This window comes from Cyprinodon tularosa, unplaced genomic scaffold, assembly GCF_016077235.1.
Source record: "Cyprinodon tularosa strain WSP-4 unplaced genomic scaffold, ASM1607723v1 ctg582, whole genome shotgun sequence".
Classification (NCBI taxonomy): Eukaryota; Metazoa; Chordata; class Actinopteri; order Cyprinodontiformes; family Cyprinodontidae; genus Cyprinodon; species Cyprinodon tularosa.
Window position 1 is genome coordinate 166801 of NW_024039321.1, and position 121896 is coordinate 288696.

The window sequence follows — 121896 nt, forward strand, 5'->3', positions numbered from 1 at the left end:
CTAATATTTATCAAACTAACTGAAGTTCCTAATAGTTAAGATTAGATTATATTGTTCTTATGCAATCAAAAACTGGCGTGTATGCTGGTGAACATTCCCTGTCATCAAGGTCATAGTCATTCCAAAAAAGGAAATAAAAATAATCCACTGGACTCTGTTTTCTTCAAACTTGGAAATAGAGTCCAGTGGATTGTTTTATTTTTCATTTTTTGGGAACCAGGTATCACTTCATAATGAAGCTGATCTTGATCTTGAACACTTCAGTCCCTGTTTTACTCTAACAGTACATTATTGTCCTCCCCTGATGTGTTTCTCTCAGCACATAATGACCATTTAATAGAGGATTGTTACTGGAAAAAAAGTCAAACTGTATAACAAGAAATTGAAAAATTGCTTCTTCATTCAAGCAGCATTTATTCATCCTTGCAAGGATGAATAGCATACAGCCTTGCCAATGTTCCTGCCTGTTCTGGTCTAGGCGATGTTTTTCTAACTTTAAACCTGCAAAGAGCTGTGAAGGTTTCCACTTACAATCTAAACAGTAAGTTGTAAGTTACTGACTTAAACTATGAGTCAATTCAAACAAGGATTAACATGGTCTGTACTCTGTTAGACTTTAGAAAAATCACAACAATTTACAAATATATATTGAGCATTAAAAACACCTAAGCTTAGGTTCTGTGTAAACACATTGGTTTTCAAATGTCTTTAATGACCATCAATATTTTTTTTAATCATTTTTGTCTCCAAAGTTTCCCGTTAGTCATGTAGCTACATTTTCACTTCTTTAGTATTTCTCATAGATTTCGCTTTTTCAATAGTTTCTCAAGACTAAATGTCATTTCATAAATGGTCCAATTCTATGTGAACATAAACTTGCTGCATGTGTCACATCTGACAGAGCCTGGGACCAAACCCCCCTTCAAAACCCACATTCAGTTATATGAATGAGAATCATTTATGTGATATTATTTTTCATAAAAATGTAAATTGAAGAAGCGTTAAGAATGTATACCAACTAGCAGGAGACCCCCTTGACAAGTTATTTTAGCATGTCCAATTTGCATCTAAAGTGGGGTAGCCTACTCCCTGAAAAAAAAGGACACCTCATGTGCGTGCCAGCTGATCCGACTGCATTTACCCCACCTGGCGTGGTGATTTTTTTTACTCCCCCCTTTGTGTGTGAAATTATTTTTTTAACTATTTGACTCAAATCTTAATTCAATTAGATGCATATTTGCAGTGTGCTTTATATTCATGATTACAGACTTTTTCCACTCAATATTTGTTTTTTCCCCATTCCTCCCTATATTTCTGCATCCTTGTTTTTTTTGGAGGAGGATCATGCTATGTGAAGGTGCACTGCCCCCAAAAGCAGCGTCAGCATTTAAATTACTCCATTCGTCCCCCACACTGCTTTGTTGTCTCCCGCTATCTTCTGCATGAGCAACAATTGGCTCGACCAATGGAATGAGGGTATTCTGGATCGTAACAAATATGTTTTTAGCTCATTGGTCACAGCAGGACAGGGCCTGGGAACAAGTTTACCATAAGTTTTGTATCTAACGTGTCCTTGTTCTACATTTTCCATTTGCTTTTTACTGACTATTTTTTTTACTCTCTCAGTAATATGGGACAAAGTGTGCTCCTTTTCCACAAAATACTGGACAGGTACTGCTATTTCTAAATATGGAACAATTCTGTTTTTCAAAGGAAAGTTGGCAATCCTAATCCAAAACCACCCAAAGCTCAGCCTGCATACCCCTCAAAGCAGAGAAGAAAAGGAAAGAAAACTCACCTCCTTCAACTGGCTGCAGATGTAGTCCTGCAAGACAGAGAGTGCTGGAGAACATAAAGCAGAAGAAAAACTGCACCAGCTCTCACAACTCCAGTGTGAAGTATATTTAGGTTAGTTCATCCAACAATGAAGCACATCCTCAGGAAAAACTGAAAAACATGGTCTTAGATTAACATGTAAATACTTTGTAACATACAAAAGATACAGATACAGAAAAGACAAGATGTAAGATACAGAGCAGTGTACCAATCCTAGAAAATACAAGCAGATGGAAGAATTCCCAAAGAAGAAGGGCTACATCTCCTTATACAGCTTCATAGAAAACACACACACACTTCCCCATATATGGATCCTCTGCCTGCAGCTCCAGACTGTCCTTTAGGACCGTAAGGAATTTTTCGGACACGTTTAGTCTAAAGATCTTAGTATCCTTTAAAACCTAAAGATTAGAGTATAATCAGATCCCACACAGTCAAACAAACACCCATAGATGTTTGGATCTGAGGGTTTATAGATACACAGCTCTAGTTCTGCACCATTTATTGCTACCTAAAGCTGGGCATACACTGTGTGATATTTTCAATTTTTTCATGCAGCTACAGCTCACACTGTACGATGAAACCGCTGTCATGATCAGCAGGATTACTAGCCCAGATGCAGAACACACACACAGAGGCAGGGGGGAAGGTCCAAAGATTTATTGATTAAAGAAACAAGATTCTACCTGGAAGGCAGAGAGGATAAGCAGATTAGGTTCAGGGTTAGGTTTACAGGCAAAACAGAGGGTCAGACAGACAGGGTGGCACAGGCTTGCTTAACCAAAACAATCCGGCTCAGAGTGGAGCTCTCCACCAGCTTAAGAAGGGAGAGCTTAATCAGCAGATGAGGAACAGCTGTCCACGCTGAGCCCAAGCTCCCCAGGAAGGGATCCACGGCGCCCTCTGGTGGGCAAGCCTCTGGATCCTGACAACCGCAGGGTTTCCGGAAGCCAAACGAGTAGAAGAGGAATATGATTGCACACAGAAGCACACTGAAAACTGTGTTTTCAGTGTGCTTCAAAAAATTGTACAAATTGCCAAGGCAGCACACAGAAATGTGCTGCCTTGGCAATTTGTACAATTGTGTGCTGAAAGCCCTAAAAAGAAAAGGCGATGAAATATTTGAAAAAAGACATGGCTGAACAAACTTGGCTACTATAGTCTGTCAATTTTACAGAAAGATATCCATTTCACTCACACCCCCACCATACTTCTGTGTTTTCATCTGAGAGGAAGAAGAAGAAGAAAAGTCTTTGTTTGTGTACTGAGCAATTTGCCAACAACCACCTTACGATGGCCGACTGAATTTCAAACATGTTTGATTTTCTCCCGAAATCACGATTCCTGATTGGGAGGTGGTCATGATGTACACTCCATAACTGGCTGAAAGTTGGCCCAGTGAAAAAATTTTCACACAACTGGAAAATCAGCCCGGCTTATGACCATAGCATCAGAGTCCTGCACCGGGTCAGGTACCCGCAGGTACCTATATCAAACGTAAAAAACGTAAACATAAAACAAAATGCAGGTATCATACAGTTACAACATGAATGAAATTTATACATACACTTATAAATACTTTCTTATTTATCAACTCTCCATCTTGAAAACAAAATTGCATCTTTAAATTGTAAATTATATTCATGAAGTTTCTCTTTAAAGATTCGACATTGTACTTTTAGTCCATTCTTTCACCACCTTTTTTCGGCTTTTCAGCACTACCTTTTTTCTTTTCTCACTGTTTGAGCATTTCTCGATGGAGATTTCATCTTCCCAGAGACAAAATTAATTTTAACTGGAGCAATGGAATCAATGAGGTCTGCAACTTTAGAATGTAAATTATTAACCAGGTCATTTACGGAGTTGTAAATGACCTGGTTAAAGTGGTAGCAGAAGGGTAAGCTTGTGTAAAGTTATTAATTGTACTGTTCAGGATAACACGCTTTCTTATAACATATCTTCTGGTAATTTGATGAGTGGGAAAAGTGGTTTCAAAGTAAACAGAAACAATTTCTGACAGGGCAACATCTTTTACAGAAACATTAGATATATTTAGACCGGGTTCAAAATGTGTCCATGATTCTGTACTGGCTGTTTAACATGTCAAGTCAAACAAAAATTTTTAAGTATATCACACAGTTAATTTGCACATCTGTCTACAGGGTTGCCAACATGTACTTTAAAGTCCCTCACAAGAATTAATAGTCATGTTCAATGATATCTTTGCTTATCCATCAAATTTTTGTGTGATGGGGCAGGACATGGTATTCTGAAACTAACTATTCCAGATAAGCCTTGAACTGCCAATGATTTAAACCCCTGGCATGGATTAAATAAACTCTTCCTTAGACTGCACACAGTAGACGTTCCATCTGTTGTTAGTGCAACAAGTCAAACCCACATCTGGCAAATCCTTCTCTATAATTGTGCCAAAAATGTATTTTAACCTCAAAGTCTCCCCTGCTCTCATTCACAGTAGTTGAGTATACTACAAAATTATTCCCTTTCCCACAAGTGTTTCTTGGAGTTTGGCAGTGTGCTGACGTACAGTACACATCCTGCAATCAATTCTACATCTGTGAAGAGTTGATCTTTCAAATAAAACCGACCTTAAGTGTGAACAGCTAAAGTGTGACAGCTTCCTAGCTTTGTGGTTCAACTTTCATAAACATCACCTCTTATATCACCAGTTTTAATTTTAGTAATTCATTTATTTTTTATTCTTGTAACTTCTGGAGCCCTTTTATCATGTCCAGAGGTTTGTATTGGTTGTGGTGCCACAACGGGCCAGTTCTTACAGTAATTACTAGTGGTAGGACTCGACTTAAAATAGAAATCTATTTTGCTTACAATGTCTGTTATTAATTGATCAATTGCCATTAATCTCATTTTAATTAAAAACTATCAACAAATAAAAAAATTAAAATAAAAAATATTTTAAATGAACCCTTTTTGCTCCTCATTAATGAATGAGATCACAGCAGCAGAAATATTTGTTGTTCTTTTGTCCATTTGTTTGGTTATGTAACTATTAGATTGGTCGAAAGTTAAAATATTTAGATTTTTTTTAAACAACTGATGTTTCATACAGCTACTTTGAAAAACTTCTGTAGAAGTGTCAACAGTCCATGATCATTCATAATTACACACTTCCTTAAACTAAATGCGGTTTAAATATGTTGCAACCAGGCATACAATATTGCTTTAAAGAGATTTGCTGTATACAGAACATAAATATCAATTTTTAAAACTGACACCAGAACTATAATAGTGAAGATGTGAATAAAGCACTCCTTTCCAGTGCTCAGCATTTGTTATTTAACCTCCAACATTTAGTATATGTAAAAAAAAATGCCAGTATATATTTTTCTCATTAAACTAGTTATTGTGACAACTCAATTCATTTTGTGACTGTTTTTTACTAGCGAATTTAATTTTTTCAAACATGAACTTACTTATCATGTCTCTAAAGGCAGTTATCTTGCCCAGTGTGGACTGGCTGCAGCTGTGAATGCTAACATTTTTATTGTGAACATCGTTGTCACCACAACCTAGTTTATGTTTCATACATTCCTGACTGCCAGAGGCAGCAAACAAAGTGTGTATAACTCCTTGCACACCATGCAGCTTGACGTTCTAATGCAATCAAAGTCACGTATGTAATTTAACCCTCCTTAGTCTTATGCTGCTTTAACATGGAAAAGTCCTGCAGTGCTTTTTGAGCAGCTGTAGCAGTGCATCTTGAAGTAATTAAAGCAGCCTGAGCAGCTGATTATGAGCAATTTTTGTTGCTCAACACTGAGCTGGAATAAGTTAGGTTAATACATGTAGCTCAGTTTGAATTCTGCAAATGTTCATTCATCTGGCAAGGATCCTATGTAAAGTGTTCTCAAAAGGGAGGGATATTCAGTCCAACCCTTCAAGCTTATTTGCTAAATTACCTAAGTACCACAGGTATGGTGCCAAATTTCTGCCAAAAATAAGAAGAGCATGTTAAGCAATCACAGTAGTGGAATTATTCATGACAATCGTGCATTTAATAACGTTCTTGAATGCAGTACAGCATGCAGAAAAAACAGGCTCTCTCTACCCATCTGACTGCTCTTGTAGAAAAACGATGCTCTCTCGCTCTGTTTGGAGGGTGTTTCTGTCATTTTGGGGGACTTTTTCTCATCATATTAACTTCATATGGTCAGTTCTTGTTTGGCTCTGACCCATCCTGGAGAGAAATATCAGCTGTGGTGCTGCCATCAACACCTTTGTGGATTTTGGAGGTTGGCCTGTGCTTCAGTGTAGTCCTGTTTCTCTTACTGTGACTACAAACCGGATTCCAAAAAAGTTGGGACACTAAACAAATTGTGAATAAAAACTGAATGCAATGATGTGAAGATGGCAAATGTCTATATTTTATTCGTAATAGAACTTAGATGACAGCTCAAAAGTTTAATCTGAGTAAATGTAACATTTTAAAGAAAAAATATGTTGATTCAAAATTTCACAGTGTCTACAGATCCCAAAAAAGTTGGGACAAGTAGCAATAAGTGGATGGGAAAAAGATATTGAGCATATATCTTTGCAGAGCATATACAGTGCAGGAAGGAAGTACAAGAGGAAGCCATTTCTGAGCAAGCATCACAGCTGGAAGACCAACTTAACACTCATTAGGTCAATTGACAACAGGATTGGGTATAAAAAGAGCCTCTCAGAGTGTCAGTGTCTCTCTGAAGCCAAGATGGTAATGAAGCAGAATGAGGAACCTATCCCACCACTGTTGCACTGAAAGATAGTGCAGCAATACCAGAATGGTGTCGCCCAGCGTAAAATAGCAAAGACTTTTAAGTTATCATCATCAACCGTGCATAACATCATCAAAAGATTCAGAGAATCTGGAACAATCGCTGTGCGTAAGGGTCAAGGCCGTAAAACTTTACTGGATGCTCATGATCTTCGGGCCCTTAAACGTCACTGCGCCTCAAACAGGAATGCTACTGTCAGGGATATAACAGAATGGGCTCAGGAATACTTCCAAAAAGCATTGTCAGTGAACACAATCCGCCGTGCCTTCCGCCGTTCCCAGCTGAAACTCTACAGTGCAAAGGGGAAGCCATTTCTGAGCAAGCTCCACAAGCTCAGCCGTTTGCACTGGGCCAGGGATCATTTAAAATGGAGTGAGGCAAAATGGAAGACTGTTCTGTGGTCAGATGAGTCACGATTTAATTTTCTTTATAGAACACTGGGACGCCGTGTCATCCGGACCAGAGAGGACAAGGATAACCCAAGCTGTTATCAACGCTCCGTTCAGAAACCTGCATCACTGATGGTATGGGGTTGCATGTGTGCTTGTGGCATGGGCAGCTTGCATGTCTGTAAAGGCACCATAAATGCACAGACCTATGTTCAGCTTCTAGAACAACATAAGCTTCCATCAAGACGTCATCTGTTTCATGGAAGACCCTGCATTTTTCAACAAGATAATGCCAGACCACATTCTGCAGCAATCACAACATCATGGCTACGTAGGAGAAGGATCCGGGTACTGAAATGGCCAGCCTGCAGTCCAGATCTTTCACCTATAGAGAACATTTGGCGCATCATAAAGAGGAAGGTGCAACAAAGAAGGCCCAAGACTGTTGAACAGTTTGAGGCCTGTATTAGACATGAATGGGAGAGCATTCCTATTTCTAAATTTGAGAAACTGGTCTCCTCTGTCCCCAGACGTCTGTTGAGTGTTGTTAGAAGAAGGGGGGATGCCACACAATGGTAAAAATAGCCTTGAAATTTGGAAATAACATATTTTCCCCTTAAAACGATACATTCTCTCAGTTTAAACTTTTGATCTGCGATTTGTGTTCTATTCTGAATAAAATATTTTTTTTTGACACCTCCATATCATTGCTTTCAGTTTTTATGTACAATTTGTTTCGTGTCCCAACTTTTTTGGAATCCTGTTTGTAACTGTATGTTCTCTCTTTCATCTTCTGACATGGGAACTTGCTTGGAGCTTATCTGCCTTGCTGTGTGTTTTCTGTGATGTTGTATCTCTGCTTCTTTCTGTATGTTTGCCTGCTGAGCCTGGGGTCTTTTCAGTCAATGGAATGCAATCATTTTGTTTTCCTTAAAATTTTTAACCAATGTAACTCTAGGATCTGGTTGAATTGTCTCTGTAAAGTTCCTTGAGATGATACATGTTGTGTATTGGTCGTGTTGAAAACCGATCATTTTTGTTCTTTTTCTTTTTTTTTTTACAGTGTCCTGTGGAAATAACAATAATTGTTTTGATGGAAAGAAAGAGTAGATAAAAGGGAGAAAACGAAAAAGATTTTAAGTCTGCTTCATCTCACCTGCAGAGAGATGTAAAAAGAACAGCACAACCAATAGACATGGTACAAGACATACAATAAAGTAACACCTTAAAGGGGAAAGCCCTTGATTTTACGTTATTACATCATGTTCTACTCACCCATATAATTCTTGTGTCAGTTGGAGCTGTTCTGAAGATATTCCGTTTTGTTATATCCAAGTAACGTCTTCCTATGGGCGATCGACTTGAAGGCACAAACTGAACTGTTCATAATTTATTCTTTATGGTATGCCAGCATTAATGACGTAGGCGAATCACTGTCCCTCAGACATCCGTGGTTCTATTTTTTATATTTATATGTTTTAAAAACAAAACAGCGTGTGTATTCTTTAATACTATCGCTGAAGTATAAGTAGTATTATTCAGTCTGACATGTACGTATACTGTGGTAGCTGAAAATCAGAATATGGGCTATGGAAGTGAATCTCTAAGTACCTGGAGCCAAGCACCTGTAGTTTTCTGTGAATTGCATTTGTGCATGTAAAGTTCATCCAAAGGAGAAATGCTCAACAGTGGTTTTGAAGAGCCACTCATACACCGGCCCAGACCCCAACCAGCATACCCCACAGAACCCGAACCCACTGTGCCGGGGCACCCGCCCGAGGACAACGCACCCTAAGGACCCCCAGACCTACCCTGGACCCACACAGCGGCAGCCCAGCTACCAGGCCAGTAACCCACGTCCGCCACCGCGGAACCCTCCAAAGAGCACTGCAAGCGGCCGCTGTAGGACACCCATCCAAAATGGCGCCGGTGTGTATGGCTGCTCGTCTGTCATTCTTACGTTTTCTGTTGTTTGTACAATTTTTGACCTGTGTCATCTACGGAACTGAGTCTCTGCTGGTGTATGATCGCAACACACTACTAGACCTCCAACCTTTAGTCCAGGATAAGGAGTTATTCGATGTTGCGGGCCGACAATCTTTGCCCCCGCTTCTGGCGGAGATTCCGAGCCACTTGTTCCGGGTTCCTGTGCTGCTTTCTCGGAGGAGACGTCGTCGTCGTCGCGGTAGACGAAGCAGCCGGCTGGTGAAGCTGAAGTTTTACATGACGCACTGTTGTGCTTTTACTCGATCATCGCAAGGATCGTTTCTGGGCCCCCGGGACTTTTTTAGTCACCAAAATCTGGATTTTCTGTGTGTGACTGAGACGTGGCTGAGTGTTGGTGAGTCCAGTGCTCTATCTGAGCTTTTACCAGCGGATTGTTTTTATTTTAATTCACCACGGGCTTCGGGAAGAGGGGGAGTCACAGCGATTGTTTACAAACAGGATTACAGATGTAAGCAGTGTTTTCTACAGACGTCTTTCCCCAGCTTTGAGTTTACGGCTTTTGAGATGAGACACGTAAACCCAGTTTTCTGTGCTGTCATCTACCGGCCCCCCAAATATAATAAGGATTTTATAAGTGACTTTTCTGATTTTTTATCTGGGATTTTAACTAACTATGAACATGTTCTTATTGTTGGAGACTTCAATATACACGTTTGCTGTCCAAATAAGCCTCTGGTAAAGGATTTTTTAAGCCTTCTGGACTCTTTTAACCTGGTACAGGCCGTATCAGGCCCTACACATGAACATGGACACACACTGGACCTGGTAATTTCCTTTCGTTGCTCTCACGTCTGCAGCTAGTACAAAATGCTGCTGCACGACTTTTGACAGGTACTCGAAAGAGAGAGCATGTGACCCCTGTCCTGGCCTCACTTCACTGGCTGCCTGTATACTTTAGGATTCATTTTAAAATTCTTATGTTTGTTTTTAAATCATTGCATAATCTTGCCCCAGCTTACCTCTCTGAGCTTCTTCATCCCTACGTACCCCATCGGTCTCTCAGGTCAGCAAATCAGCTGCTCTTGGAGGAACCGAGAACAAAAAGGAAGCTCAGAGGGGACAGGGCTTTCTCTGTTATGGGCCCCAAATTATGGAATGACTTACCTTTGCAGGTCAGAGAGGCCCCTTCTTTGTCCATTTTTAAAGCTCGTCTTAAAACCCATCTATTTTACTTGGCTTTCAACACCAGTGGGATCTAGTTTTAAATTGTATGTTTTTTTTGCTTTTAAACTGTTTTTAAATTATTTTTATTATGTTGTGTTCTTAAACTGTACAGCACTTTGTATCAACTGTGGTTGTTTTAAAGTGCTTTATAAATAAAGTTGGTATGGTATGGTATGGTATCCCAAGCCCATCCCTGATGGGGGCAACAGACTCCGGGGTCATATCTGCCAGGCACCCCCAGAGTCCCCAGGATCCATGGCCCCCAAACCAGCCCCTGCGACCCGCAAGTCATGTTTTTTTATTTTGCTCCATAAATATATATATATATATATATATATATATATATTATATATATATATATATATATATACACTATATTGCCAAAAGTATTTGCTCACCCATCCAAATTATTGGAATCAGGTGTTCCAATCACTTCCATGGCCACAGGTGTATAAATTCAAGCACCTAGGCATGCAGACTGTTTTTACAAACATTTGTGAAAGAATGGGTCGCTCTCAGGAGCTCAGTGAATTCCAGCGTGGAACTGTGATAGGATGCCACCTGTGCAACAAATCCAGTCGTGAAATTTCCTCGCTCCTAAATATTCCACAGTCAACTGTCAGCTGTATTATAAGAAAATGGAAGTGTTTGGGAACGACAGCAACTCAGCCACGAAGTGGTAGGCCACGTAAACTGACGGAGCGGGGTCAGCGGATGCTGACGCGCATAGTGCGAAGAGGTCGCCAACTTTCTGCAGAGTCAATCACTACAGACCTCCAAACTTCATGTGGCCTTCAGATTAGCTCAAGAACAGTGCGCAGAGAGCTTCATGGAATGGGTTTCCATGGTCGAGCAGCTGCATCCAAGCCATACATCACCAAGTGCAATGCAAAGCGTCGGATGCGGTGGTGTAAAGCACGCCGCCACTGGACTCTAGAGCAGTGGAGACGCGTTCTCTGGAGTGACGAATCGCGCTTCTCCATCTGGCAATCTGATGGACGGGTCTGGGTTTGGCGGTTGCCAGGAGAACGGTACTTGTCTGACTGCATTGTGCCAAGTGTAAATTTTGGTGGAGGGGGGATTATGGTGTGAGGTTGTTTTTCAGGAGCTGGGCTTGGCCCCTTAGTTCCAGTGAAAGGAACTCTGAATGCTTCAGCATACCAAGACATTTTGGACAATTCCATGCTCCCAACTTTGTGGGAACAGTTTGGAGCTGGCCCCTTCCTCTTCCAACATGACTGTGCACCAGTGCACAAAGCAAGGTCCATAAAGACATGGATGACAGAGTCTGGTGTGGATGAACTTGACTGGCCTGCACAGAGTCCTGACCTCAACCCGATAGAACACCTTTGGGATGAATTAGAGCGGAGACTGAGAGCCAGGCCTTCTCGTCCAACATCAGTGTGCGACCTCACAAATGCGCTTCTGGAAGAATGGTCAAAAATTCCCATAAACACACTCCTAAACCTTGTGGACAGCCTTCCCAGAAGAGTTGAAGCTGTTCTAGCTGCAAAGGGTGGACCGACGTCATATTGAACCCTATGGATTAGGAACGGGATGTCACTTAAGCTCATATGTGAGTCAAGGCAGGTGAGCAAATACTTTTGGCAATATAGTGTATATATATATATATATATACAGGTGCTGGTCATAAAATTAGAATATCATGAAAAAGTAGATTGATTTCAGTAATTCCATTTAAAAAGTGAAACTTGTATATTATATTCATACATTACATACAAACTCATATATTTCAGATGTTTATTTTGTTTAATTTTGATGATTACAAATGACAACAAATGAAAATCTCAAATTCATCATATCAGAAAATTAGAATATTACTGAAGACCAATAAAAACAAAGGATTTATAGAAATGTTGGCCAACTGAAAAGTATGAACATGAAAAGTATGAGCATGTACAGCACTCAGTATTTAGTTGGGCCTCCTTTGGCCTGTATTACTGCAGCAATGCGGCGTGGCATGGAGTCGATCAGTCTGTGGCACTGCTCAGGTGTTATGATAGCCCAGGTTGCTCTAATAGTGGCTTTTAGCTCTTCTGAATTGTTGGGTCTGGTGTATTGCATCTTCTTCTTCACAATACCCCATAGATTTTCTATGGGGTTAAGGTCAGGAGAGTTTGCTGGCCAATTAAGAACAGGGATACCATGGTCCTTCAACCAGGTACTGGTAGCTTTGGCACTGTGTGCAGGTGCCAAGTCCTGTTGGAAAATGAAATCTGCATCTCCAAAAAGTTGGTCAGCTGCAGGAAGCATGAAGTGCTCTAAAACTTCCTGGTATGTGGCTGCGTTGACCCTGGACCTCAGAAAACACAATGGACCAACACCAGCAGATGACATGGCACCCCAAACCATCACTGACTGTGGAAACTTTACACTGGACTTCAAGCAACGTGGATGAAGTGCCTCTCTTCTTTTCCTCCAGACTCTGGGACCTTGATTTCCAAAGGAAATGCAAAATTTACTTTCATCAGAGAACATGACTTTGGACCACTCACCAGCAGTCCAGTCCTGTTTCTCTTTAGCCCAGGCAAGACGCTTCTGACGCTGTCTGTGGTTCAAGAGTGGCTTGACACAAGGAATGCGACAGCAGAAACCCATGTCTTTCATACGTCTGTGTGTGGTGGTTCTTGAAGCACTCACTCCAGCTGCAGTCCACTCTTTGTGAATCTCCCCCACATTTTTGAATGGGTTTTGTTTCACAATCCTCTCCAGGGTGCGGTTATCTCTCTTGCTTGTACACTTTTTTCGACCACATCTTTTCCTTCCCTTCGCCTCTCTATTAATGTGCTTGGACACTGAGCTCTGTGAACAGCCAGCCTCTTTAGCGATGACCTTTTGTGTCTTGCCCTCCTTGTGCAAGGTGTCGATGGTCGTCTTTTGGACAACTGTCAAGTCAGCAGTCTTCCCCATGATTGTGTAGCCTATAGAACTAGACTGAAAGACCATTTAAAGGCTTTTGCAGGTGGTTTGAGTTAATTAGCTGATTAGAGTGTGGCACCAGGGGCCATCAATTTTGAACCTTTTCACAATATTCTAATTTTCTGATATGATGAATTTGAGATTTTCATTTGTTGTCATTTGTAATCATCAAAATTAAACAAAATAAACATCTGAAATATATGAGTTTGTATGTAATGTATGAATATAATATACAAGTTTCACTTTTTAAATGGAATTACTGAAATCAATCTACTTTTTCATGATATTCTAATTTTATGACCAGCACCTGTATATGGATTATGTCTCCTACCTCCTGTTTGTTGGGATCTGGAGCTGTACCACCTTCCTCCAGCAGAGTGCGCCGTGGGTCTCCTGGAGCTGGAGTCTTCCAGCACACCTGAGACGCATCTACTCATCAGGAAACCTCCCCTTTATAACCAGCTGCCAGACCTTGCTTCGACGCCGCAGTGTTGACCTTAGTTTGGTTAGCAACCTGAGCCTAGAAACTGAAGAATCTTAGCTGTCTTTTGAGAGAGGTCTTATTCTAACTCTCCTCTGTTTTTGCCTCACAGGAAACCTGTCTCTAACCTGAAGCTCTGGATAAGCTTAACCTGCCAATCTGCCCTGAAGAGCCTAACCTAAAGATTCCTATGTGGATTCCCCTGCTGCTCTCTGTGAAGAGCTGGAAACTCTAATCAAGGTCTGCCATTCAAAGTCAGAAGCTAGACGCTGCAGCTGCTCTTGAACTCTGCTGAACAAACAGTCTCTGGACCCAACGGTTCCCTCTCTCTCAAAGAGAAGCCCGGATTCAGTCAAGGTATAATCCTGAATTATCAAAGACTCATTACTCATCTGCCTGCCTTCTAATCAAACTATCATCTCTGCAGACTTCAGTGAACCAGCCCGGACCAGTTCCAGACCCAGTATATTATCTTGTGTTTGTGAAACTTTCAATAAACTCTGTTAAACTTTTACCCAGCCTCTGTTGTGTTCTGCATGTGGGCTAAGAACCTTAAACCCATCATGACACTGTTCCTGGCTCCTGTCCCTTTACCTTTTGTAAGTCAACAGCTATCCAGGCTAGGAAAGAAGCTCCAGTCTGCTTGAATGAATCCAAGCACCCTTCAGCATTACGTACGTCATTGCATGAAAGACATGCAAGTAAATGATGGTCAAATTGGGGCTACGGGCTTCAGGAAAGAACTACAAACAACAAAGTTACATAAATGCAGCCAATAGCTGGAGCTCTCTGTTTTAAAACCAAAAGCACATGAATGAGGACATTTGCAGGTGTCTCACACAACACATCTTGCACAAAATTGTTTTTATTTTTAACTCTGTAAGGGGGGCTGCACCTATAACGTCTGTCACCCAAAGGACTGAGGGCATCCGTATAATTACTGCCAGCACTATTAGGATAATGCATATTATGGCATCAGCAGAGACAATTCTGCCATGCCTTAAGTGCCCTTACTGATCTGAAGAATTCTGATCAAGTCTACTTCTCTAAAGATTCATGCGTCAGGATCGGGGATAGTTGTGTTTGCAGTGTTGTTTGGGGTGTTATTGCTAGACGTTCCCAACAGTGTTGTTTTCTTCAACAATGAGGATGAGAATAACAAACACTAATGAGTTAAAAATGGATCTTTGATGACTAAAACATAGGAGTCATAGGTTTGAGTTTAAGTCAACGAGATAAGACTAAAAAAAAAAAATAGCGGGTCATCAGTTAGAAGTTTAAACTGCATCATCGTGCTGTAATCTGCTAAGCAGTATCACACGTGGTGCTGCCTCTTCATTGATCCTGTTGCCCACCAGTCGTGCAGCGCTACACTTGCTACAGGAGCACAGATGGATCATGGCAGCAGCGGTTGCAGGGTCTGAGAAAATAACCCGAATTGGTCCCGTACTGCATGTTGAACTCTGACAAACTCTGTAAAATTAAGAATTAACCTGGCCCGAGTTAAAGGCAAATGATGAACATCACTGACGATGATGAATTCTTTCAATGTCTCTATCACTCATCAATCTAATTAATCAATCAGAGTCTCGTATGGCCTCCTGCACAGCCCCTTTGGTCTCCATGCAGTCTCATGGCAGATAGATGCTGAATCCATGTGGTAGTTCTCATGGAATGTTCTCATCACAGTTCAGCAATCCATTCCTCCAAGATCCTCCGACACACAAAGAGTGCAATTAATGTTTTTATCAGAATAAGCAGCGTCTTTAATGAGTAATTCTTTATTTACTCAAAATCGAAGTGCAGTCACAACCAGATATTCTTATCCACAATTACTTTCACTTTATCCCTTAAATCATCCTTAAATTCAGTACATTTAAATTATCTGTAGACTGTCTGTTTATTCAGCAGATTGTTTCAGAGTCTACAAAAAAATACACTCAAAATTACTTATATAATCTTATTCAAGGAACCTGTAAACATTTAGAAATCATTTAACCTTTTTTTACATTGCACTATTTGATTAATGGATTACCTAAAGAAAATTTTAAAGCTATCTTTACATCACATTTTTAGTTTACTCAATTTCAATTCAATTCAGTTTATTTATATAGCGCCAAATTCACAACACATGTCATCTCAAGGCACTTTACAGTTCAACCAGATCATACAGTCAAATTGATACAAAGTTTTCTATCTAAGGAAAACCAGTTGATTGCATTGACTCATTGACTCAAATACAATCCCTCACACTAAGCATGCTTGTAGCGAAAGTGGAGAGGAAAAACTCCCTTTTAACAGGAACAAGCCTCCAGCAGAACCAGGCTCAGAGTGAGCGGCCATCTGCTGAGGCCGACTGGGGTTTAAGGAGACAGAAGCAGAGATACAAAAAGCAGCTCTAAAAGGCGGCCCCGTCCAGGAAACACACAGCCAGGCAGACAAGCTCCGAGTCAGCTCCCATGTCAGAGGACGAAGAGAGCACATCCACTCAGTCACGGTCAGAGAAACAGAAAAACAGGCCGATCTCCAGCATCTGTAAACAAGGGTGTTGATGGAAGCATCACAGCTGATGTTTCTTTCCAGGATGACGTCACAGCCAAACAGGAACAGACGAGGCAAAGCTACTCTGAGGAAAAGCAGAGAGAGCAGAACGTTAGAGACTGAACTAACAGATTCTGCAGAATAGGAGAACAGAGAGAGAATGAAGCAGAATGATGAAATGGGGGTCCCTATGTCCTCCAGAAGTCTAAGCCTATAGCAGCATAACTATAGAGATAGCTCAGGATAACCTGAGCCACCCTAACTATAAGCTTTATCAAAAAGGAAAGTTTTAAGTCTAGCCTTAAAAGTAGACAGGGTGTCTGCCTCATGGATTAAAACTGGTAGTTGGTTCCACAGGAGAGGAGCCTGATAACTAAAAGATCTGCCTCCCATTCTACTTTTAGAAATTCTAGGAACCACTAGTAAACCTGCAGATTGAGAGTGAAGTGCTCTGTTAGGAACATAAGGAACAATCAGATCTCTGATATAAGATGGAGCTTGGCCATTTAAGGCTTTATATGTGAGAAGGAGGATTTTAAATTCTATTCTGGATTTAACAGGAAGCCAATGAAAAGAAGCCATTATAGGCGAGATATGATCTCTCTTTTTAATTTTCATCAGAACTCTGGCTGCAGCATTTTGGATCAGCTGAAGGCTTTTAACTACAGTTTGTGGACTTCCTGATAGTAAAGAATTACAATAGTCCAGCCTTGAAGTAACAAATTCATGGACTAGTTTCTCAGCTTCACCCCTGGACAGGATATTTCTAATTTTTCCAATATTTCTCAGATGAAAAAAGGAAATTCTAGAAACCTCTTTGATATGGGATTTAAATGACAGGTCCTGATTAAAAACAACACCAAGATGTTTTATTTAATTATCTGAAATCAGTTTAATCCCATCCTAATGAAATGATTGGCTAATCAGCTTATTTTTCAAAGACTCTGGTCCAAAGACTATAACTTCAATTTTGCTGCATTAAGAAGGAATGTTCTCCCCATTGAAAGCGATTAAATTTCTTTCATGTCTAAGAATAAACAGCTTGGTACAGATCCCCCCCCTTAAAACTCATCCTTCAGCATCCTTCCCCTGTGGACCCCTGTGTGTCCATCGAATTCTCAACCATGTGCGTGGGTGTGTTAGTGAGTAAATGTGTGTGTGTTTATCTATGTGAGTGGATCTGTATGTGGAAAACTGGTCAGGAGCCATCCTGGTGCTGGTCTTGGAAGATAAAGTATCTTGGAGAAGTGATCCGCTCCAACATGCAAAACAGTTCAATTTCAGGACAAGTCCATCAGGTTACCCTCTGTTACCACAGCAGCTTTGAACCATAACAGTCTTGGGGCCCAGGTGTCCCCACACCCTCTGAAGGATAAGTCTTTACTTGTGTCATCAGCAGTATCACTTAGAGGCAGAAGGTAACCCAGCCACAAAAAAGGTGTTTTCCCTTCAAGAGGAAATGTCATATTGAATTGTTTATCTGCTCAGAGCAAAGGATTGTACTCTGACCTGCTTCTGTGTTCCCAAAACTTGGCAATTCACAGTTCCTGAAAATGCTGAATTCGGCTGCACCTCCTCTATGCAAAGTGAAAATATTCTCCCAAAAAATAAAAAAATAAATGCTCAGATGAAGAAAAACAAAAAGCAAACAAAAAAAAAAAAAAATGAAAAACAAATCTGTTCTAACACCCAGAACCAGTCAATAGTTTTTTCCATATTTGGACCCCTGACCAGATCCAAAAATGTGCAGGAAACATAATCTCCTCTTATATGTTTTATCTTAAGTGTGCAGTTCCATCTAATGTATTAATTGCAGCTGCAGGTTAAGTAACTTCAGGTGTTCTCATTTCTTTGTGCATGAAATGTATGGTTACCCATCCCCCAAATATAGTATCCCCAAACTGTATAGATTTAAAGATAGCTCCCATCATGGCGGGGCTGATATTAACTCATTAAGTCTTCATCAGTATTGGTTATATTGAAAGATGTCATCATTTACTTTAAACATTCGCTCAGAAAATGTTCTAATTTATCCTAAAGTGCGTTTTTTTGTTGCTACTTTACTATTCCCAAATGTTGAAGTTTGAACTTAGTCTGCTAATTAAAACTGACCAACCTATTTATTAAAAACCCAGTCCACTCTATAACATAGTAAACCATCTCTAAATCCTCTTTTATTCCTTTATTTAAGATTAGCTAACCCCCGATGATACGGAGAATATTTAGCAGAGCGTTTCAACCTGTCGATAAAGTTATTCCTAAAATAAAATAAAACTCTATGTTGATGCCATCACTATTGATATTTCTAACAAAAAATTCCCAACTACTCCAGTGTTGTTTAGAAAGGTATTACATCTACCTGTTGATCCCCATAAACTATATACATTATTCATGGATCTGTATTAATCAACCTGTTTTGAATAAGTTGCTCATAATTTTTCATTGTGAATAAGAACTCTGGTGTGTCAGTTCACTTATTGTCTTCATCAGTCTTGTCCGAGGATCCCATGACCTTCCATCACCCCATCACTGCCAGTGGCCTGTTCTCATCCCAAGCAGTGGCCATTCAGTCACTTCCTTAATGGTGTAAAATTAGTCTCTGTTTCCCCTGTAGTGGAATCCTTCCTGTGACTCAAGAAAGAAAGTGTCCAATGTCTCTCCAAACAAAAAGTCCATTGTTCATTGTGAAACAATTCAATCCTTAGTGTAGTCAGCGCTTATTCAAACAAAATTAACATGCATGCCACGTCTTTTTTTCTTCTTCTAAAGGCTAAGATGTTAGTAAAAAAAAAAAAAAAAAAAAAAAAAAAGGCCAAACATACAGACACAAACAATGACAAACATGTAAGGCAACAAAAAACCCTGTGGTGTTTTTGATTTCTCCAAAAAGCTGTAGGATCATCATGTCATTCCCTTAATGCCTCTGTCAGCATGACCGCTCTTAATAGGTGCCCAATTCCACCCTAACAAAAGTCCTCGGCTTCAAACCCCCATATCCATGTGTACCTCATAGGATATATCAGAACCACAGAGGAACTTAAACAAAACTCAGAGCTCACCAGAATGGCCTTCAGCCAGGAACAATACATGTCGCTTACAATCTCTAAACACTTTATTTGTCATGTTGGTTCTAACACCATCTCTCTGATCTTCTAATCAATGATTCGGATCCAGTCCAAGTCAGTCCAATCAGTCAGAACCTATTCAAATTCTCTTATCAAAAAATTTCAACCATCTGAACCTCTCTCTCTCTCTCTGGCTGCTCTCAGCCAAGTTGTACATTTTATTTGCCAGGGCTTCTGCAGCTGCTGGGAAAATAGGGGTTAATGCACATCTTAAACAAAACACAATGAAGGATGAGACTTTGCCAGCCTGTCCTGGAAGATAACTGTTAACATTTAAGGATTGTTACAAACACAGCCTGAAAAAACAAAAACATATTTAAGCAAAACAACCTCCTGATTCTCCTTAAATGGGCCTCCGAATTATCATGCCTGCTCACTGACAGCCTCACTGTCACTATCAATTCAATTCAATTCAATTCAGTTTATTTATATAGCGCCAAATTCACAACACATGTCATCTCAAGGCACTTTACAGTTCAACCAGATCAAATTGATACAAAGTTTTCTATCTAAGGAAAACCAGTTGATTGCATTGACTCATTGACTCAAATACAATCCCCCACACTAAGCATGCTTGTAGCGACAGTGGAGAGGAAAAACTCCCTTTTAACAGGAAGAAACCTCCAGCAGAACCAGGCTCAGTGTGAGCGGCCATCTGCCGAGGCCGACTGGGGTTCAAGGAGACAGAAGCAGAGATACAAAAAGCAGCTGTAAAAGGCGGCCCCGTCCAGGAAACACACAGCCAGGCAGACGAGCTCCAAGGCAGCTCCCATGCCAGAGGACGAAGAAAGCACATCCACTCAGTCACGGTCAGAGAAACAGGACCACACTGGAAAACAGGCCGATCTCCAACATCTATAAACAAGGGTGTTGATAGAAGCAGCACAGCTGATGTTTCTTTCCAGGATGACGTCACAGCCAAACAGGAACAGACGAGGCAAAGCTACTCTGAGGAAAAGCAGAGAGAGCAGAAGGTTAGAGATTGAACTAACAGATTCTGCAGAATAGGAGAACAGAGAGAGAATGAAGCAGAATGATGAAATGGGGGTCCCTATGTCCTCCAAAAGTCTAAGCCTATAGCAGCATAACTATAGAGATAGCTCAGGATAACCTGAGCCACTCTAACTATAAGCTTTATCAAAAAGGAAAGTTTTAAGCCTAGCCTTAAAAGTAGACAGGGTGTCTGCCTCACGGACTAAAACTGGTAGTTGGTTCCACAGGAGAGGAGCCTGATAACTAAAAGATCTGCCTCCCATTCTACTTTTAGAAATTCTAGGAACCACTAGTAAACCTGCAGATTGAGAGCGAAGTGCTCTGTTAGGAACATAAGGAACAATCAGATCTCTGATATAAGATGGAGCTTGGCCATTTAAGGCTTTATATGTGAGAAGGAGGATTTTAAATTCTATTCTTGATTTAACAGGAAGCCAATGAAGAGAAGCCATGATAGGCGAGATATGATCTCTCTTTTTAATTTTCATTAGAACTCTGGCTGCAGCATTTTGGATCAGCTGAAGGCTTTTAACTACAGTTTGTGGACTTCCTGATAGTAAAGAATTACAATAGTCCAGCCTTGAAGTAACAAATGCATGGACTAGTTTCTCAGCATCACCCCTGGACAGGATATTTCTAATTTTTGCAATGTTCCTCAGATGAAAGAAGGAAATTCTAGAAACCTCCTTGATATGGGACCTAAATGACAGGTCCTGATCAAAAACAACACCAAGATTTTTTACTTTATTATCTGAAATCAGTTTAATCCCATCCAAATGAAGTGACTGGCTAATCAGTTTCTTTTTCAGAGACTCTGGTCCAAAGACTATAACTTCTGTTTTGTCTGCATTCAGAAGCAGAAAGTTAAGAGTCATCCAGGTTTTTATGTCTTCAAGACATGCCTGTAATCTATGTAATGGGTTAGCTTCATCTGGATTTATAGACAGATATAGCTGGGTATCATCAGCATAACAGTGGAAATTAATCCCATGCTGTCTAATAATTCTACCAATTGGGAGCATGTATAAAGTAAAGAGAATTGGTCCTAGCACTGATCCCTGTGGTACTCCACAGGTAACCTTTGAGCGTGTTGAAGATCTATCATTAACATGAACAAACTGAATTCGATCAGATAGATAAGATTTAAACCAGTCTAGTGCTGTTCCTTTAATTCCAACAAAATATTCAAGTCTTTCTAAAAGAATATTATGGTCAACTGTATCAAATGCAGCACTAAGATCCAACAGGACGAGCACAGATACAAGTCCATTATCTGAGGCCATGAGAATATCATTAGTGACTTTCACCAGAGCTGTTTCAGTGCTATGATGAGCTCTAAAGCCAGACTGAAACTCTTCAAAAAGTTCATTATGGTGGAAGTGATCGCAAACTTGTTTGGCAACTACTTTCTCAAGAATTTTGGATAAGAAAGGAAGATTGGATATAGGTCTATAATTGACCAAGTCATCTGGGTCAAGAGACGGTTTCTTAAGCAGAGGTTTAATTACAGCAACCTTAAAAGCTTTAGGTACATATCCCTGTAACAGAGATAGATTAATCACATCTAAAATGGAGGAGGAGATCAAAGGGAATACCTCCTTAAATAACCTGGTTGGAACTGGATCTAACATACAAGTTGAAGGCTTAGATGAAGACAATAATTTTGCTAATTCAGAGAGTTCAACTGGATCAAAGCAGTCTAAACCCAGTTCAGATTCCATGACTACCTCAGGTACAATCGCGGATAGAGGAGTGCTTATGATCTTATTTTTAATAAGATCAATCTTATTTATAAAGAATCCCATAAAGTCATTGCTGCTAAGAGCAGGTGGAATGGACGGTTCAACAGAGCTATGGCTCTGGGTGAGTTTGGCAACTGTATTAAAAAGAAATCTAGGATTATTCTTATTCTCCTCTATTAATGAGGAGAAGTATGCTGCTCTTGCTTTACAAAGGGTCCTCTTATACAGCAGTAAACCATTTTTCCAGACTAGGAAGGACTCTCGCAGGCCTGTGGAGCGATATTTTCTCTCCAGTTTCCTAGCATTTTGCTTCAAAGTACGCAGCTCTGCATTAAACCAAGGAGCAAGCTTTCTATTTTTAACGGTTTTCATTTTCAAAGGAGCTGCGTTGTCTAAGGCAATACGCAGAGAACTAGCAACCCCATCAACAAAATCATCAACCTGTGAAGGGGAATAAGCTAAACTTTTGCACTCTGCAGCACTGCTCAGTGACACAGAGGAGAGAGAAAGTGAAGCAGATTCTTTAAAATTTATAACTGCACTATCTGATAAAGATCTACTAAAATTGAACCTTCTTTTGGGGGAGGAGAACTCTGTTAAAGTAATCCTGAAGGTTATTAGAAAGTGGTCAGAGAGGACAGGGTTGTGAGGAAATACTGTTATTTCTTCACATTCTATGCCGTATGTCAGCACAAGATCCAAAGTATGAAGATGAGAATGCGTGGGACTATTCACATTTTGAACAAAGCCAATAGTGTCTAAGATAGCATTAAAGGCTGCTCTTAAGCTATCGCCTTCAATGTCAGCATGGATGTTAAAATCTCCCACTATGATGACCCTGTCAGTATTTAATACCAAATCAGAAAGGAACTCTGAAAACTCATCTAAAAATTCAGAGTAAGGACCTGGTGGACGATACAAAGTTACAAAAAGAAGAGGTTTTCTTGCCTTGAAATTTGGATCAGGGAAATTAAGGGTTAAATGTTCAAAAGAGTTGTAGGTATTAACTGTTTTGGGAGTAATCAGTAAGTCAGACTGGAAGATTGTTGCTACTCCTCCTCCTCGCCCAGAACTTCTGGGTATGTGAAAATTTAAATAGCTTGAAGGAGTTGCCTCGTTTATGCTCACATAATCCTCTTGCTGCAGCCAGGTTTCTGTAAGGCAAAACAAGTCAATGTGATTATCACAAATCAAGTCATTAACTAGTAGACTTTTAGAGGAAAGCGATCTTATGTTAAACAGACCGCATTTAATTGTTTTAACTTTTTCCCCAATTTGAGTTATTTTGATTTTAATTAGATTATCATGATTTACTCCTTTGGGAATCTTTGCTAATTTATTAGATTTTGGTCGTGGGCAAGACACTGTCTGGATGGAGTAAAGAGTGGGTAACAGTAGAGAAGCTGCAGAGATGTGTGTTAAACTACAACTCTGCTTCCTGGTCTGCACCCTGGGTGGTCAGGGTTTTGGAGGACTAATAAATGTGGCCAGATTCCTAGAAAGAAGAGCTGCACCATCCAAAGTGGGATGGATGCCGTCTCTCCGAATCAGACCAGGCTTTCCCCAAAAGGATTGCCAATTATTAATGTAGCCCACGTTGTTTTCAGGGCACCACCTAGACAACCAGCGGTTGAATGACGACATGCGGCTAAACATGTCATCACTGGTCAGATCAGGGAGGGGACCAGAGAAAATTACGGAGTCCGACATTTTTTTGGCAAACTTACACACCGAAGCAACACTAATTTTAGTGACCTCCGATCGGCGTAACCGGGTGTCATTACCACCAGCGTGAATAACAATCTTACTGTATTTAACCTTATCCTTAGCCAGTAGTTTCAGGTAGGATTTGATGTCGCCCGTTCTGGCCCCCGGCAAACATTTGACTATGGTCCCTGGTGTCTCTAATGCCACGTTTCTGACTATGGAGCTGCCAATCACCAGAGTGGGCTTCTCAGTGGGTGTGTCACTGAGTGGGGAAAACCGGTTAGAAACGTGAACGGGTTGGTGGTGACCAGTGGGCAGAGATCCACGACTACGCTTTCTGCGTACAGTTACCCAATCGCCTGGCTGCTCAGGCACTTTTGGAGGACAGCTACGTGGGGGGCCTACTTTAACTCCTGGATGTTCAACAGCCTGAAGCCTGGATTCTAACTCTGACACCCTCGCCTCCAAAGCTACAAAAATACTACACTTATTACACATCCCATTATCACTAAAGGAGGCAGAGGAATAACTGAACATCTGACACAGAGAGCAGGAGAGAGGAGAGGAAGAAGGAAGAGTTGGAAAAGAGTCAAGGGAGGGAGAGAGAGAAGCCATAGCAATGCTAAGCTAGCGCTAGCCTAGGCTAGCTACTTCTTGCTATCAGAAATAAAACCGTGTGAAACTGACAAGTGCTCAGTAGAAAAGTGCAGCAGAAGGTGCTATGTTTTAAAGTAGTCAGTTAGAGTTACTTAGATACAGAGATATAACAGAGAAAATAACTTAACTTCAGATGGAGATCCTCTGAACAGCTGCACACTCAGTTAATCCAAACAGGAAGTGAACAGGTCCAAACAGGAAGCAGGAAGCAAAAAAAAAAAAAAAAAAAAAAAAAAAAAAAAAAAAAAAAAAAAAAAAAAAAAAGTAGGGAAAAAGTAAACCCCGGTTTGTTACCAAGAAAAAGCAATTCAAACAGTTTATCAGTTAGTCACTAGTTAATCATTTCATCCACAAAAAGTAGTAAAGTAATTAGAATTTAACAAGTCAGGCAAAGAAAGTTAGGACCAGATGAATAGTGAAAAGATAAGTGTTACACTTTCTAATAGAAATTATCTAGACTAGATCGTATTTCTTGATAATCCGTTTATACTGCAACATAATAGGACCAATTTTTTTATACCCCAGACAGACATTGAATAAACAGTTAGACAAACACAGAATATAAAGACAGACACATGCCGGCTTCTAACATAGTGTTGTTTATAATAATATAGTCCTGTTTCTGTATTTTAAACAGATACAGAACGCCATGGCATTTTAAAGCTTCTAGAGTGTGTGTGTGTGTGTCCACACACACCCAGCAGGCTCATGGTGCGAGGAGATAGGAAGAAACGGGAGGGGCTTTTTGCCTCGGTCAGGATGAGAGAAAAAGGAAAAATTGTGGTGTTTTGAAACTTTTAAACGTCGCCTTACAAAATTTAAACTTGTCTTATATCCCCAGTTTATGTAACAACTTGTTCTGTAGTAATGAACAACTTATCGACCAAATATGTTTAAACATTGGGCACAATTAATCCTTTTTTTGTTAGAAAATGTGACGCAGTAGCAATTATAAGGGAAAGCAGACGTCTTTTGCAGATATAAAGTGATCACTTTTCTTCCTTTCGTTTAGTTTTTTATATTCTTAGAATTATTTATCCAATTATTTTCACTTTTTGATTTGTTTTCCTAATTCCATGGAAGGGATGGCGTAAGTAGAAAAAACCCCCCAAAAAACCCTGGTTTCCCTCATTGTCTGTCTGCTCTATTTTCTGGAGATCAACTTGTCACTACCTTTGTGAATCAGTTTTTCTCTCCCCGCTTTGTTACTAACTCCGTTTCCTGAGGCTCACAATTACATCTCAGATGCAACACTTGCCTTTTTCTAACAGTCCATATGGGACCTTAAATGACCAGAAAATGTCTATGGACAGAACCAGCCCTCCTCCTGACTCCCTTTTCTGACTCCCTTTTCTCGCTGTCCAAGCTTGCACAATTACCAAATAAATTTTAAAGCACAAATATTTTAGATCAAACAGCTCATAATATCAGTAGCACAGCATAAATTTTGCGACAAAACACAGTTAAAAATTATCTGATATTGTTGGGCTGCGTGTTCCCAACTCACAGCTTATAATTTTTTACTTTTATCAACGTCTGATCTTGCTGGGGTGTGTGTCCAGCTCACAGCTCATGTATTTCTACATTTAATCAACATCTGTTCTAGCTGCTTTTTGTCCAGCTCACAGCTCAGATATATCTACGTCAGCTCACAGTTTCATCCATCCATCCATTTTCTGACACGCTTGTCCCAATTGGGGTCGCGAGGGATGCTGGTGCCTATCTCCAGCTGTCAATGGGCGAGAGGCAGGGTACACCCTGGACAGGTCGCCAGTCCATCGCAGGGCAACACAAAGACATACAGGACAAACAACCATTCACGCACACACTCACACCTTAGGACAATTTAGAGAAGCCAATCAATCTAACAGTCATGTTTTTGGACTGTGGGAGGAAGCCGGAGTACCCGGAGAGAACAGCTCACAGTTTAATAAAAGATATCTTGAACTCACAGGACTTTTCTTTTACTCGTTGTGTTATCGCGCACAACAAATTTTTTCTACTCTGCTTAAGTTCTGGCACCTAGTGTACACAGAACTCTATATATCTGTAATATGAGTTCGCAGATTCACACCCTGCTAAACATCAGCATGCACACTTTTGTGTTTTGGCCTGGTCTTATTCTCAATCTATATGTAGTATTTGAGGTTTTCTCACTTCCTCGGGCCTTTAACCCAGCTGAAGACGACCCCTCATCAGAGACTTGCAGTAAGGAAACTGCTTCACGTCGGGGCCCCTGGCAGCTGAAAGAATGCGCCTAACGGCAGCTTTTGGCACTCATGGCTTCACTTGATCGTTCCCCTGTCCACCCCCTACCGCAATGTATGTAATGTATTTAATGAAAGGTTTGTACTAAAACTGAAATCTCGATTATTAAATCACAAAATTGTAGTTGACAATAAAGATTGGTTGACTGATTGAAAAAATTATTTTAGAGATTCGACCAAAAAATGTTTAACCATCGCCCAAGACTTAACGACAGCTTGACCATAATTTGAAGTTGTCTTACATGTTGGCTGAATCTGCTCAATCTAAACGAAATTTGTTTTTGTTTTACACTTGTGTAAACAAAATCACAATTAAATCTAAGTCTATAATGCAATTGCAGAAAGCACTTATAAAGAAGATTTATACCACAGTCAACATGAAGCCTTGTTTGCACACATATACTGAGCTAAACAAAGACTTAGTAGCAACATAAAGTAGCAAAATTTGCATCTATATTGCTCTGTAATAACATTATTGACTGAAGAGTAAACTCTGAGAAAATCATTTGCATTTAGGATCATTATATTTACTACAAATATGTTTTCATATACCTGGATGCTTCCATCAATGCAAGATGAACGATCTTACAGATTTGTGATGGAATCCTCTGAGTATGATCCATGTTCAATCACCTAATTTTCCTCAGATGAGGAGTGATCTGTTGAAGCTCCCTCTTTAGTGCAGATGTAAAATCTTAGTAGCTTTGGTTTAGTTTAGTTTATTCATTTAGTTCATTAATTTGGCTGTGTTTTGGCCTTCAACCTCAACCCCAATCAACCTCAGACACAACGCACGCAGTGGCGAGGGTTTGATCCGTCAGATGGAGTTAAATCACAAAGAATTCAATGTTGAATCGGGGCGGCAGCTAAATGCTAGGCGATGGGTAGCAGCCTAAACGTTGCAATTTCACATAATCCTGACGAGATCCGAAAAACCGTAGCAAAAACTAGCAAGCGGGTGATTATGTATGCTCTCTGTCATTGATTCCAGATATGCTGGTTGTGTATTTAAATTGTTTTTTTTTTTTTTTTGGTTCCTCTTTGGTCAAAATCTGGTCAAAACCCATCAATGAGATCGCACCAAACAGGAAGTTAAATGCACAAAGGATCCAGTAGATTTCCAAATAAAACACATCCGATCTTAACCCATGATCCTTTTTTTAACTAGTTTAATTAGTTTCTCCCGTATGCCACGACGTAATGCATTGATCTGAAAATCAATCTCAGACGCAACGCACGCAGTGGCGAGGGTTTGATCCGTCAGATGGAGTTAAATCACAAAGAATTCAATGTTGAATCGGGGCGGCAGCTAAATGCTAGGCGATGGGTAGCAGCCAAAACGTTGCAATTTCACATAATCCTGACGAGATCCGAAAAACCGTAGCAGAAACTAGCAAGCGGGTGATTATGTATGTTCACTAAGTAAATATTATGTAAATAAACCCTACACTTCTCGCTATAAATGTAATCAAAACCCATTTAAATGCAGAAACTGATTGAAATTATTGATTTTCCCAATAAAAGTTAGAGAAATCTCAGCCATGTTTATACCAAAATGTTACAGTTTCACATTATCTTGAAAAATCTTTGCAAGAAACGAACAAGCAAGTGAATATGTACATTCCCTGAGTAAATATTCTGGCAACAAACTATACATTTCTCACTAGAAATGTAATCAAAACTCATTTTAATGCAAAAACAAACTCAAGTCATTAATCTTTCCACAAAAAAATGAGCGAATGTCGGCCATATATATTTTTTTTTTCTTCTCCCAGCTGGAATCTTGAAAGTCACGTGACTAGGACGTAAAACAATAGAAAGCGTATAGGCAGAAGAAATGTAACAGTACCACAAAAAAATGGCCATTAATGTACCTCCACTACGTTTTGCAGTGTGGACCAACGTAGTGGGGGTACATTTTCCTATGAGACTGGGTTGGGAGAAACACAGGTAAGTGACCATCTGATCAGAAGATCGTCTGAACAGAAGATCATTATTAGAGTGAGTCACTTACCTGGTTTTACAGTTCAGTCCATCCTCTCAATCTTAGGCTACATAAGCTAATGGACTGCCAACGAAAAGCGGCCCTGAGCCATACAGAGCGTCCCCGATGCAGCAACCCCAGTGAGCAGGCATGACTCCAATCCAGGACAGGGATTAAGATCAGACTTTAGTAGTTCTAGAATCCAAGAGTCCGCAGTCCGGTCAGGGCATCCGATCCGCACAGGAACGGACTTATCCAGGTTCCAGGAATCCTTCTGTCATGATGGGTTCTAGAGTTAAGCCCAAAATGCAGAACACACACGGAGGGAACGGGTAAAAGTTCAAAAGAGTTTATTGAAGCACAACATAAAGATGAAACTGGAACTGGTTCAGGCAGAGGAGCAGGTTCACTGGAGATTGTAGTTTAGCAGAGTTCATGAGCAAGCTAAGCATCTAGCTTCATACTAGCTTGGCTGGTCTTGATCTGAGCTTCCAGCTCACTGCAGAGAACAACAGGGGATAAGCACAAAAGATTTTTCTGGCTGAGCTTCCAGCTCACAGCAGAGAACAACAGGGGAAAACACGAAGGATTCTTCAGGCTGAGCTTCCAGCTCTTAGCAGGGAACAACGGGGAAAATCCACATAGGATTCTAGAAACTGATTCCACGTAGGAACCTCCAGAGAAACTCCACATAGAAGTCTTAGGTTACATCCACGTAGGAATCTTCGGGTTGGCTCACCAGGGCAGATTAGCAGGTTAGACTCTCCTAGAGCTTCAGGCTTGAGACTGGTTTCCTGTGATGCAGCTCTTCCAGAGCCTCAGACCAGAGACAGGGTTCCAGAGGGGCAGCTCTTCCTGAGCTTCAGACCAGAGACAGGTTTCCTGTGAGGCACAGACAAAGGAGAGATAAGAATCTGAATCTCACACTAGAGACAACCAAGATTCAATCAAAAACAGAGACTCTGGAAGCTAACCAGCTAATATCAACACTGCGGCGTGGAAGCAAGGTCAGGCAGGAGCTTATAAAGGAGAGGTCTTCTGATGAGAGGATTAGCAACAGGTGTGCAGGAAGATTCCAGCCCTAGGGGAAGAATACACAGAACAGAAGAGGATCCTCGGCGCCCTCTGGTGGGCAAGCCTGAGGATCCCAACAGAGCCCCCCCCTCAAGGGCGGATTCCAGATGCCCCCTGAAAAAGTCCAACAAAAATAAACAACAACAACCCACCCAGGGTGGGCGGAGGGGGCATTAAGGCAAGGAGGGCCAGGAACAAAAAACAAAGTCCAGAAAACAAAAAACAACCCACCCAGGGTGGGCGGAGGGGGCACTAAGGCAAGGAGGGCCAGAAACAAAAAACAGAGTCCAGAAAACAAAAAACAACCCACCCAGGGTGGGCGGAGGGGGCACTAAGGCAAGGAGGGCCAGGAACAAAAAACAGAGTCCAGAAAACAAAAAACAACCCACCCAGGGTGGGCGGAGGGGGCACTAAGGCAAGGAGGGCCAGGAACAAAAAACAGAGTCCAGAAAACAAAAAACAACCCACCCAGAGTGGGCGATGGAGGAAACAGGTCAGGAGGGCAAAAACAAAAACAAGGTCCAGAACAGAAAACGATCCACTTACGGTGGATGAAAACAAAAGAAAACCCCGAACATATCTTGGGTAACGTCTCAGGTGGCCGGCCGAGGGACCGGCAGCGGGACAGAGTCTCAGGTGGCCTGCCGTGGGGCCGGCAGCGGGACACAGTCTCAGGTGGCCTGCCGTGGGGCCGGCAGCGGGACACAGTCTCAGGTATGCTCGCACAATATCTGGCGGGCCAATCAAAATTGTCAGGGCGGGCTTTATACGATGATGGACAGATGATCAACAGTAAAGTAATCAACCATGTCACCAAAGCGCGAACAACAATGGCTGCCGCTGGAGAGTTGAGGTGTGTAGATTCTGCTATTAGGTCTGTTCTAGAAGATATCGACAGCAAATTAATTTTAAAAGAGGAACAGAGAAACGCGATCAAGGCTCATCTTCTTATTCTAGGCGTGCAACTGCACGCTTTGATTTTTGTTGACAACAACTATGCGTCGCTTAACATACGTCACGTACTCCATTGCTCTTATTGGTTGTAGGTCTATCCAATTGAGTGCAGAGGCATTTTTTTTCCTGGTTCGTTCAAAACACGCCCCATAATCACAGCTCTATGGAGCAGTATCAGACTCATATTCTGAGTAGAATTGAGTAGGACTATGTCAGGCTACCGAATGCCCTAAAGACCACGAGTACCACGGATGCCTTGATCTTCTCTCCAGCTCTTCTCTGAGCCCCTGGTATTTCTCTAGTTTCTCATGTTCCCTTTTCCGGATGTTAACGTCACTTATGTCAACCACAATGGCTTTCCTCTGCTTTTTGTCCACCGCCACAATGTCCCGTTTGTTTGGAATTACCATTCAGTCTGTCTGTGTCTGGAAGTCCCACAGGATCTTGGCTTTGACCTTGGGGTTTCCAGCCTATATTATGCACAGATGTTTCTGTACACTGGGTTATGGCGCTCCATGTAAGTTTTCACTGCTGGAACCTTTCACCCTGCAGTTATGTGCTGGATTGTCTCAGGGGCCTCTTACAACAGTCTGCACTACACATGGGGTCTTGTCTGGTGTGGTAGATCTAGAGCTCTCTCGCTTTCTGTCTCTCTCTGTCTATATATCTGTCTGTCTATATATATATATATATATATATATATAAATATATATATATATATATATTTTTTTTTTTTTTTTTTTTTTTGTAGAGATTACTATAAAGCCTCTTTCCTTCTTAAATTAGTGGGCTAACAAGAGTTTTTAAAACACAGGTACACAAGCTAACAATTGGTATGAATTGAAATGAATGAGCATGCCCATCAGAGTCGAAGTGATTTTAACACGCATGGCTTGCTGAGTCATTTTTTGGCCAGTGGGAAAGGGGTATATATGACTTAATTAGTATTTGGTGGTAATTCTCTGGTCCCCTCCCTGATCTGACCAGTGATGACATGTTTAGCCGCATGTCGTCATTCAACCGCTGGTTGTCTAGGTGGTGTCCTGAAAACAACGTGGGCTACATTAATAATTGGCAATCCTTTTGGGGAAAGCCTGGTCTGATTCGGAGAGACGGCATCCATCCCACTTTGGATGGTGCAGCTCTTCTTTCTAGGAATCTGGCCACATTTATTAGTCCTCCAAAACCCTGACCACCCAGGGTGCAGACCAGGAAGCAGAGTTGTAGTTTAACACGCATCTCTGCAGCTTCTCTACTGTTACCCACTCTTTTCTCCATCCAGACAGTGTCTTGCCCACGACCAAAATCTAATAAATTAGCAAAGATTCCCAAAGGAGTAAATCATGATAATCTAATTAAAATCAAAATAACTCCAAGTGGGGAAAAAGTTAAAACAATTAAATGCGGTCTGTTTAACATAAGATCGCTTTCCTCTAAAAGTCTGCTAGTTAATGACTTGATTTGTGATAATCACATTGACTTGTTTTGCCTTACAGAAACCTGGCTGCAGCAAGAGGATTATGTGAGCATAAACGAGGCAACTCCTTCAAGCTATTTAAATTTTCACATACCCAGAAGTTCTGGGCGAGGAGGAGGAGTAGCAACAATCTTCCAGTCTGACTTACTGATTACTCCCAAAACAGTTAATACCTACAACTCTTTTGAACATTTAACCCTTAATTTCCCTCATCCAAATTTCAAGGCAAGAAAACCTCTTCTTTTTGTAACTTTGTATCGTCCGCCAGGTCCTTACTCTGAATTTTTAGATGAGTTTTCAGAGTTCCTTTCTGATTTGGTATTAAATACTGACAGGGTCATCATAGTGGGAGATTTTAACATCCATGCTGACATTGAAGGCGATAGCTTAAGAGCAGCCTTTAATGCTATCTTAGACACTATTGGCTTTGTTCAAAATGTGAATAGTCCCACACATTCTCATCTTCATACTTTGGATCTTGTGCTGACATACGGCATAGAATGTGAAGAAATAACAGTATTTCCTCACAACCCTGTCCTCTCTGACCACTTTCTAATAACCTTCAGGATTACTTTAACAGAGTTCTCCTCCCCCAAAAGAAGGTTCAATTTTAGTAGATCTTTATCAGATAGTGCAGTTATAAATTTTAAAGAATCGGCTTCACTTTCTCTCTCCTCTGTGTCGCTGAGCAGTGCTGCAGAGTGCAAAAGTATAGCTTATTCCCCTTCACAGGTTGATGATTTTGTTGATGGGGTTGCTAGTTCTCTGCGTACTGCCTTAGACAACGCAGCTCCTTTGAAAATGAAAACTGTTAAAAATAGAAAGCTTGCTCCTTGGTTTAATGCAGAGCTGCGTACTTTGAAGCAAAATGCTAGGAAACTGGAGAGAAAATATCGCTCCACAGGCCTGCAGGAGTCCTTCCTAGTCTGGAAAAATGGTTTACTGCTGTATAAGAGGACCCTTTGTAAAGCAAGAGCAGCATACTTCTCCTCATTAATAGAGGAGAATAAGAATAATCCTAGATTTCTTTTTAATACAGTTGCCAAACTCACCCAGAGCCATAGCTCTGTTGAACCGTCCATTCCACCTGCTCTTAACAGCAATGATTTTATGGGATTCTTTATAAATAAGATTGATCTTATTAAAAATAAGATCATAAGCACTCCTCTATCCGCGATTGTACCTGAGGTAGTCATGGAATCTGAACCGGGTTTAGACTGCTTTGATCCAGTTGAACTTTCTGAATTAGCAAAATTATTGTCTTCATCTAGGCCTTCAACTTGTATGTTAGATCCAGTTCCAACCAGGTTATTTAAGGAGGTATTCCCTTTGATCTCCTCCTCCATTTTAGATGTGATTAATCTATCTCTGTTACAGGGATATGTACCTAAAGCTTTTAAGATTGCTGTAATTAAACCTCTGCTTAAGAAACCGTCTCTTGACCCAGATGACTTGGTTAATTATAGACCTATATCCAATCTTCCTTTCTTATCCAAAATTCTTGAGAAAGTAGTTGCCAAAGGAGTTTGCGACCACTTACACCATAATGAACTTTTTGAAGAGTTTCAGTCTGGCTTTAGAGCTCATCATAGCACTGAAACAGCTCTGGTGAAAGTCACTAATGATATTCTCATGGCCTCAGATAATGGACTTGTATCTGTGCTCGTCCTGTTGGATCTTAGTGCTGCATTTGATACAGTTGACCATAATATTCTTTTAGAAAGACTTTAATATTTTGTTGGAATTAAAGGAACAGCACTAGACTGGTTTAAATCCTATCTATCTGATCGAATTCAGTTTGTTTATGTTAATGATAGATCTTCAACACACTCAAAGGTTACCTGTGGAGTACCACAGGGATCAGTGCTAGGACCAATTCTCTTTACTTTATACATGCTCCCAATTGGTAGAGTTATTAGACAGCATGGGATTAATTTCCACTGTTATGCTGATGATACCCAGCTATATCTGTCTATAAATCCAGATGAAGCTAACCCATTACATAGATTACAAGCATGTCTTGAAGACATAAAAACCTGGACGACTCTTAACTTTCTGCTTCTGAATGCAGACAAAACAGAAGTTATAGTCTTTGGACCAGAGTCTCTGAAAAAGAAGCTGATTAGCCAGTCACTTCATTTGGATGGGATTAAACTGATTTCAGATAATAAAGTAAAAAATCTTGGTGTTATTTTTGATCAGGACCTGTCATTTAAATCCCAGATCAAAGAGGTTTCTAGAATTTCCTTCTTTCATCTGAGGAACATTGCAAAAATTAGAAATCTCCTGTCCAGGGGTGATGCTGAGAAACTAGTCCATGCATTTGTTACTTCAAAGCTGGACTATTGTAATTCTTTACTATCAGGAGGTCCACAAACTGTAGTTAAAAGCCTTCAGCTGATCCAAAATGCTGCAGCCAGAGTTCTGATGAAAATTAAAAAGAGAGATCATATCTCTCCTATCCTGGCTTCTCTTCATTGGCTTCCTGTTAAATCAAGAATAGAATTTAAAATCCTCCTTCTCACATATAAAGCCTTAAATGGCCAAGCTCCATCTTATATCAGAGATCTGATTGTTCCTTATGTTCCTAACAGAGCACTTCGCTCTCAATCTGCAGGTTTACTAGTGGTTCCTAGAATTTCTAAAAGTAGAATGGGAGGCAGATCTTTTAGTTATCAGGCTCCTCTCCTGTGGAACCAACTACCAGTTTTAGTCCGTGAGGCAGACACTCTGTCTACTTTTAAGACTAGGCTTAAAACTTTCCTTTTTGATAAAGCTTATAGTTAGGGTGGCTCAGGTTATCCTGAGCTATCTCTATAGTTATGCTGCTATAGGCTTAGACTTTTGGAGGACATAGGGACCCCCATTTCATCATTCTGCTTCATCCTTTCTCTGTTCTCCTATTCTGCAGAATCTGTTTGTTCAATCTCTAACCTTCTGCTCTCTCTGCTTTTCCTCAGAGTAGCTTTGCCTCGTCTGTTCCTGTTTGGCTGTGACGTCATCCTGGAAAGAAACATCAGCTGTGCTGCTTCTATCAACACCCTTGTTTATAGATGTTGGAGATCGGCCTGTTTTCCAGTGTGGTCCTGTTTCTCTGACCGTGACTGAGTGGATGTGCTTTCTTCGTCCTCTGGCATGGGAGCTGCCTTGGAGCTCGTCTGCCTGGCTGTGTGTTTCCTGGACGGGGCCGCCTTTTACAGCTGCTTTTTGTATCTCTGCTTCTGTCTCCTTGAACCCCAGTCGGCCTTGGCAGATGGCCGCTCACACTGAGCCTGGTTCTGCTGGAGGTTTCTTCCTGTTAAAAGGGAGTTTTTCCTCTCCACTGTCGCTACAAGCATGCTTAGTGTGGGGGATTGTATTTGAGTCAATGAGTCAATGCAATCAACTGGTTTTCCTTAGATAGAAAACTTTGTATCAATTTGACTGTATGATCTGGTTGAACTGTAAAGTGCCTTGAGATGACATGTGTTGTGAATTTGGCGCTATATAAATAAACTGAATTGAATTGAATTAATGTAGCTCTTTTATATACAGTTAACCAAGTCACATGAGACATCCAAGTCACAGAGGGCAGAGACAGCCAAAATCACCGAAACAGCTGTTTTGGTTATTTTGGCTTTTTTTTTTTTTATGATAGGCTACAAATAATTACAGCCTGTGATTTGAAAGTTACACATTGCAGGTTTTTCTTTTTTTGTTATCTCAAAATGTCACACAAATTTTGACAAGGCATTGATTAAACATGTTTCTATCCTTTGGAGCACTTTCACAACACAATCCAAAGAGTAATGGTGTCATATGTTCATGTTATGCTCGGCTACTAAGAACTGCTACTACTAGAACAGATCAATAATGGACCCAGGTTTTAATAAATATGTTGCTGTAATGTCAGAGCAAAAATACATTTTTCTTATTATTTTGAGAGTGAATGTAAGAACACATATGTCAAAGCATATAGTTATAAGAAAAATGTATTTTCTTAAAGCTGCAGTCTGTAACATTGAGGAGAGAGCAGACTTCGACTGAAAATTTGAAGAAAAACAGGTTTCACGCCACTCCCCCACCCTCTCTGCTTCACTCATGCCCCACCTCCAAGCTCCACCCCTCTCACAGCATCTGCGCGGCTACCGCATGCGACCAGAAGGGGGGGGGGTTGGGGCGGTATTCAGCGTGTGTGAGCTGTGATTGACACTCCATCAGACGCTCCTCTGGCTGTGATTGGTTGTTTTGACTCGTCCCGAATTATTCTTTCCAGATTGAAATACAGGCAGTAGGCGGTACCAATAGAAGCAGTTTTTTTCACAGGTTACATATCACATGTACTGCTGTCTGGGCATAGGGACAGTTTTAGCCAATATGACAAAAAAGTGATTTTTAAAAACTTACAGCTTTAAGTGGTGAAGGTGGATGAACCCAAATTGGAGGCTTCAAGTATGAGTATGAATCCCAGTATGATGTCATCAGAGACTCCTTGTAAGGCGATGCAAAAGGTTGCAGCAATAGTAACAATAAGCAGAATGTTAAATTATTATTAACTTTCCCCTCAATATCTATTTAAAGGCTCCAAAAGACTATAACGGCAAACTAACGGCATAATAAAACACCATATATTTCTTGAAACAATGTATTCTGATTCTAAGGAACTTGCATCTGGTTAGGATAACTGTGCAATATGTGCATGTATATGTAAGCTTATTTGGAGCAGTCATCATTATAAAGTGTTACAGCTGCTGGGAAAAAGGATCTGTGATAATGCTGCAATGAATGCATGTGCATTTACATTTTTAAGTTTTTTTAATAAGAATAAATATCACCAGATCATTTAGAATTAGTCCTTCTACTCTCACCACATCCACTAACAAGACATTTATTTCCTTGGCATTCTGCTGGATCGGGCTTAATTATAACATCTTTCTACACGTTATATTCAAGGGTTAATAAAAGATGAAAAAACTCCTTATTTAGGAGGATGTGGTAACGCATCCTGGAGGAGATTTTGTACACTTTATTCATTGTCTGACACTATAAAATTGAAAAAGAATTACTATACCTAAACATTTTATCTTAAAGATTTAATAATAATAATAATAAGACTTGCTTTAAGTTGTAAAACATTTTGATATTCCTGTTAAGAAGCATGTTGCTATATAGATTAGAAATATTGTTTAGCAAAAACTGGTTGAGCTAAAAACCCTTGGAGACTCAGAGAAGCTGATTTTGTGTTTGTGATCAAGTCTCATCTGCTGAATTTAGTCCCCCTTCAGAAAAAGGACCTAAAGCTTCCTAAGACTTTACCTCATTCCAATCCTGTTATACTGGACCTCGGTGGCTCCAGCATTGCTCTCAGGCTTTAGGTTCAGCGAACTCACCTTTAGTGGAGCTAGCTGAACAGCTTAAAGTTAAAGCTATGAGGCTTTCACAAAGCAAGCCGTTACTAAGTTCTTCTGTATGCCGATTCTATTTGCCTTATCAGATTTGAAGATGTAACTGAAGATGAGACCAGCACTGGGAATTAAAGAACTAAGAGACCAAAAAAGCATACACTACTAAATTATTTTCCATAAGTAATATTAATGCAGATTAATGATAAAAGCACTATAAGTCTTATTATCTCTGTATACTGAGAATGGCATGAATTATGGTCAAACGAATGTGGAGTTTACATGGGAGAAAGCAGTTTTAATTAACGAGGCGTGTGCATCTTATGAACTCAAGGAAACCTTTGAATCCCCTTGCCAGTTAATCTTGCTGGAAGACTTCAAGAATACTCTCCCTGAGGTGATTTATTTTTTCTTGGATGAACAACATGTGACTTTATTGTCAAAAGCAACAATTGTGGCAGCTGTTAACGATTATCCAGCTGATAACAAGCCAGTCAAAATACCGAAGGACACAGGAGGTTCTCATTCTGTTATCTTTTTTTTTTTTTTTTTTTTTTAAGTGTTCTGTCTGGCAATGTGGCAATAAGAATAATTGTCTTGATGCCAAAAAGAGCCCAACAGATTTTACTTTCACAAGTGTAGCAGTATGGCAACTGCCCAAGGAGCTCAGAGACAGAATTGTGGCAAGGCACAGATCTCGCCAAGGTTACGAAAGAATTTCTGCAGCGCTCAAGGTCCTAAGAGCACATTGGCCTCCACAATCCTTAAATGGAATAACTTTGGGGCTATCAGAACGCTTCCTAGACCTGGCCGTCCAGCGCAACTAAGCAATCGTGCGAAAAGAGCATTGGTGAGCGAGGTAAAGAAGAACACAAAGATCAATGTGACTAAGCTCTAGAGATGCAGTAGGGAGATGGGAGAAAGTTCTACAAAGTCAATTATCACTGCAGCCTTCCACAGGCTTTATGGCAAGAGTGGCCAGACAGACCCCTATCCTCAGTGCAAGACATATGAAAGCCTGCATAAAGTTTACCAAAAAACAGATGAAGGACTCCCAGACTCTGAGAAAGCAGATTCTCTGGTCTGATGAGACCAAGATTGAACTTTCTGGCGTTAATTCTAAGCGGTATGTGTGGAGAAAACCAGGCAGAGCTCATCACCTGCCCAATACAATCCCAACAGTGAAACATGGTGGAGGCAGCATCATGCTATGAGGGCATTTTTTCAGCTGCAGGGACAGGATGACTGGTTGTTATTTAAGGAAAGAAGGATGATATAGAGATAAGACCAAAACTAGGTATTTTCTTTGGTCTATTAAAGTAGCCTTGATATTATTATCAATGGTGTAAATATTGGTAAGCAGAGACTGCAGTTGCTAAGGGGCCCCCGACCTCTTAGGGGCCCAGTCACTGACACCTGGTTTGCCCCCCTACGCAATTGTGGACTATGACATCTCTTTGCAGATGTAATGCTGTGAAAAATTTCACTTAAACCGACCTGACACTAAAATAATTGACTGGACCTTATACCCCAACACATGGCAGATTTCAACATGATGGTGAGTAAACCGTGGTACTTTTAATTACTATGCCAATAACTGTGTAAAGTTCATTAGATGGCTGGTAAAAAATACACTCATATAATATGTTTCAAACCACAATAAAGATCTTAAAAGAAAAATGTATTTGAGTATTTTATTTTTTACAATACGACTTGGAATTATGGGTAACCCAGAGCATCGATTAAAACCATAAGCGTTACGTACAATGTGCTAGCGACGATAGATACCATGGATGGGGTGTTGTACTTCATATGGCGCCCACCCAGATAATGCTGCTTGCGGGCCTATTGTTTTGTTGTTACGCCATTGATTGTTATTGTCATTATTAAAGGGTACAAATGTTAAAATCAACAGCATTAGTTTTCCAACAGTCCATGTATTATGGCAAGAGTCGCTTCAAGAGCTTGGACTGCTACCATGGTGACAACAATTTCAATCAATTCACTTATATATGTGTCAGGGTTTGGTTGAGGTTTTAAGGACCCAAATGCAGAGGCGGTGGCGCAGAGGTGAGTTCTTGTAGTTTTAATGTTCTTAACAGGTAACAGACACAGAAATCCAAAATCCAACACACACAAAAAAAGCAAAACAAACCAGAACCATGGAGACATCAGGTAAAATATGCACGAGGAGCCAGGGAAAGATGGGGAAAGACAAGGAACCAGCACTGAGGAACTGCACAGGGTGAGTATTTATGGGAGACTGAACAAAGACAGGACTAATAAGCTGAGCAGGTGTGAACAGAGGGTTCTAGAATGAGCTTGGGAAAAGGAGAACAACACAAGAGGGTAATAGAGGGCAAGAAAAGAACTGAAATATATCCAGAAAACACCAATAAAGCTAGAAAACATAGAAAAACATGGATCAACGTGAAACCGAAAAATCTCAAACAACTTCCGTGACAATATGTAGCTCCAGTTTACATCACGTCATCTAAAGGGGATTTAACAGAGACAATTCAACCAGATAACAACCTTTCTTATCCAAAATTCTTGAGAAAGTAGTTGCCAAACAAGTTTGCGATCACTTCCACCATAATGAACTTTTTGAAGAGTTTCAGTCTGGCTTTAGAGCTCATCATAGCACTGAAACAGCTCTGGTGAAAGTCACTAATGATATTCTCATGGCCTCAGATAATGGACTTGTATCTGTGCTCGTCCTGTTGGATCTTAGTGCTGCATTTGATACAGTTGACCATAATATTCTTTTAGAAAGACTTGAATATTTTGTTGGAATTAAAGGAACAGCACTAGACTGGTTTAAATCTTATCTATCTGATCGAATTCAGTTTGTTCATGTTAATGATATATCTTCAACACGCTCAAAGGTTACCTGTGGAGTACCACAGGGATCAGTGCTAGGACCAATTCTCTTTACTTTATACATGCTCCCAATTGGTAGAATTATTAGACAGCATGGGATTAATTTCCACTGTTATGCTGATGATACCCAGCTATATCTGTCTATAAATCCAGATGAAGCTAACCCATTACATAGATTACAGGCATGTCTTGAAGACATAAAAACCTGGATGACTCTTAACTTTCTGCTTCTGAATGCAGACAAAACAGAAGTTATAGTCTTTGGACCAGAGTCTCTGAAAAAGAAACTGATTAGCCAGTCACTTCATTTGGATGGGATTAAACTGATTTCAGATAATAAAGTAAAAGATCTTGGTGTTATGTTTGATCAGGACCTGTCATTTAAATCCCATATCAAAGAGGTTTCTAGAATTTCCTTCTTTCATCTGAGGAACATTGCAAAAATTAGAAATCTCCTGTCCAGGGGTGATGCTGAGAAACTAGTCCATGCATTTGTTACTTCAAGGCTGGACTATTGTAATTCTTTACTATCAGGAAGTCCACAAACTGTAGTTAAAAGCCTTCAGCTGATCCAAAATGCTGCAGCCAGAGTTCTAATGAAAATGAAAAAGAGAGATCATATCTCTCCTATCCTGGCTTCTCTTCATTGGCTTCCTGTTAAATCAAGAATAGAATTTAAAATCCTCCTTCTCACATATAAAGCCTTAAATGGCCAAGCTCCATCTTATATCAGAGATCTGATTGTTCCTTATGTTCCTAACAGAGCACTTCACTCTCAATCTGCAGGTTTACTAGTGGTTCCTAGAATTTCTAAAAGTAGAATGGGAGGCAGATCTTTTAGTTATCAGGCTCCTCTCCTGTGGAACCAACTACCAGTTTTAGTCCGTGAGGCAGACACCCTGTCTACTTTTAAGGCTAGGCTTAAAACTTTCATTTTTGATAAAGCTTATAGTTAGGGTGGCTCAGGTTATCCTGAGCTATCTCTATAGTTATGCTGCTATAGGCTTAGACTTTTGGAGGACATAGGGACCCCCATTTCATCATTCTGCTTCATTCTCTCTCTGTTCTCCTATTCTGCAGAATCTGTTAGTTCAATCTCTAACCTTCTGCTCTCTCTGCTTTTCCTCAGAGTAGCTTTGCCTCGTCTGTTCCTGTTTGGCTGTGACGTCATCCTGGAAAAAAACATCAGCTGTGCTGCTTCTATCAACACCCTTGTTAATAGATGTTGGAGATCGGCCTGTTTTCCAGTGTGGTCCTGTTTCTCTGACCGTGACTGAGTGGATGTGCTCTCTTCGTCCTCTGGCATGGGAGCTGCCTTGGAGCTCGTCTGCCTGGCTGTGTGTTTCCTGGACGGGGCCGCCTTTTACAGCTGCTTTTTGTATCTCTGCTTCTGTCTCCTTGAACCCCAGTCGGCCTCGGCAGATGGCCGCTCACACTGAGCCTGGTTCTGCTGGAGGTTTCTTCCTGTTAAAAGGGAGTTTTTCCTCTCCACTGTCGCTACAAGCATGCTTAGTGTGGGGGATTGTATTTGAGTCAATGAGTCAATGCAATCAACTGGTTTTCCTTAGATAGAAAACTTTGTATCAATTTGACTGTATGATCTGGTTGAACTGTAAAGTGCCTTGAGATGACATGTGTTGTGAATTTGGCGCTATATAAATAAACTGAATTGAATTGAATAATACAGAAGCGACAGTGCAAAGGAAAACTTAGTTTTAACAGGAATAAACCTCCAGCAGAACAAAGCTCAGTGTGATCGGCCATCTCCCAAGGCCAACAGGAGCTCAAGGAGACAGAAGCAGAGATACAGAGAGAATCAGAGTTACAAAATGCAACTGTCAGTCACAGGTGCCCCGTCCAGGAAACACACAGCCAGCCAGACAAGCTCCAAGCCAGCTCCCATGTCAAAGGCTGAAGAGAGCATATCCAGTTAGTCACAGTCAGAGAAACAGGATTACACTGAAAAACAGACCAAGCTCCAACATCTATAAACAAAGGCTTTGAAGGCAGCAGCACAACTGATATTTATCTCCAGGATGGAGTCACAGCCAAACAGGAACAGACCAGATGAAGCTACTATGATGAGAAAAATCAGATAGCACATACACTCGCCGGCCACTTTATTAGGTACCCCATGCTAGTAACGGGTTGGACCCCCTTTTGCCTTCAGAACTGCCCCAATTCTTTGTGGCATGGATTCAACAAGGTGCTGGAAGCATTCCTCAGGGAGTTTGGTCCATATTGACATGATGGCATCACACAGTTGCCGCAGATTTGTCGGCTGCACATCCATGATGCGAATCTCCCGTTCCACCACATCCCAAAATTGCTCTATTGGATTGAGATCTGGTGACTGTGGAGGCCATTTGAGTACAGTGAACTCATTGTCATGTTCAAGAAACCAGTCTGAGATGATTCCAGCTTTATGACATGGCGCATTATCCTGCTGAAAGTAGCCATCAGAAGTTGGGTACATTGTGGTCATAAAGGGATGGACATGGTCAGCAACAATACTCAGGTAGGCTGTGGCGTTGCAACGATGCTCAATTGGTACCAAGGGGCCCAAAGAGTGCCAAGAAAATATTCCCCACACCATGTTACCACCACCACCAGCCTGAACCGTTGATACAAGGCAGGATGGATCCATGCTTTCATGTTGTAGATGCCAAATTCTGACCCTACCATCCGAATGTCGCAGCAGAAATCGAGACTCATCAGACCAGGCAACGTTTTTCCAATCTTCTATTGTCCAATTTCGATGAGCTTGTGCAAATTGTAGCCTCAGTTTCCTGTTCTTAGCTGAAAGGAGTGACACCCGGTGTGGTCTTCTGCTGCTGTAGCCCATCTGCCTCAAAGTTCGACGTACTGTGCGTTCAGAGATGCTCTTCTGCCCACCTTGGTTGTAACGGGTGGTTATTTGAGTCACTGTTGCCCTTCTATCAGCTCGAACCAGTCTGGCCATTCTCCTCTGACCTCTGGCATCAACAAGGCATTTCCGCCCACAGAACTGCCGCTCACTGGATGTTTTTTCTTTTTCGGACCATTCTCTGTAAACCCTAGAGATGGTTGTGCGTGAAAATCCCAGTAGATCAGCAGTTTCTGAAATACTCAGACCAGCCCTTCTGGCACCAACAATCATGCCACGTTCAAAGTCACTCAAATCACCTTTCTTCCCCATACTGATGCTCGGTTTGAACTGCAGGAGATTGTCTTGACCATGTCTACATGCCTAAATGCACTGAGTTGCCGCCATGTGATTGGCTGCTTAGAAATTAAGTGTTAACGAGCAGTTGGACAGGTGTACCTAATAAAGTGACCGGTGAGTGTAAATTATCCTTAGGTGTGAGTGTAAATGGTAGTTTGTCCTGTTTGTCTCTGTGTTGCCCTGCGATGGACTGGCAACCCATCCAGGGTAAACCCTGCCTCTCGCCCGTAGACGGCTGGAGATAGGCACCAGCACCCCTCGGGACCCGAGCAGGGGAAAGCCTGACAGAATGGATGGATGGAGTTATACATAGAGAAGATATGTAGAGATGTAACCATTGAACATTCGGAGGTATGTTTTCCTAAGAATTTTTGAATCTTAGTTCAGGTGTCATGGCGGCAGCTTATTCATACTTGGTGTCCAACCTCCACAAACTTATGAGAACCTCAAAACCACATGATTTTTTTAGCTAGTGATAAAAGTTTTGGTCCAGCACAGACAAATTGCTGGCTCATGTGAGGGCCACATCTGAAAATCTAGATCAAGGCCACTTGACGGCTGTCAGTAGTTGTGGCATGTGATCCCAATGTAAGTATATTGTGTGAACCAATATTTAGACAAAGCAACTTTCCTTTGTGGGACAGAAAGTAGACTTGTTCTGCTCATTTACTAACAGAAATAGTTCAGTTTGGGTAGAAGTGAACCACTTCAAAGCTGCGTAGGTCAGACAGCATGATGAAGCGGTTGGCATTACCAGTAACAGCTGAAATCTCTGTTTGCACCATGTCTACAAGGCCCCCTGAGTCAGCTGGCAGAAAAATAGCTTTATTATTTTATCTTTTTAACAGTGTCCTGTCCGGAAAAAGAACTTTAAAAAAAAGGGAAAAGCCTGTCAAATAATGGATGGATGGATCTAATCTCTGTGATCACTTAAGGTCACAATTTAACATACAGACCAGATTAAACTTGTATCAAAGACTCATATTCTAGGAATACATTTAATAAATATTAATCAACCTTTACATACATTTATAGAAATTAAAACCACATGTTTTCAAAAGTAATCATTGAAATTACTACCTCACCAAGGTCTATCAAAAACCCAACATATAATTAGGTGATGTTTACTGGGTATTGAAAAGGCTACAGAAACAAGAGTTTGTTGTGGAAATTTTCTTTTTATTTAAACACAACCAGAAACTATCACATCATTTCAAACAAATGTTTTGATACATTTTAGAAATAAACTGAAGTATTGAAAACAAGAAAGGTAATTTAACAAGTTTATCACGTAAAATAATCTCAGGAAAGAAAACATAAATGCTTTCGCTGGGGCAAATGCGAGAATATTACTGTGGTTTTTGCACTGTAAAATTTATTAACAATATCATGAAAAGACATATGCAGGACTCTGAGTAATGCACACATTTGATTTGGGAGATCTTATAAGATCTACATAAATCAAACTACAATTTCTAGTGTTTGGAAAGCAAACTTCTCATTTCATTTAAAATTCATGAGCTTTCTTATGTAACCACAGCTCTCCCAGCAGACTGACACAGAAAATCCTTTTTTTTCTGTTGAGCATAGCTAGCAGAGCTATAGCCTGGAATAAAAATAACACAACATTTAAAAAGATGCAGGCACAGAAAAACACAACAAGAAAGTTACCCAGTGGGATTCCTCGAATTTTTCACAACCCATAAAAAGTTTTAAAGCTGCATTTTGAGAATATCTAAGAGCTTATTGGAAAACCAGAAACACCCTGATGCTGTTTATCTTACAGAAAACTATGGGGGTAAGAATAAACTGGTGCTGTCAAATATCACAATATTTCCTTGGACAATTTTTCTATCTATTCAAAATACCAATACGGCAAAATTTCATTCAATTATTTATAATTATTTATAAATAATTTATTAATTCATAATTAATTATTTATAGCCTAACTTTTTAAGTCTTAAACCTCCAACCAGTAGATGGCAGCACACCGCCCAAGGACCAATTAGACAGCTGATCTGCACATGCTGCAGCAGAGCAACAAGTCACATACATAATGTTTTTGTTAATGCATCAGGATATATTAGGATAAATTGTAAACGTCTTTTTTGTGAGAGTAAACTGAATTGATCATTCTTCATATCTGTGAGTTGTTCCAGTAAACAACCCAAGTTAAAAAAGTATGAAAAACAGAAAGGAACTTTAACCAGTGTCCATATTTAAAAGAAAGTCCAAGAAAACTGTGCATCTGTATCACTGTCAGTTACACAACCGTCGAGATGGAGAGACGGTAAAAAAGTTTGTCCCCCCCCCCCCGAAAGACCTAAATATTGATCAACTTCATGTCTAAAAAAAGTCTAATACAAGTCTACAAAAAAGACAAATGCAACTGATCTATTTTTTCCACCACAACATAATCAGAGAGTTTCTTTTTTCCCAAATGGCACTGAATAGAGTTTAAAAGGCCAACCTTTTAAACTCTACAGTAAAAACGAAAACAGCTTAGCTTTTGACCATGTTTTAAGAGGTTACCCCACTGGGTTTGCATTGATACAAATATTTGCATTGATACTGCAGAGTAAACATTTATAAAGAGGCACCAAGGTTTGCTTTTGTAAGCGGCAGGAGTAAAAAAACTGACTTTAACTCATTCTTTATTCCATATAAACAGAGCCATGTTATGTTTGGCCCGGCTGTTATGAGTTTTGCCATCATGGTGCCCTTAAATTGCTAAGGCATGTCCGGTAATGTTATAGAAGTTTGCTGACTCAGAAGTCCCCTTAAGAGGTTGGAATCTTGTCAAAATAAAACACTAAAGGTATTAATGGTGTGTACAGGAGCCTCATGCATAAAGTTTGGAGGTAGGGAGATATTTTTTTTATTCTTCATTAAGACCCCAGGCTCATGTCTCTTTTTCCCCGCCATCCCAGTCTCTAAATACACATAGAGATCTGTAAAAATGTGTGAAAGACACCCACCAACTGCCAAAACAACCAATGATGTGGTCAGGCTCTAACAGAGAGACTTTATCCAGCAGTCCAAATAAGGTTCCTTAGGAAGATTTTATTACATCCCAACAAGCGCTTATTGAATGAGAGGGACTAAGCAAAGAAACTGACTAAGCAGTCTGGGGCTTCGTTTTGTTTTAAATTGTTAGTATAAAGCCAAGAAGGCGCCGTCTAATAATACTTGTAATTTTATTGATCACACATCGAAGAAAATTACCTCTGCATTTAACCTACCCGCTTGGGGAGCAGTGGGCTGCCATCGTGGGGCGCTAGAGGAACAGTGTGGGGTTAAGGGTGTTGCTCAGAGAGCCAGAGTGGCAGTGCGTGGGAGTGGGACTCGCACCTCAAGCCCAAACCACGAGGTCGCTACTCCCCCACTGCAGAGTACTGAGCTCTATTATTGCTTCATGCCGCCACCAGGTTTGGTTCTTCTTAAGTTTAAATTAAAGGAACTTTTCCTTTTATCAGGGAAAGATTAAGCACTTTTTAGATTGTTGTTATGCATGAGGCCTCTGGTCTGCTCACAAAAAAAACAAACTTAAATGCCACATAATCTAAAAAGAAATTAAATTTAAAAAGGCCCTAAATTATCTAATTCCACCATTAATACATTTAAGAGCTGGTTACAGCCCTCTACACAATTAACTAATATATCAACATCCTGCAAATACAAATAATTAAAAAAACATTTAAAAAAGTATTCTCTTTTGCCCTTCTTGCAAATATTTATCCATAAACAGTTTTATATATCTGTAGAATACTCAGACACCACCTATTTTATGTTATCCATTTTATACAAAGGTAGACTGATCAATTCAACATTTTCTGAAGTTAAAATATCTATAATCAGGACGATGAAAGTTTACTATAGATAATAACCCTATTAATCTACATACAGGAAGTAATCAATAAAACAAGTATTGGTTAAAAAAGGAATTATAAAAGACAATGTATTAAATAGGTGAAGAAAAAAGCAGAGAAGGCAAAGAAAACAGATAGAAATCAGTCAGTGTTTAGAATGAACGTCTTTATCAGCTGATTTTATAAAGAGACCATCAGCTGGATTATGTCTGACTAAAGACCAGACTGCCTCCAAAATCTTTTAAGGATGGGAGGCAGTCGGTGTAGAAAACTGGGTGCAAATCCCTCCTGAGCGATGGAGGTCGCTCCATCCTGGAGATGTTTTAAAGTTAACATTTTGAATCGTTTAGGACCAGCGGGCTTTGATCTCTTTACAGATGTTGATTCTGTGTTTTTCAGACTAAACAGAAATTTGTTTTAAATGGTTTCAGATTTAATGGACTCTCACTGTTTGTGGCCCTTAAAGAGAAACAAGTCCTTCCTCACAGATTCTGCTTCTATAAACAGTAAATATGAGGCGCCTCTTTCACATTGGCTAAATGTCTCAGTATTAGTCACATTTATCCCTACTTGGTCAAATTTGATGAAGATCTATCCTTGTATTAGCTGCTGTTTCCGGTGTAAAGGTCCCTGTTCAGTGTAGCGGTCAAATAACCCTGAAAGAATTGATCTCTTTTTCATACAGTTTCCTCCGTGGGAAACGATGCTCACAGATCACATCGAAACTCAGGCTACAAATAAATAGGGTACTTCTCTTTTAATCAGAGGCTAAACCATTTAAACTGTAAACAGATGTTTCCACACAGTGAATGTTCTCAAGCTGAAGTTTGTATTTTTTCTCCATCTTTTAACATCAGATTATGTTGCTGCATTTCAAGAAGAGGAAGAATTTTTACAAATATAGGAATTTCTTTGCATGGCTGCTGCAAGGACAAAAAAATAAATCTGTATATGAAAAAAATCCAGAATTTAGAATTATAAAAAGTCCTTAATCAATTTTGAGTGGAAATTTGCTGCCTCCTCTCCCTTTTGGGATAAGTAACAAAACGCAGTTTGAAAAGAATGCAATTCATAAAACTTCATCTGAAAAAAAACAACAGAAAATTTACTTGAATATTTAATATCTATAAAAAGAAAAAGAAAAAAAATGATTAATAAATTTTGTTTGTGGATTGCTGTTTTTTCTTTTCAATAATGGAACAAAATTCCCTTCATAGCCTACATATACAATATTGTTATATTATAATATATTGAATATACTGAACATTAAAAACACTGGTTCCACTGGGCTTCTGCTCCATTAAGGGAAGTAAACGGCCACTTCCTGCGGTCGGATATTATGTAACCAGTTACTTCAAGTGGGACGTTTATATGGATACATGCTGTTCTGCCCCTTTAATGACCTCTTTTATCACACTGTGATCAACATAGTGAAAACAAATTGCAAAAAACAAAGCGATTCAAAATATTTTAACAATGTTCAAATTCAGGAAAGAATTATTGGATTAGGCAAAGATGAATTAAGAACTCTAACAAGTGGAGAAAACAATCTTTGAGAAGCTTTTGAGCTACAGCAGCAAAAAACCAGAACAGGAAACCAAGGCTGCCAAAACTGAGCTGCGGTTGAAGAAACACAACGAGGCACCAGGAGTCTCAGATCCAACTGCCCATGGGTCCCAATATAATTTTGGTTAAACTTTTACATCCTAGCTAAGTGCTGCGGCCAAATAAAATGCACCTTTGGGATGCTGCTGTATTGAAAATAGACCTAATACTCTCAGGAATAACTTTGACACCCAGTTTAAATCTGACTCATGAAGAATTACAGCTTTTCTGTCCAGAATGGCTCCAAGTGTGTACAAGCAAGGCAGAAGGTGAATTTATTTTCTCCCTGATTGAATGCATCCTCAGAAAAAGTATGCAAACAGCGCTGTGGTCTTGTTCTCATATTGATGTGACCAGCTGTTGCATCATCCTCTGGATTCAGCAGCTTTAAGAGAAGAACATGGCAACACTAATCCCAGAGCTAGATGTGTATTAATGTTAAAGATTTTACTTTAACTTGGTTGTCTAGGTAGATGTTAGATGTTATAGACGTGTTGAAAATGGAAACAGAAACAGGAGAGAAAAAAAAAGAGTATTTACATGATCCTCATAATAACTGTTAATGTTGTTATATACTGAGGCTGACCCTCTACCGTTATCGCTTTTGGACTGTGAGGTGAATGACTTCAGTATCCTGTCTTGTTTTGTTTAGTGGAGTTTCTTGGACTGATTGGTGCCTTTGGAGGAGGGTGAGGTTTTGGGCTCAGCTGAGACCACAGCCATTATGTCTCCGAGGGCCTTTTGGATCTGAGCACCGAACCTGTGGGAGTCCTAAGGAAGCAAAAAAATATGAAAGGAAGACAATTGAGCAATGGGAAATATTCGGACTTTTAACTTGTCACACAAATGGCCGCAAACACAAACTTTTACATTTGGGTTACATTTTGTGAACCAGCAGAGTTTCGAGAGCAATAGTGACCAAACTTCTATACCTTTCTGCTCTTTAGCTTCATCATGCTGCTCGTTAACTGATGTTTTCTAAGAAATATCTGGATTCATAGAACAGCTGGATTTCTTTTTTTTTTTTTTTGATACGGGCAAGCATAGAAAATTCCTAGGATATATTGTAACTGATGTTTCGTTTTCATTCTGACTGTGGAGCAGCACAGAGCATTTCCGTGAGGAAGGAAGTGAAAACATGTGACCTTTACAGGCTGATCTCTTTGGGATTAGGAGCTAGCACACAGCAGGATGGAGAAGGAATAGACATAGAAAGCTCTAATTCACGGAAGTTTGTCAAGTGAAAGCGGAAATGAAATTTCCGCTTTCCGCTTTCCAGATAAGCTGCGGGACTTAAAACGCTAAAAACTCGACCAGAAGCAAATTTAACAGAGATTACTTACAGTCTCCCCACAGGAGTACTTCGATGACACGTGGAAGTTAATGAGGTCCTCTCCAACAATTATGTACGAAACTCCGTAACCATCGTCTGCAACCTTATTAGATAAAGATCACAAGACAAAAGAGCTTAATAAGCAGTCTCTATTACAGGTTCTTCCCAGTTTTTAGTTCCTTCTTCCTGACATCTGTCAGCAAGAGCAACACAAGTAGTTTTCATTACACTGTAAAAAAAAAAACTACCGTCAGGTGTAAACCTGCACTGCAAAACATCTAAGCTGATAACATAAGAGCCTGTTCTTCTTTAATTAAGCAGCAAAGTGAAACACTTTGCAAAACAATTTACATTTGAAATAAGAAAAAAAAAAAACTGCAGTCTCTTAATTCAATTGCGAAATATCTTAATAATCTTAATATCCTAAGAATAAAAGCACTCATCCATTGGCATCATCTTTATTTTTCTGCTTAAATTATGGGTAAATACACTTATTTTAGGAATTTTTCACTCATTTTTAGATCGTTTTTGCAGTATAAAAATCTAAGTTGAATATAGGGACAAAAATTTCATACCTTTTAAGTTGTTATTTTCTGCTAAATTTAGTGGTTCTGTTGTAAAATGCAGCTAAAGTAACTTTGGAGTTGGCTTTTGAGTTACAAACTTATAAATATTCGATTTTAAGAAACTGTTACTGAAGACGTTATGACGATCGCCAGCGGCGTAGGAAGCCAGGTGGATATGTCCCCCCTCCAAAAATTGTACCGCAAAATATTGGATTTTGACATTTTTTTAAACTAGTGTGCTTTTATTTTGAAGGCGCAGCTGTACTCCCCCTCCCCTCTCTGAACTGCTGAGTGTTTGAGCCCCCAGAAGGGAGGGAAACAGCTACACAGAAGTCAGAAACTTGTGAATGAGTTAAAATGGTCTGTCGGGAATGCTGCTATGTATATTGCTTATTTATAACGTCTTGTTGTCAGTTCACTTTCATATATATTTGCCTAAGCCAGTGTTTGCCATCCTTTTATGTGTCCGGGACTTTTTTGGCGAAATATAAACGCATGGCTGTAAAGTGCAATTGTTCAGAAGCACAGAGGTGTTGATCTCTACCTAGGGTTATGTGGCCTATAAACAAAAGAAACAAAATAAAATCAACAATGCTTCGTAAACTGAATATCTCTGTGCTAATTACTTTTCCAATAGTTAAAGCTCACTGTAGTCAGTGAGTTAGAAAGCTTGTCTATGAAATGTGTATTTATTGTTGGTAAATATTTCTTCATTTTTGATTTGGTTTAATTCAGGGTTCCTACAGCATAAGGCAAGTTAAATTCAAGACTTTTTTTAAGACTTCTTAATGCCACTTTAAATAAAAATTTAAGACCAAATTCACAAGAAACACAAGAAAAACCTGCTTGCGACAACTTAAACCAAAGGTTTATTTTAACATAAACCACTGCACTAATGTTTTAAATTTTGAAAAGCTTCCCATACAGGAAGAAAGCTAAAAACACACAAATAACAGATATATTTTAACAATTATTTAACTGAATTCACAAACTTTGTTTTAGCAGGGAACAAAACAAAACAGTGTTAAAGCCACAACATAACCAGTGCTAAGTCTTTTTTGCAGCTATTTTTCTTTGTATCGTTTTCTTAGTATGTGTGATTTGTTGATAAGTGGAGGCGTTGCAGAGACAAGGGTGGAAAAAAACTGAGAAATACCGGTTGTTTTTCGGTAACTCGATTTTGACGCTTTGTGTTTCTTGCTTCGCATGTGTGACTCCACTGCCTTAATTCCCATCGTTCTGAGCTAGTAAATGGCGCATCTCCCAAATGTCCCGGCTGCAACAACGCTTTTATTGGTTCCGCTATCGGGACGGAACCAATAATGGCGAGCCATTATTTTTTTTAAATAATAAAAAAAAAAAGGTCAATTTTAATGTTTTATTTAGATTACAAAAATAAATCATAATAAAAAAAATCCTATTTAGGATGTGTTAAAAATTAAGACCTACGAAAAGACTAATTTAAGACATTTTAATACCAATTAAGGCCTTAGTTTTATTTTGAAGAATTCAATGCCTTTTAAGACTTTTTAAGGATCCGCCGGAACCCTGTAATTAGTCATACAGTTCGACAAACTGAATAAGCATATTTTGATTGATTTTCTTTTCTTCTTTTACTTAATGTTAAAAGTGTGAATAATTTGTTCACTACATTATCTGTGAGGGTTCTTTCATCTCAGAATTTTGTTTAATCAAAGAGATGGTTCTATGGTCAGTCAACCGATATAAATCCATTTTTGACCATTATTGCAAGTTTGACAAAAGAAAACATATCAAACTTTGCACTTGTGTGGCCTACTGAATTGTTTTTAATCCAACTGAAATATTTGATTTTCTAGTGCGTATGCGGACACTAAATATGCCAAGGAAAGACATCTCCCTTTGCTTAATAAAAGACTCCAGTCATTTTGTTTGGTGATATCTTATGAACAAATGCATTATGTAAATTTTAAATGCATTATTTTTGCAAAACATTTATAAAGGAATAAAGTAAAAGATTAAATAGCCTTTTTTTTAAAGTAGCGTACTTAAGATATGTTTTTGTTGAATATTTACGAATCTCAGAATTCCGACATGTGCCCCCCCCAATTGTAAACTTATTCCTACGCCCCTTGACGATCGCAATAATGTTAGTTATTCTTTAATGAATGTTTAATGAAAATAAGGCTTATCTAAGTTTGAAGTTCCTGGAATTTATAGTTAAGTCATTAATCGTCTGGGTCAGCCACGGCCTCCTGGTTAGAGAGCAGAACTTTCATTTCTCGCTGTGACAAAGGTTGTAGGTTTGAAAGTTAGATCTTAAATCTGCATTTCAAGTTACAATTACAGAGTTCTAATTTAGGCAAACAAAGTTAAAAAAGTTTGATAACTATGTTGAAGTCCTGAATTTTTGTGCAAATTTGCCCCTTAAAATATTGAGTTCCGCTTAATATTGTACCCTTTTTTTTTTTTTTTACAATATACTCTGCTTTGAAAATATAACAAAAATACGATCAAACTTAGCCACTAAGAAGTGGAAAAGAGGTTCAAGTGGTTCTTTTGTTTTCTGAAGGTTATGAAATATTTCCCAGTAAATTAAATTGCACAGATGTTTTTAAATAAACAAGGCGTCTGTTGAATGCCTCATTTTCCCAAATCAGTTCTGAAATACGCGTTAGTTGATTTGTACTGTCAGTATAACTGATTACTTTTTTATTTATTATTAAACCTCTTCCTCCGCTTACCGGTCCAAAACCTCCACCAAGGGATATAAAGTCTGGGTGGTTCTTCAGATCAAACAGCTCCAGCTGCTGAACCGGAGTCTGACTGGTGGAGAGGCGCCACGGCTCCGACAGAACCTGCATCAGAAATGAAGGGAAAGGACTTTTTATTGTTTGGCAGAGTGATCAAAGGAAAAATAAACAAACCTATAAACCTAACTCTGTTTCATGAATCATTCCAGAATGGTTGGAAGGTTTAGATTTTCTTTTTTCGATCTGGAGAGATTTTTTTCGTATTCATTGCGCTTTTTTCTTAAAGCACAAAACATTTGTTTAAAGTAAAGTAAAAAAAAACAAAAATGAAAATATTGTTTCAATAGTATACACTGGAAAAACTAAACGCATGAAAGATCCTCCTCAATTCAGTTTTTGACACTATTGCTCTTCATTTGGAATTGTTCCTAAAATGATCAAAGCGGTTCGTGTTTTACAACATTTGTCAAGGAACTACTACAGATTAAATCGGAGAGAACTTAATATCAGAATTAGCCATCAAGAAGGGTTTTAGTTACGTTTTCATTTAACTGGAGATAGTTGTCGTAGAGCCACGTTTGGGTTTCAGACAGCTTGTTTCGACTCAGATGGTGAAAATGACAAATATTGCTGAATATCATCTGCATATAGATGGTTTGGAATATTCTAAAGCCTTTTAGGATGCTCCCAAAAGAAAGCAGACATAAAAAAAGAGAATCAGGCCCAAAACTGAACCAAGACTGAGGTGTACTATCAAAATAAATGTGGTTCATTAAAGTTGTTGGATAATAATCAATAAAAAAAGAAAAGGGTACATAAATCCAACATTCTTATTGACAATATTTAGACATTCACAATACATGGATATGTTTATTGATGGTGGATTTAGGCTTGCCTGACTCTCGTTACAGTAAGCGAATCTCCCTCTCGATCATCACCACTCTGTGTCTCTGGCCCTGAACCAGTTTCTTTCTGCAGACCTTTGAGCCCTACCAGCCCCTTGTTCAGACCTCAGGTTTGTCCTCCCTGTGGTTTTATGGACGGATCTGTGCAAAAGTCCCAATCTACAAAACCCAGTTCTCTGCATCACCTTTGAAAGAAAACCTAAGCTCTGGGTTTTCAATACTCCTGGATTCAGAAGAAGGTTAGTGGCTCTCTGTCTTAAAGGAATAGTACACCCAAAACATGATTAGCCTTCATTTTCTACTCACCCCCATGCTGAACAACACTCTGGAGTACTTTTTTGATATCTCAAATGCATCTGGAGATCTGGGAGGCTTCTTTCTGTCTGCTGACATTCAAATAATGGAGGTCTATGGTGCCCGAGGCAGAAAGGTCCATAAAAGTCCACAAAAAACGTGTCAATATTCCTCCATACTGCTCGTCCAATGTATTCCAAGTGTCCTGAGTTGGTAGCGTCCATAATTTACTCGAAACGAAGTCATTTAGAATGTTTTTAGAGCATAAACAGTAGTGTGTAGGATTTCCTACAAGCGCGCGCCTGCGAGTTCACGACTCTACGGGAACCGCAACAGACCAAACCAGATGAAAGTGCGCATTCAGCTCGGCAAAGAACTCATGCTCTTCCTCAACACTGAAGTCCTCAGACACTTTTCTTTCGTTGTTTCTTTCTTTGCACAGGTAAACGGCACATTTCTTCTTCTACGCTTGCATTATCGGCAGAGCAGACACTGAATGCGCACTTTCATCTGGTTTGGTCTGCCGCGGTTTCCGTAGACTCGTGAACGCGCTTTTAGGAAATCCTATACACTACTGTTTATGCTCTAAAAACATTCTAAATGACTTTGTTTCGAGTAAATTATGGACGCTACCCACTCAGGACACTTGGAATACATTGGACGAGCAGTATGGAGGAATATTGACACGTTTTTTGTGGACTTTTATGGATCTTTCTGCCTCGGGCGCTATAGACCTCCGCTATTTGAATGTCAGCAGACAGCAAGAAGCCTCCCAGATCTCCAGATGCATTTGAGATATCAAAAAAGTACTCCAGAGTGTTGTTCGGCATGGGGGTGAGTAGAAAATGAAGGCTAATCATGTTTTGGGTGTACTATTCCTTTAAAGGAAAGTCCGGTCATATTCAGAATTCAAACTTCTGAAAGTCCTTTAAATATGAAATTATTACAAACTGTTCAATAAATGATAGGTGTTTTTAATTAAGAGTAATTTTCATTTGAATGTGCTTTAACGGAGGCATCCATGTTTGTCAAAGAACACTACTGCCACCTACGGGTTTGTGGTATCGGCTGTTGATCAAGTCCCAGAGCTGTATCTGGTGTTTGTCACAACGCGCTATTATCCAAGTCATCTGGAAAACATTCTTCTTCCAAATGTTGGCTACATATTACGGGTTTGTTCTCTGGCCAGAAGTTTGATGGCAAATCCTCCCTCTTGAAGTTGCAAATCCAAAGACGAACCCGTCTGTGGAGGATCATTAATCAGAAAGGTTAAATAACTACTTTTGTTTTCACTTTTACCCGATGTATTCCAAAATCCAGCTGCCATGCAGGTGGGCGTTGTCAGTTTCACTATATCTCTGGTGAATTTCAATGGTGAAGTCCTCTGGAAATCTTCAATAATTGTTGTTGATTGCAGATGTGTCTAGTAGTTCCCATTGATTTTGCTTGTAAAGCGGGGAGAATGGCGCTAGGCTTACCGCACCGTGACGTCACTGCCGGAAGATGGCAGGAGTGAGGGGTTACTATATTTCGGCAAAAATGGCCACTCCCATACTCAGTGATCACAACAAAAATTATTGTTTTATTTTTTTACTGATTGACACTAAATATGTTAAATTTAAACCAGGACATGATAGTTTTATGTATAGATCCATTGTTCATTCTTTGCTGACTGGACTTCTCCTTTAATTTAAAGATCCTCTGAATCGTCTGTCCAGCACTAACCTGCTCTCTCCCTTCTAGTGGTTCATGCCCCCTTGGTTCAACCTTTTCTTAGGTTCTCCACGACATTCAAATATAAACCTATTTACCGCTCACTGTGTCTGGCTGTATTTGGGTCCATAGTCTGATAAGTTACTTTACAATCTGGCCTAAAATTGACCCAACATCAGCCCCAATGTGACATGGCAGGGTAGATGATTCCATCGCTGGGCTATGAGTGAGATAATTCCCATATTGCACAATATGTCTCAACCCAGTTAAGACCAAGTTTCCCCACAACCTGCTTCTTCTCTTTCGGTTCCTTACGCTGCCTCAAAGAGAACATAATTTGTCTCCTCCTGAGGTTTTTAAAGGAGATTCTGATTAGCGTAAAGCCTTTATTACCCGATGTGAAATTCAGTTTCAACTCCAGCCCTCATCTTTTACCACAAGTTGAGTCCTCAAATGTGGTCTCTCCTCTCAGGGAAGGACACGGCGGATTGGCAAAACAATTTTCCTTTTGTTTTTAATTATGCGTTTTTCAAACATTGTTGATTTTCCCCGTCCAGCAGCAGACATGGTGGGGCCAAAAAGTGTTTAGTCAGACACTGATTGTACAAGTTCTCCTACTTAGAATAACTAGAGAGGTCTGTAATTTTCATCATAGGTAAACTTCAACTATGAGACAAAATTAGAAAACCACAAAACCAGCAACATTTCTGGCTCTCACAGACCTGTAACTTCATCTTTAAGAACGTCCTCTGTCCTCTACTTATAAAACTGTATAAAAGACACCTGTCCACAGCCTCAAACACTCACTCCTAAATTTAACAATGGCCTGCTGTCAAAGCACACCAGGAAGAAAACTGTAGACCTGCACCAGGCTGGGAAGAGTGAATCTAAAATAAGTAAGCATCTTGGTGTGAAAAAAATCAACTGTGGGAGAAATTGTAATAAAGTTAAAGACATACAAGACCACTGAAATCCTTGAAGGATTTTAAGGACTTAAGGTTATTGCCTCTAGAAGAAAGCTTTTACTTAGTTGGTTGCATGGGATTTTAATTATGGGCATCAAAGTAAACGGGACACGTAACATTTAGAGGTTTTACTGCAAAAATGGAAAGCCATGATATTTCCTTTCACTTCAATTTAGAAAGACAAATATTGGGAAGAAAACAAAAAGGTTGATGTGAATGAGTCCCCGTGAAGGAGAAAATTTATGTTATTTCAATGGTAAACAATTGAATTTCACACAAACCTGAATTGGTAAATATCCAAGAAATACTGAAACAAAGAGTTACCTCATGAAGAAAAGGTGAATCCACCCCTAAGTATTTAGAGACCACATAGAGGCAGAAGAGATGTCGGTCTATCCCAGCTCCAGTCATGGCCATCCGATACAGGTTCTGGTGCTTCTCTGAAGCCGATCGGAAAAGACGCCGGCACACCTCCTCTGACTGTGGAAATATTTTCAATCATTTTATTTTTACACCGTTTATTTTTCGACAGTAGAAAGACTTTTCAGACTTAAGCAAGGAAAGCGATCAGTTTGGATGCTTTCTTACTTCTCCGTTCTCCAGAGCTTTGACAAAGGCGCAGCTGTCACTGGAGCAGGATCTTACAGTCTCTGTTCGCCCCTCCCTGAACAGACGGGTCATCGACGCCTCGTATGTCAGACAGAAGCAACCACGATCCTGCAGAAATAGTCAAAAAAAGTCTGAACCTGCTCTGTGCAAACATACAGGTTCCTCCGATCAAGATGCCTGGCATTATAACTAAAGGTTAAACTTAAGCCAGGCTTACACTGTGCGAAATTTTGCCCCTTTCGGGGCGATTTCCCAGTCGTGCGAGAATTTTTCGATTAGGCCAACTTACAGCCTAATCGTGTAGAGTACAGAGGGTAACAAGCAGCGATCAGCCTCTCACGACCACCTCCCATTCAGGAATCGTGAGAAAATCGAACATGTTTGATTTTCTCCACGAATGAAATGGAATTCTTTCTGTAAAATTCACAGACCATAGTAGCTACATTTGCTCAGCCACGTCTTTGTCCAAATAAGTCGCCGCCTTTTCTTTTTAGGGCTTTCAGCACAAAATGTGCACAAATTGCCAAGGCAGCACGTTTCTCTCTAGTGAGCTTCATATTCCTCTTCTACTCGTTTGGCTTCCAGACAGGCGAGTCAGAGTAGCGCCATCTCACTGTGGAGTCTGACGTGGTTTTTAGACGTACAGTGTGAGCAGGTAGATCACATCAGAGTGTCGGGCTGAACATGCATCGTGAGCTGTGAACTCACTGTACCACGAAACCGCTGCAGCTGCGTGCAACGATTGAAAAAAATCACACAGTGTATGCCCGGCCTTATTAGACCAGATTGTTTGTCTCGTTGTCTGAGTCACTTAGGAACCTCTTGGTTAACATTAGATCAGATTTACCCTGGCCGCTCTAACATATAGTGTAGAAACATAAAAAAATAATCAGTGGAAACATTGGTCATGGCAAAGGAGGTTCTTGGAGTAAGACCTGCATAAAGAAAGGCAGCTCAGTGAGCAATGATGGTTAAATAAACAGTAAAAAAAGACCCCAGGCGTAGAGTTGACAAGAATGGTGCAGTGATCAGCATTTATATGTTAGGCAAATATAAGTCAATCAGTATTAACATGACATGCCAGCTTTTAATGATGGATGAATGGAACATAATGCGGGGAACAGCAGGTTAAGCCAATTTCACACTTTTACTTTCCAGAAAGCCAATCAGCTATATTCAAGAGTACAAACATATACATTATAAAAAATGATTCTGTTTTAGTTTTACTAGACTATCTATTTTCCTGGAAGAATGTTTATGTAAATGTCAGGTTATGCTAAGCCAAGAAATGTTAGTTCACCCCCATCAGGTTTTCATTCCCCCATAAAAATGTGTTTAAGGTGTACAACACCCAAATAACATTGGACCAGTTCAAGACGACTCATGCTTCTAATTGCAACAAATGTTTATTTCTGCAGGGGAGTTGAGAGAGTTACCCTGTAGTAGGCCAGCTGTAAGCTGATCTGTATGAACGCATCGGGGCTAATCTTGCACTTCTTGATACGACCCTTTCCGAAATCCCTGAAAGGAAAGACGTGGCAGTCCACATTGTCGGCCAAAGTCCGTGCGACGGCAAGAGAGCTGCAAACCTGAGTCTGGACCTGACATATGGAAACATTAAAAAAACATTAGACATGTTTTTGTTAAGATCATTATAAGAAACAAGCCTGCTGTTAAAAAAAAAGTAGACAAATGAAGCACCAAATAAACCACAGTATAATCACTAACGAGTTTGAACCCAATCAAGGATTTTGCAAGAAAGTTCTTTTAGGGGATGTGCAGCTGACATCAGCCAATCATCCTCTACTTTAGATGGCAAAACAGCCTTGCATATAAAGAACAAGACGTGCAGCTATTGTAGTTCTTTTCCATATCACCTTGAAAACAACACAAACAGAGTGACAGTGAGAGCCAAAATTGGCATCTGGCAATCCGTCAGACCAGCGTAACTATAGACAATACGCATGTGCAAGACGTCAGAATTGCATTTATTCCTTTAGTTTTGTAGGAAAAGTCGACTTTAAACTACCCCGAAGGGCGTGTATCCCTTTACTCATGTACAGAAATCATATACAGATTGCCATACGCTTCAAAAACGTAAGTAATTCAATATTTTTTTGTACATATCTAAAGGGATACATGCCCGTTAGGCAGTTTAAAGTGAAAATTTCATACAAAACTAAAGGGAAAAACGCGGATAAACTAAAGGGTTAAACACTTATTTGGCTGTCCAGGAAACACACAGCGAGTGTGTTTCCTTTTACAGCTGCCTTTTCTCTCTCTGCTTCTGTCTCCTTGAAACCCAGTCGGCCTCAGCTGATGGCCGCTCACAGAGCCTGGTTATGCTGGAGGTTTCTTCCTGTTAAAAGGGAGTTTTTCCTCTCCACTGTCTCTACAAGCATGCTAAGTGTGATGGATTGCCTTTGAGTCAATGAATCGATGCAATCAACTGGTTTTCCTTAGATAGTAAACTTTGAATTAGGGCTGCAACAACGAATCGATAAAATCGATAAAAAGCGTTGGCAACGAATTTCATCATCGATTAGTTGTGTCGCGCGATTATTGCGTCATCCGCCGCGCCGTCATCACTGCCTCTTGACTGAAAGAGGAAGAAAAAAAATACGGCAGAGCGAGTCAGCGCCCCAGGTGCAGTGTTGCCAACTCAGCGACTTTTCAGACCCCTCCAGCGACTATTTTTCAAAAAAGCGACTAGCGACAAATCTGGCGACTTTTTTCGGTGTCACTGGCGGCTTTTGGAGACTCTTACGTGAAAGCATGTATCGTTCCTACTCTGCCGTGGGGCGCCTCCCCCACCCCAAACCGCGTTTTCCCGCAGGAGTCCCTCTCAGTCCAGACTGCAAATGAAGCGCGCATGCACCGGGATTGACGGCGCAAATTGATCACAATAATTAAAATAGCCTGCGCTTTGTAAAGCGAAAAAAGTGATAACATGCAACTTTTTTCAAAAGAAATTAACATGGCACGGAACCACCATGTTTGTTTGGTTTTAAGGTGGGGAAACGTAACGTTAGTTTCTCAGGTAGCTCATCTGATGCTTTCCTTACCGTGTTAGTAGGTTACAGACAGTGATAAGGTTGGCTACTTATTTTACTTTTAATTTCATTCGAATTAGCTTAAGCAGCGTTTATATTTACTTTATAAATAAATTAACTTGCAAATTATGAGGGCAAGACTTTTAAAGTTTAAATCTTCTGGCAAAGATAAAGTAAAGATGATCCTGCAATTTATGGAAGTAAAGCAGAATAAAATCCAGCAAGATCAGTAATATGTCAATTAATTATATGCCACACGTCTTTGGAGGATGTGTTTTTTAGCACCCCTAGTTCTCATTTTTATTCCAAATACAATTTATAATTTGAATCACAGGGCTATTTTTATCTCTATGGTTCAGTATTTTCTCAAGTAGCAACTTTAACTGCTATACTTTCCTGTCTTAAAAGGCAGAACTCTTCTAGTCTAAAAAAAACTCATTTGTTGAAATGGGGGGGCCTATTGTTTGAACCCCTTAGGGGCTTTTAAAAACAAAAATGCCTGTCTTTTCTTGCGCTTTATGAAACAAAGTACCCTATATTTTGTGGATGTACAGCCACATTTCTCATGTAAGTTTGCGTAGTTTTAACACAAACATTTATTTTTCATATTGCACCAGTACAGTTAATGAGCAACCTGTACTTGTGTGCTTGTTTGTTCTGTCTAAAATGTTTATTTTGGAATAAAGAGGTTAATATAAAAAATATTTTTTGTCCGATTCATCGATTAATCGAAAAAATAATCGTCCGATTCATCGATTTTTAAAATAATCGTTAGTTGCAGCCCTACTTTGAATCAATCTAACTGTATGATCTGCTGAACTGTAGAGTGCCTTGAGATGACATGCGTTGTGAATTGGCGCTATAGAAATAAACTGAATTGAATTATTGACCCTGGGTATGCTGGCCTGAGCAGGTATTCTCATCTGACAGAACAGCGGCAAATGGGTCTATGTGTTGATAAAAAGTAGTCATACCATTAAATCTTGTCATTGTGTTTTCTTTCACAATGTGGCTAAATGTTCAGAACGCGGCGGAATATAGTCACTATTACAGTATGTAATGGATCAGGAGCGATCTGCTAAGGACCAGCCTAGCCACCATCTGTATACTTCTTCCTTATCGCTGGCTGCAAAAAATAGGTGATTACCGCCCCCTGCTGTACATATGCGTGTGGCATCGGTCACACCAGTCACAATGTATTAAACACAAAAGCACACAAAGTATTGTTGCAGGCAAAGAACACATTTAGTAAATAGAAATTTGGGAAAAAAAACCTAATCAGAAATGAAACTTTTTTATTTTTGTGTATTTCAAAGAAATTATCTAAAAAAACAAACAAACAGAAAAATAGAAAAGTTTCTCAAAAACTTTTTTTTTTTTGATTAGAAAAATTTTTTAAATTATTTTTCTGGATCGCATTTCTTTTTCTAATTTCAATTTATAAAATGTGTTCTTTCGGATTTTCATTCAAAAAATTTGCTCTTTCAAAAATAATGGAATAAAGGACAAAAATAATGTTGAAGTTTGTTCCTTCAGACTCTCAAACACAAACTAAAATAACACAGATTGTGAATTTCAGTCGATTCTCAAATCAAGACCAAACTAACAGATGTTCTGGGTTGTTCTATTTTTCAATATTCTAGAGTTGAATTGTGTTCTTCTATTAACTCTATTTGATGTTTTTGTTTTACAGGAGACCTCTGTGTCTTTGTGACTTGACAGGAGTGTAACTAGTATGGGTGTGTAACAAAAACAGAGGGAAAATGGGCTGCCTCCGCCCTGCCAGCCTTACAGATGGCGCTGTAGAGCCCTTTAGCTGTGCGGCGTAGCGCTATATCTGTAGTTGAGGCAGTCACAGTGGAAGGCGTGAAATGACTCTAACCCCAAGCAACATGGATACCAAAATAACAAAATTATCAATATCCTCTGATGAACATAGAGAGAGGTTCCCTCTTTCTCTATACATTTCATTTTAGCAGGAAAAATATCGCAATATATGGTGATATTGCAAGATAGTGATAATATCATATGATACGTGAAACGTATCATATCATACACCCATGCAAATACTCACCCCTAGTAACTAGTAAACACGTTTGTATTTTATAAAAAAGGTTTGAAAACTATATTTTTTAAAAAATCAGGGTTTAGATACACTGAAGCAAAAAGTGTTCAGTAATCTAGTCTTTTCTGGCAAGAGATAAAAAAATCTGAGATCTGGAACATAATGCCTGGTAGTTCCAATGAGAATACAGAAAACATTTCCTTCAAGTTTGGTAGGAGTAATGAGTGCATAAAGCTTTGAGGAGAGATAATTGCCTGATCAAACATGGTTCACTTTAGCTCCTTGCATTTCCTGTACAGCCTGGTTATCTTCCATGACTCCAAACTGCAGAGACCTATTTATCCTGAATTTCAGGTAAGTTAAAGGACACTTAGTAAAGTGACCCTATAGATTATCAGGTTCATTCTAAGGTGGAATCTGTAGAGGTTATGGAGGGAATTTAGTTCCGTTATTTTGTGAGCAAAGAACACATGTTAAAAAATGGAAATTTGGAAAAATGCAATACAGAAATTAAACCTTGAAAAACATTTCATTTAAAAAAGGTGGTTTTAGAGTAACTTTACTGTTTTCCAACCTCTGTCTTTTAAATGATTTCATTTACAAATGATTTTTTTTCAAAAATATATTTTTACATATTTTATTTCAGTTAAAAAAAATTTTAATAAAATTTCTTTCAAAAAGTAACAATATAAAAAAAAGTCGTTTTTTTTTTAAGGCGATTATTTTGTTTTTCTAACTTCTGCTTTTTTCATGTTGGATTTGATGACTAATTTCTTTTTTTTTTTTTTTTTTTTTTTTTGCATTTCACAGATCACATTCTCTGTGCTTTAATCCCAATACAAGCGGCGTCTCTTAACCCGCACTGACCAATCCAAATGTTGCTACCATTCAGCAGACCAACAGAAATGCGTCTTTGCTCCTCACGCCACTAAAACCCACCCCCCGCAGTAAAGAGAATGTGACCTGTACAACAGTATTTTAAACAGAGCTAAAAAAAACAAAACACTTTTAAAATACTAAACCTGTAAAAAAAAATTTTAAATACCGTATTTTCACGACTATAAGGCGCACATAAACGTCTTTTTTTTCCCCTCAAAATGTGCGGCGCGCACTTTGGTGCGGTGCACCCTATGTGTGTTGTAACTGCGACTTTTTAGACCACCTCATTGAGGAGATGATGAAAGAGTGGCTGAATGTAAGGAGACCAGGTGTTTTTTTTTCCACTCATCACCATCGCTGTTAATATGTGACTCCATGCGTGCCCATCTCACAGCTGATGTGAAAAACATGGTGAAACAAATAAACGCTGTGCTCGCTGTTATCCTGGTCTGACAAAGGAACTTCAACCGCTCGACATCGGTGTGAACCGGCCGTTCAAAGTAAGGCTGCGAGCGGCGTTGGAGCGATGGATGACAGACGGAGACCACAGTTTCAGGATAAGTGGAAGGCAGCGCCGGGCAAGTTACGCCACCGTTTGCGGATGGATTGTAGATGGACTAACGTGTCTGCTGGCTCTGTTGTTCAAGCTTTGGCAAAAGCAGGCATTATTTCTGAGGAGCCGCGCTGCACGGAAAGTGACTTTGACAGCGAAGAAGGGGAAATTGGCATGTCTGATTTAGCGCAGCTGTTTAATTCAGAAACAGAGGAGGATGACTTTGATGGGTTTGATTAATACTTTGTAATAAATACATGAATAAAGCACAATCATACTCAGTTTTGCTCCCGCTCTATTTTTCTACCTGAAAACTTAATTCAACAGCAGCCTCTGGGCGGGTCTCCTCCGGTTTCACCGCGGTGGCTGGCAGGTGTTTTTTCATCTAAATAATCTAAATCTTGCAGCTATATTTGCTGTGATCAGGGGGAATAAAGTAGTTTTAATATGTTTTTAAGTGAGAAAGTCCACCTAAAAACGTAATAATTGCAGTCAGTTCATCCAGATTATCATCCTGCCTATACTATTTCTGTCGGAGGCGCTCAGAACACCACATACCAACGGTGCACCGACAGTAGAAATCCCTTCATCAGCAGCCTCTAGGCCGGGCAGCCTCCGGGTTCACCGCAGCGGCTGGCAGGTGTTTTTCATCTAAATAATTTAAACTGCGGGCACCAGGATACCGGTAATAAAAGCGAACATATTCCGTCGGCAGGTTTCAGGATTTTAAGTTAATTTAGGAGTGATCACAGCGCTCTGTCATCAGCGATGTGTCTGTCTCACGGCCAGCTCCCAGGTTTGATTAATACTTTGTAATAAATACATAAATAAAGCACAGTCATACTCAGTTTTGCTCCCGCTCTATTTTTAAATACGCAGTAGAGGTATTTAAACATAGTAGAGGACATGTACCGGTATATAAAAAACGCGCCCTATAGTCTGGTGCGCCTTATGTGTGTGTTAAATACAGAAATGGGACACATAACTGAGACTGCGCCTTTTAGTACGGTGCGCCTTATGGTCCTGAAAATACGGTATATAAAAGTTGATATAAGCTAATAAAATATAAAAAGATGAAAAAAAATTATCCTGAGAAAACAGCAAAGATTTTTTCTTGATTAAAACTTTTTTCAAAGTTTCATTATTGGAATTATTATTATTTTTTTTACTTTTCAATAAAATATTGAGACATAATTACTCTACAGAGTCTAAATGGTTCGCTGCAGAACACTGGAGACCAACTATTGTTGGGTCAAGGATGATATGTTGAGTGCCGGGTTAGAATATTTTAAAATTGGAAAATGTACAGTGTTTGTTAGAAAACCAGCCAACAGACAGACAATCTCAGGTTTTCATTTCTAACATGAATACAACAGAAAAATCCAAGGACTATGAGCTACTGAGTGTTTTCCAACATCAACGTCTTTCAATGGTTCTTATACCTCTGCTGGGATTTCCCACGCAAGCCTCTGGGGCGGAGGCAACGACAGATCCACTTCGCCTTTGCAGTGACCCTCCTCAGTGTAGCCCAGCTGGAAGGCATCTGTAGCGAGGGTATACTGGGGAAAAAAATAACATGTTATCGGGCTGATGAAAGTAGCTTTAGTCAGAAGACAGACAGCTTTGAAATAACTGAAAATCTACCAGTGTGTTTACTGTAAAGCACAGGTGTTAAGCCGATTCCGGAAAGGGCAGGTTTTGTTTCCAACGAAGCAATAGCTCACCAGCCTCCATTAATCTCATAAAGTTATCATGTTCAAACTGGACTCACTTGAGGAACATGCCTGTTTCATTTCTCAGTCATTTCAACCACAAAACAGGCTTTAACTGGAAGGCAAGAGGGCTTTTGTACAGTTTTTCAACGACTTCTGGAAACCTAACAAGGAGTCTTTGTAAAATCATCTGTCTTGCAGAATTGGATACAGACAATGTTTTGATATTAAAGCATATATATATATATATATTTATTTTATTTAGTAATTTACTTAATCTCCCCCCACACACAAATTTTTTAAATAATTTAAATATTTTGATTTTATTTATTAAATTATACATTTTTCAGAATGATTTTTATTAATTCTTTTATATATGTATATATATATATATATATATATATATATATATATATATATATATATATATATATATATATATATATATATATATATATATATATATATAAATATATATATATATATATATATATATATATATATATATATATATATATATATATATATATATATATATATATATAAATCTAAAAAATACAGAAAAGTTACTTTCTTGTTAAGACATATTATTTCTACTAACGGAACAAAATCAACGCAGTAGCGCAGATTTATAATAGACGTGCTTACCTCCCAGAGATGAGCCACCGTTGGTGCATCAGCCCAGGAATGCTCTGCATTCAAGCCGCTCTTGCCATTTTTGTAAATCACGATGGAGAAAGATTTATCAAACCACCTAACAGAAAGTGTAATAGGGACAAAAGCTGCAGTTAGAGACCAGTTTGGGGGTGTAACTTAAAGTCTGATGAGCAGAGAAAATCATCATAGTGCATATTATGGCGTGCTCCTAAAAGGTCACTCATTGATATCTCTGTATTGCTATGACATCCATGGCTTAACAAACATTTCTGAGATGCTTAAAAATGCAAATTTTCCAGTTTGCAGATTGAAGAAAGTTATAGTAAACCCTCGACTCCACTAAAGTGGGAGCATCGTAGAAGGGTGTGGTGCAGCCGTGCTGCAGCTTTCTGCCAGGTACCCGGAGTGTTTTACTATTCTACATTTTGGACTGGAATTACCTTAGATTATTACTGTCAAGATCTCATCAAAATTTTTGCCTCCGTTCCAAGTTTTTACTTTAGGTTTTTTATTACACTTTGAGTTATGTCTTTCGGTGTTTTCCGAGTCATTGGTTTCATTTTCATTAGTCTCATCTAAGTTCATTTCTAGAAATATTTAAGCACTGTTGTTTTACTTGTGCCAGTCTCCTTTCCCCGAGCTCCCTTCTAGATCCCTTTGTCCACACCTGCTCCCAATTAGTTGATTTCCATGTGTTCTCCTTTGTTCCCTAGTTCCTTGATTAGTTATTTCTGGTTTTATACCTCTGATGCCACCACTTCTGAAAATCTGCAAGAAACCACTTCAGCTTCCATCTCAACATTTGGATCCTCTACAGACCTCTACACAACCTCACAATTATGAGATAGTGGCATGCTTGTCGGCTTTATGAAGATCTATAAACCAGTAAAGTGTTATTTGGGCTGCTCTATTGATCTATCATGGCTGAGTTCAGATACGTAGTTTCTTATATTATTCAGTATATTCAAGTTTATGATGGGTTCATGAGGCGTCATGAAGAGTTTCAACACATTTGCAAACTGTATGTTTATTATTTCAAGCTATCACTGTGTACTGACACCTGCTGGACTTTTAAAATCACAACACGCAGCTTCTTTGACAGAGTAAACTGTCGCTGATTTAATGACCTATAATATGATTTAAGCCATTGTTTGCGATAATGTATTATTTCATATTTTCAATTAAAATTACAGAGTTTAGGTCATTAGTCAGTTAGAAACCACATGACTCTCTTGAAACGATACGTGCACCGACACACGGTTTTGCTGTTAAAGCTCAACACATGCGCCGGCGTATAAGTGCTTGTGCACCCATCACTATTTCATATATGCCGTTTTTTTTTTTTTTTCATGGATTAATTTCTCATATTTATTTTTGTATCACTGCTTCTCACACTAGCTGCTCACACTGAGCCTGGTTCTGCTGTAGGTTTCTTCTATTAAAAGGGAGTTTTTCCTCTCCACTGTCACTACAAGCATGCTTAGTGTGAGGGATTACATCCGAGAAAACTTTGGATCAATTTGACTGTATGATCTGGTGAACTATAGAGTGGCTTAAGATGATATGTGTTGTAAATTGGCGCTATATAAATAAACGGAACTGAATTAAATTATGGTTGTTAATTAATTATATGATTAGAATTGAATACTTCATAAAAGTCCCTAAAATTAGATCCAAACTCTTTACTAATGGTCGACTGATACAGGTTATTTGAGTCCGATGTCAAGAGAGATTTTGAAAATGGTCTAACCCATGACTGATATGAGCTGCTGATATTTTAGGGAAGCATCTTGAAGTCAGTATTGCTTTTTTCTTCCTCCATGTGCATAGTGAAAATGGGACAATCATAAACAAGTTAAACTTTTTGCAATTTAAACAGAAAAATAAGCATTTATTATGAAATTAAACAAAACTACAGCAAATAAAGGGAATGGTGGGTATGCACTTCATGTGATCCCAAGGCACGGCTGCAGAACGTGTCAACACATGCACATATTGGCCGACGCTAGGAAAAACAATCTAATATTTGTCATCCAGTCAATCTATGGCGGCGGTTTTCAAAGTGTGACGCGCGTCTTAGGGGAGGCGCGGTGAGAGGGAAAAAATAAATATGGATTTAGGACCAAGTTGGAACTGTGGGGTGCGCGTGTGGAGCTGGGATCAGTGGAAATGTTTCCCATCTTAGAGGTTGTTTTGTCCAGAGCGGGGCTGAAGGTGGAGTTTTTACAGCAGGCTGTCTGCGCGCATTTGGAGGCGATGCGTGAGCAGTTTAGAAAGTATTTTGGAGAGGAGACAATAGCAAACCAGTGAGTCAGCAACCCATTTTCCTTCCCCATGACACTCAAAGATTAACTTTCAGCAGGAGAGGAAGAGGCTCTGGCTGAGCTGAGCTGTGACATGCACCTGAAACAGAGGATGAGTGACGTGTCACTTGCGCACTTTTGGGTGTCAGTAGGGACTGAATTACCACAGCTCTCAATGAAGATCTGATCAAAATGTTTTTGTTAAGATGTGAAAACAGTGTTGGTATCTCAAACATTAAACTCAGAATCTCAGATGTAACCTTTGTTTGAGAAAACAGTTGAAAGGTGAGTTTGGGTTGTTCTTATCATTAGAAAAATGAAAAAAAAAGGGCGTATTTGCCATACAAAGGCCCCGATAAAATAATTAAAATGGGAGGAAATGTTTTAAAAAGTTCATGTGTTAAATTCCATTCAGATAGTGTCATTTTAAAAGATGAGATGGTTCTAAAATAAAAGCAATTACAAGGTGTTTTGTAGTGGCATTTGTTTGTGTGTGGGTTGATTTCTTTTTTTTTGGGGGGGGGGGGCGCAGCAGGCATAGTGCTCCCTGGAGGGGGGCTCACCCTTTCATACTTTGAAAACCCCTGATCTATGGGTTTATCCGCTCATGGCTGTCATGGAGTTGGTGCAACCAGTAAATACTGGGACTCAAATAAGGAGCTTAAAAAGCAATCAAAGTTTGATTTTGAAGCTATGCTGAGATGGCAAACAGCAGAGAATTAGGACGGAGCATGTAATGTAAATCTGAGGTATCAACACTGAGCACACTGATCGCTCCAGGAAATGGTGAAAGTTTAAGTAATCTATTTAAAACACCAGATGTTGTGTGTCTACCAAACTGTTTTTGTAGCAATTTAGTTCGGAGGCTGCTGCCAGTTTTCTGAGCTCGAGATTGAACGATTGAAATGGATATTGATTGAATGGAAATCATGATCATTTCAACCAAAAAAAGGCATTGTGTCGATGCGCCTTTTTATTCTCACCGATCGTAACATTTTCCATGAAGCAATGACTTGGCGTAGCGATCCAGGTTTCCTGCTGGGTCGTCTCCCTTCATCCCCTGCTCTTCATCATCCAGTGTTACGAAGAAAGCCGCCTTCTCAATGGCATCCAGTGACTTTTTATTGATCCCAGAGCTGAAGAACTGCTGCCGCATCTGAGCCCACGGGATCCTTGGATGGGGGAAATAAACATTTAACTTAAATCTTCCATTTGAGGATGAATGTCATGCATTAAAGAGTACTGAGAGCAACCTGAGGTTTACTTATAGAACTACAGATGTTCAACTGATAACAGTTTGCAATGATCATTCACTCTTAAGTCCCTGCTGATAAAGCTTCCTTCTGTCAGTCAGTCTCCATCAGATTATCTAGTCAGCCTCCATTTACACTCGATTTTACTCCCTGGGGTTTGATTCTGGACCTGACTACTGAGCCTTTTTGTCTTTGACTGTCCCTGCCTCTGTAACATCGCCCTCTGAAAGTCCAAACTTTGTTTATTCCGGTTGGATTTTTCCATCAAGGGTTGATGTCGAGGGAATTAAGGAGGATGAACAAAGCAGACATAAGGAATGGAGAGGGGAAATAAAAACAAGAAACTGTGACAAATCAGAACAAACTGAGGACTTAAATTATGGGGAAAATGGGTGGAAGAGAAAGACAAGATAAGGACACCTGTGACTATACAAGCAAATATAAAATAACAGAAGAATGAAATGAGAAAACAATAAATGGCAACACTAAAAAATACACAGCAATAAGTTAAACAAAGTAAGGACTAGAAAATGAACCCAAACTTCACAGATTAGTGCAGGGACTATTGAACATATTAAACGTTGGGGAGCAGTGGTGTAGGTACCAGATCTGCTCGGGGGCCCTGCCCCTTCTTATCAAGTCAACATATGGCAACACGCTTGGACAAAATGTATTACACCCATTTCTTAAGGATCAAATATCTTTGGATTCTAGACTTATTATTACCTTTATTTGCTATTATTTTACATTTCAGTACATTTCAGCATTTCAATCGTTTTGGTAATATATTTTGATTATTGGTTGCCTGATATAATATTGATTTTTTAAGTTCCTAGTATTGATTTTTTTTTTAGCTAAACTTTTATACATTTTTACCTAAAACTGAGGGAAAATTGGCTGCCTTTGTACCGCCAGTCTGGCAGATAGTGCTGTGGAGCCCTTTAGCTGTGCGGCGCTGCTTCATATCTGCAGTTGACCCAAGTATTGTGACATGTATCGCAACACCCATTCCAATACTCACCCCTACAGTCTACTGTATAATAACCTCAGTATTTGAAAAAAACAACTCTATTTTAAATGCACTAAACATTTACAAATACAACAGAGATCCAACTAAAAAAATGGTGTGACACAACCAAGCACAATGAAATCCAGATTTTGAACGTGTTTAGCCATCAGATTTATCCGATTTCCGCTGCTTCTTCTGTCCGAACTTTCCAAAAACTTTCCAAATATGTCAAAAAAACATAAAAATAAATAAAATAAACCAGGAAAAGCAACAGAAATGCAGGTTTTAAAGTGTCCACTTTTAAGCTGCTCTACAAAATAGAAACCCACAAAAGAAAAACCAACAAGAGACTCTACTAAATACTTAGTTAACTGTTTGTATGACAGGTGGTGCGTAACGGCTACCTGTCTCCAGCTGTTAGAGCTCCCAGTTTTTCCTCGCCAGGAAGTGGGGGTGAAGGGTCATCCAGGATTCTCTGGATCTGATATTCGATTTCTCTGGGAGAAAGCAGGCGACCTGCCCGATAAACCCACAGTCGGAAATAACGCCCCTTGTGGTAAACTGCCACAAACTCGCTGTCTTGCCAGTGCTGGAGCACATCTGTAAGGGACATTAAAGCTAATCAAGGCATGGCTTTTTTTTTATCTTCAGCCTAACTTAACTCTATATATTTTTCATAACAATGTGGTTTCTGTGAAGCTTTTACTAAGTTTAACATGCATCATGTGTGTTTATTTACCTGTCTCAACTCCTGGTGTTCGAGTAGTGTTGAACATTCTCTCACACTGAGCTGCACACAGAGGGATCACAGTGCCTGGAACACGACTCTGAAACACAGTGAGACAAACACCCTCTATTATTCATTCATCTCTGTGCTTCCCTTACTCCTTTATTATTGTTAGCTATGGAGCTGTCTGTTGGAGCAGTGGCTTATCTGTAGCTGAGAGAAAGCGGCTGGATAAGGCAAGCTCTGTGATTGGATGCCCTCTGGTTTCAGTGCAGGAGGTGGAAAACAAAAGTATCCTAACTAATTTACCATCTCCGTTTGATATGTCTAGTGTTGTGCCGATGCCTTTTTTCCCCCGCCCCGATATCGATACCCGATAACCGGCTGTGCAGTATTGGCGATACCGATACCATCTGTTTGAAATTGATGTGTGTGTATTTGTGAAGAACTGCAGACTACTTAGATGTAAAATAATTGCCATCATGGTTTTGTCAAGCTGCTGCCTTCCTTTGTGAAGCAGGAAATAGACTAATACAAAGTGAATCCAGTAAAACTTTTTATTGCCTACATGGAATGGGTGACAATTAGGGATGGACGATATTGGGATTTTGGCCGATATCCGATATGCAGATATTTTAAAACTCATGTAGCCGATAACAGATATCGATACCAATGTTAAAGCTGGACAAAAATAAGTAGTCATTGAAAATAGCAGTTTTGTTATCCATTTCTGACACTTTGAAAAATAATATACTTAAATATATTTTCATATGCTGATATCAAATTGATTTTTAAACACGCGGTATCGACCTATTTCAAAATCTTGTGAAATTTCATCGTTCTGTTACAAACTCTCCTGATATTTTGCAAATTCTTGTGAGATTTTGTTAGTAAAATAGATCGATACTGCGTCAATATATCAACATATAAAAATATGTCAAAATTTCTTGAATTTTCGGGGGATTTCGTCGCATAACGACGACATATAGCAATATTTCATTAGTAAAAGAGATTGATATGGTGATTTTAAATTGCAATATATCAGCATATGAAGATAGAAGTTTTTAAGTCTGTAAAAAATAAGTTTTTGAGGAAGAAGAAGAAGTAGTATTTTATTTTTTTTTTTAGACTTTAGAAACTCAGAAGCTGATCAAATATCGGGTTAAATATCGGTGGGGTGGCCGATGTCCGATATTCAGTTTTAAGGCCGATACAGGCTGATACCGATAGGGGGCCGATTATATCGTGCATCCCTAGTAACAATAGTTGAATAAACCTTTGGCTCTCAAAATGGTATCGGTGCCGTATTTGTGCCAACATTTTAGTGCTGGATCGGAGCACTGCCCAATACTGGTATCGGTGCAACACTAATAATGTTTCCCCCCCTATGCATGAAGCTGTTGCAGAACTGGAGAGCTCCTTCAGTGACAGACTGCTGCACCAGGGAGCGTTATCACAGATCCTTCCTCCCTCTAGACTCTACAACCACCAATGTTCCCAAAGACCTCAATAAGTCGCTACATTCATGCTGATTTTTACACAGTTTCTACCTTAGTCAGTTAAATAACACGCTGCTGTCATTTTGCAGATCTCTGATGTTGTTGCTGTTTTTAAATATCCATTAATGTAAAAAAGCCCACAGCTGTATATTGGTTATTTATTCTCCAGGTGCACAGTTTTATATTGTTAAAACAATTTTTATACAATATAAAACATTTTAACAATTTTACAGTACAATATTTTATAAATATATATAAATATATTTTTTTAACTCTTCACTATTATGTTAATTTTATGCACTCTTCTATGGTCCACGTTTTTTTTAAATAATCTTTTTGCTGTGGTAAACTCCAGAATTTCCCCATTTGGGACAATAGAGGGACTTTCCATTCTATTCTATTCTGCTCTATATTTCTCAATCTTTTTTCCTTTTATACATAGAGTTTTAAAAAACCCCAGGAACATAAAAGTCATCTCGTGGGCTGAGTTGTGTTTCATTATTGTGGCAAGCAAAGAGCAACTTTTTCCCCCCTAATTTAGCAGATTTTATCATTAAAATGTCCACATTTCTTTTCTTTAAATAGAATTTTATGAATCACATTCTCTTTAAAATGAGAAGATGAGTTATCTCATAGATCACGGGTCGGCAATCCGAGGTTTCAGAGCCGCATGCGGCTCTTTAACAACAAAACCTAATACATACAAACTGTGCGGTGAAGGGCGGTGAAGCGGCGAGCAGTGAGCTCCACGGGGTGCGAGCGCTCACTGCTCCTCTCTCACCTTGTATTACAATGGAATTTAAACTTAAAGCACCAAATATCATACAGTAGACTTGTCACATGATGTGAAATTTGCTCCAGGATAAACATTTAATACAGCCATCCGTTTTCCGCCTCGCTTTTCCCAAACAGGGTCGTGAGCGGTGCTGGTGTCCATCGCAGGGCAACACAGAGACACACAGTCATGTTTTTGGATTGTGGGAGGAAGCCGGAGTACCCAGAGAGAACCCATACATGCTCAGGGAGAACATGCAAACTCCATGCAGAAAGACCCTAGGCCAGGAATCGAACCTGCAACCTTCTTGCTGCAAAGCAACAGTGCTACCCACTGCAACACTAAGCAGTCCAAAGCATTTAAATTAGTGCTGTTAAAATTATCGCGTTATTATCGCGTTAACGCGAGGCCATTTTAATGGCGATAATTTTTTTAACGTGAGATTAACGCTATGTGGTTTTATGGTACAATTTTCCAAGTACATCCCACTGCAGCCTGCGGAAAGGCGGGGCTATTTTCCCCCAGTCTGCATTTTCCATAGGCTTCGAGAGCGGAGCTCCTCAAGGAAAAAAGACGCTCATACACTGGGTAGCGCTAGTGCCTTTTCTTTAAGCCCCACCACCAACAAACAAGTTGAGTGTCTGGTAACTAGTAGCAACCTGAAATACGCTGAGAAAACAGATTACTGAGGTGAAATGGAATCTGCTACGGCACTATTGCTGTCTGTGTACGCCACAGGTCAGTATCGTGTGTGTGTGTGTGTGGGTGGGTGTGTTCTCATCTTTGTTAAGAGGCTGAAAAGTAACTTTCTAGAGCATAGACTACCTCCATCTAGTGATGTCGGTCTATTGCTTTTGATGTATTGATTGAAAATTGTTCATTATTACCTTGGTTAATTGACATCTAATGTTAACTGTACTACATTTTATAGCAGTAGGGTAAAATGCTTGTCTTTGTTCAAAAGACTGTATTAACTGTAAAGACTGTCTTTTACATCAGCCTGTTTTCAGGGCCTTTTTTTTTGGCTACATATTTGTTATTTTTTGCTACATCCCTCCCCATCTTCTTGCCATATGCCTATGGCATAAATCAGTGTCTGTGACCTGTTTTCATTTAAAAAAAAAGAACATCGGCACAAACCTAGCCTGTATGTATTTTTTGTATGTCATCGAGAGTATTTAAATGATTTTCAATCAGAAAAAAAATGTGTGATTAAAATGCGATTAATCGCGAGTTAACTTAGGCATTGATGCGATTAAAAAAATGTAATCGATTGACAGCACTAATTTAAATATGAATGTTTATTATATATTTAAGCCCACATAGTCCTTTCTTATAGTTGGCTAATTCACTTGGAGCCCATGTTGCCATACAAGGCTTATATAAGACCTTTTCTTTTTTGCAGCTCCAGACAGATTTGTTTTTTTGGTCAAATATGGCTCTTTGAACAGTTTGGTTGCCGACCCTTGACCAATGAGCAGCGTGACTTCTCTGGTCAGATGATGATGATGATTAAAAGTTAGATGGCATTAGGCTAACTATTGGAACATTATAAAAAAAAAACATGCTTAGTGTGAGGGATTGCATTTGAGTCAATGATTCAATGCAATCAACTGGATTTCCTTAGATAAAAAACAATCAAACCCATCAATCTGACTGTGTGATTTAGTTGAATTGTCTCTGTAAAGTGCCTTGAGATGACGTGTTGTGAATTGGTGCAATATAAATAAGCTGAATTGAATTAAAGGCTGCGAAAAAGCACATTTACATTCTCTTGTTAAAGAAACATGACCTTCATCTGCTTTGTCAAAGGTACAGATAAACTCCAGTAGTGAATAATTATTATCTCTCACCGGTGTCAGCTCCTCTCTGTTTACTTTGCGTCGGTAGAGCAGGAGCGCAGTAATGGTGTTTCCTGCTCGGGCCGCCTGCACCGATGTTGGCGTCACATACAGAAAGTCCTGGAGAGAACAAAAGGAAACTCTGATAAATGTATCCTACACTAAACTTTCTCATTCAACAGTTGGGAAACCATTTCAGCTGAAAACATGAAGTGGATGGAGAGCAGTGGTAAACAGAACACAGAACAGCTATTTTCCATCGTATGGATGGGAGAGCAGAACTGTTAAATAGGAAAGATGAGATGAGTGAACGGAGTAACCTCATTTCTCTGTTTTGTAGGAGAGAAGGAGATGCCTGTTGTACATCAAGTGTTGCTTATGTGAATTTGAGGTGAAATCAGACACATGGGCTGTTTCTCAATTCACAAGAAGGTATGGATTCATGTTCTTGGCAAGTATGTTCTTGAGAAGAACACAGGAAAGTCTGGACTCTGGTAGAACGGGAGCATGCAGCATAAATATGGGTCAATTGGAACAGAAGCGTACTGACGACGTCACCAAACGCTCAGCTCATCTGGAGCAGCATTTCGCCTCCTGTTATTAATAGTCTCTAGATAATAATAAATTCATTTATTGGGGGAATATTAATGAACACAGTCAGATAAACACAAATCAAATAAACACTTTGCCAAAAAAAAAAATCGGCATCAGAGCTAGTGGTACTTCACACACGGCTATGCCACGAGAGGGCTGCTGCAGACGGGCTAATGTTAACCCTTGGAGGTCTTATAATAGGTCATATAATGGTCTCGCCTTAAATTATCTTAAAACAAGACAAAAAAAAATAGAACTTCTAACTTTATAATCTGAGCTCTGTGAGCTCCAACCTGGAAGCATCTGCTGCTGCAGTGCATGCAGGGGCGGATCTAGAAAAATATTTATGGGGTGGCGAGAGGGGGGCAGGAAGTTTTGAGGGGTGGCAACATATGGCATTTGTTTACACTGAATTTAATCACAGTTATCACAGTTTGGTGAGAATAGTTTGTACAGTATGTGTTTCATGTGAAACAGTTCATATTAGAAATACATCGTACAATGAGATCTCACCTAATAGGAGATAGAAGAATGATTACACTACTTCTAGAGGGGCCTTATCACAGGAAAGGTATTAAGGTAAGACACAGGTGCTGAGTCGCAGATGTGTTAGACTGACTGTCAGAGAGGCAGCTTTGCAGCATTTGCACAAGAAGAAACTATAGAAAGAAAAAGTTACCCATCAGAGATCTATGGACTGAGCTGTACTAAAGTGAGCATTATTGAAATAAATAAACTTTCAATTATAATTCTAAAAAGAAAAGAACCTGCAGTTCTATGTATTTTTATTATATTTGTTGAATCTTTTAGGATAACCTGAGGGACTACATATTAAAAAGATGTTTCCGTACTTATTCTAGAATGTTCTGTTATGTGCATTGTCATTTTAAAAAATCCTCTGTTTGTATTATGCTTGATTATTTTCTCAAACAAGATAGAAAAAATTATAGCAATCCTTGGAATCCGTTTTAAGATCTCTTCTGTCTTCTTCCTCCATAAATCTATTTATGCTCTGTTTTTTTTGTTGTTGACTATGTTCATAGGCGGATCTACTGGGGTGGCATAGGGTGGCAACTGCCACCCTAAATGACAGCCTTGCCACCCCTGCTTCCACCCCAGTTGGCGGTAGGGGTGGCGAGGCTTATAAATTATGGATAATTTGAGAATTGTGACCGCTAATTTACAATGTCGGACTGCAGTGAATGCAGCACGAGATGACGCGGGAGCGACTGAGACTGATTAGTTTTGAAAACCGAGCAGGGCAAAGCGAGGGAGCCAGGGGTGATGGGGAGAGGAGACACGGGATGAAACAGGTAAAAACTGATTAACTATCTATAGAGAAATGAAATCATAATGAAAGCACAATGTTGCTAGCATAGCTGCAATGCTGACTTTGAGATGATAAAAATCAGGTTGCAGAACGTTATTTCTCCAACTATGATGTTAGTTAGGCCTGACGTCTCAGGCTAATAAAGACATATTTGCTGTCAACTATGACAGAAAAGAGACTATCAAGTTTGGTTTTACTCAAATCAAAACGCAAAAAGGCATTGGATCTAAATACATTTGTGAAGTGTTTTGCTGAGCAATGTGGAAATCACTGCATTCAGCTGTTATAGTCATGTTAACTTTATGTTATGCTCTCTGGTGAGCCTTTACAGAGCTGTTACATTTTGTTTTGGCACCTGAGAAAATCTGATATTTCCTTTAATGAAAACCAAAAGTGTTAAAAGTTAAAAATGTGATACTGGTGTGAATCCTGCTTAGTATGAAGCAGTGTTGTTGTTTCTTTTTTTGTATATATAGTATGAAACTATCCAGAAATGACCTGTATGAACCTACTCACAAAATGTTTTGTACTTTTACAGATTGGAAGCAAAATTTATTTTTATGTTGCTTCTTTTCAGATTTGTGGAGATTTTGTTGTAACATGCAGTACCTGCCTTTTTGTTGATTTGTTGATACAGCAGCTCTATCTACAGCATATTTACATGCATGAAATGTCCCTTTCATGTTGCCTTAACTGCTGTATGTCAAGTTACTGAGGAACAAATGGGGTAAATCTGTGTTCAGAGTAAACATTACATAGATGTCCAGTACCTTGTTCGGGTGCCTTGACCCATTTATTTCTACTGTGTAGTTCTGCTCACTTTAGTACAGCTCAGTCCATAGATCTCTGATGGGGAACTTTTTCTTTCTATAGTTTCTTCTTGTGCAAATGCTGCAAAGCTGCCTCTCTGACAGTCAATCTCACACATCTGCGACTCAGCACCTGTGTCTTACCTTAATACCTTTCCTGTGATAAGGCCCCTCTAGAAGTAGTGTAATCATTCTTCTATCTCCTATTAGGTGAGATCTCATTGTACGATGTATTTCTAACATGAACTGTTTCACATGAAACACATACTGTACATACTATTCTCACCGAACTGTGATAACTGTGATTAAATTCAGTGTAAACAAATGCCATATGTTGCCACCCCTCAAAACTTCCTGCCCCCCTCTCGCCACCCCATAAATATTTTTCTAGATCCGCCCCTGACTATGTTCTTTATTGGTGGGTAGGAAGGGAAAGAGTCTGTTATAATCAGCTGATTTCTTCTAAAGCACTTTCTGTGGCACATAGCTTTATAAAAAGCACTAATAAGCCCTATTAAGCTAAATGGACCAGAGTTTGTTTCCTCCTCTTGGTTCTGATCTTTTGTGCAGGTCTGATTTAAGCCCAGCAAAATCTGGTCCAGACCAAATAACTGGATCGAGTCTAACTTGCTGAAATGGTCTTGATCCACTTCCTATTGGACTCTGGTGCAGGTTGCTTCAGGAATCATTACAAACTGGCCTCAGTCTCACCCAAATTCAAAAAGCTCAGAGCTTTTGGGCTTAGCAAGCTACTGTTGAATTAAATGTAATACGGAAACTACAGTATACCTGATCCACCTTATGTTGCCTAGCAACATCGCTACCAGAAGGTGTTGAATCTTCTTGGGTGGTATAAGGTAGGTAATGAGGTCTTTGAAGACAGTAATACTTTAGTTAAATACTGTTTATAAATGTCTGTATTTGATTGTAAAACTGAAATACAAAACTATGAGAAATCTTAAAAAATATTCAAGGACAATTACATTTCAAAGCATATATTTTTATTTGAATAACTTTTTATCTGATCAGTAAAAGAAAACCAAAAATAACCCAAATTGAACAAAGAAGAAAGTTATTGTTTAAAAAACAGCTAATCTATTTTTAAAAATGCATTCCGTGTTCAGCAGTTGGGATTAGAATGTTCGATAACACCTGGCATGTGATGTCACAAAGAGACTGCTGATGACATCACAGACTTTGGAAGGGATCTGAGCATAAACCCACCCAGTGTTCTTATCTGCTCCCGACCTTCATCGAGACAGATCCCTTTTGAGAAGCACGTTCGAATCTTAGCGAAACAAGCCAGACATCGTTCTCAGATATCACACGACTTTTAGGTAGATATTCTGATTGATAGAAAGTTAGCCATGGAGCAAAAACTGTTTGTTTGTGGAAATGAAACCTCTCCAGCTAAACTTTCATGGGAAGACATGGTAGACCTCCCCATCCAGGTCGACTATGATGCCATTATTTTCCCAGTTGAAGAAGACAGCTCTGTCACCAGCGAGCTGCATCTCAGCAAAGCAGAAGATGGTCCAGAGATCCAAGGCGAAGCGGTTTCTTCTGCTACCATTGAGGCTCCCCCCTTAGAACCAAAGACTCTCCCCAGTGCGGGTCTTTCTTCTGAGGCACCGTACTCACACCATCATGGTAAGTGTTTTATGGGTCAATACTAGGGTTGTCACGATACTAAACTTTTCAACTCGATACCGATACTAAGTAAAACATTCGATACTCGATGCCATTTTCGATACCACAAGGATAAAAACAAAGACTCCAAAATTCAACAGAAATTTTCTCATTAATAAACAAAATGCAATAAATAGATAAATAAATACAATAAACAACATTTTGAGGTTGTATGCAGTGCACAATATTAAGCAAGCTTGATAAAAAAAACGTACAAAATTAAAATTAAGTGTTCCTTCCTTGGCTAGTATCGATACTTTTGACAACCCTTTTGACAACCCTAGTCAATACAAACATGCAGTTTGGCCACATTTTAATAACCCAGTTCATTATGTGTCTTCCAAACCAGATAAAAACAAGAGAAAGCCATGGCACACCGGGACGAACCAGAAAACTGATGTTGACCGCCCCAAGTTCTATCAAAGCAACAGGATGCCACGCCATGCATCAGCGGTTACGATGATCCCTCGCTCGATGTGCATCGAAGAGGCTATCAAACACATCAACGATCTCACTCAGCAGGTTACTGCTCTAAAACAAGAGCTGCACAAGAGGACTTGTGATCTGCATGAGGAAAGAGAACAAAGAATCGAGTTTCAAGTTGACTGCAAAACTCAGATGAAACAAATCGCAGAACTGGAAAAAAGTTTAGAACTTGAACGTCGCATGAGACTCAAAAGTGAGGAGAAAGAGGAGAAGCAGGAAACATTCACTGTAACCCAGCCTACACGTGCGTCAAAGTTACCACGCATTCCCACAGTTACAGTGTGCGTCAGTGTCCTACATGAGCTTGCCTTCCTCAAGAGGCAGGCAGAGAAAAACGCCAGCAGAGAAGGGAGGCTGGCAGAGGCTTTTGTAGAAGAACGAGAGCTGAGGCTCAAATATGAGGAACAGCTGAAGACTAAAACTGAAAATGACTCCAGACTCAAGGAACAGGAGGAACTGATCAAATCGCTGAAGAGTCAAGTCTCACAATTGACAGCAGAGTTGAAACTTCCTTTGAAAAAAGAACATCATGAAGCTTCCTCACAAACAGAGGAGTCAATGAAAACTGAAGCTTCCAGTCAAAAAGAGACGCCCATGCAAAACAGGCCCCAAAGAAACAGATGTGGTTCCACAGTTAGAGGCCCCCACCATGAAAACAGGAGACAGAATCCAAACGGAGGCTTCAACGCAAACCCATGCGTCTACATAAATGCTGGCCATCATCTGCATACAAGCCACCATCGAGACGCAGGGCTTTACATGAACCAAGGCCCCCCCACACATGGAACCCACCATCCAAACAGAGGCCTGCAGGCAAACAGAAGATTTCCTCCCTACAGAGGCTGTTAGACAAACACAGGCCTCCAGCTTGAAAATGTTTTCTGGCCTAAATGAAGGCCACAGCTTTTAATATGCACATTAAAAAAAGACTAAAAAAAAAAAAAAACAATAAAAAAAAGAAAAAAAATTATCCCCTCCTTGTGTCAATTCATATATATGCGTAAACAAATTCTATTAAGAATTGATAGTTTCAGAAAAATATGTTTATTACTTTAATAGAACACAGATGTTTGTTATTTCATTGCTTTGTTTCTATTGTAATTAGCTTTGCAAAGGTTATTCAGTTTTTCAACTGGGGCAGACAAAACATGGTCTGATTGTCTTCCTGCTCCCCTTTGCTTATGGTAAATGTATGACAAAGTGCCTGTTTTTTTCTAGTGATTTTTACCATGGAGCAATAAATGAAGACATTGCACCCCTGCACCTTCAGATAGGGTGGAGGTCTCTGTTTTCAGAGGCAAAGAGGTGGGAAGAAGTGCCAGACCTACTTTGTATCCCTGCGAGGAGGTTTTGGAAAGCACCCCTTTAGGGATTTTATCATTCTGCTCGGGAATCTTAATTCCCATGTGGAAAATAACAGTAATACCTGGAGCGGTGTGATCAGGAGCTGGGACGTGCAGAGGGGGGGGCTGAGGGTGCTTGAGCACCTGCCGCTAAGCTCCTTTATACCCAAAGTGCCCTTTTGCCTTTTTTATTTATTTATTGTGTGCTTGTATCTATGTGCATGTGTGTGTTTGTGTGTGTGTGCATGCCCAAAATAATAATAATTTAGATCAGGGGTCACCAACATGGTGCCTGCGGGCACCAAGGGGCCCTCAAGGACCACAAGGGAGCCCTTAGAGTCTTCTGAAAATAGAACAACTCCACAGTGAGCTACGTTTGAAATTTCACTGTATTCTGTTGCTCTTCTTTTTTAATTGGGTTATAGAACATTTCATCATTCAATCATATATGGCATTTAATCATTTATAGAGATTTCAAAATGAAAATGTCTGAAAGAAAATTATGAATTTAAAGAAACGATAAATATATGTTTAGGATGTATGAAGTTTAGGTGAACGTTGACCCTTGCAATTCATAGGTCAGTATTGGTAGCCCTTCCTGTGACTCAGTACCCCTGAATAAGTCCTCAACTGTAAAAAGGTTGGTGACCGCTGATTTAGATCTACCGTGCCACGGTAACCGTGGCTGGTCACATGATGAACTTAACGTGCCCTCCCTCACTCTGACTTCACTGCACTGATGTGCCCTTCTGCAAATAACCAAGCGCTGCTTAAGGAAAACACTATGACTCCTGATTCCAGAAAAACTAAACATCTGGTCCGGTAACGAGGTTCTGCGGCGGTGTTAGTTTGTGCACGGTGTATTGTTGCAAGATGAGTAGAGTAGACTGACCAAGTTAAGTGAGCAATGAGCATCCTCTTTGCTTTCCAAATTTGCACACACCGCCTCTCTCAAGTTATAGCAGCTTGTCAGCGGCGCAAAAGTGGGTATGCACTATAGTACGCCCGCCTGGCTGAACTGGAGAGAGAGCAGATCCAATCGCAGTAAAATAATTTATATTACAGCTGTCGCATTCCAGGTTGACTACACATGCAAAGCGTGTTATGGGGAAGAATAACGTCCGATTTTTACTGTCTGTTTCTCCTGCCATGAGCAAAGTGCATTAGCACTAGAAATCCTGGAGGATTCCAGTTTTCCTGCAAGCCCCCCTCCCCTCTACAAGTTTGTGTATTCACTCTACCTTGCTAACTGTCCTTGTTGTAATGCAAATAATCTGTGATATAACCAGCCCTTCTACATAAGGCTGGATAAAGGCTGAAACAAACTGGCATCAGAACAAGAGCATGCTCCAAACACTTTTCATTACCTGCTCCTGCAACATCAGACCTTTGTGCAGGAATATCTTGATAAGTCATATCTAAATCTTTTATTTAGACAAATCTATTGAACAACCAGATATCATACGGGTCCTAGTTCCTGAGCTGAGAACAGGTCATAACCAAGCTTTTCCAACAAGGCAAGGCAGAGCCTATTTATATTGTCCATTCACCAACAGACTGATTTATAGTGCAAAGCTCACTATATAAAAGAAAGAACAACTTAGAAAAAAATAATTGTATCTTGTCTTGTCTCGCCTTTTCACGTCATTCAACATTTCAGCTTAGAGAATGACAAACAGTATGATTTCAGTACTGGAGTAACATTTATTCCACCCAAGGAAAAGCACTACATATGAAGCTACAATTTAGCAGTTTTCAAACCCAAGGTGAGTCCTTCCAGTTGCAGAGATTGCGCACCTGGCTTACTTAAAAAAAAAATTAAGAAATCTCAAAAAATAGAGTTTAGCACGTTTTCCAAAAGTAAGAGTTGTAGTGTGAACTAGATTAGGTTATCTATGTGTGCTACAAGTTTTGTGGAACTACAATGATCTATAGTGTAATTATTGGCTATTATATGCTTATAATAACAATGAATAAATCTCCAAAAATACAGTTGGGCCTATATTCCCAAAGTAAGAAAAAAAAGAATGTTAGAACTGTAAATATATTTAATTTTTTTTTTTAGATTATTCATTGTTATTATAAGCATAAAAAAGCCAATTATTACACTTTACAGTAGATCATTGCAGTGCCACCAAACTTGTAGCACTTGTAGCACAGCACAGAATGCAGACTGTGGGGATCAAACCGGGTACTTGCAACCTTCTCACCGCACAAGCGCACTGCTCTAAACACTAATATATTAGCCTACACAGCCCCCTGGTTGTCCCAGCATGCACTGTGCATGCTGGGACAACTTTCAATCTCAAGAACAGACAAGTCTGCTCTTCTTGTGAATAGTAACAGTGCTATGGCTGACCTAATAAATGCCAAATGTAACACTATTTGACAATATATGTATGTATATATATATATATATATATATTTAGTAGCAGGTGCTGATGCATGATTTTCCTACCATGCCATAGTAATTACTGTTGACCATTATGGGGCCTCGACCTCTCAAGTAGACGTATTCTTCCCACCAATCGCTGACCTGGAAGTGAAACAAAACAGAAAACATAACAAAACCAGTCATTTCAAGCTGTCTGTCTAATTTAAGTGCTTTAAATGTGTTTTATATGTAAAATAAACACAGTGGATGAGTTTAAAGAGGAACATAAAGAAGAAGCATCCCCAAAGTCTCTCATGCAGAGATGGGGCCAGCAAATGATTCATGATCAGTAAGCTTATTTACACCAGTTTCATCATCATCTTGATTCATCTGCGAATGAATGGACTTACATAGTTGGCAGCCCAAAGAGCTTTAAGTCTGAGGTAGCGCTGGAGGCGGTGCCCAAGGCTCGACTCGAACTCATCAGCCAAGTTTTTCATCCGCTCAAACTCTGGATCCGTCAGCAGAGGGCGCACTGACTCCAGATACTGAGGGATGGAGAGCAGAGAGAGAAAATCTATCAAGTGTCTGTTTACTGGATTCATCATATATCTTCAGTGAAAACAAAACTAATCATAACAACAACGTAGATAGATCCTATTTTCCAGTAACCATAGTTACCCTGCTCAGTGTGTCCTGTATGGCAGGAACAGGAAGGTGAGGAAGGGAGGTCTGATAGCTGTACAGCAAAGGTTTCTTTCTTGAAAATAACCTCATCAGAGTCTGAAAGGAAGAATAGATAATGGATGAAATTTTCTTAAACTAAACAGATTCAATGAATATTATATTTAGAGATTTCAAATGGACTCTCATCTTAAAAAAGCTTTACTAATGAGGGGTGCTGGGATGCGTGTCTTACCACCCAAACTTTAGTGGTGTTGGAGACCCTCCCATGCTGCTCGAACATCCACTGGTGGTAGGAGAGCAGCAGCTTCAGGCAGAAGCGGAGAGCCAGGATGAGGGAGAGCCACAGCAGGGTGCTGAAGACCAGAGCTGACACCATGGTTTGACCCTGACTGCTGAGGGACACGTGGAGGCTAGAAGAAAAAGACAAATAACATCAAAATAAAATAAAAAAGCCAAAAAGGGAAGATAAGGTTTTTAAACCAACCCAAACTAAATGTAAAAAACCAACATTCCTCTCCTGTCAGATTCAGATTTAATGAAAGTATAATAGAGTAGCAGCACCATCTGCTGGTTATAAGAGGTAGTCTTTTACCATCTGAAATCATACAGTTAAATGGATAATGAAAAAATGTATTAAAAAATTTCTACCGAGCAAGAAAAACATGTGTAAAATGGCTAGAGAGACCGCTCTTTCTTTACAGGCAGAAAATCCACACCAAAGCACTTCGTACCAGACGCCAGTCACAGACAGCATGATAAAACTCAAGAAAAAAATGTTGAAAAAACAAAAAACAAAACAACTGTTCTCTTTTACATATTACAGTTTTTAGTGTATTTTTTATTGCAGAAACACTAAAATTCCTTTTAACAGAGTAATAGATCCATCCATCCATTTTTCATCACGTCTATCCCTGCTGGGGTCACGAGGGCTGCTGGTGCCCATCTCCAGCTGTCAATAGGCGATTAAGATTAAAGGAGAATTCCGGTTTTTAACACTTTTAGCCCATTTTCTGTAGTGTCCGGGATGAAATCGAATGATCGACACCAAAATTTTGACAATTGGTCCTGTCTCTGCTTTTTGGCTCATACAGAATCCCCCCCCTGGCTGCTTCAGAATGGCTTGCATAGAGCATGTCCGATAATGTCCTTAAAACAACCTTAAACGTTCTCTTTCTAAAATATGCTACTCACCGGGTTGTCAGCGCTGTTCAATGACGTTCCAAAAAAAGTTTCGTAAAGAAAAAACTTTCCTGTAGTGTTTTATTTAGCATTTTGTAAATCCCATTGAGTTCTGTTGGAATAGTCAATACTCCCCTGCCACCGGAAACGGAAATGGGGCCTGTTTACACAGTTGTAGTCTTTTTGCTTCACTCTGTGTACTCCGACGTCGAGAATCAAGAATCCACCTTTCGTATTCCATTTTCAGAGTTTTTTAAAGTGTTTAACAGAGACGTTAACAGAGCACCTCGACGTCGGAGTACACAGAGTGAAGCGAAAAGACTTCAACTGTGTAAACAGGCCCCATTTCCGTTTCCGGTGGCAGGGGAGTATTGACTATTCCAACAGAACTCAATGGGATTTACAAAATGCTAAATAAAACACTACAGGAACGTTTTTTCTTTACGAAACTTTTTTTGGAACGTCATTGGACAGCGCTGACGACCCGGTGAGTAGCATATTTTAAAAAAGGACATTATCGGACATGCACTATGGAAGCCATTCTGAAGCAGCCAGGGGGGGATTCTGCATGAGCCAAAAAGCAGAGACAGGACCAATTGTCAAAATTTTGGTGTTGATCATTCGATTTCATCCTGGACACTACAGAAAATGGGCTAAAAGTGTTAAAAACCGGAATTCTCCTTTAAGTAGCACATTACAGCTGTGAGCTAATTGTGGTTTCTGATTTACAGATGTTTGAACTGAGTTATGTCTGAAATGGAGCCTGTTGAACAGAACAGAACTCTGTTTTATGCCCCTGTCACACCTCGACGATTTAGAAACTGTATGACTGACGTAGAAAATATCTGGCAAAAACGCTGGCATACATTACGGGTCAGTTTTGTATAAGTTATGAGCAAGCTGAAGTACACTGAAACATGCTGAAACACACTGGCACATGTCGACATAAGTTACAGGTAAGTTATCTGATCTTTCACATACATTAAATGTAAGTTATTCATAAGTCGCTTAGCAAAAACTTTTTATGGTACTAGTGGGTCTTTTTTCTTACAGTAGGCTGACAGGAAAGGGGATATGAGAGGGGGAGAAATTCGGCAAAGGACCACAGACTGGATTTGAACCCAGGTCTGCCGCGTCAAGGACAGAAGTAATGGCCTCTGTACATGGGTCGTGCGCGCTAACCGCTTCACCACCTGCACGTATCTGATGTGTTCCAGACGACCGCTGAACGTGTTTCTAACTTACAGCTACTGTATAATGGTGTTTTGGTATGAAAGGGGAGGGAAACTGTCAGTTCTCCTCCAAACTGCAGCATCCTCCGTGCATTCATGCCCACTACCAACAAACTTCCTAGCTGAAATGATCCTGAATCTACTGCGACTGCAAACCTTCTGTCTTTCTTTTTACTTTTATTTGTTCTTATTTTTGCGGCATGCAGTAGAAAGAAGCTACGTTAACACTGCAACCAAAGACATCTTTTTATGCAGACCGGGCGCATTGCTGCTCCTGAGGAGCATTTTAAATGCCACAATAATCACATTTAATGAATCTTAATGCCAATTAAGGCCTTAATTTTAAAAATAATAATTTAATGACTTTTAATGATTTTTAATGACCCGCGGAAACCCTGATGTGGCAAGTATTTGGGAATGGAATGAGAGCGGTGTCCTTCAGCTAAGAACAAAGTGTAATATTTTGATCAGGCTGGAGATCATCTGCTAACATGTATGATGGAAAATGTAATGATGTGGCAGAGGGGAGATGTATAAAATGCCTTTTTTACTGTTAATCGTTTTCACTTCCTGAGAGGTGATCCCGGAGGGGAGCAGCTGCCATTCTATAAATTCTAAGTAACTCCTCTGATCTGAGTAAGATTACAATTTCTATCAAAATCTGTTGTCATGTCTCCTGGTTATTTAATGCATGTAAGTAATGAAGTGTTATTTAAAGAGTTTGTCTGGAGAGATCTATTTTCAGGAAAAAGAACCGGACAGATAGAGATTCAAGGTGCAGACACAGAGCCTATCTTTAAGAACACCTTATAAAACATTTTTTTATCCATCCTTCTTGAATTTAAAATCTCAAATCTGAAATAAAATAGCTGTTTTTTTGGAAACAAAACTACTGAGTCCTTATTTGTTACAATTAATGATTTATACTCTTCTCAAATGTGACCGATTGCTAGTGGCACTGATATCTTTACTTTGAAAATGTAAAAGACAAATCCTTTTTCTTGCTCTTAACACAGATTTCGGTCTAAAATGCTGCTTGTTTTCTCTGATTTGCAGGTAGTTTGTAAAACCAGCACATCAGGGATGTGTTTACCTTAATGGAAGATGCTGCTGGATCTTTGAGATGAGCCCCATGCTGGGATCAGACTGCATGTACATGGTAGCCAGGATGCCGATGGCAACAAAGAGCCACGAGGACGGGCTGGCCGGATACACGCCCTTTATCACTCTGTTCTGTAACCAAACAAGAAGAAAAAAACAATTTCAACTTCTATTAGATGTCTGATTTCATTAAATGCTGTTTTTGTTAATAATTTGTTTAAAAGTTTTACTGACTGGTCTATGGGGTGAATTTGGTTCCATTATTGTTCTAAGTGAGGAAAAACAATGTGGAAATGGGAATAGAAAAAAAAACTTTTTTTTACTTGGAATTCAAAAAATAAATAAAAAACCAAAAAAATAAATAAAAACAACGAGAAATAACAAAAAGGTTCTTAGAGTGACTTTGCTTTGGATCTTAGTTTTTTTTCCTGGTAATTTTTCTTTCCAACTTATTTTCATACTTTACTCTTTTAATATGTCATTATTTTCTATTTTTTTTAATATTTTCACAGATTTTATATTTTCATTTGTTTTTCTTTCTCTTTTAATATTTTTGTTAAAAAGCTTCTTCTTTGATTGCAACAATTATGAAAACATAACAGCATACTAACGTTTGTTATGATGAAGGGGATGAAGGAACAAATGAAATACGTCTCTCTTGATAGTTATACCGCTCACATAGGTAATTTCAAGCAAAAATGTTTTTAAGAAATATGTAGAACATTTTTAGGTGGCAAATGTTGCAAGAACGTAAAGCTTAAAGCTTTACAGCCATCCATTCATCGTCATCCCTGCTGGGGTCACGAGGGGTGCTGGTGCCTATCTCCAGCTGTTTATTGGTGAGAGGCGGGGTCCACCCTGGACAGGTCGCCAGTTCATCACAGGGCAACATAGCGACTAACAACCATGCACAAACTCGCATCTAAGGAGAATTTAGAGAAGCCAATTAACCTAACAGTCATGTCTTGGAAAGTCGGAGTACCCAGAGAAAACCCATGCATGCTGAGGGAGAACATGCAAACTCCATGCAGAAAGACAGCGGGCTGGGAAAGTAGAGCACATCACCCCAGTTCTAAAGTGCTTCCACTGGCTCCCTGTATCTCAGAGAATAGACTTCAAAATACTTCTGTTAGTCTATAAATCTCTGAATGGCTTAGCACCTAAATACATCACAGACTTGCTATCAGTGTATCAACCCTCCAGACCACTCAGGTCTTCTGGCTCCAGCCTGCTCTGCATACCTAGAACCAGAACTAAACATGGAGAAGCAGCATTTAGTTCCTATGCTCCACTTATCTGGAACAAACTTCCAGAAAACTGTAAAAGTGCGGAAAGCCTGAGTTCCTTTAAATCAAGACTAAAAACACATTTGGTTAGGACTGTTCTAGCTAAACAGTTCAACTAAAACATATTTTCTTTAGTCCAAATGTTTTTTTGTTTCTGCATTTTTTTACTTTATTTATTTTTTTATTTTTTCCTACTTGCTTTGATTCTGTTTTATCTTCCTGTATTTTAATCATGTAAAGCACTTTGCATTGTCTTTGTACTGAATTGTGCTATACAAATAAATTTACCTTGCCTTGCCTTGGGAATTGAACCTAAAACCTTCTTGCTGCAAGGCAGCAGTGCCACCCATTTTTTTTTTAAACCATTCACTCAGAAAGGCTACAGAAATAAAATATCCTTTCCCCACTGTGCTGCTTTGTTTGGGTCAATCAAATCCAAAAATAAATTACCTAATGTCTCTGAACATGATTTGACAAAATCCAGATTTAAACGTATTTTCCAAGGAAAACAAATAGCACATAGTAAACTCTCTGAGCGATTACACTTCCTGAAGCGGGCCGTGTTAGTCAGGCTTTTAGTGTACTGCTAATAAATGGAAAGTCAATCTGCAGACAAAACCGTTGAACATAAAATAAACAGCAATCCTTGTGACATTACATTATGTGATTGCTGCATTTTTTATTACTTTGAGATATTTATGGCTCTAAACTGACACCTATTGTCAGTCCTTCCCTGTATTCTCCTTCCTCCTGCCAACTATTGACATTCCTTCATACCATCGTAAAACTTGACACACCCAGTCAGGTAGGGACAAGTTATGATCACATTTCAGGGAAAACAGTGTCTCTTCTAACTGTGCTAAAGGTTAACCTGCTATACTTCAATATTAGAAAAAAACTACTGTTTGCCAACCTGCCTTTAAGTGGGTAGAAGGTCACAGTATTTTCCTTTAGTCTACAATTCTGTTTTTCTGTAATTCAAACAGACCTTTGTCGATACATTTACAGTAGAACATTAATATTTTTAGAGGACCTTATTTTGCTCTATATTCTATGGAGATTGGAAACATGGGAAACAATCAAAATCCAGTGAATAAATAGAGATCAGTGATAAAGCTCAACCAAATGCTTCACTTCACACAGCGTGACACAAGACCAATCAATATCATTTCAATAAACCATCTGCAGAAGGGTTAAATGCTAGAGAATTGGAAACTGGTGTTTCTAAGAAATACAAACAGAAATACAGCTTTAAGAAAGGAATCAACCAATAAAATGTACAGTAAACACTAATGATCAAACCTAATTCCTTTTAAATCTCATCCCTCTTGGAATCAAATATTTTTTGCATTTCTTTCAAACTGGATATTGGCCTTTTCTTCATTATTTCCACACTTCATTGGGAGGTGCTAACTAGCTTAGCTGCATCTTCCACCTTCTTTTTTTACGCCCTGCCCACATGCACACTATCTCCTCTGGTATTTTAAACATAATCAATGGGTTTTATTTACTTACAAATTGAGCAAAAAGAAAGCGGAAAACAACATGCTGGTGAAGATTGACAGTCATACAGTCATAGACGTGCCAAAAAGTTAAAGAAGTTAAAAAGAAATATTGAAGAGAGAAAAAATAACCTTAAACAGAGGGGCTGGTCTCAGGTTCTAGCTCTCAAAAACCTACAACGCAGCGTTAGAGTTGATTCCTTCCCTCGATCATCTCAAACCTCAATGCCATGCAGGGGACCAAGATATCATCCCTGGTCAGCCAGGCCAAACAACGACTCCCCATTAGTAAGAAGTGGAACTGTTTTTTTGGTTTAATTTGCATGTTTTCTAAGCCATAACAAGGCTTTTGTTTGGAGCACTCTATAAGCCTGGAACCCAGACATTTTAAACTGAGAAAGCTTCCTGAATGGGGAGCAAAACATTTTCAAACTTGGCTGTGTTTTTAAAAGTCCAGTGGGGTTGTTTTTTATTACTTTCTTTACTTTTTGGAAAGCAGAAAAAAACAAAAATAACAAATAATTCCACAGCAAGAAGTGGTACATTTTCTGAAAATACTTTGTATGCAACCAGGGTGAGCTACTGGCACATTAATGTAATAAATGTCAGGTAATGCACCTTCAATATAAAATTAAAATGTAAAGCAAGTCATGCTTTTTTTCAAGGGAAAGGAGCAGGGTTTACACTTTCATCTATTATAGCATATTTTATAATGCTGTAAGTCAGGGGTCTTCAACGCTTTCCAGGACAAGGACCCCCAAACTGATAGCGATATGGAGCAGGGAACCCCTAATTAATAATATTGTGTTCAAACTGGTCCCATAGTCACTCTTTTACAGATGGGGAAATGTAATGAAAGTAATTTCTCCCTGGGATTATTAAAGTATTTCTGATTGTGATTCCTGGTTGATGGGACAGATGTTGTGAATGAAACGGTGCCCAGCTTGAAAGAGCTCCTGTGTATCGCTGAATGTGAGCATTGATGACTGAAAGACATCTTCTGCCTCCATTTATCTGTTTACTACAGTCTGTTGAACTCATGTTAATGTGGATTTAAAGATATTTTAATTAGTGGAAAAAGTTGCAAGGGGGAATATATAAAAAAATGCAGTACCTCATAAGGGTGTGCAAAATAATCGTCAAATCGATGCATCGTGATTCTAATTTTTGTGATCTACTGAATCGATTCTTGAAGGCAAGAATCGATTATTAAAAAAAAAAAATGAACAAATAAAATACATTAATGGTTGGCGCACATCAATCAAACCAAGTGGAATACAACTTCCAGTCCAGCAGATGTCGCTGCGGATGTGTTGACGCCTGCTGCTTTGTGTCATAAGCATGTCCGGACTGATTATCCTCATTTTGTTATTTTAAGTTTGATGAATCCTAAGATCTTTTTGTCAGTGTGTCCACGCCAGTAATAGTAATATTTCTGTCCAGTATTTGTTTTCATGGCAACACCTCCAAAAGTAATTTCAATAAATACAGCTATGTATGAATTCAGTTGCTTTCAGTTATGTATCAATTGAAGACACTATCCAGATCACACCCAGCCAGTCAGCCACTGGTAAGGGCTGTATCTTTTTCTTACAGTGTTCAGTGAAAATATCCCAATGCATCGCAATATTTCAAGTATCGTGATGCATCGTGATAGAATCGCATCGTGGCATGTGAATCGTGATTCGAATCGAATCGTGACTTCTTTGCCAATACCCACCCCTAGTACCTCAGTGGACCCCCTAGGGGTCAAACAACATTTAAGCAGAAAAAAACTACACTGGCTAAAGCTGTTTCCACTCCTAGTGCCTTGACATGACATGCTGTGAATTATGCAGCATAAATAAACTAAATTGAATTGCGACTATAAGAAGTAATAAAAATATGGTCAAACAAAAACAAACCCTACTTGTTTGCAAGCAGTGGAAAACAGAGAAACAGCATCAGGTGGAGGTAGAAAATAACGTAACTCAAGTATTCATAGCAGTAGGAAAAAACATTTTGGTCAATTCAATTCAGTTTATTTCTATAGTGCCAATTCATAACACATGTCATCTCAAGACGCTTTAAAGTTCAACCAGATCATCCAATAAGATTGATTCAAAGTGTTCTACCCAAGGAAAACCAATTGATTATATCGACTCATTGATTCGAAAGCAATCCCTCAGACTAGGCATGCTTGTAGCGACGGTGGAGAGAAACACTTCCTTTTAACGGGAAGAAACTTCATAGAGACAGAAGCAGAGATACAAAAAGCAACTGTCAACCAGCTCCACAGGCGGCCGCATCCAGGAAACTCTGTACCACTTTTCTTTAAAATAAACATGACAACAATGTGAGATAGTAGTTTTAGTTTTGATCCAATAACTTTAAAGCCTTAATAGCACATAATACCTGCATTTATCTGATGTCTTTTGTCTTATATAAGGGATGTTAGGATCATTATCATTGATAATGTATCTGTTTATTACACCTTAATTTAGCTGCCTGTTGCGTGTCAGAACTGATGTTTTCCACAATAGTTTATCTAAATACGATAAGCAACAGTTTAACAGTTAAAGAGGTCTTTTATACATCTCCAGTCTGCCACATCATTACATCATACATGTTAGCAGATGAGGAGACATCTATGGCTCCGGCGATATCAAAATTATACACTTTGTTCTTAGCTGAAGGACATCGCTTTCATTCCATTCCCAAATCTTTGCCACATACAAACAGAAGATTATAACTGTATATCCGGACAGAGAAACTGTCCTAATTAGATAAACTATTATGGAAAACATCAGTTCTGACATGCAACAGGCAGAGAATATTAAGGTGTAATAGACTCCATACAAGGACAATGCTTTGCTTTTTCATATTTTGCCCCAAATATATATTAGTTTAACAAGAATTTACGTAGGAGAAACTGAAGGGAGTGGAATTAAGGCCTTTTTAAACTTATTTGGTAAAAAAAAAAAAAAGGGCAGGAAATGCTAACATGATCTCATCTCCTAACTTACCTTCATGCGGCTGACTCGCTTTTTCCAGGAACGAACTCCAGACAGGTAGATCTGGTTCAGGGCCTGATAGGACAGCTGTAGATCGATCCCCTCTGGTGTGATGGTGAACTGGAACGCTACGGCCTGATGAGCCTCCGCCATGGCTGTCAAGTTCAAGAGAAAAGTAAAGCTTCCAGATTAGTAAAAGGCTTCTTAGATAATAAAATTTTACTGCCACAGAAAACAGAAGAGACTAGACTAGAAGTTTGAAGGCCAGAGGGGATAAACCTGTGAAAACCAACCTGACAACATTAGTGATTCAGTTGGAGGAAGGAATGCTGTTTTTGCACGTGTAGAGCTTGAAAAATAAGAGTTTATTCTACTTCCAGCTCACTGCAGTTTGACATGATTAATCCCTGAATACTAATATTGTTCATCAAATATTTGCACTTAGTAATCGGGCATTTATTACATTGTTTAACAATTGTATGACTTATCAGTCAACATTTTAAACTGCTTGTTATAGGAATGCAGTACGATAAAATCAAACGTGAGGCCAGGGAGGAAAAGCACAGATGAAAACCGTATGGATTTGATAACATGTTGGGTTTTATGCTTGAATACAATAAAAAAGACTGCTTGAAAAAGATTTTTTACTCCTTTACCTTTGTTATAATTTGTCACTTTATATCTACTAATAATAATGTTTTTCTATGGGATTTTCAGCAATAGAATTTAAAAAACTGATGCAATGTTGTTGTAAAGTTAGAGGCGGGCGATAAATTTATGGCAAATTTGAAAAGTGTTAATTCTCCTAGGGAGTTAAATTCAACACTTTTTAAGTCTTTATATTGCTCCACACTTGATCAAGTTAAAATGGCACTTTTGAAATGGTTAAACAGTTAAGATTGTACGTAAAATAGTTGGACAAATACTCTTAGCAGTTGAAATTCAACATTTAGAGGTTTTATTTATTTTAAAGAGGTTTTTGCGTCACATCCATAGTTTCTAATTGGCCCTAAACTGTTTCTGCTAACTCTGTTTGTCCCCCTTTAAAAAATTGAGGTCCATCAATTAGTCTGGCTGGTTAGGCTAGTTAACGGTTATCAGGATGTATGATCAAGTATTGCTGAGTATCATTAGCGTAACAGTGGTAATTAATCCTGTGCTATCTGATACATTGGAGCCAAAGCTGCCCTGAATCAAGCAAGGCTGCTGTTAGTTTTGGTGCTTGCTTGATGAATCTGCGAGATCCATGTGGCCATTTTTGGTTTTCCACACCCCTCCGGACTCCTAGGAAATGTTGTATCTATGAGGACGGGGCTATGCGGAAAACATGGCGAATGGACGGCTGCTCCCGCTGGCCTGGGTTCGCAAATGTAAACATTTAGAGACATCCCATGATTTAGCTCATAAATATCCCCACCATCAACACAATGTGGAAAAACTCCAGGAAAGCAATGAGTGTTGCTCTCAAACGGCATGAAGAGGCTTTGATAAAGCTGTAAACTGTGTATGCTGTGTGGAACTGGCCAGAAAAGGAGAAGAGCAGCACAGAGTACGAATGCTGCAGATGCTGTGACGGGCGGGGCTCATTTTCCTCGTGGATGTCAGGGCGTCAAGCATAATGAGCCCTTAAACAGGCTCTACCGGCCCCCTGTACACCTTTAACACCAACACTTTACCGATGCAAGTCAGGGGTTCTGCCCAAGAACACAACAACTGAGCTGTAGTTGCAACAGGGGATCCTCCAATTGTAGGTTCACTGATTCAATTCACAACAAATGTCGTCTCAATGAACTTCAGTCAAGATCATTCAGTCAAATTAATTCAAAGTTTTCAATCTAAGGAATTGCATCGACTCATTGACTCGAATCCAACCCTTCAAACTAAGCATCCTTGCAGCAACAGTGGAGAGGAAAAACTCCCTTTTAACAGGAAGAAACCTCCAGCAGAACCAGGCTCATTGTGAGCGGCCATCTGCTGAGGTCGACTGGGGTTTCAGGAGACAGAAGCAGAGATACAAAAAGCAGCCAGCTCACATGTCAGAGGATGAAGAGAGCACATCCAGCCAGTCACGGTCAGAGAAACAGGAAAACACTGAAAAACAGGCCGATCTCGAACATCTATAAACAAAGATGCTCAGAGTTCACAGATAGGTTGGCATTGTGGGTGAAACTCTGCTAGTTTTTTACTTTATAACCAACAATTGTTGCTTGAGTTTTATTTTGCAGATTAACAATGACTCATAGCGAAACTAATTCTCACATATTGAATTCAACAGTAGTTGACTTAAATAGGAACTTTCAACATACAACACAGACAAATGAAATTTACCACATCAGATTTTGCTGTGTGGTTTCACAAACCAGCAGCAACAGGTGCTTTATTGTCTGGCATGTGAAGCACTGCTCAGTCTAACGGGATAAACTAATGAGAGGAGATTTCTTGCTTTCTTTCTATGCAGCCATGCACACCATCTCCCTCTCATCACAGTCACTGCACTGTGGGTATGTGAATATTGACGGAAAAGTACACTGTCCGATGCCCACGCTTTATCTCATGACACTGAAATGAACTTTGTTCTTAGAAAGATTTGACCAGTGAATTATTCTCCTGGCTTAAACATGAGAACTCCCTTTTGGTTTGGTATGAATGAAAATGTCACATTAAATAAGTAGAGACACATATTTTCTCCTTGTTAATTTCTTAATGCAGATTCGTCTTCTCTGTTGAAGGAAATTTGGCTTCCTACTACATAAACGAGTCCTTCTATGTTGTTTAGATTTGGTGTTTCAGCCCATGTAGGCACAGTACATACTAAGACAAACACTGTGTTTATTTTTAGGCTCAATTACACTCAGATAGATTTAATGGTAAGACGACTTTTAGGTTCTCCGGGTTTAATTTAGGGAAATAATTTTATGGTTTAAATAAAACTGCAGGCCACACTTTAAGATATTTGCTTTTTAATGCTTTTTAAAATGATCTATGGTTCTCCTTTCCCTTTGCTGTAATGCACCACATAAAATCAAAATCACATAGAAGTTTATGGTTATAAAGAAACACAATGTGAAAAAGCACTGAAGGTGTCGAGCATGCCAATGCTAATGACAGAACATAACCCCTCTGTTGTCAGAACAGTGGCTGATTGTGTTGATTGTCTCTGGTAGCACTGAGGAGAAAAATGTCATCTTTTTGTTGGGAGCTGGAGAAGTACCACCTTTCAATGTCGCCTTATCTTTCAGAACTCTCCCAGCAGTTTTTCCACGGATTTCAAGAAAATACCTTCATTTTGTCCCAATTAACAGGAAGAGCCCTGGAATGGGCTCAGGCAAGGTTTGCCTCTGACGAAAGCCTCAGTTGTCGATATTCAGATTTTGTCTCAGAATTTTCGCAAGTTTTCAACCAAGAAACAGATCAAACCATTGACTCTCGTGCTCTTTTCAATCTCAAACAGGGAAATGCTTCGGTGGCGGAGTTCTCCATTAACTTCCTGGGTAAAAGCAGCAGCTTCCGGATGGAATCAGTGCGTTAAAGGGCGCTTACTTTATGGCTTTAAACGAAAGCATCAAGGATGAACTAGCAACCCTCGACGAATTAATCCGCATCACAATTAAGTTGGACAACAGAATCCGAGCCAGAAACAGCTCTAAATATAAGAATCTGGGGTCCTTTGCCTCTGCCCCTGCTTCAAATAACGTGACTGTTTTTTCTGCTCCCACAGAACAATTGTCCAAGCCGAGACCAAAGACTCAGTCTCTCCCTTTGCCTGTTCAGGCCTCTCATACTGGTGAGACGGAGATTGAACCCATGCAGGTTGGACATACAAGGCTGACTCCTGAGGAAAGACAAAGACGTTTTCTGAGCAAACTGTGTATCTACTGTGGTGAGAGTGGTCATTTCATCGCTTCATGCCCGGCTAAATCAAAAGCCGGGGCCCGTCAGAGGTTTTGAGGAGTCTGGCGGGCCAAGTTAACTCTGAAAAATCTCATTGTCTGATGCTTCCTGCCACTTTATTTTTCTCTGACCAGAACCTCTCTTTCTCTGCCTTCATCTATTCAGGCTGTGAACGAAACTTAATTGACTCTAATCTCGTCCAGCAGCTTCAGATTGAAACCTTTCCTCTAAACCAGCCTCTATGCGTTTCCGCTATTGATGGGAAGAAACTCCACCAGGTCACCCATCAAACCCAGCCACTTGAGCTACTTATCTCAGGTAATCATCGTGAAACCATAACATTTTTTGTTTTTCCTTCCGCATGTTCGCCTCTGGTGCTTGGCTTTGAATGGTTGGAGAAACATAATCCCCATATTAACTGGACTGATCGTCACGTGGAATCTTGGTCTACCCTTTGTCATGAGACATGCCTCCGTTCAGCAGCTCCCGCTGTGGGGTCCCCTAGAGGTGGGGGGGAGATGGACTCTCCTGACCTTTCTTCTGTCCCTTCCGAGTACCATGATTTGGCTCCTGTCTTCAGTAAGGTCAGTGCTACGTCCCTTCCACCACACAGACCATATGACTGTGCGATTGAGCTATTACCTGGAGCTCCCCTTCCCAGCAGCAGACTTTATAATATTTCCAAACCAGAACGAGAAACCATGGAAAAATACATAAATGAGTCTTTAGCTGCCGGAATAATTCGCCCATCTTCTTCTCCGTTGGGTGCAGGGTTCTTTTTCGTTGGCAAGAAGGACGGTTCTCTAAGACCCTGTATAGATTACAGAGGCCTGAACCAAATTACTATTAAAAATAAGTACCCTCTCCCACTTCTCGCTTCAGCTTTCGAACCAGTTCAAGGGGCAACTGTCTTTACCAAACTCGATTTGAGGAACGCTTATCACCTTCTCCGAACACGGAGAAGGTGACGGAGATGAGTGGAAGACAGCCTTTAAGACTCCCTTGGGCCAATTTGAATATTTGGTCATGCCTTTTGGTCTAACTAATGCCCCCGCATGTTTCCAAGCCCTGGTTAACGACGTTCTCAGAGACTTCCTGAATGTATTCGTGTTCGTTTACATTGATGACATACTCATTTATTCCAAGAACCATTCCGAGCACAAGAAACACGTCCGCCTAGTGTTATAAAGAGTACTGGAAAATAAACTTTTCATCAAAGCCGAAAAATGCAAGTTTCATCAGTCTTCACTCACCTTTTTGGGGTTTGTGCTCGAGGGTGGGCAGATTAAACCTTCAGAAGACAAGATAAAGGCAGTCTTGGATTGGCCTGTGCCCGAAAATCGTAAACAATTACAGAGATTCCTGGGTTTTGCCAACTTCTACCGGAGATTCATCAGAAATTACAGCCAAACAGCTCTCCCTCTAACCTCCCTAACATCAGTCAAGAGAACCTTCCAATGGACCCCCGAGGCACAAGCTGCATTTGTTAAACTAAAGACTTTGTTTTCCAGAGCCCCAGTGCTAATCCAACCCGATCCAGCTTAACAATTTATCCTCGAGGTCGACGCTTCCGACTCTGGTGTGGGTGCTGTGTTATCTCAAAGACTTGACTCAGATCAAAAGGTTCATCCTTGTGCCTATTTTTCTCGTAGACTTTCCTCCGCAGAGCAAAACTACGACGTTGGAGACCGAGAACTTTTGGCCATAAAACTGGCATTGGAGGAATGGAGACACTGGTTGGAAGGAGCTGAGCACCCGATTCTTGTCTGGACTGATCACAAGAATCTTGCTTACATCCAATCAGCTAAACAAGCCAATCCTCGTCAATCCAGGTGGTCCCTATTTTTCTCTCGCTTCAATCTCATTATTTCCTACAGACCCGGATCCAAGAACGTCAAACCCGACTCTCTCTCTCGTCTTTACTCCGTCGATCAATCCGAGACGCCTGAACCAGTCCTACCAGCATCCTGCACTGTTGGAGTGGTCACATGGGAGATCACTGATCTTATAAACTCAGCCCTGGCTTCTGAACCTGACCCAGGTAACGGTCCTGCTAATCGAACATACGTCCCCTCTTCTGTTAGAGCTCGTCTGATACAGTGGATGCATGCTGCCAAATTTTCCGCTCATCCGGGGGTGAGCAGAACAGTAGCTTTAATCTCGAGACGTTTCTGGTGGCCAACTCTACATAAAGACGTCAAGGAGTATGTTTTGGCTTGTGCCACCTGCGCCAGAAACAAAGCCTCTCACCAACCACCTTCAGGTCTGCTGCATCCTCTTCCAGTCCCCTCGCGCCCTTGGTCCCATATCGCTATAGACTTCGTCACTGGTCTAGCCATCTCCCGAGGTATGTCTACAATCTTCACCATTGTTGACCGATTTTCAAAGTCCTGTCATCTGATCCCTCTTAGAAAACTTCCCACGGCTTTTCAAACCGCCCAGCTTCTGATCAAGCACGTCTTCCGGTTACATGGAATCCCCCAGGAGATTCTTTCAGATCGCGGACCTCAATTCATCTCCCAAGTCTGGAAGGCCTTCTGATCTGCTCTAAAATGGAAGTCCTCGCTAACCTCTGGCTACCATCCACAGTCCAACGGACAAACAGAACGTATGAACCAGCAGCTCGAGTCCACCCTCCGCTGTTTAACCTCAAGTAACCCCACCGACTGGAGTCAGTACATTACCTGGATCGAGTACGCCCACAATTCCCTCAAATCAGCCTCCACCGGACAATCTCCATTCCAGGTCAGTCTTGGCTATCAACCACCTCTTTTTCCCGCAGACGAAAAAGAAATTTCAGTCCAGTCCGTAAACCAGCACGTCTGTCGATGCCAGCGCATCTAGAGGGAAACCATGACTGTTCTCAATCGCTCCTCCGAGACAACCAAGCGTTTTGCTGACTCCAGGAGACGCCCGGCCCCCGAGTACAGTGTCGGACAGGAGGTATGGCTATCCACTCGGGACATCCCCCTCAAGGGGATGTCTTGCAAACTTTCACCCAGGTACATTGGTCCATACAGGATTACCCAAGTCATCAACCCGTCTGCCATACGCCTCCAATTGCCTCTGACTCTCCGCATCCATCCCACGTTCCACGTCTCTCAAGTGAAACCAGTCATCTCAAGTCCATTGTGGCCACCATCCGACTCCCCTCCACCCCGCCCTGGAAGTCGATGGTCATCCTGCCTTCACCGTCCGCCGGATCGTGGACTCCCGTCAGCGAGGTCGCGGTTGGCAGTACCTCGTCGATTGGGAGGGCTACGGTCCGGAGGATCGCCAGTGGGTTCCTGGCTCCTACATCCTCGATCCCTCCTTGATCGAGGAGTAAGCGCTCTCCGCCATCGACGTCTTCCGGACCGCCAAGAGGCGGTCGTTGAGAGGGGGGTACTGTTGGGAGCTGGAGAAGTACCACCTTTCTCCAGCAGAGTCCGCCGTGGATCCTCCTGAGCCGAGCCTGCGACGCACCTGTGGCTCGTTCCATCATCAGAGGATCCACACTATAAAAGCTGTCTTCAGACCTTGCCTCGACGCCGCAGTGTTGAATCTCGTTGGTTAGCACCTGAGCCAAAGAACCCTCTGACAAATCTTATTACTCTTTGAGTCATGCTTGAATTCTAATCCTTTTGTCTCTGTTTCCAGGAAACCAGTTTTTCTCCGTAAGCTCTGGAGGAGCTTAGACTGCCGAGCCTGCCCTCTGAGCCAAACCCGAAGACTCTTCTCTGGATTCCCATGCAGCTCTGGATTAAGAGCTGGAAACCAAAAGCCAAGGTCTGCTCCCTCATCAGAAGTAAGACGCTGAAGCAGTTTCTGGACTCTGCTGAAACAAACCTTCTCTGGACCCAACAACTCCTCTCTCTGTGTTCAAACCGGAACCCTCAAGGTATAAATCTGAACATCACAAACCAAACCCCATTGCTCCCAAGCTAACTGCTCTGTTATCTACACAGACTCCAGTGAACCAGTCCTCAGGCCTGAACCAGTTCCAGTCATATTCCCATGTGCTTGTGAACAATAAACTCTGTTAAACTTTTACTATTGTTTCCGTCTCCGTGGTGTTCTGCATAACTGGGTCTCATCAGTGAACCCATCATGACACTTTTCTGTTCATGCAGACGTGAAAGAGTCTTATTTGGCTTCTCTTATCTTAAAAACATGGACAAAAATAAAATACTCCTTCAGTTGTTGACTTTTACTATCAGAAACATTTTGAAGTTGTTGGATAAAAGATATTTAACTAGGGCTGAAACAATTAATCGGATTATTCTTTATTAATAGATTTTTTTTAATTACTCATCAACTAATTTAGTAATATTTTAATCTTTAACTGGAGTATTGAGACTCTAAAACATGCAACCCACTTAGTGCAGTAATTATACCAAAGTTGTAAAAAGATAAATTAATATATATAATTCCATCTGTCGCTATGCTCTACCAAGAACCCCTCAAGTGGAAAAATTTTAGTTTAGGACCAGGTTTAATAAAAATAAAAAAAAAGGTAGTGTTGCACCGATACCGACACCAGTTTTGGGGCGGGGTCCCGATCCAGCACTAAAATGGTGGTATGGGTATCGGCGAGTACCAACAAATAGGGCACCGATACCATTTTGAGAGCCAAAAGTTTATTCAACTATTGTCACCCATTCTAGGTAGGCAAAAAAAACTTGTAACGGATTCACTTTATATTACCCTATTTTCACGACCATAAGGCGCACCGTACTAAAAGGCGCACTCTCAGTTATGTGTCCCATTTCTGTATTTAACACACACATAAGGCGCACCGGACTATAGGGCGCGTTTTTTATATACAGGTACATGTCCTCTACTACCTTTAAATACCTCTACTGCATATTTAAAAATACAGCGGGGGCAAAACTGAGTATGACTGTGCTTTATTCATGTATTTATTACAAAGTATTAATCAAAGCTGGGAGCTGGCCATGAGACAGACACATCGCAGATGACAGCGCTGTGGTCACTCCTAAATTAACTTAAAATCCTGAAACCTGCCGACGGAATATGTTCGCTTTTATTACCGGTATCCTGGTGCCTGCAGTTTAAATTATTTAGATGAAAAACACCTGCCAGCCACCGCGTGAATCCGGAGGCTACCCAGCCTAGAGGCTGCTGTTGAAGGGATTTCTACTGTCGGCGCACCGCTGGTATGTGGGGGTCTGAGCGCCTCCGACAGAAATAGATAATCTGGATGAACTGACTGCAATTATTAAGTTTTCAGGTGGACTTTCTCACTTAAAAATATATTAAAACTACTTTATTCCCACTGATCACAGCAAATATAGCTGCAAGATTTAGATTATTTAGATGAAAAAACACCTGCCAGCCACCGCGGTATACGTTGAGGAGAATTAAGTTTTCAGGTAGAAAAATAGAGCGGGAGCAAAACTGAGTATGATTGTGCTTTATTCATGTATTTATTACAAAGTATTAATCAAACCCATCAAAGTCATTATCCTCTGTTTCTGAATTAAACAGCTGCGCTAAATCAGACATGCCATTTTCCCCTTCTTCGCTTTCAGAGTCACTTTCCGTGCAGCGCGGCTCCTCAGAAATAATGCTGGCTTTTGCGAAAGCTTGAACAACAGAGCCAGCAGACACGTTAGTCCAAGCATCAACAATCCATCCGCAAACTGTGGCGTAACTTGCCCGGCGCTGCCTTCCACTTATCCTGAAACTGTGGTCTCCGTCTGTCATTCATCGCTCCCACGCCGCTCGCAGCCTTACTTTGAACGGCCGCTTCACACCGATGTCGAGCAGTTGAAGTTCCTTTGTCAGACCCCCGGGATAACGGCGAGCACAGCGTTTATTTGATTCACCTTTTTTTTCCACATCGGCTGTGAGATGGGCACGCAGCGATGGTGATGCGTGGAAAAAACCACCTGGTCTCCTCACATACACCTGCCTCAGCCACGCTTTCATCATCTCCTCATCCATCCAGCCTTTTTCATTTGCGTTAATATCATATGTCATCAGAGCGATGTGTCTGTCTCGCTGTCAGCTCCCAGATCAGCTTCTCTGATTGGTTGATGCGGCGCGTCCAGCAGCAAAACTTAAATTTTTCCATCTCGAGCAGCAGCAGCGCGTTGGCAGTGCTTCAGATGCTTAAACGCTCCCGACGCGCAGCGCCTGCTGCTCAAAACGCGCAGCGGGACCTTTTGCTGCACCTATACGCGCGTCAACCATTGACTTTGCATGTAAACTCGCTGCTTCTGCTGCACCTGCTGGGTCCGGTTCACACCGATGTCGAGCGGTTGAACAGCGAGCACAGCGTTCATTTGTTTCCCCATGTTTTTCACATCAGCTGTGAGATGGGCACGCATGGAGTTACAGATTAACAGCGATGGTGATGAGTGAAAAAAAACACCTGGTCTCCTTACATTCAGCCACTCTTTCATCATCTCCTCAATGAGGTGGTCTCAAAAGTCGCAGTTACAACACACATAGGGCGCACCGCACCGAAGGGCGCACCGCACATTTTGAGGGGAAAAAAAGACGTTTAAGTGCGCCTTATAGTCGTGAAAATACGGTAGTCTTTTTCGTGCTTCACAAAGGTAGGCAGCAGCTTGACAAAGCCAATGATGGTAATGGTACAGTTCTTCATATATTAGGGGTGGAATGGTTCACAAAATCTACGGTTCGGTTCGGTTCACAGTTTCGTGGTCACGATTTTCGGTTTGGTTCGGTATATGTTTATTGTTACACCAAAAAAAAAAAAATAATAATTAAAATTATAAAAATTTATGAAAAAAATGTTTTTATGAAATTAATGAAAAAATCCCCCAAAAATTAATGAACTGTAATTATTTTTAATGATTCGCGGAAACCATGGATCATTTCCGTATGTTCTGCTGCTTTGAATTTAATCATCTCGTGCATGCCCTCTACGCTCTCCAAGGAACTCAGGGCGGTCTGGAGCGCAGCGGGGCGGAGCGCTGACGGAGTATGCTGGATTTCGGGGTTAGCCTGACATGTTGGTCATGTTGCTGTTAGCATAAACAAAACGTGTTGCACAATGCTTGCACACTGTTGCACTTTAATCCACAACTTTCTTTCCGCCGTCATCGTAGGTCACTCTAAATGCAAAGTGGTCCCATACAGCAGACCTATAAAGTGCTGCTGGCGCGTCTTCCAAAGCCTGTTCTTTCCCACTCGCCAGTCCGACACAATTCTCCACAACAACTGATTTTTTTCCCTGCTACATCCGGCTAAGCTGCTTCGCTTCTTCTTCTTGTTTACTACTGGTGGTTGGCTTTGGTCACAGTACCGCCACCTTCTGCTCTGGAGTGTAAACGCTTCGCCTATGAGAAAAAGGAGCAGCGCATGAACCGAACGAAACACACGCAAATCGAACCGAGACAGTCGAACCGAACGGTTCGGATGGTTTTCATAAACCGTTCCATCCCTATCATATATACACGCACACATCAATTTCGAACAGATGGTATCGGGCGATACTGCACAACCAGGTTTAGGCTATCGTATCAGGGACAAAAAATGGCACAACACTAATAAAGTCTCCTTTAATTAACCTTTGGCTATTAGATTATTAATTGATTAACCGAAAACATAATCAACAGATTAAGCAATTTGCAAAATAATAGTTAGTTACAGCCCTGCATTTAAGAGTAAACCTAAATATTGTATTTCTGTTACTTGTCTTTGGTAATGAATTAAGACAGTTAAGGCCAACTTCCTGTTTTTGTTAAACCAAAGCATCCCTGCAGCATGATGCTGTCGCTATCCTGAGGTGTTGATAGATATCAACAGAATGTGTATTCTATACTTGTGGGCTAAAACAATCACTCAAAAAAGATGTCTTGGCACAATCAGATAGAATCAGAGCCTATAGGATGTATTGGAATCTAGAAGCCAATATAAAACTTCCTTCGTCTGTTTAACATTTTCATGCACTATTGTTCAAGATTCCAGTTTGCTGAAAAATCATTAACAATTCTAGAAATTTGTCAAATTGCATCATGTTACAACAACAACTGCTACCACAACCTGATTGGATTGGAATAAAAATAACTAGTGTGCCGTCCATTTGTGTTAAGCTAAAGAAACGTATCCCTACTAGCATAATGCTGTTTTGTGCGGATTAAATGGGTGGCAAACAAACAATCAACTTACTGGTTTGTTATATTTCATAACATCTGCTTTAAAATGATATTGGGCTATGTTACCACCATCCACTAGAGGGTGCATGATTCTTAAACAGAGCCTCACCGGTGTTTGCAAGAGAAGGGAGGGCAGGGAGAGGCTTGATAAAGCAGAAACATTAATGGATTTAGATTGGGATTAGGGATTATACACCACTAAATGGTGACAAAGATGTAGAACATTATTTTTGTGGTTCTGTTGGTATCTCTGTTTCTTTCTCTGTGTGCGTCTGTCTCCTGTAACCCCACTGAGCCTGGTTCTGCAGGTTTCTTCCTGTTAATATTGAGTTTTTCCTCTCCACTGTCACTACAAGCATGCTTAGTATGAGGGATTGCCTTCGAGTCAAAAAATCAATGAAATCAACTGGGTTTCCTTTGAAAACTTTGAATCAATCTGACTGTCTGATCTAGTGAATTGCAAAGTGCCTTGAGATGACGTGTTGTGAATTGGCGCTTTAGAAATAAACTGAATTGAAAACACTGGATAAACTCTTCAGTTTTCCCCTAAATAGCTCCCATTCAGCCGTTCTGCATGAAAGGAGCAATGTATCTTCTCTGTTGTGCTCTGAAGGTGAGGATATTAGGATAGCAACATTAGTAACATAATAAGAAAAGATACTAGGGCTGCAACAACGAATCGATAAAATCAATAAAAATCGACTTTTAGAAGCGTTGGCAACGAATTTCATTATCAATTAGTTGTGTCGCGTGATTAATGCGTCATCCGCCGCCGCCGTCATCACATCCACTTGACTGAAGCGGGGGGAAGAAGAAAAAATACGGCAGAGCGAGCCAGCGCTGCAGGTGCAGTGTTGCAAACTCAGCGACTTTTCAGACCCCTCCAGCGACTATTTTTCAACAACGCGACTAGCGACAAATCTGGCGACTTTTTACGGTGTCACTGGCGACTTTTGGAGACTCTTATGTGAAAGCATGTATCGTTCCTACTCTGCCGTTGGGCGCCTCCCCCCGCTCCCGCAGGAGTCCCTCTCAGCGCTGCAGTCAGAGCAGCAGGATGTTTACCCTCAGCGTCCAGACTGCAAATGAAGCGAGCATGCACCGGGATTGACGGCGCAAATTGATCACAATAATTAAAATAGCCTGCGCTTTGTACAGTGAAAAAAGTCGTAACATGCAACTTTTATAAAAACAAACTAACATGGCACGGAACCACCATGTTTGTTTCGTTTTAAAGTGGGGAAACGTAACGTTAGTTTCTCAGGTAGCTCATCTGATGCTTTCCTTACCGTGTTAGTAGGTTACAGACAGTGATAAGGTTGGCTACTTATTTTACTTTTAATTTCATTTGAATTAGCTTAAGCAGCGTTTATATTTTCTTTATAAATAAATTAACTTGCAAATTATGAGGGCAAGGCTTTTAAAGTTTAAATCTTCTGGCAAAAATAAAGTAAAGATCCTGCAATTTATGGAAGTAAAGCAGAATAAAATCCAGCAAGATCAGTAATATGTCTATTAATTATATGCCACATTCCCATGTAAATATCTGTCTTTGGAGGATGTGTTTTTTAGCACCCCTAGTTCTCTTTTTTATTCCAAATACAATTTATAATTTGAATCACAGGGCTACTTTTATCTCTATGGTTCAGTATTTTCTCAAGTAGCAACTTTAACTGCTATACTTTCCTGTCTTAAAAGGCAGAACTCTTCTAGTCTAAAAAAAAACCTCATTTGTTGAAATGGGGGGGCCTATTGTTTGAACCCCTTAGGGGCTTTTAAAAAAAATTTCTTTTTTTGCACTTTATCAAACAAAGTAGCCTATATTTTGTGGATGTACAGCTACATTTCTCATGTAAGTTTGCGTAGTTTTAACACAAACATTTATTTTTCATATTACACCAGTACAGTTAATGAGCAACCTGTACTTGTGTGCTTGTTTGTTCTGTCTAAAATGTTTATTTTGGAATAAAGAGGTTAATATAAACAATATTTTTGTCCGATTCATCTATTAATCGAAAAAATAATCGGCCGATTCATCGATTTTTAAAATAATCGTTAGTTGCAGCCCTAAAAGATGAACTACCAATAAGCACGGTAGAAAGGGAAGTCTGTGTGTTAATACACATCATGCATATCTTAACTTTCCTGTAACCAAAACCAGAACCACCTGTTTAAAGGCACTGCTAGTAGCACAAAGGTTATCCCAGCACTGATTATAAGATTAGATTAAAAACAGTGGCGAAGCCAGATAATGTTCATGGGGTGGCCAGCCAGGGACGATAAGCACTGAGAGATAGCCGGAACGTGACAGGTGCTAAAACAAGCCTCCGGTCAATATACACTGATCACACTGGAAAATGAGCAAGAGAGACATCCATACTTTGCAGATAGGCCTAAATTCAAACAATAGCCTATGTCAGAGAATGGCAAGGTCTGCATGTAATTCTTCTAATTTCCCTCTATAAACCACTGCTGCACTGGTAAAACAATCTGGCTGCTAGGTAACTTTTGAACATGATAATTATTTATTTATTTATACTTAGGTGTATAAACTAAAAAATGTCAAATCAGCATTATGCCTCTAAGGTTATGTTGTACCAAAAGTGTTTCTTTTACTTTCACTGTGTTTTTCATGAATTTTCTTATAGAAGAATTTTTGTTATTTCTTTTAATATATTCGGGCATGTTGGCGTTTCTTATTACATTGACATTTATTTTTGCCATAAACATATCCATATATTTGAATTCTATTAGCTTGAAACGTTGATTTCACTGAGTGCTATATAAAGGCTTAAAGCAAAATACTCTAAAATCAAATTAATCAATAACAACACTTTTTTTTTTAAAGAACTTTGTTCTATAGATTTGTATAGTTGTGTATCTGGGCAAGAAACCAGTTATCTCCGCCTAATGTGTTATTGTAAGGCAATGAGGCCAGACTGGTTTTACCCGCTGGAGCACAAAGGATGGCAGGACAGGCAGGCGCGCGCGGCGATAACCAGGGTGGGAGGGGACTCACGTGCACAAGCTTCGTGCTGACAGTTTTACGTGATTATGAAGACAATTTTAATGGCTTTACTTGAACACATATTTAAGCTGCCCCACAATGACAGTAAAACCCAGTTTACCGATAAAAACACGCACCTCTCTCTGTCGCTGTCTCTATCTGACTGGTCTGTTCGTTCTAAAATTATTGCGCATTAAATAAAGAAGCGGTTTCCGTTCAGACGGACCAAAAACACCATCAGGAAGTCAGATTTACTCAACTTTAGAACCTCCATTTAGTAAGGAACTGCGATGCAACGAAAATGTTTTTATTTTCCCAAAGCACGAGCCGAATATGGATTGGTCCTCCCGTGATAACAATGGGAAATACTGAAACATTATTATTTTAAAGGAACGTCTTGCGCTTCATTAACGCAGCATAAACGCTATTCCATCATTGTAATAATAAAGCAATAATACCAGTTTTACAACACAGAGAGCATTCAGCGCCGCCGTTCCTCAATCCTTGTTTAAAACATCAGAAAATGAGTCAGGAAACTTCTTACTCAGTAAACAATAGACATGGTTTAGACGAGAGGAGGTGAAAGAAATGTAACATTACCTGCAGCTTCTTTTTCAGAATATCTTGAACGATGGAAACAGATGCAGAAATGTGTTTGCTTGCGCCCCTCCCTCCCTTTCACGAGCCCCTGCACGTGAGCGCCCCTTCAGAAACACTTCCAGCCAATAGAAAGAAAAAGACACGCGGTTACGTCACGTTCTTCCTTTTTCGGGTGAATCACGCCTCCTTGTAGAAACACAGGGAGCTCTGCAACGCCAGGGCGGTAAATTGGAAATAAAAAGCAATCCATGATGGATTATCTAAAACTAAAACTATCTAAAACTAAGATGGATTATCCATCTTAGTTTTAGTCTTAGTTTTCATCTTCAGGAGGAAAATTATTATTTGTTTTAGTCACATTTTAGTGATTTTTATATTTGATAGTTTTAGTCCAGTTTTTACAGAAGAGGATTAGGGCCACTGAATTAATAAATAAGAAAAAGTTAAATGATGGTGGGAAAAGTCAAATTTTTGATGTTAATCTTAGAATTCTGACTTTAATCTCAGAAGACTGACTTTAATCTCAGAAGTCTTACTTTAATCTCAGAAGTCTGACTTTAGTCTCAGAAATCTGACTTTAGTCTCAGAAATCTGACTTTAATCTCAGAAGTCTGACTTTAATCTCAGAAAACTGACTTTAGTCTCAGATGTCTAACTTTAATCTAAGAAGTCTGACTTTAATCTCGGAAGACTTAGTCTCAGAAGTCTGACTTTAGTCTCAGAAATCTGACTTAAGTCTCAGAAATATTACTTTAATCTCAGAAGACTGACTTTAATCTCAGAAGTCTGAGTTTAATCTCAGAAGACTGACTTTAATCTCAGAAGTCTGACTTTAATCTCAGAAGACTGATTTTAGTATCAGAAGTCTGACTTTAATCTCAGAAGTCTGACTTAAATCTTAGAAGTCTGACTTTAATCTCAGAAAACTGACTTTAATCTCAGAAGTCTGACTTTAGTCTCAGAAGTCTGACTTTAATCTCAGAAGTCTGACTTTAATCTCAGAAGTCTGACTTTAGTTTCAGAAGTCTGACTTTAGTCTCAGAAATCTGACTTTATTCTCAGAAGTCTGACTTTAATCTCAGAAGTCTGACTTTAGTCTCAGAAGTCTGACTTTAGTCTCAGAAATCTGACTTTATTCTCAGAAGACTGACTTTCACTGCATGAAAAGTGGGATTTTCGTCAATATACGGCACTGTAGATTGTCGTGGAACTTCAGGTTAGCGGCAGTTTACGGCAATTTGCAGGCTTCGCCGAAAACTCCCGTAAATTGTCAGAAATTGACGTGGAATTTCTTAGGCAGTGTTCCCCCCATGCCTCCCCCCCATGGAATTCTAGGGGAGGCTTTAACATGTAAATGAACATGCTGTGAGCTATACAAATGCAAACCAGGGTTGCAGAGGGGGTTTTACCCCAAGTGACATCTTTCTGGGTAAGAAAATCTCTGATACAAAGAGATCAGGTATAGCCTCTTACATTTTAGCTTGAATTGATTTATTTAATTAAAGTATAGAGACCAAAACAGATCTTTAGCTGACAGAGCAATACATTTAGAGCAGTAATTATTTTTTTTTAAATTTGCATTTAAGATAAAAAATAAAATGTTGTCTGCCAATATGCTCAGTTCACAATTACTTAAGTGGAAAAGTTTCAAGAAATGATTCTGAGATGATTCACTTTATAACATGGCGCATTATCCTGTTGGAAGTAGCCATCAGAAGATTGGTACACTGTGGTCATAAGGACATAGGTCAGCATGCTAAATTGGTATTAAGTGGCCCAAAGTATGGCAATAAATATCCCCCAAATAGATGGTAGAAATAGATCAGGCTCAGTATAGCCTAATTATAGACTCTTACATTTTAGCTTGAATTGATTTATTTAATTAAAGTACGCTAGATTACTGTGTATGCAAATGTTATGTAAAAAAAATACACAAAATAATTTACTTCAAAAATTAGTTTTACTCAGAATCAGTTGGCTGTAATGGTTAATTTTTTTTTTTAGATTTCCACTTATTTTTTTTTTTTTTGTTATTGAATATATAAGAAAACAATAACAATCTCAAATAACAAGTCAATAACAAATATTTCAATACAAGAAGAAATATCACAACTCCTGCTTTTGAAAAATAAAATTAAATGCACAGGCTGGAACAAAGTATAAAATAAAATAAATAAAAATAAATAAAATAATAATAGTAGTTAAAGTAAATTAATCAGTGGGGACTACCAACTGAAATTCTTCAATTAACTCAAACAATTTAATTGCATTTAAATTCTGCATCTTTCTCAGACATCTTTTGAAAAGGGAAAGTTCATTTTTGAGAGCAGAGATTGAGAGGGAGCATTTTGCATAGCGACATTTATGGATATAATACTTTGTTACAATTATTAGAATATTGATTAAAAATTCCAATTTTTTTTTCTTTAATGGATAAACCGAATTGAATGTTTTGCCAGGAAATAAAATCTAAATTTATTGTTTTAGAAGACAGAAAGGTTCGAAGTTGATCCCATAAGTTTAATACTTCTTTACGTTCATAAAAAAGATGTTTAGTTGTTTCCAATTGAGTTGTACAAAAGCCACAATTCTCAACATTAAACTTAAATCTCTCTCTTAAAAACTCATTTGAAGGATATATGTTATTTATTATTTTAAATTGTAATTCTTTATATTTAGGAGGAATTGGGAATTTCAAATAATTTGTCCTAATTTTGACTATCATAGATTTCTTAAAATTTTGTAAGAGAGCTGTGCTTTTTGTTCTTCCTGGGTACATATTATTTATAGAATATTGATTCAAAAACTTGTTGTTGCATTTATTATCTCTAATGTCCACCTGCTCAAATTCAATCTTATGGAGACAAACAATTGCAATTGCAAACAATTTATAGGTGCATTACCGCCACCTTCCAGAATGGAGCGACGCGAGCTCTTCTCGCGAGTCCTTCCGTATAACAATGACGTCGTATGTGATTGGAGGAGCCTGATGAGCCTCCGGCCCCATCGTCCAATCACGTGTGAGCTTTTGTGCACTTCGACTACTCGCGAGACCAGCATATTAGCAGACATGTTTGTGTTACTATACTCAGAAGAACTTAATCTCCAGTTACCGTGTTTGTATTTTGTTGTTACGTGAACAATGGCTGCACGACGTCTCGCGTTCAACTCGCCTCCAATTGCTCTTAGTCCACAACTTTCGGCCAGCCCGCAGACTGACGAGAAGAAACTGCTGATTGCTATCAGCGGACTGTCTCGTCAGCTTGCCCAACATACTGCCGACATGAATGAGCGCCTCACTCTGCTGGAGAATTCGATGCACTCCAGGTTGTAGTCCATAGAGGACAAGATGGTGGCTCTGCAGTCGAGCAACTTCGCGGGATATACGAACTCGAGGAAGAGAAGACGGGTGCACAACGCCATGCTAGCGGTAAATATATGTTCGATTACTGGTAGCTATGCTAAAAGCAGCCTAGCTTAGCTAGGCAAGCTAAAGACAACCTAGCCTAGCTAGGTAAGCTAAAAGCAGCCTAGCCTAAAGCTTTATTCAAGTGTATTTTTTGTGATTCACAGGAAGCAGTATGCCGTCTTCACAACTCGGAGACTAATTGCAGGCGCTATGAACCGGAGCAGGGGTAAGGTTTAAAGAATATGCTTTCATTCTGCGGTAAAAGGACATGGATACGGATAAATACCGACCATAGCTGTACTTTTTTTTTTTTCACAGACTACAGTCGCCTCACAATGAGGCGGTGACCTCCTATTTGCCGTCTCGGCAAGTCCAGATTTGCACGATGTTGATAAAGACGACATTGTGTGTAAGTGACTTGTTTTAATGTTTTCTCCTTCCTTGTTACTGTGACTTGCGTTTGATTTTTTTTTTTATTCATACCACTCTCATTTAATTGTTTTCCAGCTGCCTGTAAGACGTATTATGAGACGGTATGCAGGAGCTTCAGATATACGCTGCTAGCCAACACGCTGCGTGCGGAGGCTGCCAGGCTATCTGCTCGGAGTCGGGCCAGAAGAAAGAGGGTAAGACTTTATTTGGTGACTGTTTTTCAGGTGCATTGATAGATGTGTTGTGTCCATATGCAGTGCGCTGATTCATTGTTTTTTTTTTCAGCTGCTGAAGGCGAGGCAGAGTGTGCTGGCAGATGAGGAAGTGGAACTCTGTAAGTCCGCCACCGTCGACCTCATGTCCGACGAAGAAGATGGCGTCGGCGGCGGTGTCTCTGGATGGATTGTACGGTCGCCGCCATTTCGTAGGCCGGATCTCACTGAACTCTGTGTTAAGCTGCAGTCCCGGTTAGAAGCGATGCCGAAGTACAGGGCCGCGCACAGTAGGCGTCTGCACATCGGACCTGCCTCGGAGGGAATGCTGCCAGTTACCTCCAACCCCGAGGAAGCAAACGGACCGTTCACGGACTTTTAATTTTTAGAAACGCATGTGTTTGGATACGCGTTGTATATAGTTGTGTGTGTGTGTTTTAATAAAGCTCTTTCTATGCATAAACAGCTTCCTGGCAAATCTTCATTTCCTGTATAAATTCATTCATGTCCTTGATGGTAGCATAATAATTGTGTAGTAGTGTAGGATAACATAAATACACAGCATATGAATGAATAAATATATGAATGAATAAATATATGAATATATATATGAATGAATAAATATATGAATATATATATGAATGAATAAATATATATATATGAATAAATATATATATGTAAATATATATATGCCAACCAATCACGAGCGACTTTACTTGTTTAAAAAGAAGTGGTTCCGTCCAATACTCAGTAAGAAAATTAAAGCCTGGCGTGGCCACGTGTGGTTTTGCTGCCAATCACGAGCGATTTCATTTGTTTGAGAATAGTGGTTTCAGCCAATACTGAGAAGGTTATTCAAGCCAGACCTGGCCAGCCGCGCGGGTTTGCTGCATTCATATGCTAATTAGGGCCATTAGTACAGCTGATCGCTCTCCACATACGTCATGGTACGTTTCCGACAATTTGTGGCACGACAAACGCGGACAAGCACGGGTTGCAAATTGTCGGAAACTGACGAAAATCAGGCAGATCTGCGGGAGTTTACGGGGGTTTACGGGGACGAAAATCTCACTTTTCATGCAGTGTTTAATCTCAGAAGTCTGACTTTAATCTCAGAAAACTGACTTTAGTCTCAGAAGTCTGACTTTAATCTAAGAAGTCTGACTTTAATCTCGGAAGACTGACTTTAGTCTCAGAAGTCTGACTTTAATCTCAGAAGTCTGACTTTAATCTCAGAAGTCTTACTTTAGTCTCAGAAGTCTGACTTTAGTCTCAGAAGTCTGACTTTAATCTCAGAAAACTGACTTTAATCTCAGAAGTCTTACTTTAGTCTCAGAAGTCTGACTTTAGTCTCAGAAGTCTGACTTTAATCTCAGAAAACTGACTTTAATCTCAGAAGTCTGACTTTAGTCTCAGAAGACTGACTTTAATCTCAGAAGTCTGACTTTAATCTCAGAAGTCTGACTTTAGTCTCAGAAGACTGACTTTAATCTAAGAAGTCTGACTTTAATCTCAGAAAACTGACTTTAGTCTCAGAAGTCTGACTTTAATCTAAGAAGTCTGACTTTAATCTCTGAAGACTGACTTTAGTCTCAGAAGTTTGACTTTAATCTCGGAAGACTGACTTTAGTCTCAGAAGTCTGACTTTAGTCTCAGAAATCTGACTTAAGTCTCAGAAGACTGACTTTAATCTCAGAAGTCTGACTTTAATCTCAGAAAACTGACTTTAGTCTCAGAAGTCTGACTTTAATCTAAGAAGTCTGACTTTAATCTCGGAAGACTGACTTTAGTCTCAGAAGTCTGACTTTAATCTCAGAAAACTGACTTTAGTCTCAGAAGTCTGACTTTAATCTAAGAAGTCTGACTTTAATCTCGGAAGACTGACTTAAGTCTCAGAAGTCTGACTTTAATCTAAGAAGTCTGACTTTAATCTCTGAAGACTGACTTTAGTCTCAGAAGTTTGACTTTAATCTCGGAAGACTGACTTTAGTCTCAGAAGTCTGACTTTAATCTCAGAAAACTGACTTTAGTCTCAGAAGTCTGACTTTAATCTAAGAAGTCTGACTTTAATCTCGGAAGACTGACTTTAGTCTCAGAAGTCTGACTTTAATCTCACAAGTCTTACTTTAGTCTCAGAAGTCTGACTTTAGTCTCAGAAGTCTGACTTTAATCTCAGAATTTTAGATCTTATTCTAGATGGGCACCATGGAGGAAGAGTTGTAGGAGCACTCAGCTTCACTGACAAAGATGTAAGTAGTTTGTGAGGGCCAGTAACACACTGTTGGAAAATTACAGAATTAGGCGGCTTTTTACATTCCCGATGTGTCCCTGGTGAGCTATTTTATTAATGGAAGAAGAGAAGGTGATTAAAAGAAGAGAGCTAGTTTAGTCTCTAAAACAGACATCGCTACTGCTTGATGCTAACATGTTTGTTTGCTGTCAAGCTGTCAATTCTGAGATTAAGGTCAGAGTTCAATTCAATTCAGTTTCTTTATAAAGCGCTAATTCACAACACGTCATATCAAGGCACTTTACAGTTCACCAGATCATACAGTCAAATTGATTCAGAGTTTTCTATCTAAGGAAAGCCAGTTGATTGCATCGACTCATTGACTCTTCAACAATCCCTCACACTAAGCATGCTTGTAGCGACAGTGGAGAGGAGAAACTCCCTTTTACAGTTTTTTCTGATTGCTTAAGCACATTTTTTGTAACTATTGGCTATTTTTGCAAAACTCTACACACAAATAAGAAAACCTTTCACCCAATTATCAAAACATTGCAGTTCTCTTGCAAAAGCAAACACAGCTAGATTAACTCTTCACACCTTTGTAAAAATTGTGTTTTCGTATCAAACAGTAAACACAAGCCATCATCTACTAAGCACACAATGTGCCAACTACACACTGATGGTATGAATACAAAACACATCTGGCTTTCTCTTTCTCTGTGTACAGATGTCAATTTGAGGTCATACTTTTGTCATAGTGTCATGTAAACATATAAGGTTCCAAATTTCAAGTATTGCTGTTTATTCACACTCATCAAAACCAAGACAAAGTCAGAACACAAAATAGTAATTTCACAAAAAAACAAAAAAAAACAATCAGCCTACATCATGTCGTCTTCCTGGGTCCGGCCACAAAATTTCGTCCACATTGCATGCGATATCTTCCAGTCCAAGGCACCGGGGAAAATATCTCCTTGAATGCCGTATGCAGGCCTGACATGATGCCTGGTCAATATCTCAACATGCCTCCTCCATTGCCTGTAAAAGGGCTACCTGTTGATGAGGATGACGGTCGTACACTTTCCAGCGCCAGGCAGAGAAGAACTCCTCAATGGGATTTAAGAATGGAGAGTATGGAGGCAGGTTGAGTGCCATGAAGAATGGGTGGTCTGTAAACCAGTTGCGGACCAAAGCAGCCCTATGGAAATTAACATTGTCCCATATGATGACATATTGGGTATGCTCTGGTCTCTGAACAGTGAGCATGTCATGTAAGGTGTTCAGGAATGCAATAATGTGTGCAGAGCTGTATGGGCCTATGGTTGCATGATGGTGAACAACACCATTTTGGCTTATAGCTGCACACATGGTTATGTTATGTATTGGTTATGTCCAATAATGTTCCTGTCACGTCTCCTGGTTTTACTGAGGTTAAAACCAGCTTCATCTACAAAAAGTAGCTCATGTCCCATGGCATCTGCTTCTAGTTCCATCACTCTCTGGACAAGACAAAACAAATGCATCACATCAGGCCCATGCACAGCACTACAGTATGCACTTCCAAATTCAGAACCATTGACACTATAGCTTACCTGCACATAGTCATATCACAGTTGCTTTACATGTTCTGTGTTTCTCTCGAAAGAAACTCTGTAAATTTGTTTCATTCTTATTCTGTGGCGTGCAAGTACACGACTTCATGAAGAAATGCTTATTGCCTATTTTGAAAGATGGTGTCATTATCAATTATTATTATTTATAGTGCTTAGGCTGATTGCAAAGTGAACTAATTATCTAAAACAGTTTTCACATATGAAAGTGTGCCAGACAGTTGGCAAAATAGTGTTAATGATAGCCATACATGTGTATGATTTTACTAGGAGTGTGTTGGAAATTTGGTAATAGAGTGTTGTGCAGTGAATTGTGCCTACAGTTTTGCAAAATGTGTGGTACAAAATTGCAAACTGAGTGCAATGCAGTGTTTGTGCTTTTAGTTTTGCAAACTCAGTGAGTGGTTTTGCTATACGTATTAATAGTTTTAGAAATTGTGCTACAAGAATCACGATTAGCGCTTAAGCATTCAGAAAAAAGTGTAATAGGAAGAAACCTCCAGCAGAACCAGGCTCAATGTGTGCCATCTGTTCTGAGTTCTGAGAAAAAAAGTCAGAATTTTGAGAATAAAGTCAGAATTCTAAGAAAAAAGTAAGAATTTTTACTTACTTTTGTGTTGCAATTTATAAAACAGTTCATCTTTTTTATTTCGAATGACAGCAAGATTCCTTAGCAGACTTAAAGCTCTAGCCTCCACCATTGCTGCAGATACAATGCAGCTGTGCGGTTCATCATTGCTGTTGGGTAGAAATGTTTGATTTGACTTCAATATAATTCAGTTTATTTCTATAGCGCCAATTCACAACACATGTCATCTCAGGGCACATTACGGTTCAAACAGATCATACAGTCAAACTGATTCAAAGTTTTTCATCTAAGGAAAACCAGTTGATCCCATCGACTCATTGACTGTTCAGCAATCCCTTACACTAAGCATGCTTGTAGTGACAGTGGAGAGAAAAAACTTCATTTTAAAATTAGAATATCATGAAAAAGTAGATTGATTTCAGTAATTCCATTTAAAAAGTGAAACTTGTATATTATATTCATACATTACATACAAACTCATATATTTCAGATGTTTATTTTGTTTAATTTTGATGATTACAAATGACAACAAATGAAAATCTCAAATTCATCATATCAGAAAATTAGAATATTGTGAAAAGGTTCAAAATTGATGGCCCCTGGTGCCACACTCTAATCAGCTAATTAACTCAAACCACCTGCAAAAGCCTTTAAATGGTCTTTCAGTCTAGTTCTATAGGCTACACAATCATGGGGAAGACTGCTGACTTGACAGTTGTCCAAAAGACGACCATCGACACCTTGCACAAGGAGGGCAAGACACAAAAGGTCATCGCTAAAGAGGCTGGCTGTTCACAGAGCTCAGTGTCCAAGCACATTAATAGAGAGGCGAAGGGAAGGAAAAGATGTGGTCGAAAAAAGTGTACAAGCAAGAGAGATAACCGCACCCTGGAGAGGATTGTGAAACAAAACCCATTCAAAAATGTGGGGGAGATTCACAAAGAGTGGACTGCAGCTGGAGTGAGTGCTTCAAGAACCACCACACACAGACGTATGAAAGACATGGGTTTCTGCTGTCGCATTCCTTGTGTCAAGCCACTCTTGAACCACAGACAGCGTCAGAAGCGTCTTGCCTGGGCTAAAGAGAAACAGGACTGGACTGCTGGTGAGTGGTCCAAAGTCATGTTCTCTGATGAAAGTAAATTTTGCATTTCCTTTGGAAATCAAGGTCCCAGAGTCTGGAGGAAAAGAAGAGAGGCACTTCATCCACGTTGCTTGAAGTCCAGTGTAAAGTTTCCACAGTCAGTGATGGTTTGGGGTGCCATGTCATCTGCTGGTGTTGGTCCATTGTGTTTTCTGAGGTCCAGGGTCAACGCAGCCACATACCAGGAAGTTTTAGAGCACTTCATGCTTCCTGCAGCTGACCAACTTTTTGGAGATGCAGATTTCATTTTCCAACAGGACTTGGCACCTGCACACAGTGCCAAAGCTACCAGTACCTGGTTGAAGGACCATGGTATCCCTGTTCTTAATTGGCCAGCAAACTCTCCTGACCTTAACCCCATAGAAAATCTATGGGGTATTGTGAAGAAGAAGATGCAATACACCAGACCCAACAATTCAGAAGAGCTAAAAGCCACTATTAGAGCAACCTGGGCTATCATAACACCTGAGCAGTGCCACAGACTGATCGACTCCATGCCACGCCGCATTGCTGCAGTAATACAGGCCAAAGGAGGCCCAACTAAATACTGAGTGCTGTACATGCTCATACTTTTCATGTTCATACTTTTCAGTTGGCCAACATTTCTATAAATCCTTTGTTTTTATTGGTCTTCAGTAATATTCTAATTTTCTGATATGATGAATTTGAGATTTTCATTTGTTGTCATTTGTAATCATCAAAATTAAACAAAATAAACATCTGAAATATATGAGTTTGTATGTAATGTATGAATATAATATACAAGTTTCACTTTTTAAATGGAATTACTGAAATCAATCTACTTTTTCATGATATTCTAATTTTATGACCAGCACCTGTAGGCGCAGTGTGAGCGGCCATCGGTTCTGAGTTCAGAGAAAAAAGTTAGTGACTTACAGGCAATCGCTCACACTAAGCCTCCAGCAGAAGCAGGCGCAGTGTGAGCGGCTATCTTACAAGCCGACTGGGGCTCAGGGAGACAGAAGCAGAGATACAAAGGCAGCTGTAAACCAGCTCCACAGGCGGCCCCGTCCAGGAAAAACACATCAAGGCAGACAAGCTCTGAGCCAGCTTATATGTCAGACGATGAAGAGAGCGCATCCAGCTAGTCACGGTCAGAGAAACAGGACTACACTGAAAAACAGTCCAAACTCCAACATCTATAAACAAAGGTGTTGATGGCAGCAGCACATTTGATATTCCTCTGCAAACAAAATTTACAATAATTAAAGAGTGGTTTTAGACTAACAAGGTTTTTCCCCAAATGCAAATACTTCCTGATATACTTCGGATTATTAACTACACACAGATCAATCAATATTCATTACTCCAAAAAGGTAAAAATCAAAAAGAGTATTGGCAATCGTGGGTTTACTAAAAATTTGCCCCTGCTGCTCAGGTGTGAAAGTATATTTCAGTTCATGTCGATACTATATATAGAAAAGGTTTATTGGCCTATATTTTTTATGACACCCTGAATGAATTTTAAATATATATATATATTTTTTTATTCTG

At 39.8% G+C, this 121896-nt stretch overlaps 1 protein-coding gene across 1 annotated transcript; it reads right to left on the minus strand.

The window, feature by feature from the left end:
- Positions 1-45833: 45833 nt before the first annotated feature.
- LOC119797416 (carnitine O-palmitoyltransferase 1, liver isoform-like) lies at positions 45834-110831 on the minus strand. Its single transcript, XM_038306478.1, has 19 exons — positions 110756-110831; positions 95138-95280; positions 89337-89476; positions 86065-86242; positions 85827-85928; positions 85556-85693; positions 85230-85307; positions 76533-76640; positions 72418-72505; positions 72083-72278; positions 70400-70588; positions 67105-67210; positions 66187-66303; positions 59631-59795; positions 58174-58302; positions 57910-58065; positions 53700-53813; positions 50421-50513; positions 45834-49848 (listed from the first exon to the last, which is right to left on the minus strand). The coding sequence occupies exons 2-19, from the start codon at positions 95276-95278 to the stop codon at positions 49726-49728; spliced, it is 2361 nt and encodes a 786-aa protein (XP_038162406.1). The 5' UTR covers positions 95279-95280; positions 110756-110831; the 3' UTR covers positions 45834-49725.
- Between the last annotated feature and the right edge of the window lie 11065 nt (positions 110832-121896).

Bases quoted from the DNA above. Each gene is read 5' to 3' on its own strand.
- LOC119797416 (XM_038306478.1), bottom strand. From the start codon at position 95,278: ATGGCGGAGGCTCATCAGGCCGTAGCGTTCCAGTTCACCATCACACCA. The intron at 72,279-72,417 runs GTAAATAAACAC...TGTCCCTTACAG, and splicing joins AACACCAGGAGTTGAGACAG to ATGTGCTCCAGCACTGGCAA. The intron at 50,514-53,699 runs GTAAGCGGAGGA...TTATCTAATAAG, and splicing joins TTGGTGGAGGTTTTGGACCG to GTTGCAGACGATGGTTACGG.